Source organism: Gigantopelta aegis, chromosome 6 (genome assembly GCF_016097555.1).
Source record: "Gigantopelta aegis isolate Gae_Host chromosome 6, Gae_host_genome, whole genome shotgun sequence".
In the NCBI taxonomy this organism is placed as follows: domain Eukaryota; kingdom Metazoa; phylum Mollusca; class Gastropoda; order Neomphalida; family Peltospiridae; genus Gigantopelta; species Gigantopelta aegis.
In genome coordinates, this window is record NC_054704.1 from 32,477,667 (window position 1) to 32,621,845 (window position 144,179).

Consider the following 144,179-nt stretch of genomic DNA (forward strand, 5'->3'; position numbering starts at 1 on the left):
TTGGATATAAAAACACACACACACACACACACACACACACACACACGCGCGCACGCGCGCGCACACATTTTAAGTTCATTTATATCCCCATAACCTCTTTTAATAATTATCTGCTCACACCTGCTGTGTTAATTTCTGTAAAACACCCCAATAACAGTTGTCAAAAACAAAATAGGTTGGCATTGGTATTCCGATACACGCTATTTTCACTGTTAAACCCCCAAAACTCATGCTACAAATTATCAATCGCAATTTATGCAGAGCTCCTTTCATGCTTCTTTGGTTGCACTCATCCCTGAAGCAACAAACACTCATATCCCATACATGACAGTATTTTCAGCATCAACAAACACACCATGATGTCTTACAAGGTCATCATCATAAGATATAGTCTCGATCATGGGTCAAAGTCATAATTTTCAGAAAAAAAGTTATGATGTTTAAAAATTTGCAAAACATCCACCAAAAAACCCAGAAATTTCTTTATTTATTTAAATTACATAGCTTACATTACTCCCATCACTTGTAAAATAATAATTTAGAAACCCCCCCAAAAACAATAGAGAGAGAGAGAGAGAGACACAGAGAAACAGAGAAAGAATGAGACGGAGAGAGAGAACGAGAGAGAAAGACAGACAGAGAAAGAATGAGACGGAGAGAGAGAACAAGAGAGAGACAGAGAAAGAATGAGACGGAGAGAGAGAACGAGAGAGAGAGACAGTCAGAGATACAGGGAACGAGAGACACAAACAATTTTAGCTTACTATACTGAATATTTGGCAGGAATATCTGCCAATTTCAACCCCTGTTGTGTTGAACTTAAACAATTTTTTTTTAATTTGTTAAACACAATACACAGAATTAACAAAACATGGCTTTAGAAATAAAAACTATAAAGTTAACTGGAAAACCATTTATTTTGGCACCACAAAAATACAACATATAATTTATATGTTTTTGTAAATGTACTTAGGGGCCGTCCATAATTTTCATCATTTTCATGAGCGTACAAACCGTACGCGGGGGGAGGGGGGTAAATTTCTTTTGAAAATGAAAAATGTCTATCAACATTTTTCATTTCATTTGGGGATGTACACTTATGGGGGGGGGGGAGGGGGGGTCAAAAGTGTACTGTTGGTACACTTGTGAAAATTATGGACAGCCCCTTAATAATCTCTTCCACCAGCATAATACATAATATATATGGCAATAGTTTAAACACTTTGATTATCCTGTTTGTAAAATAACAAAATTGTTGACTTTGCTCACAATAAACAATGAAACTAAGTCATGACACATGTATAACATTTAAAATATAAATACATGACCAGATCTGAAGAGAAACAAAAAGCAGTCTCTAGATTAATATTCAGTACAACCACCAATATACAATTAAGTAAACTGAAATACAGTAAAAATAAAATAATATCTGTATATTGAATTACCCGATTTTATAGTCTTTAAAATACACAGTATTATATTTAACATAATATATTTAAAGTTTGAAATACAAAGCATTATACTGAAAAATACATTTGCAATTCACTTTGACAAATAAAATTTTAAATTATGTTTTTTAAAAGTGGATGAGGGGAAAAATTTACTGAAAATACAAAATTATTGTTGAAAAATCACTATACAGCTATCCATAATCTAAGCAAAAAAAAAGAAGAAGGAAAAAAAAAGAGTATAATAACCTACAATTTTAGTAATTTAAAAAGAGATAAAAAACCCCAACCCTTAATGCTATGGCTACAATCATAAGGTGGTCCCCTTTAATCACCAATTAAAAATAAATTAAAACTTAGGTCTTAGGGCCCACTATTAATTAGCAAAACAAAACACATGGGGCTGAATTTTTTTTATTTTTTTATTACAAAAACTGTTTTTCTTTTACATGCATGTAACTACATTATATTACAATACTTAAACACCTGCGCTTAAGATAAATATGCTTTAAAAATTTGACCGACCTTTACTAATATATAAAAAAACCCAGTAAGGCATTTTGTGCATATTAAATCTAGAGACTTGCTTTTTACCTAGTATACGGAGGGAGGCAAAATATGACTAGCAATAAAAAATGTAAAGATATCGATCTAGCTAAGAAATATATTTTTAAAATAAGACTAGTTGAAAATTTTAATAAATAAAAAAAGGAAAGATATGGAGGTTATTTCATGTTCTTTTAATATTTATGTGTATAAGTGATCTGTAAAAATCATACTTTTACAAATTGTAGAGCAATGAGTAAAAATCCAATTTTCACACAGGAATTGTAAATCTTAGAAAAAATATTTATTGTCAGTAAATTCATAATTCTATTTGTAAATAGATGTTAAGGCATAGTTTGTTATGATTAAAAACCTAGACAACATAAAAACAGGTAATCCTAGAAGTAACTTCACCAAACACCATACTCTTTTGATCGAATTTAAAAAATAAATAAATAAATTTTGTTTTGTTTTAAAGGTGCTGGGTCAATATATGGAGATGACTTCGGTGCATAGACATTCAATACACAACCACTGAAAACACAAACAATATACATGTATATACAGTATATGATTATCTCTACATGGAGGCACATAATAAATAAATCTGTGCAACTAGTATATAGTAAATTGACTGAATTTACTAGACAACTACTCATTTTGATATGTCAGTTACATAAACACAAGTACTTTGTTATTAAATTTATCTACACTTTGTCATTAACAATACACAATCACACAGTTAGTCTGGAATGCAAGTGTACAATCACACTCACCCCAAAAACCATCTTCATAAATCAAGGCTAATATTCGTTCCTCGTATTCAGGAATATGAGGTACGAATATTAGCCTTGATTTATGAAGATGCCCCAAAACATACATTCATATATACCTTACCAACACGTTTACCCCGTTTCTTTTTATTAATACTCTGGGTTATCCCCCTTTTTTTCATATACTGGTATTCACAATTTGGGGTTTATAAAATAAACTCTATACATCAATAGCTAGCCTCGTCTGGAATTTTCCCATATTTATTTTATTTTTCCCATGACACTGATATTTATTTTACAGGTCTGGGTTTGCTTCAGCATTTTTTTCCTCTCTGGCTACGCCCTAGTACATGTACATATATTTATTCTGATCAAACTTATCAGTTATAAATAAAAATTTATAACAGAACAGACACAAAAAAAACCGTATCACCATCTCAAATATTTGGTTTTAGTTTGATTACACAGGCTGCTAGAAAGCACTCGGAAATAAACATGAACATTTTGTGTCCATCTTTATTTATATAGATAGATTAAAATCTGGCTTGTGCTCCCCCCCAGTAGAGATTGTCCCACCTATTTCAGATCACACAATGTACTTTAACGATTTGAGATTAAAGTATGGCTCATGTCAGGCTGTTTTCACTGAAAGAATAAATATTTTACTGTTATGTCCTTACAATAATTAATGTATTTTAAAATATATATTCTCTTAAGTTATAATTAATACATTTTAAAGATACATTTGAAAAAGATGTTGTTTCAATTCAGGTATGTTGAAAAATGCCTCCTTGTATTTTCACTTAAAGTATGTGTACAAATACAAATTTATTATAAATACACAAACTGAAGAAAAAACATGACTTAAAATATTTTAAGCATGGAAAACAAAAACATTAAATACCAAACAACAACAATACAGTGGACCATCAAAATAATCATTGTGTCTAATTAACAAAAGAAATATTTAATTATTATGAGCACATTTTTAAACGACTATTTGGTGTTTAACAAATAATTACTGCAAAACTTGGTCAAGATAATGAGAGGAAATCTACTGCATGCACTTTTCCAAAAGACAAAATGGCACATATTACTACCTGTGATGCACCAGTTGTGGGGCTATAGTTGGAATAGGAAAAAAAAAACCCCAATGAATCCACTCAAGGAGATGAACCCTACGACCCATTGAAACTGCAGCAAGCACTTTTTTTAATCGAGCTACACCCTGTCCCTAGTCCAATGAACTAATCTAACTTTATAGTCTGAAGATGTGTTTCATCTGGCAAATATACTAACACTGCATCAGTCCTGTTTTGATGAAATTCCTATTTTGATTAAATTTACAAAGTCCACTGTATGTAAATACCAATAAAGTAAAATAAGATTGGTGAAATACCCAGAAACCAGTAGCACGAGGATATTAGAACCAAGCATGTTTCCAGTGCATTTATACTGCACAGGTCAACAAGCAGCAGAATTAAATAAAGTATCTCCAAGCAGCAAAGAAATGTACATTGAAAGCATAATGAAACGTCAGGCTAAAATAGTTGTCACGCTTCATTTATCAAGCAATTTGAGTAACATATTTGCCGCTCTACCCCTACCCACAAAATAAAACTACAAGTGCAAATACATGTATATATATATATATATATATATAATTATGTATTAAGATTATTGCAGGAATGGGAGTGCTATATGAAATTTATGAAACGAGTTTGTGAATTATTTTATTCCCCACCCCCCTTCCCCCCCAGCGAGAGCAATTCTCAAACGAGTTTCATAAATTCCGGATGGCATTCCAGTGAATGTTATAATTTATTTATTATCCACAAACTGTGATTCTGAACAAACGTTAAATATGATTGTAATCGCTTCACTATCGGTGTTAATAACATTAAGCCATGTCAATTACAGTGACGTGGAATGGTGTCAATTTCAGAAACTGCGACTGTAGCAAGCTTGCTGATGCAAAGGCGACTCGTGACATCAGTAGTGTGCTATAACAGTTTTCAAGGTATTGTTATGACCCAGGCAATAAACATAGACTGGGAAAATTATAACATTTATGTAACTGTTTATTGGAGACCCATGTGGGTAATAAATATATATATATATATACATGCACAAAGACATATTCAAAGAGACAATAACCTGGCCAGACAGATAATACATTTACATGTACAAAGAATAATGGGTTAGACATTTTAATTGGCAACTTTTGAGGCACATACCAAATTTTATAGAAATGTTACACTATATATATTGTTTTAATTGTACAGCAATCTTTGTAACTCATAAAGCGAGTCACGGTGCAATATCAAACAAATTATTCTGTGATGTACATACAGATCTAAATGTTTTTGATCAAATACCAACTGCTTTAATGACAGTTTTTCAAACAACTAATATTAATAAAAAATAAAATATTTTTTGTATTTTAATATGTAAGTATATTACAATAACATTTTATCTAAAACAAAACTATAAAAACATAAAAAGTAACAATCGAAGCACTTTTCAAAATAACAGTAAACTTTAACATTAACATGCTGTATCAATAACAATCTGTATGACAAGTTTTATTTAGTTTTAGTTTTTTACATTTTGATGCTAAGCTAAAAACAATTAATGTTTTTAAAAAAATGGAAGAAGAAAAAAATCATAATAATAACACATTAAAATATTCAGCTATAATAAGTACATTGATTTGAGAAAAGCTGAAATCAGTAAACCGGCCTCGGTGGTGTCGTGGTTAAGCCATCGGACTACAGGCTGGTAGGCATGGGGTTCGCAGCTTGGTACCGGTTCCCACCCAGAACGAGTTTTAACGACTCAGTGGGTAGGTATAAGGCCACTACACTCTTTCTCTCTCACTAACCACTAACAATTAACAACTAACCCACTCTCCTGGACAGACAGCCCAGATAGCTGAGGTGTGTGCCCAGGACAGCGTGCTTGAATCTTAATTGGATATAAGCATGAAAATAAGTTGCAATGAAATGAAATTAGTAATCATAAAAAGATGGCCTGATGAAAAACAAAAGCTGCCTGCCTGAATGAGATGTCTGTTCAAGATGGAATGATTTTTAAAGGAGAAGAGTTGTACCATTTTAACCATAAGACCAAAGATGCAGATTGCCATCCATTCATCCCATCCTGAAAATGAAAATGTCTGAAAAGAATACTAATTTTGGCACAGCATGTCTGCTGACATCAAACAGTTCCTCTTGATCTGTGAGCCTCATCATACATATAATATCTTACTGCCAAAGCAGACGTGTCTCGTCAATGGGTTAAAATCAGAATAGGTCTCTCCAAGCATGATGGTAACAGTGGTCTCTCCAGTATTCAGAAAAGGGATGGAGCGAATTGGTAGAGCTGGTTCCACTGATAGAAAGGGATGATACCTAAGATTTGCAGGGTACAAGTACTTCGAAAATGTCTTGTAAACCACGATGAACCGGATTACTATGGTAGTTCAAGACGATGGCATGACTTGTGATTTTGGGTAGCGGCCTAAATAAACGGATGGCGGATATTACTATCGTTGCCAATGGATGGAGAGCGTATTGAAAATTAGTCTTAAGAGATGGCGGGCCCGCCATTACTTATGACATGTAGCAAGCCCCTTGGGTGATTTTATTTTCAGTCACTTTGAACTACTTTAGCAAACACTGGGAAATGGACAGGCTGATGAACACAAAGTCATTAACTGTTGCCAGAAAACTCAAATCACACTTTGCTAGCTACAGCTGTTCCTACATGATTGTAAATGTCAGAGAACCTAAGTTTAGCTCCAAGTCGTTCATGAACTTTTCTAAAGAATGGGATTTTGGATATAGGTCTACTGGTCCCTACGATATCAAAACTGATTGAAAAGTTTAGCAGAGTCTGCATTAAAGATGGCCAAATCCGTGTTAAAGGTAGAGTAAACTCAAACAAGAGATTTATGTGTTGGAAAGATGCATACCCGGACCACCAACACATGCTGATAATTTAATAAATGAAAAACGTGTAATTTTAGAGTTAATAAAAAACCACGATTATTCCTGCTAACTGGGGGCAGCCATTTTGTTTCGTTTTTGTGACGTCCGGTGGTATAGCTTGGGGCGAAGTGACGTCAGCTCCGTCCATCTGCTCTATGCACAGTGTAAACAAACGCTCTAATTTATGACAAGGTGCTTCGCTTTCATCAACCTGACTTGTAAAACAACATAAATGACTTGATAGTATAATAAACTATTGAACTAAATATAGTTATAGTATATTTCTTTTTAAAAAAATCCAAAGAAACAAATGCATATTATTAAGCCTATTGGTATGCTACGTTCGAGCAAAAATGACCACTCACGATACCCAAGTGATAATTTTCTTTTCTTTGGGACTATGTAATTGGTCAGTTTTGTGATTTTAGTCTACTTAATCAAGGGTTTTACAGAATTACTTACAGTAATAAAGCTGATTGATTACGATTAGAGGAATGTCCGTGCGGTTAACACACAATACCCTGTGATCTTAATAAAAGAGGCACGTCTTTTTAGTGTGTCTAGACACAGTGTCTGGGGACCATCTAAATATACACCAGCCAATCAGGAACCACAGGTACAGGCCACGGAAAGAAAAGACCAATTAACTAAGAAAACACTCTGATTATTATTTCAGTACGTGGGTTAATTTATGTACAAACCATAATACAGTTATTTCAACACTTTGACAATGGTGGTTTATTTTGTATTAAATGTAATATATAATTGTTGCTGGCTTACTGGGATGATTATTATTACAGAGTATTGCGATGCATCCGCAAAAATCAGGTATGTTTTGTTTCTTCAGTTCGAAGACTAATTCCTGACGTGACACATTAGGTATTACGTAACCACCAGCTCACCAGAGGGCGTATTCACTGGGATGATACAAAATGGCTGCGCCAGTTATATATAATAGCCGTCACATTTAACAGTTTTATTAATTAACTATACGATTATACTTGATATTAAGCAATAATGTGCATTATATATCGTTGAATATGCATACCAGGTCAAATGCCTTGATTGTCCCCTCCTTTAAGGAAGAATAAAGAAAAGACCACAACACTTGGAGCCAGATGCCAGAAACAGGCCCTGCACAGTGACTCTTTAACAGAAGAACAAACACTCTCCTTCCCATCCCATAGAATCTGAAAGCAAACCTGAACCTAGAAGCTGAAAGAATGAAGCTAATGACCATCATAAATAAAAGGAGAGTGTAACATCAATGCTAAAGATCTACCTCCCCTAGAAGAAGCTGACACTGTATGACACCATTTCAGATGGATGAGAAGTGATCCGAAAGTGTTGTCACAAATCATCTTGACAAATGCTTTTATGAAGTCCAGGTTGGAGACACCATACAGACGTAATCGTATGCATCTGAAGAAAATGTCAGCACCATTTCAATAAGAACCTGTCCGAAAGAATCATCAATACTGTTTCCAAAAAAAAATAAACAAAAAACAACAACAAAAAACCCAACCCCTCCCTCACCAACTGTGACCTTCAATATAGAAACACATTTACCTATGGTGATTACGAGTACTTGCAAATACTTGTATCAAAATCAGCTGATAAAAATCCTTATGATCAACACATTTAATTGCTGTTAGTGGAAGACTCAAAGAGGATCTAACGCCTCCACATTTGATTATTTTCCCCAAATACTGTTACTTTTAAAGGTAAAAGAACCTTCTAAGATCATTTATGTAAGTAAATAACTGCTTGCTAAAATATGTGACCTATGGAGACATATAACAAAATCGGACTAGAATATGAAACTCTGTGGTGAAGTTTACTAAGACCATCTTGGTCCCTTGCTTCCTAAAATTTCAGTTCCTACCCTAGAAAACCTTCTGTTTTATTGACAAAATAATACAAAATGGTAATGTTAGATCAAAGTTAATTAGCCAAATACTAAATTTTGTTAACATTCACAAAAAATAGCATTGGGCCAATCTGACTATTAGGACCAGTGTTCTTGCTGGGTGAAAATTAAAGGAGGATGGCCGCGCGACACCCCACCTTTCAAACAAAAAAAACACCCCAAAAAATCCACCAACGCAAAAAGTAAAAAAAAAAAAAAAAAAAAAAAAGTTGGGTTACCATATATCATTGTGCGTCGGTCAACTTTGTGGAAAGACATACACCTTAATTTGCCCCTCAGTATTTGGTACAAAAAAAGTTGGTACGAAATACAAGCATCTTTTATGTACGTTAGTTTAACCGTCGGAGCTGTTGTCAGTCTGACATTCACGGGAATTTGTTTTGCTGAACTGATCACAGTTCTAATATTATTTTTAATAAAGATTTCATGATATATGAAAAACAATAAAGATGTTTGTAAAGTGATTCCCTTATGTAAGAAAAAAAAAAAATCCTTTTATTTCCATCTTCATCGGATGAATCGACCGCTTTGATATTGCCAGCTGTTAAAAAGTAGTTAGTTTTTTAAAGGCGGTGTATATATTATTTGGCACCCAAGATAAATCATTTTAATGATGAACATCTCCCCCAAAATTATAAATTTCTAATATTTTAAAAATCATCAGTTACAACCAATTAAATCTGTAATTGAGGACAAAATATCAGACGACTATTAGTGGACACAAAAGACAAAATGACTGTTCTGATCACGTGACAAATTTGGCGCCAAATAAATGTGTTTTTTTCAACCAGAGATTGCCAAATCAATAATAAAAAAAAATGTTTTCATTGCTCAAATAAAATATAACTTAGCTACTGAAGTTTTTCGCCAGTTGCTTTTCCGTACACACAGCGGCTTATTTCCTTTCATGTCCAGTGTGCACACTGATGAAAAAAAAATTCTGTGGGAAAAAGTGTGCATTTGGAAATAGCGAAGATGGGTGCTGTAAAATAAAAATGGGTGCAGAAAAATAAAGGAGGGCGGTAAAACGTAAAAGGAGGGCGGCAAAGTGCAATAGCAAAAGTGCTTAAATGGAGCGGCGAGAAAACAGAGGACAGTAAACACTGCTATCCTACTACATGGTCACACGAACAGGCTATACTGGTCGTCTGCACACTCTCACTGGTGTCCTCACAGTTTTCACTGCCCAGCGCTAGTAGCTCCTGCTCTCCATTCTTGTTGCTGCAGTCCGCAGCGAACGTGCGCTGTGTCCTAGGATATGTGGGAAATGTCACGGCATATTCGTAGTCCCTCCAACCGAAACAGAAGTATCCGAGACTGAGGCCTGCGAGGGTGGCGATGAGAACCCACACGTTGTAGGTCATGACGGCCAGCATGATGAAGTAGCCGGCAATAAACTGACACAGATACAGCACAGTCTGGATTAGGTGATTTCGGTTCAGAATATAACGTCTGAAAACAACAAACAACCAGGTAACAATATGCATTTATTAGTACAGACCGGCCTTGGTGGCGTCGTGGTTAGGCCATCGGTCAACAGGCTGGTAGGTACTGGGTTCGGATCCCAGTCGAGGCATGGGATTTTTAATCCAGATACCGACTCCAAACCCTGAGTGAGTGCTCCACAAGGCTCAATGGGTAGGTGTAAACCACATGCACCGACCAGTGATCCATAACTGGTTCAACAAAGGCCATGGTTTGTGCTATCCTGCCTGTGGGAAGCGCAAATAAAAGATCCCTTACTGCTAATCGGAAAGAGTAGCCCATGAAGTGGTGACAGTGGGTTTCCTCTCAAAATCTGTGGTCCTTATCCATATGTCTGACACCATATAACCGTAAATAAAATGTGTTGAGTGCATCGTTAAATAAAACATTTCTTTCTTTATATTAGTACAGTCCAACCTGTAATAAGCAGCCATCTCAAGTATTATTAAAATAGAAAGGCTATTGTTTAATAAAGACTGTTGCTTATCTTTCATAAAATGTTACTTTCTAAAATGCACCAGAAGTCATAAAAAACAATGTCATTTTAAAAATACAAATACAGTTGAATCTTGTTGGGTTGAACTCTTAAGGGATTCAACTGTATTCAAATAAAATTGTTTCTTAGTATACAGTATTTAAATTTTTGCTTTCTTTACATGTTGGGAAAGAAGCAAGTATACACTAATTGAAGAGTGTTTTTACAAAACTTGTTAAGCCCACAATTTTGAAAAATGGAAACCACCTAATAAATTGCTTTTTTGGTATACTGTGCAAACTTATATGCACAGTGGTTATCCGAAATTGGCTTGAATCGCTTTATATAGTTGAAACAATCAGTGAGATAACTATATATAGAGCTACAATTGTTTTAAACTTAAATCTTTTTTTTTTTTTTAATTGACATCTTGTGGATGTGACACATTTTGTACAAACACTCTTCAGTTATATCAGCAGCATCCAAACGACTCACTTGCACTGTATGTTACAACAACGTCTTCCAAGACGATGTCTTACAGTCTTGAGAGCCTGGTATCAAAACTGCAACAATAACCAGCGCCAGACAGGACAAGAAGGTCACTGAAAGATAACAATATATTGACAAGACGTTAGCCTAAAATGTGAAAAATAAAAATACAGCTCAATAACTCGTAATCTTAGGCATTATTGAAGATTAGAAAATTTGTAATTCCCAGTTACTCACGATCAATACAAATCCAATATTTCATCATGTTCTGCTTGTTAAGAGCCAGAATGTTTCATATCATGAGGTGGGTTGGGGTTTTGTTTGCTGCCTGCTATCTATTATTTACTCTCTACTATTGCTACTACAGGTCACAACTAAACATCTAAGCTTCATTTAAATCAGCCATATAATTCATCATTACTCATCTTAGAGAATCTCATCTCTAAGTCAGCAACATCATTCATCACTACTAAACATGGAGAATCTAATCTCAAAATCAGCCACATAATTCATCATTACTCAAAATAAAAAAGTTAATCTCCCAGTCACCTATAAAGTCATCACTGCTCAACCTAAAAAAAACTCATCTCTGAGTCATATCTATAATTCATCATTATTCAACATAGAGAAGCTCATCACAAATTTGGTCACATAATTCATGATTACTCAATATAGTGAAGCTTAATTCTCAGTCATCCACATAATTCACCACTGGCCTAGATAAGCTAACAGAACTATGGCTGCTAGGTACGCAGTTTTAAAGGGTTCCACCCAGAGTGAGCTTTAACTACTGAATGTGTATATGTAAAGCTACTACACAGATGTTTCCACAACTGATAACTAACCATTAATCTGAAGTCGGGAACAGATAGCCGAGATGTCTGACCCAAGACAGTTTGCATCAACCTTAAATGAATACAATCAAGACCATCTTCCAGTTATTTTAATGATTTATAGTTTAAAAATGCTATGGCTACACAACTATATTAAACTGTGGTTTTACCTTTTCCAGGTGACAACTGCCAGTCTTTAAACAGGATGATGTCATCTTGTTTTAAGTGGAAATATGCCTGCAAAAATAACAAGTGTAACCATCATAATTTAAAATCTACTATTATACACGGTTTCTGGCAGAGGGTATGAAGGGTAAAATTACGTACCAAAATTCTTGAAATTAGAGGATATATTTTTATAATTTTTAGATAGATCATAGTAAGAAAACTTCTATTTAACATTTGTCAAAGTAGTGTCCAGTTTCAGAATATTTCAAACTCATAACCACCTCTAGTCCGTCCCATCTTCCTACAAAAATTATTTTTGAAAATAATTTCAGTTTGGTTTGACGTAAGAAGAAAAGTAAGTGCTTTGGAAATAAGAAGAAAAAAACCCCAACTATTTTTGTGTCGAATTTAGAAAAAAATTGGCTCAGAATTAAATAACTTGTAGCAAATTGCACAGCATGAAAAAAGGCGTTCCCTGTGGGAAGGACTATATTAGGGGCACTTATGGTCTTGTCTGTTTTATTACATATCCTCAAATTATTTTTTGGCAAGAAGACTCGTATGTGTACAAATTATAGACAATTTTGCAATTTGCTACAATCAATATTTGGTTACCTTTTTAAAAAACATTTTTACATCTATTTTAAGATATTTGTAATGATAAAGTAGCTTTTCTTATACTGCATGCTTAGTATATTAGATCTATAATCTACAAACTTTGTAAGCTCAAATCACTAAAATAAGACTTTATTGGTATAAATGTACATGCATGGTTAAAACTAAACAGTACCACAGAGAAAATGGTTATATAAAATCAGATAATATCAATAAGTACTAGTATGATGGATTTTTTTTAATAAACAAATAATTGAGGATTCAGTAAGAATATCAATCTAGAGGATTCAGTAAAAGAATCAATCTATTTAGAAAAACATAAGAATTTAGGAACATAATACAAATTGGTCTGCTTATAATACATAAAAGTTTAGTATCTTACAAAACTGATATCTTTTTTTTTCTTCATATATATATATATATATACTCTTCAAAAGAAGAAACGCAAAACCACATTGTCGTAACATTTGGAGAATTGATTTAATTATTGAATGGCGAGTCCGATAATTACCAAATGTTGCAGGATTGTTCACAATTCACTCTAGTCCATTGTGAGTAAGTGATAGGACACACCACCAAGGTCAAGGTCATCTGGAGTCAATACCGGGTGTGGCCTCCGCGTGTGTTGACAACTGCCTGGCACCGCCTGCCCATTGAAGCAACCAGAGTACGGATGACGTCCCGGGGGATGGTGGCCCACTCGGCCTGCAAGGCTGCTGCCAGCTCGGGCAGGGTCTGGGGCTGTGGTTGTCGTTGTCGGAGGCGTCGGTCCAACTCGTCCCATAGATGCTCAATTGGGTTCAAATCCGGTGATATCGATGGCCAAGGAAGGACATTAATGTTGTTGTTCTGTAGGAAAGCCGTTGTGAGACGTGCTGTGTGAGGCCTGGCGTTGTCATGTTGGAACACTGCGTTGGCGTTGGCCATAACTGGAACGATGTGTGGCCGGAGGATCTGGTCAATGTAGCCCTGTGCATTCAGGTTGCCCTGCACGTGGACCAGGTCAGTTCTGCCAGTGTGTGAGATGGCTGCCCACACCATGACACTACCCCCGCCGAATCTGTCCACTTCCTGCACGCAGTTTGCCGCATAACGTTCACCGCGACGCCTATACACGCGACATCTTCCATCATGACGTCGGAGCAGAAATCGGGACTCGTCACTGAACCACACCTGTCTCCATCGCAGTTGAGGCCATTGTCGATGAATCTGGCACCACTGCAGTCGGAGTCGACGGTGTTGTGGTGTTAAGATGACACCTCGAACTGGACGTCTGGCGCGAATTCCTACCTCACGTAGGCGGTTCCGTATGGTCTGGTCGGATATCCTGCGCAAACCTGGTATTGCTGCGGCTGTGGAGGTGGCAGTAGTCAATCGTTCCCGAAGGTGGCGTACCCGGATGTAGCGGTCCTGCCCGGGGGTAGTGACCCGTGGTCGACTGGATCTAGGGAGGTCACGTGTTGATCCATCTTGCTGGTAACGGTCCCACAGTCTGGAGATGGTGCTTGGGGACACATGGAATGCCTTGGCAACGGCCGTTCTGGATTCGCCTGCGTCTAGTCGGCCGATGGCATTGTTTCTCTGCGGTTCACTGAGACGTGGCATGTCCTGGATTGTCAACTGTCGGCCAGATACAGAGGCCAGGCAAGCGAACACCCTGCACTTTTATACTGTCGGTGTTCATGTTGCACGTGCAGACAACGCACGTGCAGTGGTGACATGGTTTGCACGTGGCTGCGTTTTTGCGAATATTCACATTTTGGAACTTTATTGTACAGTAGCTGCGTTTTATCGAATGTAACCGTGGGAATGTGTTTGGGACATGCAATGACCTTATATTCACAAAGCATGAACCGGTAGGAAACATAAAATCGGAGTTATAACCCATTTGTACCCTTTTGCGTTTCTTTTTTTGAAGAGTATATATATATATATATATATATATATATATCAGGGGTGGGGAAAAATAAAATTGTCAATCGGTCCCACTTGATGTCGTCACTACCGGAGGGGAAGAAACGAATAACAAAACAAAAACATTTAAAAAGCGATATTTGCCAAATAGTGTGGGGTTTTTTAAAATCATAGTGATATTTGTATAGTTTTATCTTGAATCATGAATGCGAAACGATAAACATGAAAACATGAAGAATTTTTTTTTAATCACACAATAATGATCAGTGAAAAACCCCACAAATTGTATATATTTTACATAATAGAATAAATAATATAAAAAAGGAATAAAAGTTATGAATTTTAATTCCCATATATGTATAAAAAGTATGAGTATTCAGTACTGTGTCCTGAAAATTAATAAAAGATGGCACCGTTTGAAGCGTTTGACAGCCTAAGCTAGCACATGTTTAGACAAAGAGAGTAATAACGTAATCACTGATTGGATGAAATTTGACCTCTACTGGCTCTTGAGATAACAGTACATGTAGCTGTTCTGCTTACTCCCACTTGTTAAAAAAAAAGGTGAAAACCTTTTGTTAATTTTAAAATCCTTTATAATTATTGGATACACTACATTGAACAGTCAACAATAAATACATTTATAGATTATTTCATTATATTTTATGCTATTTTAAGCAGTTTGTATTGCACAAAAGCCTCTTGCTTTCAGACTAGGACACTCGACCCGACAGCTCCGTACACAGGTGTTGACAGGTGTTGACAGGTGTTGATTGTAACCAGTTGCAAATTCTGGGTCCTTTGTTTTAATTGGAGTGTAATACCTTGATGGCTTTCTAAACCAAGAATGGTGCTATCGTTAACGTCTGTTTAATCTCTTGACCGGCTCAGCGACTTTGATAAATGTCTAGCCTAGTGGCAGTCGATTGACACTACTGTAGGTCCAACTTCAGTGACTGGCGATATACTTAGGCAGACTTTAAAATCACAAATGTCTGAAACACCAGCCATATTGACCACTATTTATTTATTATCTTAAATCATGCACGAGATACCAATGTCTGGGCTGGCTGGTCCACTTGACCGATAGGAATTTGTTCCAATAATAGAAATGGACAGGTGCTTCGGACCGACAAGAATGACAAAAGTGGGACCGGCAAACGTGCGTTTTTCAAAAATAATTTCGGTCTCAGAGATCGAGAATCGGTCCCAGAGCGGTAAAAAATTGCTTTTCCCCACCCCTGATATATATATATATATGAACTCTGTCTATATGTATAAATTAAGATTCTGGATCAAGGAATTAATCTATTTAAATACAAATAACTGAGAATAAAAAGAACTTAACTTATACAAAATTACAATCTATACATATGGAAATAAATTAAGCAACATCCAATTCATAGACCTATAATTCTGTGAATTAAGAAAACAGAGCATTTTCTTGAATGATATATTGACATGTGGCATCTTGCTGAACAGCATGACTTTCGTGGAGATATTCAATGCACGTGCAACGACGAACAATGCACGTGAAATGTCATACCCTCAACAGTGTTGAAATCAAGTTTGTAATGATTACATGTCACACTCTCTCTTGTCAATTTGCATTGAATATTCAGTACCATAATTGTCATGGCACGTCGTAACTTGTCAGAGGCTATAAGGTGGCAAATTATTGACATGAGAAATGCAGGAATGTCCCTCAGACAAATTGGACAATATTTCCATCATTTCAAGACTGTTGACCAAACACTGGGCTACCAATGATGTTAAAGATTGTCCAAGACCTGGCAGACCCCGTAAGACAACAATAAGAAAGGATAGAGTATTGTTGAGACTTGTTAGGCGTATTTCATGGGACTCAAGCACATCTTTAAAACAACAGTGGTTACCAGGGAGAGCCATTTCCTACAGGACCGTCAGGAATCGGCTGAAAACAGCAGGATACAGGGCCAGAAGACCCATCAAACATATAAAACTGTCTCCAGCTCACAAAGCACGACGACTTGCCTGGTATAATCAACGTGTTCGCTGGGACATTGCATCATGGCGGAGGGTTCACTTTTCCGATGAGAGTCGTTTCTTATTGCATATGGTGGATGGTCGTACACGTGTCTGGAGACAAAGGAACACAGCCATGGTTCCCCACAATATTCAGGAGATGATTCCCTTTGTGGGAGGGTCAGTCATGGTATGGGGATGCATTTTCTTGGGTTGCAAGATGGACCTCATTACCATTCGTGGTAACCTTAATGGGCCTCAATATCAACAGGAGATCCTTGAGAGAGCTGTTGTCCCCCATTTTGATAATCATCCTCTAGCCACAAGACCCATCTTCATGCATGACAATGCCAGGCCTCACAGAGCACGTGCTGTCACCCAGTTCTTGCAACAGAATGCTGTTGAGACCATTCCATCGCCAGCCATGAGTCCAGATCTCAATCCCATTGAACATATGTGGGACATTTTAGGCCGTCGTGTTCGACAGAGAGACCCACCTGTCCAGACTCTCAATGAATTGACTGCTGCTTTGCATGATGATTGGAACAGGATTCCTCAAAATCAAATCCAGAGATTGATCCAAGGAATGAGGAGGCGTCTTGAAGCAGTTGTTCGTGTGCAGGGAGGTTACACGAAATACTGATGGAAAGTCAATATTTGGACTTGCCAGACATTATTCTTCACTTCCGTGAACCAGATGTATGCATGGTACTGACGGTTAAGTCTGTGCAACAACAGTGAAATTGGTAATGTTTTTGAATCTGTACCATCTTCAAATAAACCACATTATGTCATGGTATTATTGGCTATGTTTCTCCTCATCCCTTTCTGTTCACTGAAAATTTCATATGGTATGGAAATCTTTGACACATTTCATGCACCAGTTCATTAAAGTTGCTCAGTCTGAGCAAATACGGGTGTTGCTTAATTAATTTCCATATGTATATTTCTGGTAACAAATTTATCATTACTTTGTTTGGTACACCAGTTTGTGTGACACAGGGTTTGATGGGGGAAAATACTCACGAGTCCAACAAGGAGTTCTAATCCTACAAGTGATTACATCTTAGGTAGGCACTTTACCATTGAGCAACATCCTGAGCTAGGTCTCGTTTTTCATTAAACTCTACCAAAATACATCTGGATACCAACAACTTACAAGGTGTGCTTAGTAACCATAACTACTTTCATCAATTATTATTATTCACAATTTGTGATGACAGGGCGAGCCCTGTATTATTATTTTTATTGTCTATTGTTGTTTTTAGCATGTTAGAGGAATCTAATTGGATTCTTGTAATTTTCTTTTACAGGAATATTATGGTAATCCGACAGAAAAATGAGCCTGCCAGCCCCATACATTTAAGGATATTAGTTATTTCTTTTACATTCATCGGGGTATGAACAACAACAAAAAATAACCTACAAACTGTGTGAATTAGCAAAGCCGTTCACACAAGTTTGTGGATGATTTGTATTGTAAAAGAAATAACAGACAATCCTTATAATTAAATTTTAAACATGCTCACTAATAATAACACTAAAAGTTCATATTTCATTTTGAATTATTTTATTTTGGTTCTAAATAATAAAACGCAGTAAGACAAAGTACCAAGTGACATCATCATCAGATATGATGTTTCCCGACAACATTATTTTTACGATCATTAAGAAATTAACAAACTCAATGGGATGATGTTAAATTGTAATGAATGCAATGAAAATTTAATCATCTGCAGAAGAAAGCGGACTACTTACTGGATGATGAGCATGTAGATGATGACTGTTTGGAGAATACATTTCGTTGTGGCCGTGCACGATGCTGTACCCATCTGTGGTCATGTTCATCTCATGGTTGTGCATGTCTGCACCTGCTATGCTGCTTGTGTCAAGAGACTGTGCGTTGTGGTCGTGGTGCATCGTGTGTATGTGTACATCAGGTGCACCCGTCGTCGTCATGTGCATGTGGTGCTTATGCACGGATCCAGCCGTCATGTGGTCCATTCTGTGGCCAAGAGGATGTAGTCTGTATGCAGGATTATTCTGTTAGATTTGACCGATTCTCTATATTTAAAATCACAATGGTACTGCTTCTATCAATTATTGGCCATAGAAATTATTGTAACCAGTTTCAGTTCTGAAAATATAAAGTAACCAATTATAATCTTGATAGCATCATCACACTGTCAAGTGAATAAACAAATATTCTGAGAGTACAACTAAAGCAATACATGTCCCTTACCGGGCCTAACAAGTTATTGTATCAAGGGCCATAACTCTCTGAACAAGATTAGCAGTGAGGTACATGATATGCCCATCAGTTTTGATGGAAAACCACATCTATATTAATGAATATGTTACGGGTATGATTCAAGTCTAATTATGTGCAATTTTTACAATGGGATGGATGAAGAATTTGTTTTGGACCAACCATCATCCCAAGTTGTTCCTACATGTGGTTTGGTGGTTCTGTATGCATCTGCATGCAAGATATGACCTGGACAAGGATTTACTATTATGTACAGTAGACTGTGAAAAGTAGGTCACAGTGACCTAGTAATGACGTATGCAAGATATGGTCCGGACATGGATTTACTGTTATGTGCAGTAGACCATGAAAGGTAGGTCACAGTGACCTAGTAATAATATGTGACACACTGCTATGCCAAGTTGTTCCTACATGTGAGGTTTGATGGTCCTGTGTGCATCTGTATGCAAGATATTGTAAGCCACCCGGCTAACAAAAGGAACAAGTCAGGAATGGTAGAAAACATCAGTTCATATTTATTTACTGCAGCAGATAAGCAGCCAAAATAACACAACAACATCAACATCATTATCCAGTAGATCCTGTCTGGTGTTCAAGTGAAGCTATGCTACATGCTACGAGCAGTGTAATAGGAATGCAGGCACAATTATAATTTCATTTGGTTTAAATACTTTAAACTGCTTGTAAACAGTGTCAATATCCATTTACAAATGTCAGGCCTAAATAGGTAACTATTTGTCATAAAGGTAATCTTTCATTTTCTTTTTATTATTATTTTTAGATGTTATGACTTTAACACCGAAGTGCAAAAAGTGATAAACAAACGTTCCTTCCCGCTTTTATACTTTTGACGTCACACGACGTCATCTAACCAATCGCATTATGTAATTTGGCTGGACGCTACACGAGATCGAATCTAGTTTACAAAAAAAAAAGCTAAATAACCCAATAAATAATGTGGGGCAGTTTCTGCCCCCAACGAATCCAGAATCTACTATTACAGAGCATTCATGTGCACTTTACTGCCCCAAAATCAAGTAAGTATTGGCTGCACAATTTATAAAACAAACATCGAGTCGGCTGTTCGACTTGCTTCGAACATATACGTGTATTGCTACTTATTTTCTTAGTTTTCATACAGTAAATACAAAGGGGCAAACTCTGCCCCACACGGAATTAGTGGGGCACAGCAATACTTAATATTATACAATTCATTTTACAATATAAGTCGACGTAAATCCATGTCCCATTATATTGTGGTAATGTATCCAAAAGCCATGCTATAAAAATAGACTAACAAGTCCTATAAAAAATCACCAGTAAACTCGTACAGCATATCAGAGTAATTCTGCACACATATTAAATAAATAGCTTGTTGTTTAACATCATCTTACAACGTTTTAAAGTTAACAAATTAATTTATTTTTAACACGTTGTATTTTCAAGTGAACTCAATATGGCGGACATTGATGAATTCGTCTGCGAATAGGAATATTTTAAACACAATAACTTCAGCTAAGAGAAATACCATAAGTCTAGGCTATTTAGAGTACAGTGAAAACGGTACCAACATGTACAGAGTAACAAGTTAATTGAAATATCGTCTTATTACGTTAAATGAATTTACTCTCAGCTAAAGTGTCAAAATCAGCTGTTTACCATTACTGTGTTTATCATGTCATATCGTACATTACTATAAATACTCATAATAATTAATGAACACACTAGCAGGGTCCATTACAATATGGTCTGGACAAGGATTTACTGTTATGTACAGTAGACTGTGAAAAGTAGGTCAGTGACCTAGTAATAGTATGTGACACATCGCCATCCCAAGTTGTTCCTACATGTGAGGTTTGATGGTCCTGTATGCATCTGTATGCAAGATATGGTCCAGATAAGAAAATGTTATCCGACGGACAAAGCCATACCTTAATACGACCCATCATAGATGGGCATATAAAAATGGATAAATCGTTCATGAAAGACTAAGTTGATCTGTATTAGTACATGATAATGCTATACACAAACTTTCAACTCAATATCTCAAGCTACTGCAAAAAAAAAAAGTCTGCAAAACAAATCTCCTAAGTTCAAGGGACATAACTCTGTTAAAAATGGATCACCTTGAAAGTCAAACCTGATCTGTAACAGTACATAATAAAGCTACATAAAAAAAATTCAGATCAATATCTTGAGGCATTGCAAAAACAAAAAGTCCAGAAAAAATAATGTTCTTGATCTCCTAAGTTCAAGGGCCAGAACTCAAAATCAAAATCAAAACTGGGCAAATCACCATGAAAGTCAAATTTGATCTGTAACAGTACATAATAAACCTATACACAAAATTTCAGCTCAGTATCTCAAGCCTTTGTGAAAACATCTGGAAAACTATGTATGGGACAGACAGACAGACATACCGACAGGATGGAGATGAAACCTTTAGTCCCCTCCTTTTGGACTGGTAGGGGACTAATGATGTCAGCATTTCAAAATATTACAAATGGGGTGGGGATGGGTCTTTATGGGTCTTCCGACACCTACATGTATGTATAACAGAATGAGAATTAAAAACAGGTGATTTTTACTTACATACTTATTTAACTAGAACCTTACTACAACCAAATAAAGCACCAGAAGAAAATCAATGCTTCTAAATTAAAAAGAAAGGAAAGGAATATTGTTTATTTTAACACCTCTGCCCATTTTAAACTAAAACTATTCAGTCTATATTATATAAGGTTATTGCAACACTTGATCTACTGAGAAGAAACCTGCTTGTGCCATACAAACTGCTCCTACCAAACAGCTACAAGGGGATCTTTAATACAAACTGTATCTAAAGACAGGACAGCACTTACCTTTGATATACCAGCCACTGGTGTTGACAGGAATAAAGTTAAAAGAAATTCTCAAAAATGTATTGAATAATTCACCTGCTGAAAAGACTGGATCTTCCAGTTTATCTGAGATACCACCACATATGTCCCAAATGTTTTAATAGATATTCAAGTGGAAACAGCTGTTAGCATTCTGATAACAGCACATCACTAATAACATATTTGTTGATAAACATTTTTTTTATTAATCTCATAATGGAACTATTTTGGCAATAACATGAATATAGTTCACGAACTTCTATCAAACAATAGCGATACTGACTCGATACTGACTCAACAACGTCTGTAACAGGCAATTTAATATCTGATTAGCATCAGGTAATAACTGCCAGCATTGTTATACTAGTAACTGGAGCACAGATCCTGATATACATTGCTCTCAGCACTGTGCTGATAACAAAATAAAATATGCTGCTCTAATCATAAAATGTGACTGCAGAGGTACTTTAAGTTAACTCAAATTAAATAAAAATATATATACACCATATTAAAAATACACCACACTGTTCACACGTAAACAAACAAATTTAAATTCAATTTGCAGAGAAACTGGCTTAGTGTTTATGGTGGTTTGGAATAAAGTGTTTTTAGGATTGGGTGTGTATAGTGGCATTTATCGCGTTTTGCGATTAAACTCTTCATATTTATTGTCTTGTTTGTAATCAAACCCAGCATTTTGTCACAGAAATCAAAATCAACCAAGGTTTTGAGAAAAAGTATGCATTTGGAAAAAAAACACCATCAACTGTTTTAGTTAATTAACTGATCCATGCTATATTTTGTAAGACAAGTCAGCTATCAAGTAATCTATAAAGACATGTCATGAGAACACAAGCCTCTGAGAATTAAAAATCTGCGTGACCTATTTATCGGTTACACAGAAATAAATCCATGTAACCCATTTAATTTTTGCGTAACCCGTTATATCCTAGTAAATGGTGATCCAAATTTTGTGAGAACAAAAATAGGTTACACATAATTAGATTTGCGAGAGCAACGCGTGAACGAAACGACTGTTCTCACAATTTTCAGAGGCCTGGAACAGAAATGATTACACAAAGAAACTGACACAATATACCTGTATATAAACAAAGTAGTACTCTATCAGGTATGGGGTTTTGGCAAAAAATATACATCTATAGATATATTAATTTTTAGCTATTAATGGTTCACTTACATTAAACAAAAACCAACCTAAAACCCCCAATCAGTACACGCATGTCTGAAATATTTCATACATGCCTGCCTAACAGCAGAAAACAAGCACTTTGGAGTTCACTTTGTCAACAGACACAGCTGATTATTTGCTGTCTTGCTTATGTCAACTCTGGGCTCCAGAGAAATGTGAACACGTGCCATCTTTATTTACCATGAAAAGGAAAGGAATGTTTGTTAAACAATACTGTCAATAGTCCAGTGCAATGTTCAAGCAGTAGCTACTTAAAGCTGCTGTGCCCTCTCCCCATCCTGTGACATCATTTTCACTATGAAAAATATTGAGGAGAGTTATTAATTATTCACCTAATTTAGATTACAGTGAGCCAGTTAATATTTTAACATATTAAAAGCACAGACCCTAGTTTTAGCCTGTAATAATGGACACTAACTTTAGCTAATCTACAAAACTGCACAAAAAGTTGGATCAAAAAAGAAAGAAATGTTTTATTTAATGACGCACTCAACACATTTTATTTACGGTTATATGGCATCAGACATATGGTTATACAGTTGGATCAAGTTATAACAGAGAGAAGCTAGTCTGAGATATTTAAACAGGGAAATACTGTCTACAAATAACTGGAACTTGTCTTAACAACCATTACTTCTCAGACGAATGTGCGTTTTTAGAATTATAAAAAATGCATTTTGGGGTACTGCAAAAACCTGGATGACCATAACAACTTCAGGTGTATGAAAAGTAATATTCTAAATAATAAAATGTAAGTACTTTTAATTTAAACTATAAAAAACCAGCTCTAATAGCAAAAATATGTTGTAGTGTTTAAAAACTAGGGTCTGTTGCTTTAAGACTTGTTATTTAATAGATTTGTAAACTATATTTTTAAAATTCATATACTAAGTGGAGCTAAAAATTACTCTCCTTGAACTAGTCCCAGGGGAGTGATTGGTACCCAAAGTGATAGCTCCCCTTAAGCATCAAAGTCTGATTTACTAATAAAAAAACATGGGGCAGGAATGTTTTATAAGTTACTGAACTGGATACATATACCTAAAATGTCATGTGGTCGCCAATCAATATATTGTGGTAGGCCTCATGCAGATCACCTACTGAAGAGACTCGCTTGGGACGAATCTATATCTGTCCTCCGATTGCAGCCATTGAAAAATATTTCCTACTAACGGAGTCTTTCAGGCAACTAAAATTGTATTAAATACATTTACCACTTTAGAATACTAATGTCTTTATATATCTATTGGTTATGGGAAGAAAAAACATAACTGACCTGATCTATCGGTTGTGGCTTATTTCGAGGGCTGCATACTAAAATAGTTATGTACCACAACATTTTTAATTTAATGGCCTTCTTAAAGGGGTAATCAGGTCCAATATGAGCCTTATGTGTTGCAAAGATGCATACCTGGACCACCAACACATATTCATAGTTTAACAAATAAAACCCCTTAATTTTAGAATTACTAAAAAAAAAATATGATTATTCCTGCTAATGGGGGGTGGGGGTGGGGGGGGGGGGGGGGGCAGACACATTGGTGGTTTTTTGTTGCCTCTGGTACCCCAGCTTAAACAGAGTAAACAAATGTAATAATTTAAAGCAAGGCGCTTCGCTTTGATCAGCCTGACTTGTAAAAGAATATAAATATCCAGGTCCTACCAGACATCATCTTGTATTGTAATCTACCAAATAAATACCTGCCAAACAGAAATTCTAGGACAAAACACGATACATCGTTGGACTGTTATTTTGTTATGTTTTGTAACCAGTTTTGACAATTGATGATTTATTTTGTATAGAAACATAATGTATGTACCTATTTGTAGCTTACTGGGATGACTATTATTACAAAACATTGTCTCGCATGTCTATTTCATCAATCTGCAAAAAGCAGAATAGTACACTCATTTCTTCATTCTAAGACTAAGAGCTGAGAATGGGGAGGTATTATATAACTACCTGCTCACAAGTGAGCGGATTCAATGGGATGAAACAAAATGGCTGTGCCCGTTATATGCCAGGTATCACCCACAAAAAACCCAAAAAAAACACTGCTGAATATAGAACTGAATAAAAAGTATGCAGGGCACAATATTTGACGAGAACAGTTGTTCTGTTCATGTGTCGTTACGCAACTTTAATATCATGAGGATCGCCAATCGGTTATGTGGTGAACAATTACATTATAAAATTAAAACTAATAAAAGTACCATATGTTTTGATTACGAGAACTATATTAACTCATGTGAACTGACTTCCGGTTACCTAAGATTTTGAAATATTGTCCCCTTGTATGGGAACTGTAATTTTAATATTTTACATTCATTACCATAAGAATATTTGCCAAATTCAGTAAAAATTGTAGGCCCATAGATCAAATATTGTTAAAATAGCATTAAACATTAAAGCATTAAGCATTAAACATTAAAAATTGTAAGTAAACAAATGCGACACCAAAAGATAAATTAAATTTTATCAACATTTATTGTATTCACAGAGGGGGTGAGACATAGCCCAGTGGTAAAACATTCGCTTGATACGCAGTTGGTCTGGGATCGATCCCCGATCAGGCCTTGACCGTAACTTTTTTCAGTGGTAGCCCACCGGTCTACCAGGTTATAAAATCTGGTAGCCCTCAGTAAAAATTGGTAGCCTCATAATTTTAATAAATTAAAAGAAAAGAAAGTAAAAAAGCAAAATCGTTTATTTTTATTTAATCATGTTGTTTTAGGTGGGTGTTTTAGGGAGTTTAGCGTCTTGTTGATTGCAGAGTAACTGGATGTACCAAAAACATCTAGTAGCCCAGTGGACTACTGGTTTTAGACATCTGGTAGCCCGAGCAACAAATTGGTAGCCAAAACACCCCTGGCTACTGCTAAGGTTGAGCCCTGCCAATGGCCCCTGCGTGTGCTGTAACTTCACCGTGGTGCAGGGGTGTAACATTCTCTTTGAGAATGGCCAATACAGCACAAAATTGAAGTTTTGAGTAAAATTCAGTATCCGTAAAATTCTATGATATTTGTGTTTTGCACAGTTCTTTACACTGTTTTTGTTTAAGTCTTGAATTTTTATATTGATCACTTTATTTATTTGCATTACCATAGTTTGACACCCAATAGCCGATGTATTTTTCGTGCTGGGGTGTCGTTAAACATTCATTCATTCATTCCCTGCCAATGGTGGGCCCATTGGGCTATTTCTCGCTCCAGCCAGTGCACCACAAATGGTATATTAAAAGTCGTGGTATGTTGTGCTATCCTGTCTGTGGGATGGTGCATATAAAAGATCCCTTGCTGCTAATCGAAAAGAGTAGCCCATGAAGTGGCGACAGCAGGTTTCCTCTCTCAATATCTGTGTGGTCCTTAACCATATGTTTGATGCCATATAACCGTAAATAAAATGTGTTGAGTGTGTCGTTAAATAAAACATTTCCTTCCTTCTTTTATTCACAGAATGAACTAAAGGATGAAATAAGAGAGATATAAGAAAAAGTTTGGAAGAAGTGACTTCCTCAGGAAAAACTAAGGGCGGGACATAGCCCAGTGGTAAAGCGCTCACTCGAAGTGTGGTTGGTTTAGGGTCGATCCCCGTCGATGGACCCATTGGGTTATTTCTCGTTCCAGCCAGTGCACCACAACTGGTATATCAAAGGCTGTGGTATGTGCTATCCTGTCTGTGGGATGGTGCATATAAAAGATCCCTTGCTGCATTAGAAAAAATTTGCGAGTTTTTTCAAATGACTATACTAGTCAGAATTACCAAATGTTCAACATCCAATAGCCAATGATTAATAAATCAATGTGCTCTAGTGGTGGACACATTGACTACCATTTCAAGAAAATAAAAGTATATAAATTTTCACTTAGCTTTTTGTGTCATACCTAGTTTTTTTTACTGGTGGCAAATATATATATAGTAATCGGTGTGTTACAGTCCCCATACTGTTAAAATAATTATATATTCAGCATGGTTATCGTTTTTTGGGGGCCACCTAATATAATGACCGTCACATTTTTACCATTTGATCAATTAAATATACCAATAAACTTGTTGATATTAAATATCAATGAAAAATAAATATGCATACCAATCCAAATTTTCGAAATCAGTATAGTAAACATTTAACAGTGGTATAAAAATACTTTGGAACCACATGACTTTGGTACTATTGTGTTCTGGCCAGTGGTAGACTGGTCACGGGTCTCCACACTACGAAATGACATTTTATCCGACAATGACAGTAATAAATAAAAACTATTTTTGTTACAGTATTTGTTAAATTTCTGTCTGAACTAAAACCCTTTGAGTTAAAAGACTGGCACACGCCGGTGTGCTGTAGACCTGTCGTTAGAATCTTCATTATCCATACCCACTTGATTTGGTTTCATCAGGAACCGGGGAGCTCACAAGTTTACGATCATTTTGAGATCAAAGAAATCACACAACACCAGAAACGTTTGTACACGTAATAATGAGTTAAAATTGTAAATTTATGACACACTATGTCGATACGATTAAATATAAATCGTGTTTAAAACACCATATTTTCTTACCGTGTATTTTCTCGTTTCCTTGTAATTAACGTAACGTGGCTAAATCACGTGACCTTTTGGGCTCGGTCATGATTGATTATAGTTGTTCATAAAGCACGGAAACGCTTCACAGACAGCGCGTGTGCAGGAAATCACTCGGGGTGGGGGCGTTGCGGGGGGGGGGGGGGGGGCATCGGATGCGGCGAACGAAAGGAAATAAATGTTTTATTTAATGACGCACTCAACACATTTTATTTATGGTTATATGGCGTCAGACATATGATTAAGGACCACACATATATTGAGAGAGGAAACCCGCTGTTGCCACTTCATGGGATACTCTTTTCGATTAGCAGCAAGGGATCTTTTATATGCACCATCCCATAGACAGGATAGTACGTACCACGGCCTTTGTTACACCATTTGTGGAGCACTGGCTGGAACGAGAAATAACCCAATGTGTCCACCGACGGGGATCGATCCTGGACCGACCGCGCATCAAGCAAACGCTTTACCACTGGGCTACATCCCGCCTCCTTGCGGCGAACGAAGTTGGATTCCCTTGAAAATATCATCAGGAAAATAATCGCCTTGAGCGCCTGCTTCATTTAGTAGGCCTATCATCAGTTTTGCCCGATTTTCAGTATAAAATAATAAATATCAATATTTTGGAGGGAGGGGCTTCGTGTTTAAATAATTTCACATTGAATCCAGGTTGAAGCACGAAGATACGCTGTTAAAGGTTTAAGAACGAAGTAACCAAACTCGCATTAAAACAAGCGCGTGTGCAGTAATTTTATAGGGACATTCCCGAGTGTGCTGCATTGTAAGATGTTTCCGACTAATAAAATATTTCTATGATTAAACTTGCATATTAAATATATTTTCTTGTCTGTATATCCAATGTGTTTCTGGTTGTCTTCATATTTGTAAGAAGCCCGAACTGGATTTTGTCTTCAAATAATTTCGTACGTATACAAAATTTTTAGGAAATAAAATGAAATTTAACCTAGTACAAATGTTAGAACGATCAAAAACACGTTTAATATACAGCCACTAATATTTTATGCTGAAAAATATATTTGATTACGTTAAAAAGTCTTAGTCAATACGTCTTAACAATTGCAGCAAACTCAGGAATGTTCCTTTAACAAAGGGGGGGGGGGGGGGGGGGGATCCTAGCGTCTATAGCCCGAGTACTCTCGAGTATTCGGGGTAGGGGGTCTAAATTGGCGAGAAAAGATCATCGGGGGTCGAGTTGTTTACCCCGAAAATATATTGAATGAAAATGTCCTGGACTGGAAGTGTCCGATTTTCTCTCATGAAAATATGGCAATAGGGTGCAAGCAGCTCGGCCGATTTCAACCAAATTGTACGAGCAAAAGACAACTGTGCTAGGACTTAAATGGATATAAACAAAGCATGGAGATTGATAAATAAATTAAAATGAAATGGACGCAAACATCGATTACATACACTGCTTAGATGTACAACAAATGTGTCCTTTTTATCCAGATATACACCACGCAAATTTTTATTTTTAAAATTAATGTTTAGACTAGATACAAGCCTGATGACTTAACGAGTCTACCATTCTAAATATGCATGTTTTGGTTAAATATAATATTATATATGCTATTGTTATGCGAAAAAAGTGTATCTTCCGAACGAGTTCACATCCCCAATAAATTGTGCATGAACTCTGGGTTGGAGCCAGTATCAATATGAATTCAGCATCTACCAACCTTCCATTTAATGACCGGGCCATGGGCAATCGAATTAAATGGTGTAGTTAAAAGTAGTTAAAGGTCCCGGGACCAGTCGTACTCAGTGGATGTTATTCTAATCCACACAGCTGACAGAGGTAGACATTCCATTTTGGAAGTAATCATCAAATACCTGTTAATACAAGTCTGACAGAATAAACCTTTTGACTGCAGCAAGCTTCCTCAAACCAATTCAAATAAAGTTCTAAACACTTGAGAGATTGCCTGTTACAATATATAGAAACTCAACCCATACTAGGTATGGCCTAAAAAAAAAAAAAAAAAAGGAGAGAAAAACCCCCAAGTGAAGATCAATGAAACATCCAAATGAAATAAAAATATTTTTGATAAGTTTAATCTCAGGGCAGCATGGCACTGATTATGGCAAGATGGTACCTGAACACGACATTAACATTATCTTTTACTGTACAAGATTATTTACAAACAAATACTGAATCTGTATAAAAGAAGTTCAATATTTATTATAATAAATGATCTTACACCAACATAGTACCACAAACAAAAAATAATACAAAACAAAATTTTCAGTGTTTTTTTTATTTATTCATCTCTAAGTCTTGTACACAAATAACTGTTTTGATTGATAAATCACAAAAATAATTTTATTTATATTAATTAGATATAATTTGTGGACAGCAGTTTGTTAAATCATCACCAATACAATGCATAAACACAAAGCAAAAACTGAGTTAAATGATGGCAGCGACAGAACTGTTAAAAAATAAAATTAAAAAATAAATAAAACTTTATATAATTAAAAAAAAAAAAACCCCACAGTAATTGCTGAAATGTAATAAACTGCAACAAAACAGGTAGTTTTATCAATATCTATGAGACAGTAGAGTATAACAAACATTTGATACCTAAATTAAATCCAGATTTAACAATATAACAAATAAATTATCAGTTTTCTTTTAAAATCATTTCACATGGGAAGTTGTATGTTACAAGTCTTAGTCGAGAGCAGCAGTAAAAAGAACTTTTATGTCAAGACATTTAGTTTTTATGAAATTTTTGATTTACTGAATTTTTTAAAACAAAATGTTTATACATGTTAATAAACTTTAAAGAAAATAATTTTTTTTATCAGATTTAAAAATTTAACACCCCTCCCCCTGCAATAGAAAAGAAAAAATTGTCTACAAGGTTACTGATCTATTACACTTAATTTTGATGCATTTACGAAAGCAACTCCAGAATTATGGACATTTTAATGAAAATGGTAAGAACTGATGATACATTATCAAAAGCGGTAGTCTCAAGTATATTTTTATTATTTAAACCATTCAGAATATATCATCCTCATTAATTCTCTTCATATGACATACCCTAAAATATCCTTTCAAGGTAGCTGCTAATCCATGTCACATAAAAATGCCTTAATTAACCGTCAACTCATTAACTTTCTCCTGCTTAGTGCAAGTCCAATGAAAATGGTGAAGTTTTGTTCTATCACAGCACCGACAATAAACATTGACAGCTAAAATACACAAACTGTTACAACAGTTGTCATATTTGTAAACAGTCTTATTATTATATGAATAGCCGAGACTGCAGCTTTAAAAGGGTACAAACAAAAATAAGATGTGTGGTTCACTTTCTAGATCACCCTTGCTTAGTATGTGTCATATATACTTTCTCATAACATATTACTTTGAAAATCATGTATGATTTTTGACTAAATATAAATACCAATTTTGCGATTGCAGGCATTATGTTGAACCATTCAACAAATGATAGTGATATCAATGAATTAATGTTTATCAACACCCCAACACAAAGAACAATTGGCAAATAGGTATCCAACAAAGGTAACAACTAGTGTAATAAAATTCGTCATGTTCTGTACTATATATCCAAAGCACACGCAAACAAGTTCAGGTTTTATGAGATTAATGTATCTGAATGTGAAAAAAAGAAAGAAAAAGAAAAAGAAAAAAAAAGAAAAACCCTCATAAACAAACCCAAAGGTCTAACCCTACTGGAATGTTATCAAAAATAGGCACGTGGACCAAGACACCTACACACACGCACACACTAAGTATTAATTTATGTCATAGTTTCATTTAGATCTTAACAGATACATACTCCTAAACAAAAACTTATATATTAGTTATACCAAAGTAGACTGTCAATGAAAAGTCGGTCAGGTGAAAAAACAGTTCTAAAGTCAAACTAAATATAAAGCATCAGACTGATAACTAAGCAAAATGAAGAAGTCATTGGCTTGACTGAGCAGTTTGGTATTGAAAACATACCAGTAATACCGTGAGTTATCACAACATTGTTAAAATACTGTAATTTTGGGAAAGATTTGTCTGCACCTCCTCTTTCTACTTTTCCTGCAAGTTTTTATGCAACGAAGAGATAAAAAAAAATGTATATAGAGGTAATCTACCTTATTTCAAAACACTCTGAACTTTATACATTCTTCACTATATGCATAAAAATACCTCTTAGAGACTGTCCTAAGTTTGCTGCCATTGTAAAAAGTATTGTAGTAGAATCTTTTTAACAGCAAAAATTAAATATCAGCACATTTTCATGTTTAGAAAATCAGTTTGTACATACATACATGTTTTGGTTGTCATAAAGTATGTAATTGGATTTTACCTCCCAATTATTTTGTACAAATTAAAAAGCCCATATATTAGGACGTAAAATGAAATTTGAGCTACTCTAAACCAGAAACACATGGGATATGCAAAGACTGATACTCAAAACAATAAAATGTACTAAACATGTAATTCTAAATGTCAAAAACACTCAATTAGTTGAGAACACCTTATAATGACAGTAAACTCAGGACAAACTCTTTAAAAGACGACCAAATTAAAAAAAAAAAAAAAAAAAATGAATTATAAAAAATCAAAAAAAAAAAAAAAAAAAAAAAACCCAGGAAGGTTTTGTTGGAAAATATTTCCATAATTTTAATTTTATTGAAAAATATATGAGTCTTACACATGGCATCAAACACTTCAGTCATAACAAATGTGTTCAACAAAAACCATATCATGTGAAACTTAAACTAGTGACATTAAAACATTTGTATTAAAATAACCATACTTTTGTCATGGATGTAAAAAGCTGATAGACATAAAACTTTGAACATTTTCTACAAATTACAGATGCCAGCCTGCTTATGAACATGGATTTCATAAAAGACCTAAGAACTGTACAGATATAAGTTACAGCATGTATTTACAATTATTAAATATGTACAGTGAGGTGAGGTGCAATATTTTGGTAGAAAGCTGGGATAGAGAATAGAAAGAAGAAAAAAAGGAAAAGGAAGAACAGAACAAAATGATACATTTATTTGATAGCATATAATATGCTAAACTACTTGCAATTCAACAAATTTGTGAACAAATATTAAGCAATAGCAGCCATAGCAAGGTTTATGTTCAAATTCAAACGGGAAATGACATGCAAAATGCACTGTAAAATATAAACATATGTAAATTACATTTTAACAATATCATTAGTGAACTATTTAAAAATATTCTGTAACCATCTTTTCAGTAACATTGGGAGATTAACCAACAGTAATCAATACAACCAAGTCAACTGCCTTGTTAAAAAAAAAAAAGAGAAAAAAAAAAAGAGAATAAAATAAAAATATCTTCATGATGAAAATGTCAACACATATTGCATCAATTTCATTTGAATACAAGTGAAAGGCCATTCAAATTACTTACAATGTTTAAGACTAAGTTAATTGGCAACAACAGTAATGAGATGAACACTGTCCCATAACAATTAAGTAAATTATCAAGGTAAGTCTTTAAAGAGACTGTGAAACATGTTCAACAGAAAAGCAAAGTTTCAGTCAACTTTGAAGAAACAAAATATTCCATTTTAATACATACACAACCTAATGGGAATGTGTTTTCAGAACATAGGACTTCTGTTTACACTCCTTGTCAAAGAATGAAAACATCACAATTCCTGTACTGAAGCAATCCGATTAAAATTAGCTCCACTATTACATGTGGATCTAACACCAGCCAGTTGGAGCTCATGTCCACCAATCAAAACCTTACTTGCAGAATCCTGCCAGCGATTTAAAAATAATGTGAAAACATTCCAAATTATCCTGAGGGTATACGACATTACGAATGTCTTAAAACATGTTTTATTTTATAAAATAAATAATTTGTAATGTAAAACTGAAGACAGATTTGTTTTTTTGTTTTTTTTAAATAAATAAATAATTTTTAATGCAAAATTGAAGACTGATAACCCACCCCGTACGTACGTACGTACTGGTAGGATTCGCTGTACTACGGCCACTAAAATAGACTCGCCCGATATTTTTAGAATTTGTATGCTCCCAAATAACGTTATAAAAGCGAAATGTGATTAGTGAATATTTAAATTATTATTTACAGACGAAATGTTACCTGGACATTGGGGACTACGCAGTGTTATTAGCAATCCGATTAAAATTAGTTCTACTGGTCTAAATAAGGTATTCGTAATTCACATGAAACATATCGTATACCCTCAGGATAATTTGGAATGTTTTCAAATTATTTTTAAATCACTGTCAGGATTCTGCAAGTAAGGTTTTGATTGGTGGACATGAGCTCCAACTGGCTGGTGTTAGATCCACATGTAATAGTGGAGCTAATTTTAATTAGATTGGTACTGAAGTATAAGAGGCAGGGTCAGGGTAATTCAGCCAATCCCACCCCCAAATGTCCATTAGTCAACCCTCAGTAACATTCAATTTAACCATTCTATACATAAAACAGTCAAGCTTCAGCATCAAGCCTCATACACCCATGATCCTATGTAAAACTGTATCACTTCATTAACAGAATATGAACATCAGTTGTACTTACTATATTACAAAACTAAGGACATTATAACCCCCCCCCCCAAACAAAAAAACCCAAAGACTAAGTCCTATGATTTCGGAGTAAATAAATGATCCATTTAAAAAACAATACATTAGATCAAGTAGCTAAACCTTCTGACTACTGCAGGCGAGATATCTCACCCGACGTCACGCCAGTCGACATACTGTACACTGTATTCCCCAATTCATATTTCCCGCCGTTTTGCATACCGCACTCACTGGAAAGACTTTTATAACAGGAAACAGAAGTGTCAATCCAGCTTCCTGCATCTTTAGGTGGTTTTTTTCTTTGAAAAATAACTTGTAATTTAGAGTTGAAAAAGTGGTTTTTAGCAAGTATTTTCACGTGACAACAATGGTGGCAAGTCGAGGTCATTTTCAGGGATTGATAGTGGATTATGAGAGCTAATTTGATAATAAATTTGATCGTTTTACCAACAATGAAAATCACCAAATATTGGGATATGAATCATAGTGGGGTTTTTTTAAAATTCTGGTCAGAAAACCACAATTTTTGAGTAATACGTAGCCCTGCCCAACATAGTTGAGATTTCTATAATTGTTACAAAGATGAATTTGAAAACTACATTCTATCGACATACTTTCTACTAGACTCGCCATAAGTCAATTTTAACTTCTTTTGATAAGGGATCATTAAAAGGCACAAATGGCTAAATATATATTCACAATAACCCATAAAACTATCCCACCCCCAACCAGTGTCCCCCTCAGTCTTCTACTAACAAAACGGAGACTAGACTCCAACACTTGAAAGTATAATATGACTTTTAAAATTACACAAACTGTATACAAATTTAATTAATTGGGGTCCCAGTCTCATTTTAATTAACGTTTAGCAATTGTGTACACACAATTCTGACCAAGGAGATTTAAAGTCAAAGTAGAGTTTAGATGCTTACAAGACAAAAATGGTAGCAAAATATTTCTCCCTACTATTGCTAAAAAGGACGTAAAATTGTTTATATCAGCCAGCAAACAAATTGGCCATGACAACTTCCTAAAACTTCCAACCCTATGTTTTTATTTTGTAAAAATTATGGAGATAGATTACCATAAAGAAAGAAATTGTTTTAAAGAAATCAAACAGAAAATAGCCCCCCACTCATCAATCTCAAGTACATAACCCAGGTATTATTTAAAACTATGCAAGTGACAATGCAAGATAAGTAATAATGTGACATGATATGACATACATGAAATGACTTACTCCTAGCTAAAACAATAAAAAGGTTTTCATTTCATTTTTTTTTTAAATAAATAAGTTAAATAGAATAGAAAATTTCTTTGTGCAAATGCAAGTTGATTTCTCCCCCATACTATTCTGTTTTAAGGCGTTTAATTGTTGACCCTTCTCCAGCTCCAGTTGATGGAACAGGCATAACAAGAATTGTGTGGGTCTTTGCATTGGGGCCACCTGACGAAGCCGTTCGCACAGTGACAGCAGTAGGAGTTGATCCAGAAGAACCTGTTATCGTGTTTGTGCCTGTACCAGAACCTGCCGTCGTATTCGCAGACAGTACAACAACTGTGCTAGTGTTCGAGTTGGTCATATTGACATTGTTTCCTCCTATTCCATTTGAAGTAGGTCGTACACTTATTGTTCCTGGTGTGCTGGAACTGCCTGTCCCAGCGATAGACGTCACTAGCATAACAGTTTTGTGCTCCATACTTCGCACAGGTGCCATAGTTACAGGATTCTTAGCTGGTGGAGTTGGAGGCTTTTCACATTCCAGCGTACTCATTGCAATAGCACTACTCAAATCTATGAACTGCAAAAGACACACAAAACAATGTGAATTTGAGAATAAAACTACACAGTAAAAGCATCTGGTTTTTCAATAAAATCGCACAATTTCAACAATCCATGGGATGTATAAAAAAACCGGTCTTCATAGTGGGATGGTTCCAATAATAGATTACATTTATGACATGAAAATAAATACATATGGCAGACAGTAAATTGGTGTCAAAAGCTTTATACACACCTTAATTTTTTATGATCCCCAATGCAATTCTTTTCCAAGTCATAATTAAATTAACGTGTGCTTTTTCCTACACAGAAATATTTTCACCCAACACAATAAGTTGAGCTACTGTAAACAACTATTGGTAAGAAAAACATTCTGATAATTGTTTTCTTACCTGTCTCACTTCTCCCATGACAGCAATTGGTGTTTCTCCAGTAGCTCTGGCTACCTTGTGTTCCACTAGGTAAAACATGTATTCGTCATATAACAATCGAATCAGATGAAAAGATCCAAAACTTGCAGCACTTCGCAAGGTCAAATCCCTGATTACCATTGAACTGCAAAATCATAAGCAAACATATTGCAAAAAAATGCATCACAAAAACAGATCAAATTGGCCAAATAACATTTGGAAATTCTTTTTAAAGATTTAAAAACACAAGCATAATATTTAAAATTTTTAAAAAAACACAAGCATAATATTAAAAAAATTCATCTTACATAAAGCTAAAATCTGAAACGATAAAGAGTTTTGTAAAAATAATCAACCTGGAAAATTAAAAAAAATTTCACAAATAAAATATTCCTAAAGTAAACTTGGATGACAACAATTTTTTTCCAGGAGACAATATTTGAATATTTTAGTAATGCGACTATGATTTTTATGTAGGTAATCAAAAGACTTGTTCTGTACTACCCTAATATTCCAAGTGTAGCAAAAGCCATAACTTTATCAATGAATCACCAGCTTCCCAATCAAATTCTCATAAATATATGTTGTTGTTTTTTTATCTCATCATCTACTTTCTTCCTTTCTTTTAATTCCATCTTACTTCTTTCTATACATCACCATAAATGCACTCAATTTTGAAAACAAAAGTTTATATCACTCCAAAAACAGAAACATTAGTTAGAGAAGAAAAGACAGACAAAAGAATACTGTATACCTATAAAAGGACCATTTGAGTAAAAACTGTCGTGCTGCCTTGGGGAAGTTAGTACTGCCCTCATGTGGCTGAAGAACCTGATTCACAACACTCTCTAACCAGACGGCCCACTGTTCGAGCGAGTTCTGTTGTTTCAGTGTCTTCTTGAAGTCTTCCTGCAGCTGTTGCACCACTGAGTCATCACATTGACATACCCACGAAGCCTGCTCCTGATGAAAAGAGAGTTAATATAGCTTTTTCACCCCCTCTTCTACAAACACGATAACCAAGAAGTCAAGAGTTTAGTGAAACTGCAGTTTCAATACTAGTAGATGCCTTTGTACACACTACCTGGGAAATGTGAATAAAATCCACTGTACAGAAATTGTATATAGCCAACCTTAGGAAATGCAGACTTCCATTTTTGAAAAACTCAATCGTGAAAACACTCAAAATACGGAAAGGAAAATTTCACTCTTTGAACTAACTTGCATTAGTGGGGAAGGTGGCAATAAGTGTCTAAGAAATATTAATTTATACTCATACACATGTAATTGCTCAAATTTATTAATATTTTTTCTTTTTCTGACAAATAAAGGAATGGCTTGCAAGTTTATTAAAGTAAAAATTTGAAAAATAGATTCTTATAGCTTTATTATGTATATATATTATGTCTATTAAAATTCTGAATCTGATTAATCTTAATTATCTTTTAAACATCTTTTGACCATACAATAAAAATTAAAAGTGCAGCTTGTCCAAATGCAAGGTGTGCTCCAATTAAATGACAGGGCTTCATGAGCATGGTCACAGCCCTCAAAAAAATATCTAAAAATACAACAATAAGGTTTATAGTGTAAAGTTATTACCTGGACGTTAAGAAAATCCACTCTGTTGAGATCAGTCAGCATCTGATTGATCTGCGATGTGTTCTGTAGAACCGCTCTAGCTGCTTGTGCGAGGTGATTCAAAGACGTGTACCTCCGTAATGTCTGAGCAAAGGCACTAACAGCACCAACCTTTTGGCCAAAGCAAGATAGTATTACATTAAGATGCATTATAAAGGGACCCTTGATAAAATAATTTCTGACATCAGTACACAAGTATTCAATATTAGATGCATGCCATAAAAACATTCCTACAAGATATTCACAATCAACATTTATCAATGTTCATATTACAAAGACAGCTGAATAACTGACCCATTACCTTGATTAATTGTCTTTGCATTTACCATTTACTATATATGCCACATTTTACTCCATAGAAAAAAAACACAACCACCAAAAACAAGCAAATACCCCCACCCCCAAAGAAAACCAACAAAAAACAACCCCACAACAAAAAAAACTAGTAAAATAATATGCTAAATTGCATTTTTTTTTTTATCAACACATGAGCAAACAATTCTAAACCTCTTTTTTCTTAAACCTTGAAATGACAAGTTAGTATTGTAATTAAATTCACCTTGGTTTTTACCATTTCTTCTGGAACTACAGCCATGGCACCTTTCAACCAATTTTCCAAGCTTTTTGCAAAATTTCTAATAGCCTGTGTCAATGAACCTGAAATAAAGTTTAAAAAAGAAAAGGCAAATCAAATACTAGTTTACACAAAGGATTCCCAAAAAATGAAATAATGAATATATATACACACACACATGGGTTTCCCAAGGGCCATTAGGCATAGTGGCCCAACACGTCTTGGTCCGTAAAGTAAGCGCTTTGAAAAACAATTTTCACAAGTACGAGCGTGAAGTGACTACCTCTTGCAAACAACTTGTGTACCAGTATATCAAGCACATCTAATTACTATGACAGGTAAAACACTTCCTAAATACCTAACAATGGACCAGTTGTCTGCTCACAACTAGTATTTAGTAATTTTACCACATCTACTGGGACAGCTAATCCGTCAGTAAGGCGCTTACGCGTAACGGGATTCCCGTGCCGAGCAATCAAGCTTCAAGGCCGATCAAAGAAGATGCCCATTGACAGAATCAACTGTACCATTTAACTGAATAAACGATAGGTGAAGCACTTTTTAAAAGTACAGTTAAGTTGGCAATCAATCATTTCTATCCTAACACCCCCTTCCCAAAACTCTCACACTCTGAAAACGTCCAAGGCTCGCGCTGTCGGTAGCCAAATTAGCCATTGGTTAATTAAATTTTTTTTTTTTTTAAAAAAAGCCTAATAAAATTTGCAAGTGGCTAAAATTTTGGCTAAACCATTTTCTATCTTCTGTTGTGAACAAACAATTACATATCTATCCAACAGCTCAAACATAATTATAATATATTCAATTAGCGTAATAGCGATCTCGCGACCGGTAACAAGAAAATCCAGAATACAGCATAGGCCTTATAATGTTTGTTTATTTTAATAATCACTGTTATTAATTTTAACTCCATGCATTCAACATGTATGACAGCAATGTGACGGTAATTCAATGTCTGGAAGATCTGTAACTTGTTATTTTAACTCTGTAAAGTCTTTGAACCAAAGTAATAAAAACAAACTGACAATGCGTGTCAATTGGAATACACATGCCAGTTCAGGGCTGAAAGACATGTAGGGCTATCCTTGGAGCCGAGTTCAGCCAGATTGAGCGAAAACAAAACGTTAAACCAAATGGACACGACGGACACCAATCAAATAGTTCGCGAACATTCGTTGGCTGAACCGAGGAAAGCTCTCAATGCGAATATACGTCACACCTCAGTCAGTTGACACCCATGTGTCAAGAGGCTTCGTTGCAGACATTGAACAATACGATTACACAGAAGTAAATCTTGATTTAAATTTGTAGAAAAACAATAGTTGTTTGCATCAATGAATACCTAACGGCAGTTTAATTTATTTCCTTTGTCTTTGTTAATTTTGTACCTATGGTCGAGAGATCGCGATCGTGGGAAATGAACATGCATTATTTATACAAATTGCAGTTAAAGGTACACTGAATTAGCTTACAATAATCATAGTTGTTAGATAATGTTAGATATGTATTTGTACGACTGTGAGGTGATATTTAAAAAGTTAGCTGGATTTTATAAAGACCGTAAATTTTAATTTTATTAACTGTTGTTTTGTTGGGTTTTTTTGTTTGTTTGTTGTTGTTTTGGTTTTTTTATAAATGGAATATACTGTGAAGTCGGCATTCTTAGCCTAGGTATTTTACAAGCAGAAATCACAAGCATTTAACATGACGTTAAAATCAACAGCAACATGGCACAAATTATGAAATTGTTGGGGGTGGGGAACTGATGAGTAACTTTAAAAAAAAAAAGAGCATGATTAGCTGGATTGAAGGCAAACACTTAACTATTTTCAACCCATAAAAATGTAAGCGTCTTAAAAAAATCCTGGGGAAAGGCCTGATATATATATATATATATATATATATATATATATATATATATAACCAAGATTTTAAAATAATGTGTAAAATAAAATATTAAAATGTTTAGCTTTCAAAATAAAAGTTCCATCTCTGATTCTGTAAATTCCTTAAGCATAATGCACAACAGTTACAACTGGATTTGATTTAAACTGCATTGAAAAACTAAAGCAAACATGATTAGTAACAGATTGAGATATTTATTCTGGAGCCACACTCTTACACCTAATGAAAAACATTATATCTCGGTGAAAGGGAGGTAATATATACAGAACTTCACATATGTTGTGTTTCACTTCCTATTTATTGCACGAGTTCATTTTGTAAAAGAATATATACTACGAGACCACGTAGCGGTCGAGTGGTATGTCCTTTCGCAAAATAAACTTGTGCAATAAATAGGAAGCGAAAACAACGTATGTGAAGTTCTGTATTTATTACACACCTTCTTTTATGTTTTACAAAAACATTTTTTAATTTAACACACTTTGTTAAATCGATGATGAAGACTCCTTTAATGGATTTACTTAACGATAAGAATCATACTCTGCAGCAGACTTGTGTAATGTTTCAAATACGATGTGACATCATTTGTAAATCATATATGATGTCAGTAAATAAAAAAGACGCTAATTGCAGTAAAAAGATAAACGAAATTCCCCATTTAAAAGTTCTGGTCCATATCGCACATACGTGTGATACATAATACATTATCACACGGTTTCAAAATGTCTTTATCATTATAGTAAGATTGAACAGGTATGTCATAAAAGTTTAGTAAAACCCTTACTTGGTATGGGACGCAAAACATCAGGGATCAGAACCTCCACTAAAGCTTGGTAAAAGGCGTAATCAGATCTTTTTACGTACTTCCTGACTGGTTCGTATTTACACAATATAAACAATTTATCCCTGGGTAACCTCTTTTCAAATTCACTTTCAGCACTGAAAAACAAAACAAGGTAGGCATTTAACTCATCTGAAAAACAGCTAAACATTTTGCTAGAATGATTTTTTGGCACCACTTCAATCAAAACCAAAATTTTTTGTTGACAATGGAAGACTTCCAGTTTCATTAAATTTCAGAATGATTATACTTGAGATGTGGACATATTATTTGGCCACTCTATGTTTCATTATACTGATGCTAACAGAATTCGTTTGAAACATAGTATTAAAAAAAGATGCATCAGTACTTTGTGTATTGTTACATCATTCATCATTTTTTAATTATTTCCAGAAAAAATACCTAACTTTATGTCCACAATGAAAATCATTATATCCACCTCAATCATGGTTGCCCAACATCATACAACCAATAAACAATCAACACAAACACCCAAAAGCTGATGTTCATTCAATCCACACATACATTTTTGTCAAATTTTAAGTTCCACATTTTCTATCCAGACAGTTTCATATAGTCAGCCCATTTTTGAAAGGATAATGTAAAAGGTTGCATCGGACAACAGAAAGTTTAGTTTGTTTTGTTTAATGACACCACTAGGGCACATTGATTTATTAATAATCGGCTATTGGAAAAAAGAAAGAAATGTTTTATTTATCGACGCACTCAACACATTTTAATTACTGTTATATGGCGTCATATATATGGTTAAGGACCACACAGATATTAAGAGAGGAAACCCGCTGTTGCCACTTCATAGGCAGCAAGGGATCTTTTATATGCACCATCCCAGACAGGATAGCACATACCACGGCCTTTGATATACCAATCGTGGTGCACTGGCTGTGACGTGAAATAGCCCAATGGGCCCACCGACGGGGATCGATCATCGGCTATTGGATGTCAAACACATATGGTAATTTTTACAGTAATAGAGAGGAAACCCGGTATATTTTTTTTCCATCAGTAGCAAGGGATCTTTTATATGCAACCATCCCAGACAGGATAGCACATACCATGGCCTTAAATATACCAGTCGTGGTGCAGTGGCTGGAACGAGAAATAGCCCAATGGGCCGACTGATGAGGATCGATTCCAAACCGACCGTGCTTTACCACAATAGAAATAAAAATGTTCAATGTGGCTCACTTTATTCAATGTGCCAGGGGTTTTGTGAGAAGTGGTAAGTACCATCTCAAATTCCAGTACTAGTAGTTTTAAGGTTCGTCAAATTTTTAAAGGAGGTAATATATTCCAAAATGTATATGGTAATTTAAGACCCAAAGAAGCACATAAATATTGTTAGTTTATATGGCAAGTTAGAACCATAAAATAAAAACTGATGTATGTCATGTCTTAGTCAAGATTTTAGGGGAAATAATTCATTTCAATATGCTTTAGTACTCACATATTTTGTTCAGGCTGATTTCTCCAAAATCCCTGCCATAGTGCCTCAATTAATGAGAACTGTAAATTTACCACAACATCAAGAACAGCCTACAAAACAAAAAAAAGGACAAAGACAAATCATCTTTAGTGTGTTAAGAAGCAAAAATAGTGTTAAAGCTAGAAACATTTAAACAAAATCATAGGAGAGATAAAAATAGAGCTGTACTGTACTGTATGTACTATATAATTATAAAACTCATATAAAAACTTTTAAGAATTGACCGCAATTATTTTTTGGTTTTTGCAAGTATAAACCGAAAAAACCCGAGATCACTGTATGACGGTGTGTGAATGAAGGGAACATGTCAAACATTTACAGTCAAAGGAACCGTTTTATTTTCGCCAACTGCTGTGGAACAATGTTTACAAATAAGTTTCAGGCATGAAGTTTCCTACATTTCTTTGGCCACCGACCGAGTCTCATTTTATTAGCGAAGAGTTTTGATTTTTTAAATTAATGCGCATACATGTCTACTCTGCTATAGCATTTTCCATTAATTTATTGTATCTAAAAAAAAGTGTACTATTACATGGTTATCTCTTTCACAATCGTATTGCTTTTGTATATTTCACAGGTTTCTTCCAAATATCTAAATATGGTTGCATGAATAATCCGGCTTGTTGCATAAAAGTAGTGTGAATCAGCCGTGGTGGGTGTAGTAGGCGTGACATTAAAAAAATTGGGTTCGAGATTTGAAAGACAAAAATTAACCACCTCTGGACCAATCAGATTGCCAAAAAAAACCACACCCAAAAAACAAATTATTAATTTTTAAACATACACCAACATTTTTTTCAAGATATATTTATGCAAATAAAAAAGATTCTTTACATATTATCATCAAATTGTACAGACAAGCTCATTTTTAATATAGGGGTGAAGACAAAATCTATCACCTACAGTATTCGATAATGTAGTACACAAAGACAAAAAGACAGGCTTGAGGGTGATTCACCTTGGCTGTTCCATCAGTATCCCTGTATCAAAATAGGAGATTTAACCTATGCAATTTGACAGAAGTATGTTCAGAAACTTTTATTTACAACGAGATTTATTTCAAAAATTGTTTTACAAGTTAGATGGGGGTTTAAAACATGTTTTGATATAAATTTTAACATTATTCGTTATTATGTCAATGCATAGGTTCCCTTTTGGTGCAACCAGACTATAGAAATAATCAAACAAAGTCAAAGAGGGGATAAAAATAATTTGTAAGATAAGACAAGGAATGCTTCTTTAATGAGACTCTAGATAAGAAAGTTAAAAGTTTGTCTTTCCCTAATATGTGATGCTGATATTATGGACAAAATGGTTATGGGAGAAACGGAAAATGCAAAATATAATGTGCTCACTTCTGCATGTTCCCTATATATTTTCTGAAATGTCCTGACATCAGCAGGGGTGACGCCTTCAGGTAGTGGCTCGGCTGATGTATCGATGTCTTCGAAGTTCGGTATGGCAGCTGATGCATCACCCAGAAATTGATGATGCTGATTCTGTGGTTGTGTAGGCTCTTGTGTTCCAGATGTGTTACTGCCTTGACCAATGGAGTCACCATCGCCTTCCATTTTACAATTTGTTAACCTAAGTATTAAAAATATACACTGTATATAGGAATATAGGCTACATTCCAACATTGTTAAAGATCTGCAACATAAATGAAACAGTAGCATGAATAGGCAAGGAAGGGAATATTTGTTTAATTGTAGCAAAAGTAGTTTAATTGATCTATTGGGTGTCACATGCTAATTGTCAAACCTGGCCCAAAGAAGACTTCTTTCAAAATTTTGATTAGCAACAGTTTTTAACTGTTAAAATATTTATTATTGACTACTATTTAACATGTTACAATAGTGTAGCAATCCCTAAAATTTAAACTGCAGATCATGATGTGATACTGTACAGGCAAATGTTGGAGTAACACTCTATTGTTAAAGAATAATGCAGACAAGTGATCACAAGTGTTGTTTAATTTAATTTTAGGGAACACAATTATGAGGATAATGTCCTGACTTAATACCACTAAATATTGACATACATTTTCAATGTGAGTTAAACATGATGTTTATTCAGACAACTGTCCTTGACTTCCAGATAAACAGTGTTCATTACTGAAAGGAACACTCCCCATCAAAAAGGTGCACACAGGTCTAGAAATTTAAAACAAGAAAACAATTATTTAATTATAAAACAGTTCTTACTTTTTACTCTGATACATAGGCTGCTGTCTCATAGCCATTGTCTGGTCATCGGTAAACTGATTCAATGGCGAGTTTGCCTTAATGCGTATACCATAATAATGGTACTTGGAATTACCTCTGAAAGAAAAACAAGGAATTTAAAAACCATCTATTGTTCATACATCAACAATTAATTCATAAACAGCTTTAGAACATTGAATTTTATTTATTATGAATATACAACAACAATTGTTTCATGATAAGTTTACGCTTAAACTTTTTTGACAAAACACTGGAAATTTGCAACAAATACTGATAAAATTATGAACAGCTAATTTGATAAAATACAAAGAAGTTTCTTTTTAAAAAAAAGGATAGTACATTTAAAATGCTTCAACATTAAACAAAATTCTAATGCTTAAAAAAAATAATTAAAAAAATGAAAAACTAATATAGCCAACCTCGTGCCTAAACGTCTTGTTCTTAACCCAAGAAAAACAGAGCGAATCAATTTTCCAAATGAAGCTGGATTCATGGGATCAAGATTCTGCTCTTGGCAGTGTCGAAGATAGTGATAATATAGTGTACTTCGTGGCAGACTCACACCCTCTGCGGTTTCATAATTGTCCAACAGCCACTGAACCTAAACAAGACACAAAGTATTCAAGGTTATTTATCCCTATACATTTTCAATAACTATATTTCTTTAAAACAAATGTGCTTTTGGTATGTGTTTTTTTTTAGCAAAACTGTAATCAATGTAGTTACTGAAATAACAAAAGTAACATTCAAAACATCTGACCACTGAATTCTGGACAGCTATAGCAATTTATTTGTTTAATATGGGATTTTAGGTAAAAATAACAAAATTTAGAATATACAGCTGTGTAAAACAAAATAAGAATCACATACAACACATGACTGGTGAACAAAACACATTTAAACAACTTACAGAAAGTGACAACTACAGAACTAAATAGCAAGAGAAACAAACAAGGGTAGGAGAGAAAAAGTAACACCTAATAACTGTTTTGCATGTCGGCAATGAAACCATAGAAAATGTAACAAAATATCTGATGATATTGAAAAACCGTGTCTCAGATTTGTCACGAGTGTGCACCATTACAACATCAAAATGACTACACTACTGAAGTTAAAAGTAATACGTACTTCATAAACTCCATGATATTTCTGTAATGAAGAAACAAATAAAAATCTGAGACAATTGAATTTGAGTTATTTCATTACTAATCATGCACATCATACATAAAATATAATTCTTAACAAATCACTCCAGAACACTTGCACAAAAGCACCATGCATTTTTTAAAATAAAAAAAATATAAAAATTATATGGCCTTGCATGTTTTCACTACAAAATTTTTAGTGACCAAGAAGGACGATCATAAATCTGTGACCTCCATAATAAATTCAATATATTACAGGTGTCTGGAGAAAACGTCAAAAACACATTGTCATGTCACAACTGAACAACTTGAAATTGTACATTGTCAACGTACTAAATATAATGTGCCATGACTTTTCATAAATCAAAATTTACTTGGCAAACTATCAAGAGCAATCAATCAGTTAAATTTTTTCACTTAACAGTAACCATAATTGCCAATTAATCCTTAAGAAAAGAATCAAAGAATTCCCTCCAACTGCCAGACTTGTTTTTCTTCTTAATGTCAATTTTTCAGAATTAAAGGATCTAATCATATTTTGAATGGTTTCTGTCTCAAAGAAACAGCAGCATTTAAAAAAAATTAAGTGGTTTTTCAGTAATAATAAATGTGGCTATTACAAATATAGTTCTTACATATCAAACAGCGACGTCTATTCAAAAGCGAAAATTACATAATATAAATTTCATAATAAATAAAGTTTCAAGAAATAAATGTTTTATTTAATGATGCACTCACATTATTTATGGATGCTTTCCATTAAAACACCATTGATAATGACAGTAAAAAACCCTGCTGCTACTCCACTACTCTTTTTGAATAGCAGCAATATACAGCATTCCAAAAACAGAATAGGACATAACACAGCCTTTGTTACACCAGTTGTAAAGCACCGGCTGTAACTGGAAATAGCCCAATGGGCCCACAAACAGAGATCGATAGTTTTAAGTCGATTTGACTTTATATAAAAAAGTAACTATTTCCACTATTTCAAGATTGAGGATGTGTATAAAAAAATATATGACTCCTATTTAAAACACTGTACATACCCTGTTCTTGTGTCAAATACACAATTTTGATAATTAATTTTTTTATAATGGATACTAAAAACCCCCAAAACACTTCAAACAAGCCAAGCATGAACATTCAGTTACTAGAACTTTTAGTTTGTATGTTTCAAGTATATACACCTTATTGGCATATTGCTGAACTACCTAAAAATATTTCCTCCTGTAAAAACAATGGGAGTATAACAAATCCTCAAACTTATTTGAAACACAACCAATCTGAGACACGGCTTTACACTGGTCAAATTAGGTTAATTTCTGGAGAAATTTTTCAAACATTTTACATGCAAATAACACATGTACTAATATCTATGTCTTATTTCTGTTGCTGACATGCACAAAACATCTTGTATACAACAAAAGTTAAATATCTCAAAATACATACCTTATACTCTTTTTAGTTTTTCAAATAGCAATATCAATACTCTAACTTTGTTCAAGTTTTAAATATTCTTTGAGTAAATAAAAATATGTAATAAATTTTTTCTTTTAATTAAAATTAAAGATAAATCTTTGGTTCTTTCATTGTTCATATAAATGTCCAGCAAAAAAATGTAAATCACAAAATACTTGCATTTCAGGAAAAAAAGAAAAATGACCACACTGTCATAACATTTTACAATGTGCTCAGTAGTAGATTGTAAAGAAAACCAAGATTAGAACCAAGAATTAGTTTGCTAAAGAATAATACTTAACATTATACACCTCATTTAAAATAAAACCCCAAAACCCAAACATTTGATACCCAACACAAATTTAATACTGTCATTAAAAAACTACAATATTTATTGTTTCCAAATTCAGTTATTTTTAGTCCATCTCATGAAAAAACCCAAAATGGATTGCCAATACAAATTTTATACTTTGTAATTATAATATTTGCCATTTCTTTTTGAATTCAGTTAATGAAGTCAATTTAAAATATAGTACACACAAAGGCCTACTACTCTTCATTGCTCATATGAAAAAATAATTAAATATATGGGAAAAGAACAAAATATGATTAATGTGTTAGTCCAGGAAAAGGTTGTCAAGGAAATGGAAAATCACTCTCTAAAAATGTAAAAACAAGGGTTAGTACATGTATGCAAGTGAATGCCACTTTTGTTTAACATGCTGTGAAGAAAACACATTCTTCAGCACAGAGATAATTATACCGGACTAACCATTTTTAACTGACAATCTCAAATAACCAGTTGAATTTATTGGATGCAAAACATTCACACTTATAATTAAAACCCACACCCCAAAGAAACCATATACTGCTCTAACTCTTGAAAAGTAAAGGCACACGTGGACAATGATGGACAATGATGCACAACTGCTTTCATGCTTCCATGTATAATGCACACAGTTAACGCCAATATTACATGCATCTCAAAGTATTCAAACACTAGGAGAATGAATCTGCAATAATCAATACAAGCAAAAACAACCTACTGATGAAAAACACTACAGCTATATGATTAACAAATGAATAATTTAAATACACCCGTGAGCCAACATACTCCTAGACCAAACAAGTTGAATGTTACATAGATTTTATCTTTATCATCATGAACTTGCATAGTATGGACATTAACATAATAAATAATTTCCTATTATCCTACTACAAATTTTACGAAGATATCACAAATTAAATACCCATTAAATACTATTAGTTATCTGTTCACTACAATCAACAAGGCAAAAGACCTACCCAACAAGTTTTTCAATTCATGAATTTCCAAATTCTACAAAATATACTGGTTAAAATTTACCATCATTTAACTTCTAAAACATAGCTGCATATCTAATATTGGGAATAACTATATGTTTGCTCAAGTAAAATCAGAAAACAGTAGCCGTACATGTATACTGAACATTTTACAGCCAAATCTTTAAAATGGTATTAGAGACAATTAAATACGTATAGCACACACAAACCAACAAGTGGATGATTTAATGTAGCAGTTGTTTCAAAAGTGGCAGACACTTGCACATTAAATTAGGTTAAACTCCAAGACCCTAGATAACTTACAGTAGCTGGTGAGGCTCTGGTTGTGTGGGTGAGGGGAGTACCTTCCCCATCCATTGTGCCGCTCTGAATGAGATATGTGCCTGAACCCTGCTGAATTATCTGACCCTGAACAGTTTGCACCGTGGAACCCACTGGAACCATGCCCGACGCCACCTGAAAACAATACCAATATACTAGCATCAGCACATCTCCATCAAAACATACACATAACTGTTAGTGTTTCAATTACTTTATTTTAAAATATTATCTAGATAAACATGTTTATCCGTTACTACATATTGTGACTTCACATTTCAATTTAACCATGTCAGTACTCAAATTGAAAAAAAAAAAAAAAAACCCATCACAAAAAGGAGCTACAATTGTTCATTTGGCTAATGAATGTTGATATAAATTAACTATCTTTCATAGTTTTACTGTACAAAATTTACATTACATATTATGAAAGTTAGATTGAGGATATATGTTTGTGAGCCCTCCAATCTTAATTAAAATTAGCTCCACTATTACATGTGGATCCAACATCAGCCAGCTGGAGCTCATGTCCACCAATCAAAACCTTACTTGCAGAATTATGCCAGTGATTTGAAAATTTTCCTAATTATCCTGAGGGTATGCAATGTTTCATGTGAATTACGAATGCCGTATTTAGACCAGTAGAACTAATTTTAATCAGATTGCTAACAACACTGCGTAGTCTCCAATGTCCAGGTAACATTTAAATATTGACCAATCACACTTCGCCTTTTATAACGTTATTTGGGAGCAAATAAATTCTAAAAATATCGGGCGAGTCTATTTTAGTGGCCACAGTACAGCGAACCATACCAATACGTACAGGATGGGTCATCAGTCTTCAATTTTACATTAAAAATTATTTATTTATTTATAAAAAAACCCACAAAACTAAATCAGTCTTCAGTTTTACATTACAAATTATTTATTTTATAAAATAAAACATGTTTTAAGGCATTCGTAATTCACACGAAACATGTCATATACCCTCAGGATAATTCGGAATGTTTTCAAATTATTTTTAAATCACTGGCATGATTCTGCAAGCAAGGTCTTGGTTGGTGGACATGAGGTCCATCTGGCTGCTGTTAGATCCACATGTAATAGTGGAGCTAATTTTAATTAGATTGTGAGCCCTCCTAATATCCTGTTATGTATACCTGTCCAGCTGTGTGGTAGTATGTCCCCGAGACTGGTGTGTACATGGCGTTCTGACCATAGTCCTGATAATTGTGCCTAGAAGCGAAACAAAAAAAAATACATAACAAAATAAATACATTCCAAACTGACAATAAAAAAATATAAAAAAATATTGATCACATCAAATACATTACAAATAAAAAGCACTACTATCTGATGTCAATATGGAATTAGTTGAATATGCAGTTCAGTGAATTTTTAGCTTATTTAATTGCTACCTACATAGTTCAAACTGTTTTAGCTTGCATCAAAGTGCTATGTTACACTAGAAACTAAATATTAAAACAAAAACCATCTTCAACATATCAGTCGAACTAACATATTCCAATTTATAGGAAATATAAAAAGTTATCTTTTTATCTTTCTTACCTACAGGTAAACTGAAGATCCAAGTATGTAACAGAATGTCATATGTGCATTAAAATTCACAAAGGGGCGAGACGTAGCCCAGTGGTAAAGCACTCGCTTGATGCATGGTCGGTTTCAGATCAATCCCTGCCAGTGGCCCACTGGGCTATTTCTCGCTCCAGCCAGTGCACCACGAATGGTACATCAAATGTGTTATTCTGTCTACGGGATGATGCATATAAAAGATCCCTTGTTGCTAATCGAAAAGAGTAGCCCATGAAGTGGCGACAGTCGGTTTCCTCCCTCAATATCTGTGTGGTTCTTAACCATATATCTGACTCCATGTAAGCATACATAAAACGTGTTGAGCGCGTTGGTAAATAAACAATTTCCTTCCTTCAAATTCAGGAAATTAAAATTCTTGCATTTATTATGTGCAAGAATTTCATAAAAAATTATATTATAGAATGCATTCAAGTAATTAAAAATGTTTCTAATGTACTTAAGAGCCAGTTTCAACCAAATGTTAAAAAAATATATTATCACGTCACAAACCCCCCATTAAAATCAGTTTAAAACAAAATGGATATACAATCTTGCTGTTAAATCAAGCAAAATATACAAAGTTTGAAATCAATTAAACACTAACAGAAGACAAACAGAACTCTGCAAAAAGTTGTAAGTTGTAGTCAATAAACAAGAACCTCAAATACAAATGCATATATTTGAAACACAAATTTGAAGCATTGAGAACAATTATAGATGTTAGAGAGAATGGTGTCAAACATGAAGAGATGAATGCAAACAAAACAATGTCCTCACTTCAGTCGATGAAAACGAGGCAATAGCTTGTGAAAACAAGAAACAAGAGCACAGCAGAAAAATCACACCAAAACAAAGTGCCATTGTGTAACACAAAGTAGAACTAAAGAGACATGCTGCAATGGGTCAGTAAAAACAGTGTACAATCCCATGTGGGACAACGAACAGGCAGTGTGCTTGTTGTGACAGCATGCTTGGAACACTTGAGCAGCCACCGCACATCTACAACAGTAACTAGACAAATCGTACATTTGCCCATTGGCACTTGCGTAGATACTGGGATCAGAGCCATCTACGTACTGTACGTGAGCTGGGTACACGGTCTGGCCACCCTGGAGCGTGATCGCATCCTGTCCGGATTCAACACCGTCTGAAACGGATGATGCTGAAAAATAAAAATAATTCCAACTGAAACAGTGTCAAAATAAATATTGAATTTTCTTCTTTTTTTTGAAAGAAGGAAATTTAGATAAATAATAACATTTTAATGTTGCTACATTTCTTCTTGCTAATAAAATTGAAGAAAGTATTTGGTTTTTTTCTAGAATAAACAATAGGCGTGTATTCTGCGACAATTATTCCATTTTATGTGCAATAATTAATTTCCTTCAATTATCCCACATTCAGAAGTAACATTTTATTCAGTATAGCATCACTAAGCACTAAAAGTTTCAGAGATTTTGAAATGTAAAATAGTAGTTGCAGATCAATTTTCAATGAATCAGCAACTGTCATTAATTAAACTTAAAAACATAATCAATTAAAAAAAAAATTATGGAAAGGTAATATCATACCATTGTAACAGTTATAACAGTTATATCCATAAAATGTTGCACTCAAGTATTCCTGCATGTAATACATGGAAGTGAGAATTCTACTCTTGCTATATTACTTGAACAAAATAAACATCTGTTTCCTCAACAAATACTAATATCAATACATCTAAAACAGTCATCAAAAACAAAAACCACACACAAAAAACAAGGTACAGTTAATTTATAATGAAGTAATGAATATAACCGTAAAAGATCAATAACACATAATTCCTCAAGACATCCTGCCACCCAAATATATTCATAATATATTAATATTTTAAACTTCCACTTCTCAAGTGTCAAAGCAAATCAGTTATGAAGTAATTAAAGTACAGATACTTCAAAACCTAATTAAATATAAATGAGAAACTGATATCACCAATCACTATTGATTTGTGTAAGAAATAAACTAAAACTAGTAAGAATACAAGACAGTAATAAAAACTATTTCTGGACAAAGTCCTTCTGGTAAACCTTTTTTCTGACACTTATTTCTAAAAAAGCAATCTATAGAGCTTGCTCCAAGGATTAATACACCCCCCCCCCCCCCACCCCAAAAAAAAGAAAGAAAAAAAAAGAATCCCATTTCCAGAAAGTATTGGTCATTTGGGTGTTCAGCTTTATTTATGATTATAAAAAGCAAATTAATCTTGAGTGTTATGCTGAGCAGAATTTGAACTCACATTTTTAATATGAAAAAAAAAAAAAAGAGCCTCAACCAACCAACCATGCCCTGTTCATTAATATTGGCATTATCAAAATAGCTGACGAATATGGATTAAAAAAATTTCCACCTGATATTTCCAAGTTAAAAACTACTTGTGATATAAATTAAAAAGATCTCGTCTTACTAGTAACAATAAACTGCTGGCCAGAGTGAGCCTGTGCCGGCTGAATAATGGTGGTGGCCTGTGCCATTTTCTGCCCAGTTGTTTGGTGAATGGTTCCTCCAGCTGTAGATTTTGTCACAGAGGCAGCCTGAAATTACAATAAAGAAATTACAGAAACAATGGGCAAGCTTGATGGGTGATTCTAGAAATCGGAACTTTGAATGAATTATGCAGAATTAGGATTTTAACAATTCCCGACCAACATGTAGTGTGAGCAGAATTAAACATGGAAGATACATATTAGTGTTTACACATGTCCCCAATGCTGTGTTACAGGGCTTCTAGATTATGGTAGCCCCACTCCCATGGCTAGTGATATTTAATGTTGGGATAGTAAATAACTACTATTGCCATGCCAGATGGCTAGTGAAAAAAAAAGAATTGCAGTTAAGTCCAATTTTGTAAATAAAATTATCCTGCCCCCACCCCAACGTTAATCTCCACCTTTAGGTGACATATGTGATTATTACTATTATTTAGTAAAATTTTATTAACTTAAAGTAAAGTAGGGCTAGTGAATTTTTAATCGTGGCAAGTAAATGTTTAAAATTTCTGATCCCATGGCTAGTGGATTTTATAAAAATTCTAGAAGCCTGTGTTAACTTTTCTGGGTTGACACAATTTAAAATGCATGAATGAAGATATTAGTATAATTTCAAATCTTTGAAAGTATCACAACAATTTTGCATGTGATCTCTTTGATAAAGTCATTAATATTTATTGCTATTTTGTCCATTGTCAGTGTTACATGTGATGTATGCAGTATGTTAAAAACAGTGGATTAATTTTAACCAACTAAGCTTGGGTTTTAGTTCCAAATTTGTCTGAATGAATAATCTCAGTGAATTCTGATGGTTTAGCACACCCAACACGCAATTACTTATTTAATCATAGTATACTACTCAAAAGAATTTAAGGGTCAGACGATATTTTCGACATTATTTTCTGAATGTCAATTATATTAGCTAGACCATAATGTCACGCATGGTATTGTTCCATTTTGACGAAAGTGGGTCTAAGCAACCCATAAATGAATTAAAATCCACTGTCATTGACACTGTCGACTAGTTCTAATGGCAAAAACATGCTTACATTTGCACGTAAATTAGGGCAAAAGCGAAAGGTCTGCTAAGTGCCCATAACTTGCTTTTTCACAAAGCGCTTCATTTGCACGCTTTGCATGTGTATTCCATGTTCCCAATGCTGAATTTCCGTATAATTGGAGCTTGCGTTCGTGTACGGTGCACACTCCAAATTTGACAATGGTACGACGTCAACTGACTATCGAAGATCGAGGAAGGGCTATTGCTTGGCTTCAGGAAGGCAATACGCAAAGAAATGTTGCTGTGAGACTTGGTGTCAGTCAGAGTGTCGTTGGCCGACTGTGGCAACGGTACCAAGCAACGAATTCTGTTCGAAATCGTCCACGTTCGGGAAGACCCCGAAGCACTACAAATAGAGAGGACCGCTACATCACCAATATGGCTCTACGTCAACGCACAACCACTGCACGCCGATTACGTGACAATCTGCGGAATGCGACTGGAACTCGAGTGTCTGATCAAACCATACGCAATCGTCTGAGAGCCAATAATCTACGCTGCCGTCGCCAGGCTGTTCGACCACCACTCCTACCACGTCACAGAACGGCCAGACGTCACTGGTGCACGCTTCATCTGCGGTGGCAACGTGTTCAGTGGGGTCGAGTGATGTTCACTGATGAGTCCAGGTTTAGTCTCCAGTTCAACGACGGTCAGGTTCGTGTCTACAGACGTCCTGGGGAGCGCTTCGCTGACGTTAACGTTAGACAACGTCACCGGTTCGGTGGTGGCAGTGTCATGGTGTGGGGCGGCATCTCTATCCACCACAGGACCCCCCTCTATGTGGTGGATGGCAATCTGAATGAGATTATCCGGCCGTTGGTTCTCCCAGGCCTTCAGCAGATTGGCGGCGGGGCAGTTCTGCAGGATGACAATGCCAGACCCCACCGCGCCAAAGTGGTAACGGACTTTCTCAGACAACAAGGTATCGCCAGGATGGATTGGCCAGCATATTCGCCTGACTTGGCCCCAATAGAGCACGCCTGGGACGAATTAGGCAGGAGAGTTCGGGATAACCATGCCCCTCCGGCCAACCTTCATGATCTGGGTCAACTTCTTATGGCAGAGTGGCAGGCCATTCCCCAAGAGTTCTTCAGACGTCTGATCAACAGCATGAGGCAATCTAATACACTCTGAAACTTATTTGGTTATAAATTTTTGACCCTTAAATTATTTTGAGTAGTATATAAATTAAAAAGTTGAATATCACCAATAGAAACAGTTTAAGTTTGTTTTGTTTAATACCACCACTAGAGAACATTGATTTATTAATCGTCAGCTACTGAATGTCAAACATGTGGTAATTTTCACGAATAGTCTTAGAGAGGAAACCCACTACATCGTAACATGGATCTTTTATATGCACTATCCCAAACAGGACAGCACATATCATGGCCTTTGATATACCCCTTGTGACCCCAGTAGAAACAGTAGCTGACTGATAAAATTAGTAAACAGGAAAGGAATAGGGGTAAAAATTATCAAATATTTTCAATGATCTTTAGGACTTAGCCGAGAAACATCATTATTACCCAGGAAAAGTCAACTATCCTACCCCCCCCCCCCCCCCCCCCCCCCCCCAACATCAACTGCATAATCTCACTGGAACATAGTTAACTGGTACATCTACAGTAATTTTTACTCATTGTAAGATGTAAAAAAAAAATTACAAGTGAAAAATCATAGATCTATACGACCGAGTCTGACTAGAGAAGCATTTATCAGTGAAAAACTAAGACATTTGAACAATATTAGGAAAGGTAATAATTTGGATACATTATATTTATTATTATATATGACAGTTTGTGACATCTGTAGTAACTTATTGACTCTTTAAAATCATGCTTGTAATGAATTTACATAGGTTGTTTTCTTATCATTGGCTGAAGATTTTGATTCATTGTGTATATTCTTCTTCAGTAAACCTTTTTGAAATGTGCTTTGACTGGTTTACTAATACATACTTGTAATTGAATTTGTTACAGTTATTTAGCCATTTAACTGCTTCATACAAGCCATTCGTCGGCAGCAAATATTTGTCAAAGGTTGAGTTATACAAAGCATTGATCAGCACATGTATGTTAAAGCACAAAAAAGTAACAACAATGAAATAACAAGCAAACAATTACAAGTATTTGTTAACTAGCACTAGTAACTGCACTATCATAAAACTATTTAAATCTACAAATAATTTTTTTTATAAATATCACTGATTAACTATTCTACAAGTGGCTGAAGACGAAAACGGTGCAAGAATGGACTGAAGCAAGCATTAAATATAAATGCATAACAAGTTCAAACACCGTGGCAAATTTCATAACCTGGGATAAAATAACATGAAAATCAGCAAGAAAATTATTTATTTACGATTCTTCATGTACATGTAGGTCAGTCTTAACGAGAGTGAGAAAGATGTACACCCTCACCCCCCAAAAGATAGTATTTTTTAATAAAGTTTGCCAACACTCACAATGCATGGTACAGCACTACATTTACAACTATTATTTGCATGAAATGTATAAATTTAGAGTTGAGGCCCAAACATTTTTACAAAGACATAGGGCCGAAATTACAAAGTCTTTTATGTCTTACATATGTAACTACATACATTTACAATGCTTAAAACACTTGCGTAAAAAAAACAGACATTGTAAATCCGGCCCATTATGTTTATGAACCACTATCCTGATTTAAAAAAAGCATTTGTCATTTACGAAATTAATCACATTTAGCCAACTTGAAATATGGGACTGTCCCAGAATTTATGATCAGGACTACAGAAAGTACTCGTCTGCTTGCCAAATGCAAGTAAAACGTCTGACGGATGAGTTACAAAATGCAACTACCAGTCACCAGTCCATCTGTCTTTGATTTCGTTTGCCATTTACCAAGTGTTCTTAAGGTTACTAGTCATTTCGTACCATAGTTTATGGTCATTTCGTACCATAATGTTTGGTCATTTCGTACTCGGTATCTTATTTTTGTCATTTCATGCCACTGCTTAATTTTATTGTTGACAAATAAACATCGACGTGTAAACACACAATCTTCATGGGTAATTAAGGTTTTTCTAAGATTGGCTTGTCTTAGAAGATCTTGATATGTTATTCTAACACAAGGTGCTCATCGTTAATGAAAAGTAAAAAGTAAAGTTTGTTTTATTTAACGACGCCACTAGAGCACATTGATTTTTTTATCTTATCATCGGCTATTGGACGTCAAACATATGGTCATTCTGACACTGTTTTTAGAGGAAAAGAGGCTACTCTTTTTACGACAGGCAGCAAGGGATCTTTTATTTGCGCTTCCCACAGGCAGGATAGCACAAACCATGGCCTTTGTTGAACCAGTTATGGATCACTGGTCGGTGCAAGTGGTTTACACCTACCCATTGAGCCTTGTGGAGCACTCACTCAGGGTTTGGATCGGTATCTGGATTAAAAATCCCATGCCTCGACTGGGATCCGAACCCAGTACCTACCAGCCTGTAGACCGATGGCCTGCCACGACGCCACCGAGGCTGGTCATCATCGTTAATGAAAGGGACATTCCTGAATTTGCTGCAATTTTATAGATGTTATCGATTAACAGAGACGTTTCAATGATTGTAATTACATATCAACTATATTTTTCTGCATAACATATTAGTGGCTGTATATTAAACGTGTTTCTGATCGTTTTAATATTTGTACTAGGTTAAATTTGATTTTATTTCCTAAAATATATTTTTTCGTACTTGAAGACAAAATCCAGATTGGGCTTCTTACAAATATTAAGATGACCAGAAACACATTGAATATACAGACACTGATATTCTAAACAAGAAAATATATATTAATATGTAAGTTTAATCGTAGAAATATTTTATTAGTCGGAATCATCTTATAATGCAGCAAACTCGGAAATGTCCCTTTAATATAATGATGAACGGAAACGTGAGGAGATGAAAGTAACATATCATCTTTTTTTTCTTACTTTCTTTCATTATTAAGGGGTGGTGCTTCAATATATACTCTTCAAAAGAAGAAACGCAAAACCACATTGTCGTAACATTTGGAGAATTGATTTCATTATTGAATGGTGAGTCCGATAATTACCAAATGTTGCAGGATTGTTCACAATTCACTCTAGTCCATTGTGAGTAAGTGATAGGACACACCACCAAGGTCAAGGTCATCTGGAGTCAATACCGGGTGTGGCCTCCGCGTGTGTTGACAACTGCCTGGCACCGCCTGCCCATTGAAGCAACCAGAGTACGGATGACGTCCCGGGGGATGGTGGCCCACTCGGCCTGCAAGGCTGCTGCCAGCTCGGGCAGGGTCTGGGGCTGTGGTTGTCGCTGTCGGAGGCGTCGGTCCAACTCGTCCCATAGATGCTCAATTGGGTTCAAATCCGGTGATGTCGATGGCCAAGGAAGGACATTAATGTTGTTGTTCTGTAGGAAAGCCGTTGTGAGACGTGCTGTGTGAGGCCTGGCGTTGTCATGTTGGAACACTGCGTTGGCGTTGGCCATAACTGGAACGATGTGTGGCCGGAGGATCTGGTCAATGTAGCCCTGTGCATTCAGGTTGCCCTGCACGTGGACCAGGTCAGTTCTGCCAGTGTGTGAGATGGCTGCCCACACCATGACACTACCCCCGCCGAATCTGTCCACTTCCTGCACGCAGTTTGCCGCATAACGTTCACCACGACGCCTATACACGCGACATCTTCCATCATGACATCGGAGCAGAAATCGGGACTCGTCACTGAACCACACCTGTCTCCATCGCAGTTGAGGCCATTGTCGATGAATCTGGCACCACTGCAGTCGGAGTCGACGGTGTTGTGGTGTTAAGATGACACCTCGAACTGGACGTCTGGCACGAATTCCTACCTCACGTAGGTGGTTCCGTACGGTCTGGTCGGATATCCTGCGCAAACCTGGGTATTGCTGCGGCTGTGGAGGTGGCAGTAGTCAATCGTTCCCGAAGGTGGCGTACCCGGATGTAGCGGTCCTGCCCGGGGGTAGTGACCCGTGGTCGACCGGATCTAGGGAGGTCACGTGTTGATCCATGTTGCTGGTAACGGTCCCACAGTCTGGAGATGGTGCTTGGGGACACATGGAATGCCCTGGCAACGGCCGTTCTGGATTCGCCTGCGTCTAGTCGGCCGATGGCATTGTTTCTCTGCGGTTCACTGAGACGTGGCATGTCCTGGATTGTCAACTGTCGGCCAGATACAGAGGCCAGGCAAGCGAACACCCTGCACTTTTATACTGTCGGTGTTCATGTTGCACGTGCAGACAACGCACGTGCAGTGGTGACATGGTTTGCACGTGGCTGCGTTTTTGCGAATATTCACATTTTGGAACTTTATTGTACAGTAGCTGCGTTTTATCGAATGTAACCGTGGGAATGTGTTTGGGACATGCAATGACCTTATATTCACAAAGCATGAACCGGTAGGAAACATAAAATCGGAGTTATAACCCATTTGTACCCTTTTGCGTTTCTTTTTTTGAAGAGTATAGTTGCATTAGCCTAATATTTATTTTCTAAACTAGTAATTCGAAATTTTACTATCTATCATTCAACAAAGCTGCACAATAAATGATTTAGGTACGAAATGACCAAACAGACATGGTACGAAATAACCATGGTACAAAATGACTTGGGTACAAAATGACCAAATAACTATGGTATGAAATGACCAAGGCACGAAATGGTAAAATTGGGTACAAAATGACTATGGTACGAATTTGACTGGTTACAGTTCTTAATGTTTTGTCAATATATCTATATAAGACACTGTATATTATAATATTGTTAATAAGGCTTATCATAAAATATTGTTTGTTTCCGGTTACTAGACTGACCCTAATTTGAACCTGCCGACCATAAAACCTTTTTTGTATATCCAAAAACGATTTCCACAAAAACATTCCAAAACTATCACAAGCACTAATTTGGTGTCATATAGGGGATAACTCGACTGTTTTCCGATTTACGGACGTATACTACTCAAAAGAATTTAAGGGTCAGACGATATTTTCAACATTATTTTCTGAATGTCAATTATATTAGCTAGACCATAATGTCACGCATGGTATTGTTCCATTTTGACAAAGTGGGTCTAAGCAACCCATAAATGAATTAAAATCCACTGTCATTGACACTGTCGACTACTTCTAATGGCGAAAACATGCTTACATTTGCACGTAAATTAGGGCGAAAGCGAAAGGTCTGCTAAGTGCCCATAACTTGCTTTTTCACAAAGCGCTTCATTTGCATGCTTTGCACGTGTATTCCATGTTCCCAATGCTGAATTTCCGTATAATTGGAGCTTGCATTCGTGTACGGTGCACACTCCAAATTCGACAATGGTACGACTTCAACTGACTATCGAAGATCGAGGAAGGGCTATTGCTTGGCTCCAGGATGGCAATACGCAAAGAAATGTTGCTCTGAGACTTGGTGTCAGTCAGAGTGTCGTTGGCCGACTGTGGCAACGGTACCAAGCAACGAATTCTGTTAGAAATCGTCCACGTTCGGGAAGACCCCGAAGCACTATAAATAGAGAGGACCGCTACATCACCAATATGGCTCTACGTCAACGCACAACCACTGCACGCCGATTACGTGACAATCTGCAGACTGCGACTGGAACTCGAGTGTCTGATCAAACCATACGCAATCGTCTGAGAGCCAATAATCTACACTGCCGTCGCCAGGCTGTTCAACCACCACTCCTACCACGTCACAGAATGGCCAGACGTCACTGGTGCATGCTTCATCTGCGGTGGCAACGTGTTCAGTGGGGTCGAGTGATGTTCACTGATGAGTCCAGGTTTAGTCTCCAGTTCAACGACGGTCGGGTTTGTGTCTACAGACGTCCTGGGGAGCGCTTCGCTGATGTTAATGTTAGACAACGTCACCGGTTCGGTGGTGGCATCTCTATCCACCACAGGACCCCCCTCTATGTGGTGAATGGCAATCTGAATGGAATCTGCTATCTGAATGAGATTATCCAGCCGTTGGTTCTCCACCGCGCCAGGGTGGTAACGGACTTTCTCAGACAACAAGGTATCGCCAGGATGGATTGGCCAGCATATTCGCCTGACTTGGCCCCAATAGAGCACGCCTGGGACGAATTAGGCAGGAGAGTTCGGGATAACCATGCCCCTCCGGCCAACCTTCATGATCTGGGTCAACTTCTTATGGCAGAGTGGCAGGCCATTCCCCAAGAGTTTTTCAGACGTCTGATCAACAGCATGAGGCAAACTAATACACTCTGAAACTTATTTGGTTATAAATTTTTGACCCTTAAATTCTTTTGAGTAGTATATATCGGTGGTTTTACTGTCGGAAATTTAGTTTTATTGGTGACCCGTTAGCCACAAAATGTTTTCTTCTAACAATTGATTGATGGAGTTACTTCCCTTCCCATTTTTTCACGAATATACATTCCCAGTCTGCAGCTCCACGCGGAAAGACGTGTTTGTTTCGCTTGTGCACACTGCACGTGCTTTCGTGTGCTTGACTTGAGGGTCCTTCATTTCGGTGTTTTTGTCAGCGAAATGAAGTTTTCTACTGGGATGTATGCGGCCATTGGAACTGATTGAACGCTGGAACGCTTCTCATTTCGACAGCCTGTACCACCAGATTGGATTCTTTTTTAGCGAGATTCCTTGCCTCCACGTCATTTCTCCATCTGACTGTCGACTTGTTTTTTTTTGTGACTCGTATGACGGCCATTCTGCAGAATGCCACGGTTGTTCACGTTTAGTCTCTACATGTCCAAGCAGCACTGGAAGATTGACCGCCCCACACTAAGAAGAAATAGTCTGATACTCTCTTGTTCAGACGGATCCGGCTTCTCAAGATCTGTATTTCAGCACAGCACTACACCTTCAACGTCTATCGACTGTGAATCTAGGGGTTTACCTGACGGGATGCAACCCCATCTTGTCCCTTTAAGCTATGCACCCAAACGGCCTTAACGAGGCCACTCGTGTGGACATATCGATCGGACTTTAAACTTTAAGATCTGCGTTCAAAATGTTTATGACTAAATTACTTCTTTAAAAAATTTTTTTTATTAAATAGTCCGATCCTCTCTTCTTTCTCTTATTTAATTTTGGACTGTCCTAAAATGCTCCAAATTATATAAATATTCGGCCGAGCAGTCAATTCTTTTTATTTTTGGCTTGTAACCTTTTAATTTTTTATTATTTATTCTATTAACTTTTTTACTAATTGCTATTTTCAAAATTCTGCCCATTTTCAGTTGTGTGGCAATCATTTTTGAAAAATGTGACCATTTTCAATACACCAAGAGAATAACATCGATTCCGAATAGTTTTTCGTTTACTCAAATATTTGAAAATATACATGGACCATGTTCAAAAGGTTATGTAGTTTGCATTGAGTGTTCGACAAATGCTAGCAAGTTTGATGGCAACAATGCAGACAGTTTTTGTGTGGACATTAATTTAACTCACGGCGATATCATTACAAAATTTGAGACATACTATTAAATTTACATGTAAAAAGAATGAAACGGACACATCAGAACTGGACAGCGTTGTCAAAGACAACAACAAAGTAAATGCTTTTGAACTTTTGATGGCTAAGCAGAGAGCGCTCCCTCCAAAAAAGAAGAAAAAGGTAAGGTTTAGTATTTTATTTGTTTTGGGAAACAAAGTCCTGCTATGAGCTTTCATGCACAACACTGAAAGACACAAGAGACTTTGTTTAGGTTTACATACATATTTAATTTAATATGAAACGAAAACGTAAATACATGTATAGAAAGGCCATTACTCAAGGATGGGTGTAAATCTATATTGGAGACATACGTTTACAGCAGGGGAAGACATGCGTATCTACTGCTGACAGTTGGGGGAGGAAGGGGGTTACAAAAGGCATGATTTTTGCGTGTAGGCCTACACCTATTTTAAGTATGATCCTCCGTGGACCCGTTTGGTTATTTCTTGTTCCAACCAGTGATTCACAACTGGAATACCAAAGGCAACGGTGTGTGTGGAAGTGCATATAACTTATAAGACCCATTACTGTAATTCAGAGTAGCCTATGTGGCAGCAGGTTTCTTCTGAGACCAAATGTCGAAATAATCGCTGATTTATATTAATCAATAATTATTTTCTAGTGGGGTCATTTATAAACAAACTTCATCCTTTAGTTGATATTTTATAGATATAATTATACTGGGCCAAAGTAAAGTTTGTTTTATTTAACGACGCCTCTAGAGCACATTGATTTTTATCATATCAGCGGCTATTGGACATCAAACACATGGCAATTCTAACATGTCTTTAGAGGAAACCCACTGCCCCTACATAGGCTCCTCTTTCCGATAAGCAGCAAGGGGTCTTTTATATGCACTTTCCCAGACAGGACAGCACATACCACAGCCTTTGATGAACCAGTTGTGGACCATATAACAGCGCCATTGGAAGAGGAAGCTGTGGTGGACAATGACCCGAAACAAAAATTCAACTGTTTTGCCACTTTGCCTTCAGTGCAAAGGTGAAGGCAAAACACCCATTGTGCAAAGGCCATATGGGTGGGTGTACATTGAAGTAGTCCATGGACCGTACATTGAAGTAGTCCATGGACCGTATTAAATCATTGTTTATGGACTTCATTTAAATAACCATCTCCGCACTGAACACTGTGTAATAAACATGGCCATGAAAAAAATTGAACGCAAATTTGTTTTTTTTTTGCTTTTTTTAATATTTCATTACAATGTTCTTGTTAACAATTCTAACATGATTTAAGTTTTACATCAACATTCTTCTGAAAGAGTGGCCTGTGTGGCGACAGCGGGTTTCCTCTAAAAACAGTGTCAGAATGACCATGTGTTTGATGTCCAATAGCCGATGATATTAAAGATCGTTAAATAAAACAAACTTTACTTTTCAACATTCGTTTGAGCATCCTGAGCATCTGTACTGCATTTCTATTCATTGGACCAATTGATTGCTTCAAACCAAGTGTGTACTTTAATACTCGATGCATACAGAATAAAACTAACATTGCAAATTATAAAATTGGTAAGTCTACCATTTCTTAGATACACTAGGAAAGAAAGATAATATTCATAAAAAAAATTTAATGTTATTGTTGGACAGACGAATAGAGAACCCTTCTTTTGAGTTTTCATTAAAAGAAATTGCTATAGCTTATTTACTGGTTTCTACCCAATTAAGGTTCAACCAAGTCTGTCCTGGACCAGTACAGAAGTTAAGTGTTAGTATGAGAGTAAACCTTCTGCCTATTATTAAACAGCAAGGGGTCTTTTGTATGTACTCTCCCCACAGATAGGTTAGTACCATGTTGCCCTCAAAATCAAAATGCCTTGCCTTTTATAAATTTATAAGTTGCCCATGTAAAAAGAAGCCTTTAAACACACCTATGTGGATAGTACTACATATTTCCTTTTTTTAAATTAAGTTATGAAATAGATATAGAAAATAAAATGGCCATAAGGTTTTGGTCCTTTTGAAAACTGTATAATGGAAAGAAAAAAAGCCCTTATATTTAAAACTGCACATAAAATATGCCCCCAAAACGTCACTTTACCATGCCTTACTTCATTTCTAGGAAAAACACTGTGATGAATGGTATTGTTGGTTTGCATAATGCATTTCTATACATGCAGAAGTTATTTTGGATACCGGTAGTCATCACCTTTATTTAATATCCATAAATAAAATTATTTTCCAAAATAAAATGTTTTACCTACCTACCTATCCTATATTTTTCCAGTATGTAATAGGAAACAAGTAAAAAAAATAATTCGGCCTAATTTTCTATAGACTGGGGGGACTAGTAATTTTTAGTTGGTTCTGGATCCAGTGGGCTAGTGAAATATTTTCCATTTCCACAGTCTGGATCATTCATTCCTTGTCTCCGTTTCAGCGGTGGAACAGGACATAGCCCAGTGGTAAAACACTTGCCTGATGTGCTACTGGTCTGGGGTGGATTCCAGTCAATCTATATCTTGGGCTACATCTCGTTCCAGCAAGTGCACAATGACTGGTATATTTAAGGCTATGGTATGTGCTATCATATCTATGAGACGTCATGATGAATATAAAACATCCCTCATTATTAATGAAAGAAATGTAGTGTCAAATTAACAAATATTTAACATGCAATAGCTGTTTAATAAATATATGTGCTCTAGTGCTGTCATTAAATAAAACAAACTTTTTGAGCATGTGTGGGCAGACTGGAGGCAGCATTTGTAATTATTATTTATACCTCATGGAATTGCCATGCATATTTGATTAAAATAATATTTTGTGAGTGGTGGGCATATCATATATATATATATATATATCATATCCTCCAGTATATAACCAATTCTAGCATAGACCACACAGATAGTTTTTTTTAACTGTGTCTGCATTATTCATTCTAATTGTATGTCTCTTAATCTGGACACATGTACTTTTGACATAAATCATGTACAACACAGACCAAAAGCATGACACCAAAAGCACACTAATAATATTGAAACTAAGGAATTAATACCATTTGGAAATATAACAAAACATAGCTGAATGCATCTTTGGCAGCAACATCGTGAATGGAAGGGTACAGGTACAAGCCAAATACACCAGACATGCAGAATGTCACTTACAGTATTCTGGTTATTATGTTGTACTTGAACTGTAGTCGAGTTCATCGCCTGTAAGTCAGTTATGTAGGTCTGGGTAGCCATTTGCCCAGCCCACCCTGTGAAATATACAGGTAGCAGAAGTTATACTTCTTGCTTGGTAAACACAGGGGACAAAATGCATTATGGAGAATGACAATTATGATACATAGTCTAGAACAAAAAGCAACCAGTGTTAAAGTTAAAAATAGTGAAATCCATTATTTTGTTTCTGCGCAAGATGGATGCAAATATGAAATGAACCAACTAATTTTTGTATATATCCTAGATCAAAGGCTATAACCTGAGTATGACAATATGTTTGAAAATTCACTAGCCACAGGGCTAGTGGGTTTGTGAATTCCACTAGCCCACCAAAAAAAAGCACTAGCCCAAATTTCTGATCAATTACAACAAACTTTTTATAAGGCTGAAAAACAACAACAAAAATTATTTCGAACTGACCTATCCTATGTAATTTTCTTTTCAGCCTAACCCTGGGTGGGTAAACAATTTAACAAATTCATTTATCTAACCATCCCCAAACAAGAATTAAATGCACAATACCAGGGTGCATAACACAATAATGCAGCATGGTCTCGGGTATTTGGTTGATGTCACTAAGAACGGTGATGTCAGTCGCTCAAATAGCCTACAGGGCAATATATCCCATGTCAGACAGATATCAACAAATATATTGGCAAGATCTAACACGTTAACTGATAGACAATAAAATATTATTATGTACAGGTGTGAAACATCATCCAAACTGCTCCACATATTAAACCAGGGTTCATAAACTTTTAATTTAAGCACTAGTTTGGTCCATTTTCAAGGACTCCTCCTCACCCCCCCCCCCCCCCCCTACCAAATTTTTTCCAGGAGTCTGAATACCATACCTGGAAAGGATTTTTTTTTTAAAGACACCCCAGTACACTGTTTATTCAGTGGTTGTTATGTCTCAAACATAAGCTACAGCTAATATAGATATTAATATCACTTGGATGTTAAGTTGTAAAAATACATTTTTTAAAAATGTGTGCATATTTGTTTGACTGTGCGCGCAGGTGTCTCTCAATGCTCGATCCTACAGCAAAACACATTCATTTATTGTTAGTCAAGATCCATTATTTTTGGTCAAGATTCAGAATTATATAACTTTATACAGACTGAAGTCGAGGCGATAAACATTGTGCCCAAATTATGTATGCCGCAAACAAATAAGTCTAAATTGAGTATAAACATGCTAACCTGAAAATATTTTTACTTCAATACCACTGAAATGTTAAGCTTAATTTGACTGATAAACACTATTCCCAAAATATGTATGATGAAAACAAGCAAGCCCAAATTAAATATAAACATGCTAACCTCAAAACCACTGAAATCAGTGACTGATGTTTGTAAAATCTTCTGGAGATAAAAAAAAGCCATTGCTCTCCTCAGAAATTAGCATACCTTAATTGCAGACCCGTCAACCTTTAGTCAAAAGAAAGCAGGAGGTGTGTGTTGAAAAAGCAGATGATTTTGTCAAAAAACCCAGGAGATCTATGTTTTAACTGCACACGATTTAATACAACTTTTTAAAAAGTACTACAATAGGTTATATGAACACTACATAATGTCATGTATACTTGTCAACCTTAGTTATTGGCATTAAAAAAAAAAAAAAAAATTAAAAACAATTTATATACTAGTATATATTATATTTGTTTTTAATTATTATTATAATTTAATATATATTTTAAAAAATAACTCTTTTATCCAAAAATCTTAACTAACAATTTTAAACATTAATTAGTACATTCACGGTATTACACTTACAGGTTGCAACATCGTTATTTGTGTTTCGTGAAAAGCAGACCCAAGACAAATTTATATAGGCCTAAATCTTATAATTAATATTCAGTTTTTACTACAGTAAGGTACAGTGGCGTTGTACTTATTTAAAATCACCATAACCATGCAATAAACACTGTATTTCCACTAATCATTTCTACTAATGAAAAGTAAAAGCGCATTACTGACATCGTGTGAAATATACCGGAATTATACCTATTTCCATGAGTAACGTTATGTCAAACACAAGATTTATTAATTGTAGGAAAATAATCCCTTAAAGTGTACTCTTGTTACTAACATTTTACTGTACAAACCTACAAATCTAATTGATACAAGTATTGTTTATACAGTTAATTGGTCTTTCTGTTGTCTTGTTTTGACATGTGATTTTGACATCGTGTGTATTGATGCATGCGTTCGCTGTCTACTCTGGCACTTCCATCCATAGAACTTTGCGTTATGTAATCCAGTGGGAAGACATTTTACGAGTCAGAGGTGTTATTAGGACTAAATTGGATAGTTTTATATATGGCAACACTGAATGTCAATACACAGCCACAGTAGTTTGAATTTTTTTTAATGCTTAGAAAATAAAGATTTCCCAGGAGAAACGTTTTTTCCACTGGAGACTAGATCAAATACTGGGAGTCTCCCGCAGAATCCGGGAGGGTTGACAGGTCTGCTTAATTGTTAAAATGTAAATGTCACCAAACTTAATCACTGTCATTTTGAAGTTTTAACTGCTCATTTATAATTAATTACTAACCATTCTCACTGATTAACTTTACAACTTTCACTATATAACCACCACTGTCAAACAGTTCTATATAACCACCACTGTCAAACAGTTAATTATTAATCATTGTTCTTTTGAAGTTTTCACCGACGTCAGGCGTAAGTGTATACGAAAAATTTGGCAAATGCTAATTTCCTTCCAGACAACTTTTCAGGGGTGCAGAAATGGAAAATATCTCACTAGCCCGCCGGACCAGAACCAACTAAAATGTACTAGCACGCCAGAATTTCTACCAGTCCTTCAGCCTAGAAAATATACTTTTGTTTAGCAATATTTTTATATATATTTAATGACTTGATAAGTTATCAACACCATGTGGCAAAAGAACGAAATCAAAACCCAAACCTTGATTGACAAATCAATACATGTTGAAATATTCTCATCAAGACTGCGTTATTCACATTTCTTTCATATAGATTTACAAAATTTACATATTGCTGACATACTTTCAACATAAACAATTCATTTTTAGGAATTATTGACATTGACAGGCCCTATTTTCTGGGAATTAGGCTAAATTGGAACCACTATCAAGACGGAACCATTTTTGTTGGCGAAAACGCCACCTCAATGTAATGGCGAGAATGATACTTTCTTCATTTTTTTTTTTAACAACTGTAACAGCATTTCATTTCATTGCATTTCACCGACTTCTAGCTAACTGTTAATACATCTATCTCCGCTATATAGAAATAAAAATAAAACAAAATAAAAAATGATTAATATAGCTGTAATAATACCATTTTAACCCTACATTGTTTTGGGTTCGGTTTTTGCCATATAGCCATAGATTGAGGTGCTGTTTCAGCCAATGCCAGGTTCTGTTTTGTCCAATTTGGTTCCATTTTCGTTTGGGGCCGTTTTTACATGGTTCCGCTTTCACTATAATCTGTTTCCGGTATGTCGCGCTTGCGCAATGTGGTGCATGTATGAAATAAGCCTGTGTTAAAAAGCACTAGTGGATTTGTCAAACTATGTCGACTATAATTCAGTAAAAAATATGTAAATTGACATGAAAGTCCATGATAAAGCTATGTACATAAAATATTGGCTCAATATCTTGAGGCATTGCAAAAAAAGTCCTGAATATATATAAGTTTAAGGGACACAACTGTTAAAAATGGGTAAACTGTCATGAAAGTCAAACTTGGTCCGTAACAGTATATGATAAAGCCATATAAAAAATATCAGCTCAATATCTTGAGGCATTGTGAAAAAGAAAAAAAAATTCTAATGTGTGGCATTTCATTTTACATCATTGAAAATTTTTCTCTGCATATGCATAGTACTTCAGTAATGCAATCATTTTAAAAAAACCCAGATTTATTGAATGAAAAAATATATATGATGTGTTTCTCATGCTTCCAGGATACTTTATTAAACTAATGGTAAACACAGACAATGGGTATGACATTGAAAAAGATTAAAAAATAATTAATTCCTAGAAAATACCATTGGCCAAAGACTAAATAGTGTAGCAATTCTGCATAAAAATTAGCAATTGGCTAATACAGTAATGGACCCAAAAAAACCTGGATAATCATTTGGAAGTAAATAATGTATCATAAATAGAATTGTGGAATATGCAAATAAAAGTCGTGGACTATTCAAAATTTTAACAATGTAGTAAACTTTCCGGAACTGGCACAACCAACTAACGAGATATTTTTTCTTTTAAAACTCCTGTAAATGAACATGCATTTCAGATGCACCTACAAAAATTAAACGTAACATTAGGGCCTACAGATTAATAACACATTAAATGAAAGCTTTTTACTAATAAATTAGTTTTTTACTTATTTCTCTGCAATGATGTGTTAACAGAAAACCACATCTTTAACAGTACAGAACAAGCAACACTTCTTGGTTACCAAGCAACATGAACAGAGCTTTAGAAAAGGTTTATGATGGTCACATATTTGTTACCTGACCGGTAACCAAGCACATTGTGAAATGGAAATCATGACCCACTTGTGCGAGATTCTGAATCGCCATCGAATGGTCAGTTATTGACAAAATCGGCATGCAAATGTAAAAATTAGGTTTGGGGGTTGTCCTAGAACAATATATGATAATAAATTCATACGATTTGAAAATACCGCCTTCAATCGGCTTACATTAAACACAACAAGAAATACGCTTTGAGAATCAATTCGCCATTTTTAACACACAACGACGATGTTTTTTTAATTTTATTTCAAGTGAAAATCAGATTTTCTGTTAAAATCACATACATCTGTTTATAGACGTGTAACAGCAACATGTCTACGAGATAGCTAGTGTTCGAATGAAAAATAAAAATCACCTTAGGTCGAGTTGTTGGTGGGTAACAGTCGTCACAGCTACGGTGTCTATGGCGTTTATTCCTACGGCAACTGTTGCCAGCCTCTTCGCGTCACCGTTAATGATATTCATACGCTAAAACGAGTGGAACTATAATACAAAAACCTTTAAACCGTTTTAACCAGCTTATATCTTAACAAATTATAACATTTTATCATAATACTATTCATAATATGTATAATAAAGAAGAGTATATCAAATAATATAAAGGAAAATATACATTAATATGTAGGATTATTTTTTATATCGCATATTTATAATACACGTCCGTAATTAGGTTGCTTATGGGAAAGAAAGTTAAAATGGCTGAAAGGCTGTGGTGTTGGAAAATGGCGTTCTTGACAACTGAGGCATTTCCGATAGGGTTACTGATTCATTTAAATACCTAGCATGCCTGATAAGAAAAGATGGCGGTTACAAAATAAACGAAAAGGTGTATGACAACGACACTATGTTAAACTCCAGTCTTCGTTCAGTGTTATTTTGATCAAGGGGTTATGAAACATATGCTATACCATGGAAGCGTTTATAATAGACCGTGACCTCTTGGGTGTTTTGCGCAGTCAGCATCGATTTACAAGTTCAGACTTGTAATTGGATTGGATGTGAAAGGAAAAAAAACATCCATGGGTGACGTCCCGATTGTTATTTCCAAATAGGTTTAGTTAAATAATGATTAAAAAATGTAAAAGAAAGAAAAAGATTTACATGGCACATGCGTCACATCATTCGATTGCCAGGTTCATGATTAAAGAAGTATAAAAAAAAGTAATGTTTGTTTTGTTTAACAATACCACTAGTGCACATTGATTAATTTAACATCTACTGGATGTCAGGCATTTAATACATTTTGGAACAGTCTTTTGACAAAATTATATTTTTTCCCATTAGCACTAATAGCAGCAAGAGATATTTTATTTGCACTTTTCCACAAACAGGTCAGCGGCACATACCCATTTAATTTGTTTTATATAGTGGTGTTCTGGGCTTCTAGAATTTTTATAAAATCCACTAGCCATGGGATCAGTGATTTTAAAAATGTTCTAGCCATGATTAAAAATTTACTAGCCCTACTTTAAGTTAATTAACTTTTACTAAATAATAGTAAAAATCATGTCACCTAAAGAGGGTGATATAGCTTAAAAGGACCTACATTGGGGGTAGGGGTACGGGTATGATATTCATATATACAAAATAAGACTTGATCGCAACATCTGACCTTTTTTCACTAGCCGTCGAGCATGGCAATAGTAGTTATTTACTAGCCCAACATTGAGTATCACTAGTAGTTATTTACTAGCCCAACACTGAATATCACTAGCCATGGGAGTGGGGCTACCATAATCTAGAAGCCCTGGGTGTAATAACAAATTGAAATACGTTGCCTGCTAAGTTGCTGCAGATAAAACATGAGCTGATGCTATTTCATGTCAAGGTTAAGTTTATTCATAAATACATGAACAGTATAAATGAGTTGAGGCAGGTTTTATCATAAGAAATTATTGCCAGCAGTATTTTGATTGGTCCAATGGCACCTCACCTGGACACATAACACTGGCTTTGCTTAGATTAACTAATGGAAGAAAGAAAGAAGAGAACATTTGGGGAGTGGTGAAAAAAATACAATGCTTACATAACAGTTATTGCCTATACAGTTAGCATCTATGTCCTTCATTATTGTTGTCAGACTTTTGTCATTTGCCTAGGGCTAGCTCTGGCACTCACCAAATTCGGCTATTGTGAATTTTTAAAGCAGTTGGCAAATTTGATTTTAATTTGGCAAAATAATTTCAATTAATAATTGAAATTTGTTTTTAAAAATAACTGTTGATTGCTACAATTTGTTTAAGTTTAATAGACAATTTGGCGAATTTGTTTGCTCACCCAGAGCTAGCCCTGATTTGCCATAAGCTTGTAAAAACTTTGTGGGATTCAGTAACACAAATTTACGTTTTAGCGAGCCATTCACCGTAGACCCACTTTCCATCAACAATTGGGGAATTTTTAAAATAAATAAGTGGGTCCCTCCACCTCATGTTACATCATAGCACTGAATGTTCACTAGCTGCTTAATTGAGAAGGTAACTGTCCAAATCTGTTGTACTAATCGGTAACATCGACAACAAGAAAAATGAATGTGGAAGGCACTGATTGCAAGTACCTGATATAAGAAGCATTCTTGAATCAAATAAAACAAAGTAATGTTTTTAGGAATCTGCTTGCTAAAATGCATATACAGAAATGCACATTTCTGCACAAGAAAACGGGCCTAATACCCTATATGCCCTTATTTAGCTTGTTTCAGTACCATACAAGTTGTACAAATGTGCTCACCAAATGAAAATGAAAGTAAACTATAGCTATTATACTGCATCGGTGGTGTTTTAACCCAGACTGAAAATAACCTGAATTAAATCTGCATTTCATATACATGACATATTAAAATTGTAATGACAATAGAAGAAAACTATTTAAAGAAAAAAGCCAATCACATTCGTATGTAGTTCAGTTTGATTCCCTCTTTTATAATCAAGTTGGGTTTTTTTAATAACTGTTGAAACCTAGTTTTCACAAAGTTTTAATGTGCCATCAGAAGTGGACATAAATCAATGCTGCAACCTCTGTAACTGGAAAGATCTTACAATTTAACTCAGGTTATAAATTTGTAAGGGAATGTAAAAGAAAAGCTAAAGTTAAAGTCTGATCTTGATATTTTGGAGTTAAAAACTCTGGTTAAATTGACTTTAGAAGGAAACGTTTTATTTAATGACACATATTGAGAGAGGAAACCCACTGTCGCCACTTCATGGGCTACTCTTTTCCATTAGCAGCAAGGGATATTTTATATGCACCATTCCATAGACAAGATAGTACATACCACAGCCTTTGTTACACCACTTGTGGAGCACTGGCTGGAACAAGAAATAGCCCAAATTGACCTTTAGATGCCGTAACGTATTTCAAGCATTCATTCAAACACGAAAAGCCATTAAGACGTGATTTCTTGTTGATTATTCAACCATAACTGGCTGTCTTAGTTTATTTTCAGTTGATGCAAGTATGAAATAAAAAAAAACATTTGACCATATATTTGGTGGAGTTAAAAGTGTGGAGTACATTATTTTGGTTCCAAAAATCTAAATGGTCGACTTTTACTGAAATGTAAATCATGGTTGAACCATTAATGAGAAATTGGACCGAAGTGTACCAAACATGACTGGGTGATCTAAATGATTCTGACATAAATGTATTTTTGACAATAAAGGTTCGTTAGCTTTTCTGTGAGTTTTCAGTGGCTAACAGGAGCCTTCACCGACTTGTAAATACAGTAATAAAAGAATCCTTCATACATGTCCATGTGGGACACGGCTATTCCACCCGAGGGTACATAATTTGTTGTCAGATATGAGGCTTGCTGAGTCCCTGACATCATATTATGTAACCAAGGGTGGAATAGCCCTGTCCCACATTAATAGAGGATTATTTTTTCTCCCATCCAGTAGATGAAAAACAAGTATTTTAGGAAAAAGTGAAAAACCATTTTTTTTTATTTTACAATAAAATAATCATAACCATTGAAAAGATTGTACCCAAAAATGGTTTATACTAAAAGTATAAACCGAAAATGATAATATAATTTCATTATGACAGCTGGTTTCCTTGTTTTTATGAAATATAAAAAGGATTTTTTGCATTATTTTGCCATTTACCCAATATTAATATCAGCTCAAACATTAGAAGTCATGTGGTCATGCAAGACCGATTTATTCTGCATTGGCTGACATCATGGAATATGCCTGTCTTGTATGGCTAGGGATGGGAGAAAATGTTATCTCATCCCACAGACAGCATAGCACATATCTTAGTCTTTTACACACCAGTCATGGTGCACTGGCTGGAATGACAAAAAAGCCCAGTGGACCAACTGACTGTCATCAATCTTAAGACCAACCATGCATCATGCAAGTGCTTTACCACTAGGCTACATCCCACCCCTCAATATAACAATGCTTCACTGTATGTTGAGATCTTTAATAAAGCCATACTAAAAGCTTCTCACAAACTGAAACATAACATATAAAAAAAAAACATGTTCCAATTAGTTTTATTTGAATTACAAATATGACAAGAAATAGCACCATATATGTAGATTTTATATTTTTATACACAAATAATAAATCTGTTACTTGTCAAAATATATATGTACAAAAAGTAATATGGAGATTTTAGATTATTTTTATACACAAATAATAAATCTGTTACTTGTCAGTATATATATGTACAAAAAGTAACATTTAGGAACACTTCATGTAAGGTTCTCCTTTTTTCCCCCTCGTCCAAACTAATATTAACTACAAATACTTTTAAAATGTCTTAAGATTGTAGAGACCAAAAGCTGTATTGGACCTAGGAATAGTTAATAAATTATATAAATCATTAGTTTAGGTTGTTTGTTTTTTTGCAATAAACAGTGATCCAGACATGTCAAAAAGTAGACAAAATACATAAAGATTCAGTATCCCAGACACCTGGAACATTAAACAAAATATTTTAAAATTGACACTTTGGGCAAAAGCAACTACAGTAATAGCTTCCATATGAAAAGTTGTCAAACACAACCAATTTTCATCCATTGAACATTAGGCTAAAATGTATCGTCCTCTTCCTCCATAAAATAAAGCCTGGATGTCTGACTGCAAGCTGAAAGTCCAGACTTTTGGTCCATGTGACCAATGCCCAACTTCTCAGTCCATCCACATTGAATATAATTATACAAAGTGTACCATGGTTTGTGTTTGTGTAATTAATTTCCGAGAACATCATATTGATGAAATCAATAATAGACAAATTAATACTGAAGTTACAGTTAACTGGGCATTAGTTGACTCAAAAACTGTTTAATGTCATGTGAGTCTGTGCAGATTTAAATCTGACAATTGCACACATTTAACATTGCATTATTTATAAATAAATGTGGTCAAAACACAAAACTGACACTCATGAAATTAACAAGAAGCCAAAGACAAACATAGCACAAGAAAAAACATCTCATTGGTATGTCTTACCCATGGAGAAACCCCCTACACACCACCTTTATGCAGTTATCATCCTTTAATCATCCTTAGTTAAAATTAAATTTTGTTTTGTTAACTACACCATTATAGCACATTAATTTATTAATCATCGGCTATTGGATATCAAACATTTGGAAATTTTGATAGTCTTAGAGAGGAAACCCACTATATTTTTTCATTACCAGCAAGGGATATTTTATATCCACTATACCAGAGGATAGCACATACTGTGGCCTTTGATATACTAGTCATGGTGTCCTGGATGGAACGAGAAATAGCCCAATGGGCCCACTGACTGGGATCAGTCTTAGGCGAACCATTACAAAATCCAAATAAAATGAATATTTTTATCTTAAAGGAATGCTTAAGCAAGGGTTTTGGACTGGTATGCATGTTCAATGATATAAAATGCACATTATTGCTTAATATCAACAAGTATATTATTATATTTAATTAATAAAATGGTTAAATGTGATGGCTATTAGATATAACGGGCGCAGCCATTTTGTTCCATTCCAGTCAATACACCCTCTGGCGAGCTGGTGGTTACGTAATACTTAACGCGTAACGTCAGGAATGAGTCTTAGAACTAGAGAAACAAATCTACCTAGTTTTTGCGGGATGATAAAATAGTCATGCATTGCAATGTTCTGTAATAATATACATCCCAGTAAGCCAGCAATAAGTATATATTATGTTTCAATACAAAATAAACCACTATTGTCAAAGTGGCTACACAACAAGTAAAAATAAATACATCATGTTTTGTCCATGCATTAACCTAAATGAAATGATACACTTGAGTGTTTTCTTAGTTAATTGGTCTATGCTAGTAGCTGCCTCTACCTGTGATTCCTAATTGGCAGATGTGTATTTGAGTGGTAACCAGATGAGCCAATTAATTGACGCTGTCTAGACACGAAAATACAGACCAGTATTGTGTAATCTTACTTGTTGCCCCTAAAATAGAAATAGACATGATTTATTTATGTAAACAGCTCTGTAAAGCTATTGATAAAGTAGACTTTCCCCTTCTAAAACTACAGAACTGACCAATTACGTAGTTCCAAAGAAAAGAACATTATCACTTGGGTATCATGGGTTGTAATTTTTGCTCCAATGTAGCATACAAATAGGTCTATTAGTGTACATTTTTCCTTTGGATTATTTAACGGAGAAAAATACTATAACCCCATTACGGTCCATTAATGCAACTTGAAATATACTGAGTTAAATAGTTTATTATATTATCATTTCATTTATGTTGTTTTACAAGTCAGGTTGACCAAAAAGAAGTGCCTTGTCGATAATTACTGCTTTTGTTTACACTGTGCATAAAGGATTTGGTCAGTCCTGAACTGACGTCACTTCGCCCCAAGCTAGCTATACTGGATGCCTCGAAAATAAAAGAAAATGGCTGCCCCCAGTTAGCAGGAATAATCACATTTTTTTTTATTAACTCTAAAACTCTAATTTTCATTTGTTAAAGTGTCAGTATGTGTTGGTGGTCCGGGTATGCAGCTTTCCAACAGATAAGGCTATGTTTTAGTTTACTTTCCCTTTAAAGTTTTTCTATCACTTTCACACAGTACTCTGTCCTATTGCTGTTCTTGGTTCTCTTCTAAAAATAGATTGTGTTTCTCAAAATATTATAAGTACTTTAAAATATTTCATGTATGAACATTTTTATTTACATTACATGGACTGCTATTCTCCAAATGCTGACAGCTTTTAAAACTTGTATTGAATTTATAATACCCATTACAGACTGATAATTCCCAAATGATGCATTTTCAAACTGTACTCTACTCATTGTTTTACATTCTTCTTTTTCTTCATAAGTGACCGATTGTTTATTGTGAAATGCTTCCAGTATTTCTAAACATTGCATTCCTTATCACCTTACATGGACTGAACATGTCCCAAAATTTTGACAGTGTTTTAAAAACAGTCCATGGGTACGGGGTAAATGCACACAAAATGAGATGTTAGGAGAAAAAAAAGAAGATTGTTCATATTGCCAGCATTTTGACACATTACTCTAATGAGTGGACTCCATGCCTCATTTCCATAAATGGCTTCAACATCTTGGCACATTCAGGACTAAGATGGACATTCCTGAAAAAAATATTAAAGTTTATTACATTATATCCATAAAGTTATCAATATTAAATTTAATTAATTACCTAAGAAATGATGTTGTATTACATCCATTAAACTAAACATATACACCAGAAATATATTGTTTGACAAGCACAACAGTTTTTCTTAAGTTATTTCAGTATATGCTTGGAGGTTTCCTACTAGGTTTTAAGAGTAAACTTTACTCATTTTATTTGGCGTAACCGATTTACCGTTCGAGTAAAATTTACTGAATGATTAATCCCGGCAACATAACAACATATTTTTATCGCAAGTACAAACGTTAGACTTGTTCCCGACGCAATGCTTTTTCATACCGCGTAACATAACCCGTCAAGTTTGTATAAATATCTTGCAAAGTAGGTGCATTCCCTTTGGTTGTTAGAAGGCGTTATAGCCGAATTTAACCAATCAAAAATGGCGATATTGTGACGGTCATTACAATCTCAAACCAGAGTCACAGTGACCCTATTATTAACTGTAATTTCTAATTAGATAGTGACAGTGACGATGACGACAGTGTCAGTGATAATGAGTGACAGTATCAGTATCCACTGTTCCTCAGATGAGGCAGATGGTACCGAGTCTCCCACTCACGACTGAATGTCATGACATTATATATATATATAAAAGACTAATATTATAAAATTAATGGTAAGAGATTGCCTTGTAGTGAATTCTTATTTATTCACACGTAGTTATGCACACATGATGATGTGTTTTACATACTAGGTCAAGCCTGACATTCACTGTTTTGGTAATTTATTACAATAGTCCAAGGTGGGGTTTTTTAATAGGTTTTTTTAAGTTATAAAGAAAAAAACCAGGTTATGCAAACCAAAATAGGTTATGCAAAATCTTTTGGCATAACCCCTTTTTAGGTTATGCAAATTTTTAATTTGCACAGGCCTGTACTCAGAAGCTTTTGGACTATTTTTAGAACACAGAAATGTTTGATTCTCACCCCCAGCTCATAATACATTTGCAAGTAAAATAATTTCTTCAAAGGTTTTCTCCCCAAATAAATCCTTATTATTACATATACAAGACCGATAGCAAAAATTATAACATTACATAAAATGAATTAACTGATCAATAATTAATTATCACAACTCACAAAAGGTGCTTTCCAAACGAGTCGACTATTCTGTGAATGCTGGTTTTTAATGTAATCTGCAAGCGATATCTTAGTGATCCCATCCCCGAGGTCAGCTGGTCCTTGTGAGATGGGTGACACACACTAGATGTCAACTTGGAATATTTTTCTACATTCTGAAACATAAAAAAAAATATCAAAGAACTAATAATGCAGGTCCACATTTCTAGACCTATATAGAGCCTTAGTTCCATATTCTAATGACAGATACACTATTCACATTATGGAATATTAGTTGTAAGTCTTGTCTTTAGTCTTCATAGTAATGTTTATACGGATGGATGTAGTTGTCAGAATATTAAAAAGAATTTTGCGAACTTAAATATCTCACGTACCATAAATGGTTTTGGTGCACTGTGATGAACGTCCATAGGTGCAACTATAAACCAAGTTTCACTGACCTAGGACTTGCAGTACCAGATCCTATAACTTATTGCACATCAGGCGAACACTTTACCACTGAGTTACATCCCACCTATCCTTAATTATGTAATGCCAAAAGGAATTTGTCACAATTTAATTTTATTTTATTGTGTATAGTTGAAAATAGTAAAGTAAAAAAGACCTACTTCATGTAACGTCAGCAGACTGGTGAGAATATTAGGAAGTGTTTGTTGAACTACACCATATTGGTCCTCGCTGTATGAAGCTGCTACTAGAAATGACAGTGCTGAAAAACAACAAGTCCAGTCGATGTAAAAACATCAGTAAGGAACATACAATTAGTACATCATTATCAAAACTGCATATCAGGAACGTATAGGCCTATAACAGCCTGTTTGCCAATCCAATTCACTTATTAATTAAACATTGTTTAAAGTTACATTCTCTGGTTACCATATTATAACATCATGTATAAATGTGAAATACAAGCTCAAATGCACTTTTAAAAAAGTCGTGCATGTTCGCTATGAACGGATACCGTCAAACGTATACGTTTGATTCGTCGCCCGTGCCGCCATAGCTCGGCAAAGCACAAACGACAGCCTGTTGTCAGTTTCAGTTAACGTGTGTTTGCCGATTTCAAATTGTTGGGTTCGTCTCAAAAATATTAAAAGAGAAATCTTGCGCTGTACGAAAAACGTTCGGTTGAGAATACGGTACTAGTTTTTAGTTAAAACCGGTTTGACCTTGACAACATATTATCGACAGTCTTACCTTCCTATTTCAGAATTGATATTTTATAAAGTGTTAGTAGAACTTTCAAAGTTTAGTTTGTATACTAGTAACACATTAATCATGTATGTATTTTAAAAATAAAATATACTAAAGTAGACAATGAACGTTTTCACTTCTTAATTTTACGTTAAAATTGACAAATTCAAATAAATATTATTTCGTTTGGAAAGGGTAAAGTTGGGGGGGGTGGGGGGTTGTTTAACGACATCAAAGATAAAGCATATTGATTTAATAATCGTCCGACCTCATACAACCATAAATAAAATGTGTTGAGTGCATCGTTAAATAAAACATATCCTATCCTTCCTTCCATCTGCTGTTGGATGTCTAATATTTGTTAATTTTGACATATAATCTTAGAGAGGAATCGGGTGCATGTGCAAGGGGGAGGTTGGAAACCCGTACTTGCCCAAGCTTAAAAAAAATTGAAATGTATTTTTGGAGGGATCATGGCCCCATATAAACTTCGCTCAACAGTCTATAACCCCAACCCTGCTGAAATCCCTGCACACGCGCCTTGGAAACCCGCTACATTTTTTTTTAGCAAGGGATCGTTTATATGTACCATCCCACAGACAGGATATCACATACCGTGGTCTTTTTGTATACCCGCCGATGGGGATCGATCCTAGACTGACCGCGCATTTCCAAAAAACACCTTTTTAGGTCTAAGTAATGGATAAAAATAACATATAGATCTAGTCTTGGAAAATGTTACGTAAATCGAACACAGTATCCTCTTTCTCTACCCCTAGAGCATTACATAATTAGTAACATCCCCTTACATGTAACGCGTATGCTAACAGCTGGCCACTGTCAAAATTTCAAGGTAAATCCCCCACTCACCGACCCCTGAAAAGGCGTTGTACCAAACCTCTATGGATATAAATATGTTTTGGAGATGTGAGACGACCCCTCAATCAAGAGTTAAATTTGTTCAAAAATTGCGAAATCTCACGTGATCTCTAGTTGGGGAATTCTATACTTATGATAAGCCAATGAAAACCGAGATCGGTACGAGCCCATTAAAAGTGTCCCACTTTCAAAATACTGGTTTTGTTTTTGACCTGGATAAGCCAGCATAGTGAAACCAATGCGATGTGCGGCATCATATATGCACCAAACGTAATTGGATTTTCTGTTCTATATGCTTAAATAATAAAAATATTCCAGGGAATGTAGTTTTAATAATAATTTTTAAAAATCATGATATATTTGCTAATCCAATTAATTTAATTAAATATGTTTAATAATGATTTTTAAAAAGCATGACATGTATATACAAACAAGTTTGAGATACCTAAAACTGATTTTCAAAGACACACATACATGTTTCAACATAAATAAAACTAAAGAATATGAATTTACCAGAAGGATCTGAACAGCAATCTTGTGACTATTTACAAATTTATGGGCAACAACAGATAAAAACAAATTTTGAGGAGAAAAATCACCCCGTTACAAGTATTTTTCCCTTTATAGAAGGCAGTGCTAATTTACCTTCAATAGACCAGATGGAAGGCTGGGCAGATGCAAATAAGCTATGACTTTTAGCATTCGGGAGCTCATTGAAGAAATAATGTAACAGAGAATTCTCTTTGATGATTAAAGATATCTGCAAGGACAAAAATATTACCATGAAAACAACCTAACAAAATATTGTTTATTTTTGTTGTAATTCTCACAACAAAAACCTTTTTTTGTTGAAGATATTTTAAATTTAGTCTTGGTAATTACTATAACAGAGGTGCAATATCAATTTAAAAATAAAACCTGAAATCTTTAAAAAAAACCCTGAAAAATCTAAACATTTTCAAATAAAGGTGATTTTGCAACATTACAGATTAAATCCAGATCTATTTTGTAAAAACATTTATAGCCATATAAAAACCCTGAAATTGGATAAAAAGCTAAAAAATCACATTCCTGTTAATAATAAATATTACTACTTCCATGCAACAAGTTTTGTTGTAAAACAATATATAAAATATCAGTCGTTGGCTTTTGAAAAATGGCACACCTCAAAATGCTTAGGTGAGTGAAAAATGGCACTCATCAAAATGCTAAGTTGAGTGAAAACCAAGCATTATTAATTGATGAAGTAATTGGTACATGTAAATGCAGAGACATATGTTGCAAAAATTAACCAATAATGTTTTCTTCTAATTTTATGTTGTTTGGTTCATTAATGTAGTCTGACTATCCTTTCAGGAATGGAGTTGTTCCAAGAGTAAAAATAATTTGACCCCGATAGCTCCGATTGGTCAATATGCCACAGAGTGCTGTGCATCAAATCATGTTCCAATCACATGGTCTGTGATTTTCTAACTAACGTATTGAAACAAACAACAATTAAATAGTCGGCTATGATCATTGATTACCGATACTATATAATATAACAGATGTACATTCATTAACCTATGGTTGAAATACAAATATTGAAATAGTTTTTTTGTGTTTTTAAAAAAGAATGCTTGTTATGTTTAAAATATTAATAATGATTCTTAGGTAATCTTTAAAGAAAAAAAAAAAGAGGAAAATTTGTGTTTGTAAACAAGACCTAGACCTATTCCTACATACCTGTTACATTTGTTTCCTTCTTTTTATTATTCCATCTACTTTTGAATTATCTTTGTCTAAATTACATTTCTTTTTTAAAACAAAGTAGAAAGTTACATGCTTGCCATTTTCGGGACCTCACGTAAGCTTTGTAGGCTAACAGTTATGAACTAATCGCGACAATTTTACCAACTTAGTTGATTTCCATAGCGAGTTCATTTGTGTAGGCTACACAAGCCACTATTTAATTTGATTCCTTTTTTTGTCGTAACTATATGAAGAGTATAAATGAGTTAGCCGTATCAGATGTTGTGATCTATTACCGTACAAAAGTGGACTGTTTGTAATTAATAATAATAAATTAAATAGGCAAAGGAGTTTTGATTGGATTGGTACGTCTTCGAAGATGTCTATTAAACCTGTGTTTTCCAATTTGTATAGCAAAGATAAGTACCAGTGATATATTAAAAGCTTGCATGGACGCTACCATTCACGGCACATTTTTTTTCCCTGGTATTATTAAATGGGTCTTTCTATCAGCTACATACGGTAAATAGTGGCAATCAATGTACAACATTATTTTACGTGTGCTGTTTGTTAGTGTAATGAGTGTTATTTTTCATTCACCAGATTGAAATTATGTGTGCTGTATGAGCGCGATTGCACTTGTGCACCTTAAAAGACAAGGTCTGAAATATGAAAAACAATTTTGACATTTGTTGGCATAATATTCCATTTTCATTCTTAGGCAAAATGATTCATCAAAATAATTAGCATATCTTGAATGCCTGTTTGTGATGTGTTGAAATCTGATGACAGTACGATACCTTTCGTTTCCAAACTGGTTTTGCCTGCTGTACGACCGGAGGATTGGTTGTGTTCAATGAATGTTCCACAGACATGGACAGGTTTGGTCCAGTCTGATTGAGAAAGGAACCAGAGATGTTAGCTGAAAAATTAAGTTGCACATAAATTGTTTAATACACATTTTAGCCAGGCTAGCTCGGTCACTCGCCAAATTTGCAAATTTAATCATTGATATTTTGAATAAGAACTGACTATTTGCAAGTTAAATATACTAAAAGTTTAGCAATATGGTACTACTGTATTGTACTTTAACCCCAAGTTACATTCAATGACGTGACCGTTACAAATTTCTTTTTTTATATATCGAAAATAGCCTATTACTTGACCACATCAATTAAATCCAGTGTCTGATTTCATTGACAAAGCAACAAATTTTCTTTTATTTAAGAATATTTGACAAATTGCTAAAGATTTTTGGCAAAAAGGTTGTAATACTTGATCTAAACAGACAAAATTTAAGGAATACTTGTATCATATCTCAGCACATTTTTTAAACCATGGCTATTTCGATACTTTTGTCCATCCCATCCTCCGACAAAATGTTTTTTGTAAAATAATTTAAGTTTGGTTTGACGTAAGAAGAAAAGTAAGTGTTTTGGAAGTAACAAACAATTACTATTTTTGTGTTAAATTTTGAAAACAATTGGTTCAGAAGTAAATAACTTCTTGTCAATTCCATGGTATGGAAAAAGGTGTCCGAACCACAAGAGCTAAGGAAAAAGAAGGAAGTTACAGTCACGTGACTAGAACAGGAATGGGTGCACAGTAGATTTTTAGGCCATCCCATTGGCTGTTGGGATATTAAAACTAGACTACTATTCTCAGGGGAATATGCATTTGTTGAGGACAGGTGATGTTGAAAAGAAAAAGGCATTCCCTATGGGGGAAGGACTATAGATAGTGAGAAGATACACATGTCCACCAAAGAATCCTCTTACTGAAAAGCAACCTTTAGTATACCCTTTCCCCATAACAGGACAACACATACTGCAGCATTTGAGGTAGCAGTTGTAAAACAAGCATGCTACCACAAGCTACATCCTACCTCAGTGAGACATTATACTATTCTCTCAAAACCACACATGAAACGCTACCTGTGTGATTAAAGTTGCTATTTTTGGCAGCAACTGGCTTTTTTAGTGGAAGGGCAGTAACAGCTTGCCAGTTAGCTCGATGAACATGTGATATCAGTTCATCAATGCTCGACAAACAAGCAGAACAAAGTTTATTCCAGATGTGTGGGTGGCCGCCTGAAATAAAAGTAAACCTGTGTGAATAGACATGTTTGTTTATCCAATCAAATTACCTAAGAATCATTATTAATATTGTAAACATAACAAGCATTCTAAAGCAATATATCCCCTACCTGACCCAACAACGTTTTTTTAATCTATACTACTCAAAAGAATTTAAGGGTCAGACGATATTTTCGACATTATTTTCTGAATGTCAATTATATTAGCTAGACCATAATGTCACGCATGGTATTGTTCCATTTTGACGAAAGTGGGTCTAAGCAACCCATAAATTAATTAAAATCCACTGTCATTGACACTGTCGACTAGTTCTACTGGCGAAAACATGCTTACATTTGCACGTAAATTAGGGCAAAAGCGAAAGGTCTGCTAAGTGCCCATAACTTGCTTTTTCACAAAGCGCTTCATTTGCACGCTTTGCATGTGTATTCCATGTTCCCAATGCTGAATTTCCGTATAATTGGAGCTCGCGTTCGTGTACGGTGCACACTCCAAATATGACAATGGTACGACGTCAACTGACTATCGAAGATCGAGGAAGGGCTATTGCTTGGCTTCAGGATGGCAATACACAAAGAAATGTTGCTGTGAGACTTGGTGTCAGTCAGAGTGTCGTTGGCCGACTGTGACAACGGTACCAAGCAACGAATTCTGTTCGAAATCGTCCACGTTCGGGAAGACCCCGAAGCACTACAAATAGAGAGGACCGCTACATCACCAATATGGCTCTACGTCAACGCACAACCACTGCACGCCGATTACGTGACAATCTGCGGACTGCGACTGGAACTCGAGTGTCTGATCAAACCATACGCAATCGTCTGAGAGCCAATAATCTACGCTGCCATCGCCAGGCTGTTCGACCACCACTCCTACCACGTCACAGAACGGCCAGACGTCACTGGTGCACGCTTCATCTGCGGTGGCAACGTGTTCAGTGGGGTCGAGTGATGTTCACTGATGAGTCCAGGTTTAGTCTCCAGTTCAACGGCGGTCAGGTTCGTGTCTACAGACGTCCTGGGGAGCGCTTCGCTGACGTTAACGTTAGACAACGTCACCGGTTCGGTGGTGGCAGTGTCATGGTGTGGGGCGGCATCTCTATCCACCACAGGACCCCCCTCTATGTGGTGGATGGCAATCTGAATGGAATCCGCTATCTGAATGAGATTATCCGGCCGTTGGTTCTCCCAGGCCTTCAGCAGATTGGCGGCGGGGCAGTTCTGCTGTATGACAATGCCAGACCCCACCGCGCCAGGGTGGTAACGGACTTTCTCAGACAACAAGGTATCGCCAGGATGGATTGGCCAGCATATTCGCCTGACTTGGCCCCAAATAGAGCACGCCTGGGACGAATTAGGCAGGAGAGTTCGGGATAACCATGCCCCTCCGGCCAACCTTCATGATCTGGGTCAACTTCTTATGGCAGAGTGGAAGGCCATTCCCCAAGAGTTCTTCAGACCTGTGATCAACAGCATGAGGCAACGATGTGTCGAGTGTATTCGCGCCAGGGGTGAATTCACACAGTATTAAACGAATGTTCTGTGTAAAATCCATGTTTGACAACCTTCAACTTTGACAGCATGTCATGTGACTTTCTTGTATACAGTGATGTTTATTTGTGGTTTTTTGTAAATATGGAACAATAAATAAAAATTTTGGTGTAGTTTACATCATCAATCTAATACACTCTGAAACTTGTTTGGTTATAAATTTTTGACCCTTAAATTCTTTTGAGTAGTATAAATTAGTTTCATATTTCATAAGTTAAGTTCAAGGGCCATAACTCTATCAAAAATAAGCCAATCTACAATAACTCTGTCAAAAATAAGCCAATCTACATAAAACTTAAAAGTCAAAATTGATTTTTAACTCCATATAATAAAGCTATACATACTCTTCAAAAACAGTAGGGGAACCTGAAATATTAATGTTAATATCAACTATTAGACCGAACATACATTTCGACCAAAGACATCCTAGTAAAGAACATTCTGGGCCCCGTTCCATGAAGCGATCTTAGCCCTAAGATTACCGTAGGCGCATAGCTACCCTATGCACTTAGTTGATCTTAGGGCTATGATCACTTCGTGGAACGGGGCCCAGGTCTGCTGATCAACATTCCATAGTTTGCACATGCATCACGCACGTGTCATTCTCGATTTTGACAATTTCCAGGAAGGTCTATTAATCACTGTGGAACATTATTTCTGTCAATCTTTTTCATTCTGTTGATCATACAGTTGTTATTGTTGTTTTCAGTCATTTTTATTGTTTGAATTTGCGATTTATTGATTAAAAAAATGTCAACTTTCAAATTTCACTTCTGACCTCAATCTTCCTTCAAGATCTTTGGTGGTCATAAAACCTACTGTAATACTGAACTACTGGTTGTAATGTTTGCCCAATTAATTCACTATTATCATATAGCCATTCCCTACAGCTAATATACCTTACAATTTTGGCAATTGTAAATTCTTATTAGAGTTCCCCTACTTTTTTTGAAGAGTATATATATATATATATATATATATATATATATATATATATATACTCTTCAAAAAAAGAAACGCAAAAGGGTACAAATGGGTTATAACTCCGATTTTATGTTTCCTACCGATTCATGCTTTGTGAATATAAGGTCATTGCATGTCCCAAACACATTCCCACGGTTACATTCGATAAAACGCAGCTACTGTACAATAAAGTTCCAAAATGTGAATATTCGCAAAAACGCAGCCACGTGCAAACCATGTCACCACTGCACGTGCGTTGTCTGCACGTGCAACATGAACACCGACAGTATAAAAGTGCAGGGTGTTCGCTTGCCTGGCCTCTGTATCTGGCCGACAGTTGACAATCCAGGACATGCCACGTCTCAGTGAACCGCAGAGAAACAATGCCATCGGCCGACTAGACGCAGGCGAATCCAGAACGGCCGTTGCCAGGGCATTCCATGTGTCCCCAAGCACCATCTCCAGACTGTTACCAGCAACATGGATCAACACGTGACCTCCCTAGATCCGGTCGACCACGGGTCACTACCCCCGGGCAGGACCGCTACATCCGGGTACGCCACCTTCGGGAACGATTGACTACTGCCACCTCCACAACCGCAGCAATACCAGGTTTGCGCAGGATATCCGACCAGACAATACGGAACCGACTGCAGTGGTGCCAGATTCATCGACAATGGCCTCAACTGCGATGGAGACAGGTGTGGTTCAGTGACGAGTCCCGATTTCTGCTCCGACGTCATGATGGAAGATGTCGCGTGTATAGGCGTCGTGGTGAACGTTATGCGGCAAACTGCGTGCAGGAAGTGGACAGATTCGGCGGGGGTAGTGTCATGGTGTGGGCAGCCATCTCACACACTGGCAGAACTGACCTGGTCCACGTGCAGGGCAACCTGAATGCACAGGGCTACATTGACCAGATCCTCCGGCCACACATCGTTCCAGTTATGGCCAACGCCAACGCAGTGTTCCAACATGACAACGCCAGGCCTCACACAGCACGTCTCACAACGGCTTTCCTACAGAACAACAACATTAATGTCCTTCCTTGGCCATCGATATCACCGGATTTGAACCCAATTGAGCATCTATGGGACGAGTTGGACCGACGCCTCCGACAGCGACAACCACAGCCCCAGACCCTGCCCGAGCTGGCAGCAGCCTTGCAGGCCGAGTGGGCCACCATCCCCCGGGACGTCATCCGTACTCTGGTTGCTTCAATGGGCAGGCGGTGCCAGGCAGTTGTCAACACACGCGGAGGCCACACCCGGTATTGACTCCAGATGACCTTGACCTTGGTGGTGTGTCCTATCACTTACTCACAATGGACTAGAGTGAATTGTGAACAATCCTGCAACATTTGGTAATTATCGGATTCACCATTCAATAATTAAATCAATTCTCCAAATGTTACGACAATGTGGTTTTGCGTTTCTTCTTTTGAAGAGTATATATATAAAAAAATTCAACATCTTAGAAAAAAAGTCTGGAAAACTATATATGGGACAAATGGACAGACACAAAACTTATAATTCCCTCCAGTTGGAAAGATAGGGGGGACTAATAAAAAAAAAAAAACTATACTACTACTTACTACTACTACTACTACAGCTACTGTATGGCAACTGTGCTTCTTAATAATTAAATCACTATCAGGCCCATAGCCTATTCCCAGTAGCTGCAAGACATGTTTTGCGTGTACTTTGCAGGCACCACTGAACAACATTTTTTTTATTGTACAAGACTAATGGTTGAAACAATAAATAACAAAGATATGAGATTGACACTGTGTCTTAGGATCAATCTCATATCTTTGTTATTTATTGCACACATGCATTAGTTTGAGGTCAGGTTAAGTTGAAAAGAAAACGTCTCCCAGGATGAAGGAAGCACTCACCAGGTTGACTGAGACTAAAGACTTCTTTTCTTCTAATGGGTGAAAACTGTGACAGGTGACTCACATCTTGATAACCTAAATACTGAAAAAAAATTTAATAAAAGAAAAATGCTGTAAATCAGAAAATGTTGAAATGCTCAAATATGTTGTTATTAATGTGTCTGGCAAATGCCACTTTTAAAGAAAACACTGCAAACAAAAAATGTTGAATTGTTGTTTTAGTTTTAGCTCACATCTACTAAACACAAGCAGTTGGCATTTGTTTTGACTGGTTCCAGCCAGTGCTCCACAACTGATGTAACAAAGGCTGTGGTATGTACTACCCTGTCTGGGATGGTGCATATAAAAGATCCCTTGCTGCTAATCGAAATGAGTAGCCCATGAAGTGGTAACAGCGGGTTTCCTCTCTCAATATTTCTGTGGTCCGTAACCATATGTCCGACGCCATATAACCGTAAATAAAATGTGTTGAGTGCATCTAAATAAAACATTACCTTTCTTGTTTTGACAGTCAAACCAGTGAAAGCTTGCCATTTGTGTTACCTCTATAATAATATCCTTAGTTTCTTATGTAAAGCACCACAGAAATGACGAGTGTGCAGCTAACTAAGTATGAACAACAACAATTCATGGACTGTTCGTTTTGTTGTCCAGAATGCTTTTCTTTTACATATGTGTTATCTTGTTCATTACATGATTACTTTTCTAATGGCATAAAATACATTTTTTATTCCGATACTAAAGCAATATATGTGCATGTTTGGTTGTTTTTCTTTTCATGTTAAAAATATACATCGACACATTTTCGCGTTAATATTTTGCTCACATTAATTTCATGATTTATAGTAATTAGATAAATAATAAACTTCTAAAACAACTTGATGACACAAACAACACACACACACACACACAAACATGCATATGCAGTGTGCACACACACACATGCAATTACAAACACACAGAGAGAATGTCACTGTTAGATGGTAGACAATATAAACAATATATGCAGTCTGTTATTAGAAAAGAGAACCGAGGAACCAGCTATTAAAGGTATAACACCTGTAGAAGTGGAATACTCCTTGATGACAGAGCATCACTGAGGCATTTATCACGGCTCGCCTGTAAAATGTGGACGATTTGAAATGCATAATGCTGAAAGAAAACAGAAATATTACTGTATGACAAGTGTTAAAAAATAAATAATAATATGCAAACAAACAAAGAAATGTTTTATTTAACGACGCACTCAACACATTTTATTTACGGTTATATGGCGTCAGACATATGGTTAAGGACCACACAGATTTTGAGAGGAAACCCGCTGTCGCCACTACATGGGCTACTCTTCCGATTAGCAGCAAGGGATCTTTTATTTGCGCTTCCCACAGGCAGGATAGCACAAACCATGGCTTTTGTTGAACCAGTTATGGATCACTGGTCGGTGCAAGTGGTTTACACCTACCCATTGAGCCTTGCGGAGCACTCACTCAGGGTTTGGAGTCGGTATCTGGATTAAAAATCCCATGCCTCGACTGGGATCCGAACCCAGTACCTACCAGCCTGTAGACCGATGGCCTACCACGACGCCACCGAGGCTGGTAAATATAATATGCATTCTAAAATATAGCTAATAAGAATTTATAATTATGAATGAGAGAGAGAGAGAGAGAGAGAGAGAGAGAGAGAGAGAGAGAGAGAGAGAGAGAGAGAGAGACAGACACACCCTTTGGCTGTTGCGTACTTTTAATTATTTGTAAAATTTATACACAATGACAGGTTTTATCAGCTTGTAAAGCAAATGTTACCTCTGTGTGGTGCACTTTAACCAGTAAAGTACCCAAACTCCAGCAGACATTGGCAAACATTCCAAAAGTCAAAGTTTGCCACAGCAGTTCCATGTCAAAAAGTCCAAGAATCGAGTCTAGTGGACGTATTTCAGGACTAAAAGAAATAAATTTAGTTCATATATTAAGAGGCTGGAAAGTAATAACGTTAGTTCAATTTACAAATGGGGAAACTAAATGTGAGGTGGAACAAATGTATTGTTGGAGTAAAAAAGATGTTTGATGGAAAATACCATAAATCCTTGAATAAGACGCCAAGGCTGTACTAATAAGCTACATCTATTTCCTAAAGATGGAAAGTTAAAGTTTTGTTTAACGACACTAGAATACATTGATTGTCTATTGGATTGCAAACATTTGGTAATTCTGACACGTGGACATCAGAGGAAACCTGTTACATTTTTTCTAAGGGATCTTTTATATGCACTTTCCCACAGACAGGAAAGTACATACCACAGCTGTTGACCAGTTGTGGTGCACTGGTTGGAACAAGAAAAAATTCAAATCATTTGAATGGATCCACCATGGTGGTTCGATCCTACAACGCAAGCACTTCAAGTGAGCACTCAACTGTCTGACCTACATCCCACTCTTAAAGATGGAAAGACACTGACCCTTAGCTAAACATCTTCTAGCCTGTACACAGTGAAGTTAAAAATGATACACAAAAAAATAGTCCTGTTAGTACAGATTTACTTACTGAATGGTCCTGTTAATACTAGTACACACCCATCGACGAGGGATTGCCCCTGGAAAAATAAAACAGTCAAAGTCAATTAAGTTTAGAAATAGTAAAATAAAGCTATTACTGATATAAGTGACAAATAAACACCAGACTTGTAACAATTAACAAGATTTCAATGCAAAGTCTAATAGGGAGTTAAATCACGAAATAAACTAGGAGTTAAGTCAAAACAACAAAACATATTTGTGTCAGTCTTGGAACATACTACTCCATGTTTCATTGACTAGAACTAGAAATTTATATTTGGTTAATACACACAATTGTACAGTTGTCATGCACACAAAAAACACATACATTAAAGGAAACATGACACGAGACCATATTATAGCTCATTTTAAAAGAAAAATGATATAAAAATAATATACAAATAACTTTATAACAATAAAATACGTGTAGTTAACTTAAAATGAAGAAATTACGCTAATCAGTATCAAAGTACGATTTATGCATATTTCTTCGTGAGCGTTCGGAAAAAAAGGGAAGTGACGTCAGAGCCGCTGTACTCTTCCATTGTTGTTAACTGTTTATATATGGAGTAAGGAGCTTACGATCTTTTCAGTCCAACAGTGCCGTACTGCGCGGCCTTTGGGTGTAAAAATAAACAGTTTAAACGATCGGGATTGTCTTTTTATGGTTTTCCAAAGGATTGTATCCGAAGAAAGACGCGTGTATTTTATCGCAAAAGAAAAGATTGGACACCAACACCGCATAGTACTTTGGTGTCAGCCTATTTACAGCCCGGAGCCCGAACGTTACCCGGAGACAAAAACAGTACTCGGTTGCGAATGCCGAGGTGTACATTGTACATATTTGGCACAAAGATACACCTCAGCATGATGTATTTATATATGTTAAAACAAAAATGTAGAATTTTTTATTTATTTTTTTGGAAAAAAAGAAGATTTTTCATGTTAGGGCTGTAGGCCTACATAACAAAATCTGTATTCACCGTCCGAAGAAGGAAACGTCAACAAGTAATTAAATATGGCATATACAAACATGGGATTTGGCATGAGGATACATCTCAGTACGATGTATTTAAATATGTTTTTTAAAAATGTGTAGAAAACAATAATAATTTTAAATAATGTTTTTAATCTTCGTCACAAAAACGTTCCTCATCGCCCGAAGCCCCAAAGCAACACGAAGTTCAATACAAAATAAACCACTACTGTCGGTGTCGAAATAACTATTATGTTTCATCCACGGGCTGACTTGAGAATCGGAGTGTTGCTTTAGTTAATTGGTCCTTTCTTTCCGTGGCCTGCACATGTGATTCCTGATTGGCAGGTGTATATTGCAGGGTATCGACCAGGTAAGTGATTACCACGGTCTAGACATACGTACAAAATACGTGCCAGTTTTTTTAAGATCACAGGGTATTGTGGCGTAACCTATCGCGACTATAGTACAATGTTAATGGACATTATCAGCCGCCCTGCTTCATTACTGTAAATAATGCTGTAAAACCCTTGATTAAGTAGACTTTCCCATCTAAAATTACAAAACTGACCAATTACGTAGTACCAAAGAAAAGAAAATTATCACTTGGGTATCGTGAGTGGTCGTTTTTACTCTAACGCACCCTACCAATAGGCCTAATAATATGCTACTTTTTTATGAGAGAAAAATACTATAACCTCATTTCGTTCTATTGATGCAAATAGAAATATATTTAGTTTAAAAGTTGATTATACTCTCAAGTCATTTATGTTGTTTTACAAGCCAGGTTAATGAAAGTGAAGCGCCTTGTCGTAAATTAGAGCGTTTGTTTACACTGTGCATACAGATTTCATTATGTACAGCCCGAACATAAAAAATGCGATATTTTCTAAAAAAAAAACCCACCAAAAAATGTTTGTCCTACATTTATATTTTTTTACATTTTTAAATACATCATATCGAGGTGTATCTTTATGCTAAATATGAACAGTATACACCTCGGCATTAGCATCCGAGTTTTGGTTTTGTCTCCGGGTTACTTTCGGGCTCCGGGCTGTAAATTGGTCGACCGGTCTGGTCTGGCACCATCAGTTTCTCCACCCTCCGACTCGCTATCCGTTTTTTCTTCAGTATCACTGTTGTAAGTAAATGTGTGTCTTTCTTCATTTACTAACAGCTCATATTGATACGGCAAAACGTTTTGCGAACGAACACTCATTGTTTTGGTAAGCTGTGCAAGTCTTAGATTCTTTATGAGTGGTACGGACTAATGCTTTTAAGTGTAAGGCTTCAGATCAAGCGACGCGTCTCTGACGTCACGGACCTCGTGATTGCCCTGCTCATTAAAGATCGGCAATTTCCGCTAAGAGCTCGTATCTGGGGTTCTTTTATGGAGATATTTTAAGTAATTAATTTTTTATAAAAAATTTTTTTAGGTGATTCAATTTATAATTAATTGTACATGGTTGGTGCCAAATATGGTTTACGTGACATGTTTCCTTTAAACACTTCAGCTATTCCCCTCTTCCACCCAATATATCAAACATTTATTATCTTAATTAAATATTTAGTTATTAGCTACCAAAAAAATATATGTAAAACAACTTACCAAAAAAGAAATATAAAATATAGAAATATTTTAGCTTCTGTAATGTCTGCTTTGCACATCGGTTTAACAATGGTACTATTTCCAATTTTATTCGTTCTATCTTTTTTCTCTGTAAATAAGAGAATATAAGAAATGTATATATTCTTTACAATGACAATACAGTTCACACAGGCACAATATGAAATTGGATCCATTTCACACACAGAACATGTTCAATTGTATATTCCTTAAGTTCTTACTAAACCAATTTTGAAGATAATACACTATTTTAGAAGTTGATAAGCAAATATAATTTCTTGAGAACACAGGTACACTGAAAAGTGTGGATGCCTGAAAAATGAAAGTGTTGAACATATTTATTCACATTTAAACTTTATTACTGAATGAATGTTTAAAGGGACATTCCTGAGTTCGCTGCATTGTAAGATGTTTCCGACTAATAAAATATTTTTACAATTACATTTACATATTAAATATATTTTCTTGTTTAGAATATCAGTGTCTGTATATTCAATGTGTTTCTGGTCATCTTAATATTTGTAAGAAGGCCAAACTGGATTTTGTCCTCAAATAATTTCATACATACGAAAAAAAATTTATTTTAGGAAATAAAATGAAATTTAACCTTGTACAAATATTAGAACAATCAGAAACACGTTTAATATTCAGCCACTAATATTTTATGCAGAAACATATATTTGATATGTAATTACAATTGATAAAAAGTCTGTTAGTCGACAACATCTTAAAAATTGCAGCAAACTCAGGAATGTCCCTTTAATGACAACCCAGCACCAAAAAACCCCCAACTCAGCAATATTTCAGACTTGGTCATAAAAAAAGAATATTCTTAGAAATCTGAATAATAGCTGTCCCTTAGTATATAATGAATTATACTTACTTGCACAACAGGAAATTCCAGGTAGTTTGTGTGAAGAATAAAATCACCGTAGGCAACCACACCCAAGTATACTCCATAGAGGATCAAAAACAAGTGGCTTTCATTGAGATATACAGCATCACTGTGGGGGGGGAAAAAAGAACTTTCTAAAAACTTAAAACAATGATCAGTTTATGCAAACCTAATTGTAACCCATGTGTAGGTCAACTATAAACAAATCGTAATCAACAACCTGTGATTCAGTGTTACTCATATTTCTGTATCCCAGATATCTATAAATTTTATTAAAGGAGGGAACAATTAAGGCATTTGGCCTGGTATGCATATTCAACAATATATAACGCACATTATTGCTTAATATCAACAAGTATAATTGTATAGTTAATTAATAAAACGGTTAAATGTGACGGCTATTATATATAACGGGCGCAGCCATTTTGTACCTTCCCAGTGAATACACCCTCTGGCGAGCTGGTGGTTACGTAATACCTAACGTGTCATGTCAGGAATTAGTTTTCGAACTGAAGAAACAAAACATACCTGATTTTTGCGAATGCATCGCAATGTTCTGTAATAATAGCCATCCCAGTAAGCCAGCAACAATTTAATTATATATTATGTTTCAATACACAATAAACCACCATTGTCAAAGTGTTGAAATAATTGTATTATGTTTGGTACATAAATTAATCCATGAACTGAAATAATAATCGGAGTGTTTTCTTGGTTAATTGGTCTTTTCTTTCTGTGGCCTGTACCTGTGGTTCCTGATTGGCAGGTGTATATTTAGACGGTCCCCAGACACTGTATCTAGACACCCTAAAAAGACGTGCCTCTTTTATTAAGATTACAGGGTATTGTGTGGTAACCGTACGGATACCCCTTCAGTCGTAATGGGCATTATCAGCCTCCCTACATTATTACTGTAAGTAATTCTGTAAAACCCTTGATTAAGTAGACTTTCCCCATCTAAAATCACAAAACTGACCAATTACATCGTCCCAAAGAAAAGTATCACTTGGGTATCGCGAGTGGTCGTTTTTGCTCGAACGTATCCGACCAATAGGCCTAATAATAAGCAATTTTTCTTTGGATTTTTTTTAAAAAGAAAAATACTATAACTCCATTTCGTTCTATTGATGCAAATTGAAATATATTTAGTTAAATAGTTTATTATACTATCAAGTCATTTATGTTGTTTTACAAGTCAGGTTGTTGACAGCAAAGCGCCTTATCGTAAATTAGAGCGTTTGTTTACACTGTGCTAGACACTGGAGATGGACAGAGCTGACGTCACTTCGCCCCAAGCTATACCACCGGTCGTCACAAAAACGAAATAAAATGGCTGCCCCCAGTTAGCAGGAATAATCATGGTTTTTTATTAACATTTGTTAAAGTGTCAGTGTGTGTTGGTGGTCCAGGTATGCATCTTTCCAACACATAAGGCTCTTGTTTGAGTTGACCCTACCTTTAAATACACCAAATATTTTTTTTTTTATTTATCCCTTCTTACTCCAATTATGAATAAGTATTACGATATGTTTACCTCATTACTTCTTGATTTATCCCCCTTCTTACTCCAATTATGAATAAGTATTACAATATGTTTATCTCATTACTTCTTGATTTATCCCCCTTTCTTACTCCAATTATGAATAAGTATTACGATATGTTTATCTCATTACTTCTTGATTTATCCCCTTTCTTTACTCCAATTATGAATAAGAATTACGATATGTTTATCTCATTACTTCTTGATTTATCCCCTTTCCTTACTCCAATTATGAACAAGTATTACGATATGTTTATCTCATTACTTCTTGATTTATCCCCTTTTCTTACTCCAATTATGAATAAGTATTACGATATGTTTATCTCATTACTTCTTGATTTATCCCCCTTCTTACTCCAATTATTAATAAGTACCACAGTATGTTTATCTCATTACTTCTTGATTTATCCTCCTCCTCACACCAATTATTAACGAGCATTAGAGATGCCAAGTAGTCGAATGTGCATGTGTACGTCTGTATGAATAGCTACATGTACATGTACTGACATACAGATTTTTGAATTGAGATGCACGTCAACTTGTAAGCGTATTATTATGTTTTAGTTACTGCGAAGAAAACGCGCAATAATGTGAGTCTTACAGTTTAGACTGTTTATAACCAAATTATGTACTTAGAAATATGTTTTATCACAGTCGATACGATCTTAATGTCATTGTGATATTATACAAACATATTGAAATATAATATTTTTAAAATATGAATTTAAAACCTACAAGTAACCTACTTATGTGTATCCCAGTTAGTTTTGTAATACATTTAACATGTACAAGTTCAATATCTCAACCTCTCCAGGGCTCACCCTGTACATTGCCAAATTAGCCAATTGCTAATTTTTATACAAAATGGCTACAAAATTTAGACTTTGGCTCATAAATTATTCCTCAAATTAACCACATTTTAATAATTTTCAAGAAAATAATCTACATTTCTGAAAATTTATTAAACCAAACTTTGTTCCGGTGTGAGCCCTGCCTCTCTATTTTTTTTATCTTAACCTTGATGTTGTAAGCTTGTAGGTCAGACCAGCAAATCGTTCGCCAATGAAGAATGAAGCAGCACTCCACGCCATAATGATACCAAGAGCTACATAAGACACGAGGTATGGTAATCTAGACATACGAAACAATGACAAGAAACGTTCACATCTCGTATTATAAATCACAGGAACCACTGAAAAACAAAACACAAACAACATAAGTATATTTTAAGGATCCATATATTATTTAAATGTGTATCAAAATACTGTTATCATTTACATTTTTAAACTAATATTATCTAAACTTTCCCCAAACCATAAATAACAAACTATTCATATTCATATCCTTTTCTGTCCCAGATGAACATTTTACTTTAAGTTTGTGACAAAGTAAGTTACTTCACATTTTGAAAAATAATAAATATGACAATTCTAAGTTTATGTAAAATAATGTTATATTTCCCCAAGAGATTAAACAATGGAATGGCTTAAGTATATAATGTATGCAATTTGTGGCCAATCATAACATAAATTAGATTTTCAGTGTCTGCAACCAAAACAAGATTTATCATTGTCAATCTTAAGTTTAGACATTTACTTTAGACTGCTTAATCAAGAAAGTCTTATTTTATAACATTTAAAAAACATGAAGAAAATCCTTTTTACATACCAGTAAATGAAGAGAATGAAAACCACATATGAGCAGAGTGTACGAACACAATGAAGTTAACTCCAATTAGGAACCAAAGGGAAAACCACATATACAGGAAGTCTACAAAAGAAGAAACAGTTTATTAATCCTGTTATTATAAGCAGCTGTCCAACACCTGCAACTAACGACAGTTTACATCTCAAAACAAAAGAGGGCTGCAGAGAACAATTGCAGGGTTTGGCTGTCAAGATATCTACAGGTATTCCATAAAATGCATGTTTATTCTAAAATATTGCCATAACAACCTCTTTATTGTTTTGTACCATTTATATTATTAAGCACTACACTGACTAACTGGTGGAAAATGCATATGAATTAATACAAATTTAAATTATAATATTGGATAAAGAATTACAATAATTTTATTAGTTTTATTAACAAAACAATTACATAAACATAAATATTGTGCAGACTGTGTCCAAATGATTTCCATATGTAGATCAAGTTTATATGTAATAATGTATTATTGCAAAGCAATTTAATAATCATAATAAAAAGATACTTACTTGAAATCCAAGTCCAAGGATGGAATAGATAGATTTGTGCGAGAAAGAGATAAACAAATGAAACAGGAGGTAGTAAAAGAATAAACCAGATGATGCTCGCCACATGTCGCCAACGACAAACCTGAAAATATATAAAATAAACTGTTAATTAATACTATTAAAAAGATATCATTAGGAGGTTCATTAAAACATAATTTTAGAAGTGGTATGGATGGTTGATATTAAAATTAATTGCAGCTATGAACAGTTACAGCAGCTTACTGTTCCAGCAAATCTTCAAATTTCAAAGTATCAATGCATAGAGAATATATATATATATATACAATACAACATAATACAAAATGCTTTATTTCTGTGCTGACATATAATGGAACATATAAATACAGTCTGGTGATCCAGCAATAGTAAAGCTAATGATAAAAATAATCAGTTCTAGATTATGGTAGCCCCACTCCCATGGGTAGCGATATTCAATACTGGGCTAGTAAATAACTACTATCACAATGCCCGACGGCTAGTGAAAAAAAGTTGTCAAATGCTACATTTAAGTCTATTTTACTAAAATTAAATTAGATATGCTCCCACACTGCCAAATCTTAGTGTTTTTAAGCTCCATTTTCCTCTTTAGATGACATAATTATCTGATTATTACTATTAGTAACATTTTATCAACTTAAAGTAAAGTAGGGCTAGTGAATTTTTAATTGTGGCTAGAATTTTTTTTAAATCACTGATCCCATAGCTAGTCGATTTTGTAAAAAGTCTGGAAGCCCTGATAATGAACGATTAAAAAAAAGAAGAGAAATTGCAAGGAACATTTTGTTTTAAAAATTCTGAATAGCAGCAGTTGCTGCATCTTTGCAAGCCAAGGGTATTCTTTGTGATGTTATTTCAAAAAGGACCCTTAACACAAAGCCCGATTTTCCAATGTTAGAAGTGCTTCAATTTCAATACAATACAATATAATACAAAATGCTTTATTTCTGTGCTGACATATAATGAAACATATAAACACAGTTTGGTGATCCAGCAATAGTAAAGCTAATGATAAAAATAATCAGGAGTTCTAGATTATGGTAGCCCCACATCCATGGATAGCGATATTCAATACTGGGCTAGTAAATAACTACTATCACCATGCCCGACGGCTAGTGAAAAAGGTTGTCAAATGCTACATTTAAGTCTATTTTGTAAAATTAAATTAGATATCGTCCCCCACCCCCAAATCTTAGTGTTTTTAAGCTCTATCTTCCTCTTTAGATGACATAATTATCTGATTATTACTATTAGTAACATTTTATCAACTTAAAGTAAAGTAGGGCTAGTGAATTTTTAATCATGGCTAGAAATATTTTTAAATCACTGATCCCATGGCTAGTTGATTTTGTAAAAATTCTAGAAGCCCTGATAATGAATGACGTAATACATGTATTAAACAAAATAAAACAATTTATGGTTAAATGCTAGTGACTTGCAACATATTATTTGATAGGGGTTTATTTAGATAATGCTTCAATTTCATTGGATACAGTAAGACTTGGGCAAATCACATTATTTGTTAAATACTGGTTGATATACTTGACCAAAACTTTTTTGTTTTTTTGTTTTTTAATATCATCACTAATCAAGTGAAATCACTTTTTGTATCCCTTTCAAAACTGCTAAACTTTCATAGGAAAATTACTCTTGCAGTTTTTTTTTAATGAATTCATGAATAGTTAATGGATCATTAAAAGATAGAGGCTTTGAATGCAACATAATATACATTATTAAGACATAGCTGTAATAAATTAAAAATGAATTATTCTTACAACTTTGTCATGTGGATTATTCATTCATCTGGATAGAAAAAGTAATTTACTAGTCTATTGCCTTTATTAAAAACAAATGACAAAATATGATGGTATCTAATAATTACAGAGTTAAGTAGAGGAGAGGGGAAGCTTTCCACGATTACAGAAAAACAGAGGTAGAAAATGTGAATACGATAATTACGGAAATACTATTCTGCATTTTTCAGCTAAGATACGCGAAACAAAATAGATTGTAATCAGTTAACGTAAAAAAATCAACAATGTGGACGTAAAACAAATCCATTCTAGTAAACAAAAGTGAAGCACCCTCCAGTAAACAGGAAAGAGTGCAATGTTTCTAACTATGTTAGGAGGCATGCGTTTGCAAAAAGTATCATACTGCGCATGTGTGGTTCCTCATTTTCCGTTTTTAAAGCCATTATATGAATAAATATATGTTTCTTAATTATTATGCACAATTGACAAACACTTTGTTTAAAAAAAAATTAAAGAACAATTCAGTTTGTCAAGTGTCCTGGTCCGGTCCGCGTTTTACCTACAACCATCGCTAACACTTAATGTCAATACTGATACCAGTGTATAGTTTGTAAAATATCATTTGATTCTTAATTAACACAATTTATACATTCAAATTATTTACAATTGTTATGAATGGATTATGAATACTATTCCAGGGTGTACACTTTATGATCGCCCGATCGCCCATGGCGAGTCAAAATAGCGTCGGGCAAGTCAAAACAATATTACGTGTCGCCCGCCTGGCGACCGAAAATTTCCGCATACTAGTATTGTATTATGTATCAAAATGCAAATAAATAATGTTTGTAAGAGGTTGGAAAGTTATTTTTATTTATTGTTTTCATTATAATTTAATTGCAACAGTTTGTAATAAAACTAAAACAAGTTCTGTTGCCTTCTTTTGTATTGTTATTATTGTTTGTATGATATGATAACATGTTTTTGAAGTCCAGTTTAAGTAAGTTCTATTTTTTAAAGAAATTCAGACGCGGGCCATTCAAAGGTTCTACGGGCGAGTCAAAGTCTTGCTGTGAGTGGCCCGACTGGCCAGTCAAAAAAAATCCCAAGTGCATACCCTGCTATTAACTACAGTAGAGGCACACAAATGTAGCATAGCTTTTGCTTATATAATAAGTGAAAACAAATTCGAACAGGGGTTTTAAAAATCAAAATTAAATGATTTGGCCTTGTTGATCTGGCAAGTGTGAGGGAATCGTAGTCATAACGGCCTTAACAATAATTGGTCAAAACGGCCAAAGTGAAAAAGTCACAACGGCCCTTGAAAAAAGTTAAGATGGCCTTAGATATACTACTTTAAAAATGTATTTAATCTACACAAGTATCAAGAAAGATAACTGTGCAAAGACAGTTTTTATAGTACGGTCTCACTACATGAATATTATCTGCATCTTATTTATGGTTGAATAAACATGAGTTTAAAATCTACAAATGTGGTTAGTGTACTAGTACATCTGTGTTAATATGTAGATTTTAAGTACAGGTAAGTTTTGGAGAAACATTATAAATAGTTATTATTATAACCATTCCAAACACACATCGCCCGAGTCACGGGCGGGGCGGTCTATCGGTCTTTTCAAATACAAGGTCAATTTGTGGTCTTAATTATATTAGTAAATTGGGAGACAGGCCAGTTGTGGCCCCCGGGTGAGCAGCGCCACTAGGTACTCGTTCAGACGATACACACTCACCCGGAAAGCCTTGGCGGTCCACTACCCGCCCCCCCTTTCTGTGACTGAATTATTAAAATAATAAATTACGGGGTGGGCACGCACGCCCCTCCCCCCCCGACGAGTAGCACCACTTGGAACACGCCCGGCGATATGCACTCGTCCGGGTCAGTCTATCAGTGTTGTTAAATAAAAAGTTAATTGGTGGTCTTAATTACAATAGTAAATTGCGTTGTGTAGGCTAATAAATTGTTACCAGTGATTCTGTTGTTTTGGTTGTTTTTATACATATTTTTGAACTGCCTATGATATAGGCTATTTTGATTACTAATTATTACTAATGGGAATTAATTTAACGTTATAGTACCTATTGGCCGTTTTGACCATTTCTTTTGGCCGTTTTGACTTTTTTCTTTGACCGTTTTGACCATTTTCTTTGGCCATTTTGACTTTACATGTTCAGGGTCGTTTCATCATGGGGCCGTTTTAACCGCATACCATGTGAGGTCTCACTACACAGATGTCATCTGCCATTGAAACCCATGTTAAACTGCCCAACTTCAAGCGAAGATTGCCCATAGAACGGGTTCTCGTTGGCACAAACAACTTACACCATTGCGAACATACATTATATAAGCATTTATTTTCACTCCAAAATTGAGAACATTTCCGTCTCAGTTTTTTGCTATAGGACCACATCTGACTGTAGTACCGGTCTGAACAGGTGGTACATTAACCGATTCACTCAGGCTGTCACTTGCGCTATATACCCATGTCCCAAAAGGTCGATGCACAATATTACAAAATAACATGGGCAAAATACAGCCAGAAGGCTTACCATTAAACATACATATTGTTTTAATTCTTCACCATTTCCTAGAAGTGAATATGTGAACCATAACATGTGTCACAATTAGGAACTATAGTGGACCATGATGAATTAACTCTCACCCGGAAGTCATCTGTGTAGTGAGACCTGAGGTCGTGACACGCACTAAATGTTAATTCATCTTCGTCCATTTTAAGTCAATTTCTATGACTCATATCGGCCCGATATCAATAATTTGGAAAGTGTACCGCCCGTTCCCCCCATTAGTTATCGATCTAAAGAGGGATTTTTTGATGGGGTATATACAGAAAAGTGGGGCATGGGGCCCTAACCCTAACTCTATCCCTAACCCTAAACTATTATAAATGATGGGGGGAACGGGTGGAGCTCTTGCCCAAATAGGATGTTAGTTGCACATACCATGCATGAGAAAACAAACTGAACGGAGTTGGAAGCATAACGCAGTTAGGGACTTTGACGATACATTTTTTTCAGATTAATTTTTTTTTATATATTTCTTTTTAAACCTATACAATATTAAACATTTTGTTGCATCATTTTTTATTATGGACATAATTTTATCTTAAATTTCATATTATATAGATCCCCGTCTACAGCTCTTTTAAAAAAACGTGATTGAAGTTGCCTCCCTTTGCTAAGTTACTTGCTCATCACGCTTCTTAAATTTTTTATTTAGCAAGCCTCATTTTCGGCAATACTTTTTATTTTGTTTCAGGGAAAAATTACCTCTCCTAAAAACCATATTTCAATTGGTAACATGATGAAAGATTAAACTGGTCAATTAAATCTCTCTTTAAAAAAAGACAATGTTAACTACTTTCCTTCTTCACATTTTACCGCCCTTAATAGATTGGTTAGTTTGAAATTCCTCTGCTTCTTTCGGAGCATGGCAAAAACTCCGAAATTGGTAGAAAAAGAATGACGAAAATTGCATATTAAATGCATTTTTCTACAAAACATACCAATGGCTGTATATTAAATTAGTTTTTGACCATCCTAATGTTTGTACTAGGTCAAACTTTATTTAATTTCCTAATAAAGCAAATAATTTGTATGTATAAAATTATCGAGAGACCCAATCCAGTTTGGGCTACTTCAAACATTAGGACGACCAGAAATACATTTAATTGAATATACACACACTGATACTCTAAACAAGAAACTTTATTTAATATGTAATTTTAACTAAAAAAAACCCCTGTTTAATTTTCACCAGTACATTATCAAAGTATGCAGGCGCCGTGTACCCAGGCATACGCATGAACACACGTGTGTAGGGCCTATTAATAAAATATAGTAAAAAAAAAAAAAAAAAAAAAAAAAAAAACCCAACTACACCAAAACAATCAACCCCTACAACTTAAATTTATAATCTTCAGCAGTCTTTGAATACGGGGGTGAGGTGGGGTGTGTATTCGAGTATACTAATTATATTTTTATCATAGTAATTTGGCAATAGGCCTATTACATTATGATAAATAAAGGGGGTTGGGTATTATTAATATACTAATATTATAAAATTTAGCCTTTTCCAAAACTTTTGATGCCAGTCGAAACCTCCTTTTTACAGTTTTAAAACGGTACTTTTATTTTTGTGGTCTAGATCTTAGGGAATCAAATTTCAGACCAAATACATATTTGTAAATGCTTAGACTTAGACTTAGGCCTAGATATGTTTTTAACGTGCTCATATACCTCTATGGTTTCGAGCACTTTTTAAATGCCATTCGCACATCTATAGATTTGTGAAAGGGGTGGGGGCACCCGACATGATATGAGGTGTTTTAACAGGCTTTTATTATTATTTATTGTTTTTGACGTGAGCGAAAAAAGGGGGTGCGTGGCTCTCGGTGCTCACCCCAATTCCCCATATCAAATGGGGCATTAACCGGGCCACTCATGTATTATTCTTTATTTATGCCTTTTCTGTAGATCTTAAACTTTGGCTTAGCTACACGTCTGGTATGCTATTCCATTTATTGCATACTAAAATCCCTAGCCCGAGTACTCTGCCGTTTGAGAGCTAGACGGACATTTGGATGGTTATGATCGCTCTAATTATAAAACAAATGCCTGTCTGGCTCTCAAACGGTAGAGTACTCGGGCTATAAAATCCCTTACTGTTATTTAACAGAAAACAACATTAGTTGTAGCAGCCCCCTCCAGTTTAATCCTTGTCATGAGCTGTTAACACATTTTTTATAACATTGCCAGTATACCAGTTTTAAACAAGTAGGCCTATTGTTAAAACATATCAGTCCATAGTCCACTCCCCACCCTCCTTCGTCTTCTTTTTTTCAAAGTTGGTAGACAGCAGACTCCCGTAACACTATAATACATTACATAACTTCATGTTGTTTAGATCATAACCTTTAGTAACAATGTTTTCCGCTAGTAGGTTGTGCGAATGCCAGCATATTTTGTTTATGGGTTTCCATTATAAAAATATGGTTACCAGTACGGTTTTGTATCAACTTTTGTTTTTGGACACGATTCCGTTATCTACCGCTACATGGTCCAGTTGACCCCCCCCCCACCCATCCGCAGCCGTACCGCACAAATGGACGTCTTACATAATAATTTATTTCATTTATGTGCAATTTAGCCGCATCTGTACAAGTGGACATGCAACTTAAGGATCCTTTCCATTTGTTAATTTTTTTTTATATTGCTCTTGTAGTTTCGTCCAGTTTAATATATTATTAAACTTCAAATCATGACGTTTGTGAATATCCATACTAAATGAAAATACATGCTCTAAAATGCAGAATCATATCCATTTTATATGTACTGCATGGACTAGGGCGACCAACTATTATTTTTCAATAGTACAGTCACTGGTACTTATTCCACTTCAGTGCACTCGTTCCCCATATATAGGGCTACATATAGGACACCAGAAGAGTTCACAATCTATTCCGATCCAAGAGGGTCCAACAAATGTTTGTGACAAAATAATTTACTATTCAGGGCCGTAGGAACCAGGTGGGTGGGGTGGTGGGGTGGTGGGTGGGGGTGGGGGCTGGAGTAACAGGCCCATCACTCAAGGTGGAAAATGTACATTTTTTTGTCCTACTCTATATAAATAAATGTAAAATTGTAGTTTGTATCCCCCTCCAGGTATTGTTCCTACAGGCCTGCTATTGCATATGGTGAAGAAAACACAAAGAAGCAGATATAAATCAGATTTTTAATCTTTGTTACAAAAATATGAACAAAATACACAAACATTTCTGGTGAAAAAAACAAAACAAATATGAAAACTAAGTAGGAAAATATTTGAGAAGTTTACCATTGTATTGAAAATCACACTACCCAAAAGCTGATTCCACCCCCAACTCCCTGTTCATGTTGGGGTGTCATTAATCATATTCATTATAATGACACAAGTAGTGTGGTACTAAATAATGTAATGCAAGGAGTTTTTAAGAAACAAATATCTAGGTTTGGGTTTACCATCTTGTGTTGGACATTCAGAAAACTTTAATGCATATATTACACATACTGCAGAGGAGTTATAAGGAGGGAAGAAAAAAAACCCAAACAAAAACAACCCGTTTTTAACACCATACTATTTTCTTGTATGCTCATTACAGCATTTAATATAGGAATGTAAAACAAATATAATGAAACCACATTCATATAAACAGTTTTTCATCTAAACATGGACTGATATTTAACACAGAAACAAGAATTCCATCAAATTAAATATCTTGTCTACCATAAACTTTTTCAGAGCACTTTAATGAACATCCATATAAACAAAGTTTTACTGATCTAGGAATTATAGTTTGTGAAAAAACCCCATCTAAACATGAAACTTTAACACAAAAGTAGACACCGTCGCCATTGGAAAAATAATAACTATATCGCGTCTGTTTACTTTGTAAAATCGAGACAATAAATATAAATAATTTAGCTTTCAAAGCATTCCTGAGTGATACAAAATACTCAACAAGTTACAAACAATATTTCATTTCATTTTCATCAATGTCTACATGCACAGCTTTTAAGTAAAGGTTCTACAAAAGGTTGCCATTGTTTAATATCTTAAAATATAATTCATAGCAATTTGATTTGATGCCTGTTAAAGCAAAAAGACTGCAAGTTTGACTTTGTTTTCCACCCATGTAGATGCAAAGTATTAAATGTAAAAAAATAAACCAACATAATATACATGTATTGAATTGATGCAAATGAAACTCATCAAAATAATAAGTTTTATGTTATTAATCATTTCCAATCAGTTCACAAAGGAAACTGCATAATGCACAAAAATTGTATTTACAAAGATCATAACTAGAAGTTGGAATATATTCACAGTTTCTTGTTTCTATCAAGGTGCCATTCTCCCCTAACTGTGAAACATTAATCAAACCCAAATTGTTATTTAAGGCACACACTTAATCAAATCAAATACATTACTTAGTTGGGGCAAAGATTCAGATCATATTATTAAATGTTCTTAAAAACTGATGAACATGCTTATGATTTATGAGATTATCATGTTTGATATATTACTTTGAATCACTGAGAGTTCAAAGGAAACGAGACATTTTTTATCTGATTCTTCATTCTCATAACCTTTAGTATGAAACTGCAATAGTTACGATACAGACCCTGTACAAAGCAACTTGCTTGATATACAATCTGAAAGTTTTTCTTTTTTTACATATCAATTTTATTGCCAATGGAGAACAATTATATAAGGAGGTGATCCCTCCCACCCAGCTAGTTGACTGTATGTCTCTTCCTTGAAGGTAAAAGTGGATCATCTTCATGGTCCGAGTCGTATTTTTCATCTGTTGTAGTAATAGTTTCTTCCTCCTGCAAAGCTCGCTGTGTTTTCTCTACTTTACTAATATTTAGAATGCCATTCTGAAATAAATACAAAAACAAAAGATCTTAAAAAAAAAGAGGAGTAAAATGTTTGGTTTGCTATAATCCAACGCTACAGTTCAACAGTAGGTGTTTTGTCATGTTGTTATCTTCTATACTATTTTAGTTAGGTTAAAACCTCAGTAGTATGAATGTTAAAAGGGACTATCCTGATTTTTCAGCTGTAGCAAGACTCCTGTTTGTTCCCCCACACAAAATCCAGATTTTAACGGGTTTTTAAAAAAAACCACTATCTCACCTTCAAGTGTTTTAAATATAAAGCAATATATGAATAAATACATTTGGAATGACCATGGGCCGAATTATTTCAAAGTTCATTTATCTGTTGGAAGAAATAATAAATTTGTACATACACAATTATTTGAGACAAAAATCGATACGGAGATGCTACAAAACATTACAATGTCCAGAAATACATTGGTTATAGAGATATACATATTCTAAAGTAGAAAATATAAGTAAATTGTAAATTTAGTAATATACAAATATTTTAATTGCCGGAAATCGTACAAACTGACGATAGTCCCTTTAAGAATGGGTAAAATTGGATTTTTTAAAGGGTTGCGATGGGGGACAGATTGTGTGCCAGACACCCTCAGTATACCAATGTATGTTGCACAACTCACCGTTCTCTTGTCATTGATACTAAGTGCCACTGTTGTCGCCACACACGCTAGAACATTGGCAAGGAGGAATATCATAACATACTTCCACCTCTTAAGGCCTTCCTCTTTCTCCAAGCTATAAGAAAATATATCAACACATACTACATGTATATACCATTATGTACTATAAATCAGGAAATGTTAGCAAGCATGAAATTTTAGTGAGGCCATACAAGATGGTAATATTTCATGACACTAAATTTAAAAGGACATGCAGTAGACTGTTAAACAAAAATACAACAACCCTCTGTGAGTTTGTTTTGTCTGTGATTAACTGAAAACACAATGATGGTTACATGTTAAATACATACCAACTCTAGGCATTGGGGGAAAAAACCCATCTGGCCCCGTGCTTATAAACCTTAAAGTCTACACAGTCCAGACTTTAACGTCATGGCAACGCCATTCAAATAGCATTATGTTAAAGTCTGGACTTTATTAAAGTCTAGACTCTAAGATTTATAAGCACGGGCCCTGGAAAAGTGATGTGGGACAGAAAGACAGGACAGAGATGAAACCTATAGTTTTCTCCGGAGATTTAACCTATGAAATTTGATGTTAATTTATTATGACATTTTTTTTATTTTTATCAAATTTGTTTTTTAATAAAAAAATGTTAGAAGAATTAGTATGGTCTTAAAACTTAATACTATGTTTTTATAAGAGTTTTAGCATTATTCATTATAAAGTTACAAGTCAATTCAATGGTTCCATTTTTTCGCTAATGCATTATGGTGTATTTTGTAGCTTTGTTCAAACAGCATTGACTAGCAACACCAATACTCACTGCTGACTCTTTCCAAGAATTTGCCCGACAATCAGATTAGAAATGCCTATGCCAATCATCTGGACAGATGTTGTCAGACCCATTGCTGTACCCACTGTAGCTTGGGCTACGACCAGCGGAATAGTTGGCCACATGCTTGCCTGAAATAAATATAGTGTAGTGTAAGAGTATGCATTTTTTAAGAATATAAAAACATATTTCAAAGTCTTACATAACCGGATGTCAGTTCACACCATAGTTCATTTCCCCCAAAAAACTGGAAATAACAGACATAAATATTGGACATCTGGTCACAAATGTATGCAAATAAATGCAACTTTATAAATTTTTGGCATAATTTTAAACACCAGTAAAATATAAACATTAGAAAAACCCAGGAAAGTAATACTTATCCTTTCACATAGTAAGAACATTATTTTATGTATTTATATAAAATTTTAAGTGAAAATATATGTAAAAGTTATCAATTTGTACCACCTTAAGGTGGTTTTTGTCAAAATGTAATCCAGTAGTTTGAAGATTAAAGAATTTTCTCAGTTAAAACAACCATTCTGAGAGTGCAATATATGTTCCCTATCGGGTTAAAAGATATTTTGTATCTCCAAGTTCATGGAAGTCAAACTTGATTTGAAACGATACATGATAAAATTACACACAAACTTCCAGCTCAATATCTTGAGGCATAGTGAAAAAACCTCCAGGAAACTAAATGTAGGAGAGACGGTCTGACAGAAGGATGGAGATGAAACCTATAGTTCCCTCTGTCAAGACTAGTAGGGACTACAAAATACTTACTGCTGCAACGGAATAGGTGATACCCAGCCAGACTGTGGCAACTGCAGGATACACATTGGAGAATGCCAAAATGCCAAATACTGGAATTGTCATTAAAGCACAGAATGAAGCAAGATACCCACGCTTTCCAACAATATCCTAAAATATAAAATATGTCCAGGTTTTAATCTCTTAAAACTGTCTTGATGATAATTGCAATAATTTGAAAATTTAGTGTCAATTAATTGTCACAAATTAGGGATTTTAGTTTAAGTTCAAAACTGAGTGACATTTCTTTCTCTCCAAAATACAGTCATTTTTTTTTAACATACTGTCATTCAAATTAAGACTATTCCCCTTCCAAAAATTACACACTGGCAACTTGTAATTTAGAATCCTAACTTAATCATCATACTTAATTTTAATTCTATACAAACTGAGATGTTAATTTAGTTGAGTTTATATTCAGTTATGTATACAAATATTACATTCCATTAAATATACATGTCATTAGTAAATGTAAAAAAACAACAACATTGTGTTTCCTAAGCTTGTTTTAGAATTGTTTAGCACCATGCCTAATTGTCTAACATCATCTTGCCTTAATCAGCAGCGGATTGCCCTGAGATTAAACAAACCTTTTTCAATAATTAATTCTAAAATTGACTTTATAAAACACTAATTAATAGAATATGACTGTTATATATTTTGCCATTCATTAAAGCAAGCTAAGAAAAGAACACCATGTCATATTAATCGAGTTTACAGTATTTAATTTAAAAACCTGCTGTTCATCACTGAATCAGTACATCAATAATATAAGCACCATATCATAACTTATTGTAATAAAAGTACAACTTACTATGAATGCACCCAAGAATGGAGACAACACCAAGGACACATCATACACAGCTCCAGCAATGTAAGACGATGTTTTGTCATCAAAACCATATTTGTACTGAATAAATTTACTATAAAGAAAATAAGAATTTTTTTTCTTGCAAGGACAGTTTAAAATATTTGCTTTCACATTCAATTTTAGTTTATGTACACTAAACAAATCCTATTCTACATAGTCAGAACTTGTTACAACGACTGTTGTTACATTTACACCATCCATCCACAAACTGTCGGAACAAATATACAATATTATTGTTCATTACACTGGAATTCACACCTTCCAACACCCACAGAGCAAATGACGAACAAGCATCCACCCGACTTCTGAAAATACCTCTTTATGACATTTCGCAACCAAAGATACCTTAATGGTTTAAATGGGTTGCTGTCAATAAACAATGCAGCTTGCAGGTAAAAATAATGAAAGTCAAGGTTGCAACATTTATGGTTAATAAGTGATATGTTTCTTCTTTGATAGCTTTGTGAAAAACATTATAGTTTGTGAAGCAATGATAGTCAGGGATGGGATGTAGCCCAGTGGTAAGGTGCTTTTTTGATGCATGGTCAGTTTGGGATCGAGCACCACGACTGGTATATCAAAGGCTGTGGTATGTGCTATCCTGTCTGGGATGGTGCATATAAATAAATCCCTTGCTACCAATGGAAAAATGTAGCGGGTTTCCTCTCTAAGACTATATGTCAAAATTAGAAAATGTTTGACATCCAATAGCCACTGATTAATAAATCAATGTGCTCTAGTGGTGTTGTTAAACAAAACAAATTTCTTAATTGATAATCATTTCTAAACAATATTGTAATAAGATTTTGTAACCATTAATTTTACTGTCACTAATGTAAACAAACCTGGCATCAGCAACAAATGGGAAGACTCCGTTGTAGAAAAACATGATGGACAAAACCACCAGCCAAAATGCAAGTGAGAAATGTCGGATGTGAGTGAATTTCTGAAGAAAGAAAACATTTTACATATAAAATTGTTCAACTACTAAAATCAATTATTTACTATATTTTAGAAATTATTCTTATTATAAAAGTATAACTGCTAGGAATTGTAAACTTTCATAATGACCTTTGTTATTCTTATTTGATGAAACACAGATCCCACGACATCTATACTTATATTCCAGCTTAAAACATTTTTTTTATAAAGTTTGTTTATAACACTGAATTTATTTATTACAAAGTAGTTACTTATCTGCCTCCATTTTATTGACCCTTTATTTAAATGATTATTGAAGAACATAGTTTACAATTAATATACACCAATTTTTTCGACTCTGATTTAATGGCTGCATCATCACCAAGCTGTTTAACTCCATGTATGTCTAGAAAGCTGAGAATAATGGCCGATGCAAAACCCAAACCACAAAGCATCGCACCTGAAAGCACAAAAATATTTGAATAAATGGACAATATGAAAACATCCAATCCCTGCAATTATGAAAATGTCTACTGCAAAAAAATATGCCACAGAAAAAAACCCACAGCTGAAAAAGTGTCTCAGAGATTAAAAAGTGGGCAATCTCCACATTATCATTAGATCATGTCTAAATTGTTTAATTCTATGTCATAATTCAGTTTAATTGGTAGTATTAAATGGCAAACATTGTAATTCCTTCCACACTGCTTTGGTGGACCCATTGGACTATTTCACTAGTCAGTGCTGCATAACTGATGAAACAATGGCCGTGATATACACTATCCTGCATATGAAAAGATACCTTGCTGCTAATTGGTGACAGCAGGTTTCCTATCTCATTATCTGTATGGTCCTTATACATATGTCCGACACCATATACCGGTAATAATAATTAAAATATGTTAAGTGCATCGATAAATAAAACATTCCTTCCTTTGCTCCACACTTTAAAGCTTGTTAAAAGTTTCCTTAATGGAACCATCAAATTTAAAATGTTTTTCACTGGCCTTTTGCAATGTGTACTATTTACTTTTGTGTATAGATACCTGCCCACAAGGTCCAGTTTAGTCCATAAACTTGAGAAAAACTTTCAGTGAAAAAGAAGTTCAACACACTTCCAGCCCGGGAAAAGCAGAGTGTGATACCAAAGGCCATGGCAAGCTCTTTGTTCCGAAACCAGAAAGCTGTTATCTTGTTCTGGACAACTAAAATGAGAAGACACTGTAAAAATATAGAGCTAATCCTGAAATTATCCATGGTGATGGGATGGTGAAGCATCCCATCCGACAATAAATACACAATAATTTGGCCTTAATGACAAAACAAGTTAAAATAGAATTAAGCAGATACAAAAGGCATGAAATGGTGCCTTCCAACAAAATATGTGTTTACATTTTGCATCATTTGTGCCCCACCTCAAGTAGTGAACTTTATTTCCATTGCAGATATTAAAAGTTGTTTGCAAAATTTACATGATGTGAACATGCGCAACAGTGCATATTCACGAAAAAACCCCATCACGCAATATTAATCAACTTTACAGTAGTTGTGTAACAGCATATCACTTATATATTAAAAAATTACCTGCATCTCGAACAATTATGACTGATTTCCCATGAAATCATTATAATTACGGTTTAGATGAAAACAATGAAGGGCAATAACACCAAACCAACTGGTTAGTGATCCATTTCCTGAGCCAAAAATAAGCCTTCCAACAAGCATGAGTGGTAACATGGCTGACGTTCCCTTCATCATGCAACCAACAGCAAACACACAGGACCCCAACACACACAAAGAGGAGAAAAGAAACACACCAACTGAAATTAATAGAAAATTCAAACATAAATTATTAAAGAATTAATTTAGTTTGGGCTTAATACCAAATTGAAACATGTTTACGGCAATATTGACACTAATTATTATTATTATTTGTTTAAGATTTTTTTTTTGAATTCATAAATCATACAAATAGAAAATACAAATTATGATGGAAATGTGAAGGCAACAGATTAAAAAATACAAATTTTAACATATTAACATTAGCAAAGGGAAGATAGATTTAAGTTTTGTGCTATTGTATACCCAGTACACTTTGTATTCATTCATTTATATTTATTTCTGTGCTTTTATCCAATTAAGGTTCAAGCCCGCTGTTCTGGACACACACCTCAGCTATCTGGACTGTCTGTCCAGGACAGTGTGTTAGTGGTTAATGAGAGGGTTGTCGTTGTAGTGGCCTAACACCTACCCACTGAGTCGTTAAACTTGCTCTGGATAGGAGCCGGTACTGAGAGGTGAACCCAGTACCTACCTGCCTTAATTCCAATGGCTTAACCACAACACCAACTTTTATAAACATGTCATTGTTCAGATATTTTGAATATATAATAACCTACAAATAATTAACTAATTAAATGTATATAACTGGCCTAAACAAAAACAAGTTACCTCTATTTCCAACCTTATCAATGAGAAAACCTGCACCAATGACAACAACAGCATTGCTGAAATAAAACCAATTCAAACATCAAGATTGTTATTTAAAAAAGGCTTCTAAAGTAAACTGCTACAAAAAGAAAGCAGTTGCTATATCTCTAAAGTCTAGACTTTGTAGTATACTGCATTACGTTACATATATTCACCACTTTCAAAGAGTAATAAAATGTATATGCACTCAACCATAATTGAACATTTTATGTCATGGACCTGAAATTAAACCAAATGTAAATGCTTTAACTTACGTCCAGGCATATATGGCATAAAGGAGGTTGTAGTTGTCTGGGGTCATCCCAAGACAGTCAGTGCAGTTGTTGCAGTGGTATGTCTCATTCCCTATTTCATAATCTTCAGTTCCATTTGTACAGTTATTGTGCTGAAAGATATTAACAGTTTGTTAAAGGGACATTCCTGAGTTTGCTGCACTTTTTAAGATGTTATCGACTAACAGACTTTTTAACAATTGTAATTACATATTAAATATATTTTTCTGCATAAAATATTATTGGCTGTATATTAAACGTGTTTCTGATTGTTCTAATATTTGTATTAGGTTAAATTTCATCTTATTTCCTAAAATATTGTGTTTTCGTACATACGAAATTATTTGAAAACAAAATCCAGTTTGAGCTTCTTACAAATATTAAGACGACCAGAAACACATTGAATATACAGACACAGTTTAATTGTACAAATATTTTATTAGTCGGAAACATCTTACAATGCAGCAAACTCAGGAATGTCCCTTTAATAATAAGCCATCTTTACATGGAGGTTTATCAACAATCATTTTGAATTTTGAACTTTTTGTTGTTTGATGTTAAATGTGGATTAAACAATATAAATTTCTCAGTTAAGGAACACAATCAATAATAAATTTGATAGTGACAGCAATAAGGTAATCCTATACACAGGATTCTGGATTTCATTTTTATGGGAACCCTTTTTGGTTCCATGGCTTATTACTGCAATCCACCAGAAACATTTTCAATAATCATGGTATTGGTGGGTCATATTACATGATAATGGACAATGGATTTTCGATTTCATGATTTTGCAAGCATACTACTGGAAATGACATTTTTCATGAAAGCAAGTCAAACAATATTGCTTCTTATTAAAGGATGAATTAATAAAGTATTTGAGAGGTCTTGATATAGGCATTTTGCCTGTTGACCAATCCCCAACCAGCATTATAATTGGGAATAAATATTGTTTAAACCATTTAGTATTTGAACACATAATGGTTGAAGACACTTCTGTTGTAAATAATCAGTAAACACTTTCAAACATTTACCTCTGTAAACTGGTCTTGTAAAACGCTGGGCATATCAAAACAAAAGTAAGACCCAAACGTGAGCATACAGTTGAAGAAGAGGATCACAAACCGAAAGCCAACTGCAAACAGGAACAAACAAAATGTCATTACTGAAATGTTTTTCTGATATTTTAGGATGCATTCAGTAAAGTTTCACTTCATAACCATCATAATTATAACAGGGTTCATAGACTTAAAGACCAAACAAATTTAAAGACTTTTACCTGCCATTTTCAAAGAGTTTCAAAGACTTTTACACAGCGGTCAAAGACAATAAAATGCGATAAAAACACCAAATCAATTTGTTTACTTTGCTGTCCACGGCAAAAAATAGAGCTTTTTTACATGCATCATGACATATTAAACCTTGTAACTGGAAAATATCAAGTGCATGCAGCTGTAAAAAGATATCATCATTGCTTTGGCTATTATTTGTGAGAATTTAAAGACTTTTAAAGACTTTTATTACAGTTCGACGACTTTCAAAGACCTAAAAAACTTTTTTTTCAAATTCAAAGACTTTCAAGGAATTTAAAACCCGCTACAAGCCTTGTATAAGCATGTGGATGTGTGTAATTTAAAACCCGCTACAAGCCTTGTATAAGCATGTGTGTAATTTAAAACCCGCTACAAGCCTTGTATAAGCATGTGCATGTGTGTAATTTAAAACCTGCTACAAGCCTTGTATAAGCATGTGCATGTGCATAATTTAAAACCCGCTACAAGCCTTGTATAAGAATGTGCATGTGCATGTGTGTAATTTAAACCCCGCTACAAGCCTTGTATAAGCATGTGCATAATTTAAAACCTGCTACAAGCCTTGTATAAGCATGTGCATGTGTGTAATTTAAAATCCGCTACAAGCCTTGTATAAACATGTGCATGTGTGTAATTTAAAACCAGCTACAAGCCTCGTATAAGCATGTGCATGTGTGTAATTTAAAACCCGCTACAAGCCTCGTATAAGCATGTGCATGTGCGTAATTTAAAACCCGCTACAAGCCTCGTATAAGCATGTGCGTAATTTAAAACCCGCTACAAGCCTCGTATAAGCATGTGCATGTGCGTAATTTAAAACCCGCTACAAGCCTTGTATAAGCATGTGCATAATCTAAAACCCGCTACAAGCCTTGTATAAGCATGTGCATGTGTGTAATTTAAAACCTGCTACAAGCCTTGTATAAGCATGTGCATGTGTGTAATTTAAAACCCGCTACAAGCCTTGTATAAGCATGTGCATGTGTGTAATTTATTTGCTATGCTTTTGTATTTACGTATATGGGTGCTTTATTATTTATGTTTTTAATCATTAACACACTTCCACCGACTTTGATATGAATGTACAATCTTTAAATGGTTGAATTATCCGATACTGATTTTGCTTTCATAAAACGTTAAAAGAAAAGTTGTAAATACTGAAATTGCATCCAGATGCAATGCTTTCATATTATTGTTGCATGGATTTCTCTCTCTTAATGATGGCTGTATGGCGATGGATAGACATCAGAAAAAAACAATAACAGTAAAACAGCTTATTTTACATTATTGTTTTGCACTAATTTCAGTATATTCTGAAATCCAATGATCATTTTGCGAAATATACTTTCAGTGTATTCTACTTCCAAATTGTGATTCCCCCCCCCCCTCCGATTTCACAAGGCACATAAAAATATATATACCGTACAGATTTATTAATTTAGTTTTTAGAACTTGGATAGAATAAGATAACAATTTAGCAGAGAAAATGTGTGTGTGTGTGTGTGTGTGCAGGAGGGTTTCAGGTTGTAGAACTCCCCCTTGCTGAAGCAAATTTTCTTTTTTTAAATAAATTTTCCAAGGGAGCATGACTCAACCCCCCCCCCCACCCCCAATAATCTTCGCTTGCCACAGTATAGACCCCACACTGCTAATATTCTTGCACAATCCTGAGTTGAGATTTCCTACAAATTTCATTACTGTCTTCAGAATGCCGTCTGGTGGCAGTAGTGGATACTACACCCAGTGTTTGCTATCAGTCTAACAACAATGACAGCCAGGTTTGAACTTTGTCCTTTCTCCAGGGCTGTAGCTAGCAGGGGGAAATGCAACGGTGGAGGGGTAAGGAAGCCAACCCCCAGAAAAAATCCGCAAAAAATTATAGAAACTTAAAGAAAATTCTCTTCTTAACCATTTATGGAGTTTTAAACTATTAACTACTCAGTTGCCCCCAAAACAAAAAAATCCTAGCTACGGCCCTACTCTTGTGATTTTCCAATAAAATTAAAGTTTTCTACTAGTAAATGAAAGTATTTGATTGTAATAATGCATGGATATCTTGTTCAAGGTATACTTTTTACATTTCTAATAAATAAATAATAATATAAAAAAATTGGGGGGGGGGGGGCAAAACTTTAAACTGTTAAATGAAGTTCAAGCATCCCATGCCGTAGCCCGAGTACTCCGACTGTACGAGAGTTAGACGGACATTTGGACAGTTATACGCTCTCATGCCAAATGTCCGTCTAGCTCTCTTACAGTCAGAGTACTCGGGCTACCCATGCCGTAATCAGAGTAAAAACTTTAAAGTTAAACGCCGCCCCCTTTGACGAATTCCTAATAATTCGCCACTGAAATTATGTACAAGATTTTAACATTTACATAAACGAAATGAAAAATAACAGATAAATATAATGGGACGCATATTTTGGTATGTATGTTTCTTCGATATGCAAATACAGAGTATGCAACTTACAATGGTTAACATCTAAAATCGCCATTTTCACAATCGTAAGAGATTACTTGACTGACTTTCAGTATTAATCGACATATTCCGCCCGCTAATGAAAACCATTCGGAATACCTCGGCCAACGACGGAACTTCCGGACTGTTGCACGACGAATTCCCGAAGTGTACGACAGATTCTTCGTAAGCAAACTCATTCACACTGCCGATACGAACCCACCTAGGAAATATTGCACGTTATAAAAAGTGTGACACTTTACATTTCATCTGTCTACATGAAACCTAAGTGTCACATGGAGTTTAAAATATTCTAAAAATGTTTTTGTTGGCAACCCTCGTATATGCTAGTCCACGAGCTGACACCACTTTAATCATGTTTTCTGTTGCACATTTTTTGCGACTATTTCTTGGTTAGGAATTGGCAGTCTTGCAAGTTGTATCCTGTGCTTTACTGAAAAATTTGCACTTTTCTCATATTTCGTGACCACATATTTTCACCGGAAATTATGGGGTAGGGGAAACAAACTGCTCTAGATTCTTTATTTCTTGCTTTACTGTATCATACTACCACTTAAAATGTGTATCTTGGTGAGCTCTTTCAACTGGAAAATGCAATATGCAAATTAATAATTAGGTCACCAGAGGTCAAAAGGTCACCGTTGTTGACGACTGCCTAAAATCTAGACACAAATGTGAAGAAAAATTCACCAAAAATAAATGTTTTCAAACAAAATCAATTTAATACCTTTATTTCTTAGCCAAGACGCTAGGAAAGTTTTTAGGATAGCTGGTAACTTTATAGAACAAATTTTATACATAAAAAAATTAGATGAAACTTTGTCATTTTTTTCAAAATACAATGTACCCACTTTTCTTATTTCAAAAGTGAATTTGCAGATATTTGCCAAAGTTATTTTATATATATTTGCCAAAGTTTTGACAGTTTACCCATCAGAAATATGCACAGCCTCTATAGAACTATCGTCTGTAGGTTGTAATTGTTGTTATTGTTTTCAGGAATGATGTCGGTATACCAATCGCTTCCAGAAGAGTATGGAAAGCACAGGATACAACTTGCAAGACTGCCAATTCCTCATGCCCCAGGATGGGCTGCACCAAGAAATAGCCACAAAAAGTTTGCAACAGAAAACATGATTAAAGTGGTGTCGGCTCCTGGACTATGCAGCCTACCAGTATACTTGTTTCATAATAATAAATAGTCAGTTAGGCCTAAATATGACTATAGTCTATTGACTTTGTTGCGTTCGGCGAATTGTGTTTTTTATATTGCATGTTGTTTACAGATGGATTTATTTTACCACTAACACTGTCGAATGCGCTCTCAACTCAAACCATGCCTGGCATGTGATTGGTACCGGTACCGTATAAATTATATGTTTAACATGTCATACAACAAAATACTTGAATATAAGCGTGAAATTAAATTTCACGACTGATGATTTCTACTTTGGACATGCATGATCGGATCAGACATAAAGTATATATTGGCGTATTAAGAAATTATCATAAAATAGTGTACGAGATGTAGGCCCTACCCATTATGAAAGCATACGCACGTTCCATATATTTACGTTTCTTCTACTCATATAGGCCTACATATATGCAATATACTCAAATAAGTACATTATTTATCAATGTTAACGGTTTTATAGTAATGTAACAAGACAACGTGTAACACATTTAATGTAGGACAGTTAAACGTTTACTGCTACTCTTGAAGTTTTATAAAAAATATGTACGCGCTACGACCTCAAAATACCTGAAATAAAATATCAAGAACACATTACAAATAGCTCCAGAATGCACCTCTGAACATCTACATTTAAAAATATCCCGGGAAGTAGGGTCTCCACGAGTACTCGAGTACTCGGGCACGGGTCGAGTCTAGCAAGACGAGTCCGTTCACAGGACTCGAGTACCCGTATTAGGTGGAATACAATGATCAACTATAATACACTGGACAATGTAGGACAATAATTTCAGGATTAGATAATCAACGATTTAAATGACACAATAATGATAAAATCATGCGCTACTTTTTTTTTTTTTAAACTGGCCGTCCATCCATCATAACACTAAATATATCAACCGGTTTCTAAATGCAATACAATGACAGGATTTGGCATCCATGTTCAGCCCTGGAATTAAAATGCATAATTCTATTTAACTTTATTCTTTAATTTCATCATCATCTAGTGTAAGTGTCGGGTAAAGTAAAGCACATCGATTTATTAATCATCGGCTATTGGATTTTGACATACTAGTAGTCTGTGGGATGGTGCATTTAAAAGACCCCTTGCTACTAATGAGTTGTAAGGAAGCCTGTATAGCCACATGACGTACTTTCCGTGACCTTAACCTTGATTACGTCACGACCTTGTCACGTGATCATGACCCGGCCCTGACCTTTTTAGACTGGCCCTGACCTACGTAGAGGACAGTGACCTTGGTGTGCAGGTGCGTGTCACCCCAAGGCTTGACGAGAACAACGATCGCCCATAGTGGATACCTGTCGTGGCCTTGGCCGTATTAAAGCCGTAAATTCACCCACTCGGACTTATTTAGTAGGGTCGTGTGCAACGCCCCCGCCCTAGCCCCAACCAAGACTGGTTCGGACCCGTCGACTTGGTCCAGTCCGTGAGCTACACCATGTACATAGGACATAATGGTATGTGGTGGTAGTGGTGGTGGTGGCTGTCGCTGCTGCTAGGAAGGGTTATGTTTCCAACAATCCATGCTTATTTTCGCACGTGACGAGTTAGATCGTGAGGCCATACATAAGTTTTAGAACAACATGTAACACTGATTCATGATATTGACTGTTGAATGACTCAAAGTGAAATGATGATGATATCTGACCTTTTAGGCCTATACTTGTTCGTCTGTTTCGTTTTGGGGTTTTCGATCCCGTACCACTCTGTTGTTGATGATGTTGTATTCGAGCAAACTCGGAAGTTTCAAGTGCATGTTTAGAATCCTCCAATGAGAGTTCCAAAGTTAAAATATAAATGTTCTATCCAAATAATGCTAAAAGACTTTGTCTACATACTACAATACAATACAATAACTTTATTTCCATGTTCATATATGTATAATAAAAACATAGTCTGGTTGACCAGCAAAAATAAAGTACTAAACAAATTACCATTAGGCCTAGCTGTACACGTTTTTAAAATTGTCCATTCGCGATACGTTTCTTTGCCTTTATTTTGCTTAAATACCTTTATGTGCGCTGGGTTTTATTTGGGAATTCACCCCACAGACAGGATAGCACATACCACAGCCTTTGATATACCAGTCATACTGCACTAGTTGGATATAGCCTAATGGGGACAGATCCTAGACCGACCTCGCTTCAAAACATTCCTTTTAACATATTAAATAAATAAAAATGTATTTACACATATACTATTTAAAAAACACCTGCTAGGAAACGAACTTAATACCCCTAAAACAATGTCTCTGGAGCCGCCTGTCAAGGGTATTTTAACAACGCAAAATTAAAAGATTTATACAATAAAATTAACTTTAGTGGAATGTGTTTTTTTACTTTTAACAATTAGAATTATAGTTAAATACTCACGCGGATTTCCAGTGATGTTTAATACTCCACATGTATCATATTTAAAATTTAATAAAAATGTCTTCCCTTCCCCCTAAAAAAACCCCAACAAAATATCACAGCTCTATTTTCCCCTTATCGTTTCATTAAAAAAGACAGTCGTACAAATACTAATCAATGTTACATGTCTAACCACAAATTATTTATTTATGTATTTATTTATTTACTTATTTATTTATTTATCTTATTTTATTTATTATTTTATTTTATTTTATTTTCACTATCATTTATATCAGATACATACAACTTTACTTGAAATAATATCTGATATTTACGAAGTTTTAAAACATGTATGAGCCATCACGCGAAAACTTAGCATGACGTCAGAAACCGAGTAAACGCGGCTCAAAGTTTGACATCACATGTAAGTTTACGCGGAAGTTAAAGTTGACATGCTATTTGCGTTGTTTGTTTTGAAGAATTTAGAAGATGACATCTTCTTCTTTACATGAAGATCAGTTTGAAGTAAAGATATATCTGTATGTACAATAGTGTTTGGTTACTATTTTGTATTTTGTACCTGAGAACATTGGTCGAGATCGTTAGCGATACCATCAGCACTTTGATACATTTACAAGTGTAGGGAGAAGTCCTATTTATCACATAATATCTTACATTTTCAGTGCAATCAAAGTATGTGATATTTTTCAGATCACATACTTTAAGAATTTGATAACTTTGCAAATTAGATGTAAATTAGTCGAGGTCTCGGCACTAGGTTTATCGACATTTAAGCAAACGTACTTGGGTGACACTCTATAATTGACGTATGCATTCATAGTCATCAAATAAAAAAAATTCAATGGCAATTTGACACTGAAAGCTGTCCAGCGTTCAGAAAACAAAAAAACGTTAGGCATAACTTTATTTTGATGTAAGGACATCCAAAATGACGTCATTCGAGTTTGACGTCATTTCCATTCAAAAATACACCGCCCCACATATTCTTACGTCATTTGAATATCTGGTAATGGCGGACTGGAATTAAAGTTGCGTGTACCATTTACAAAAACACGTTGTATTAAGCTTGAGCTTATATGATAAAGAGATTATTACCCTCGTGTATTTCGGTATCGTCAATATCATATATTAGGAATAAAAATAATGTATTATGCTCGCCAGAGGCTCACATAATGCAATTTTTATTCCTAATATATGATATTGACGATACCGAAAAACACTCTGGTAATAACCTCTATATATCGATATGGAATGCAAGTATCACATGTTTTTATAACGTACATGATTATACATAACAAAGTGCAGCAACCTTTCCAGGGTGGTAGACCCATGCAACCCGATACGATCTTAATTTGATGTTTGGTCTAACTTATGATAGTGTAAGTAGTAGGTGGGGCACTTGGGTACCATGTATGCAAATGAGCTAGGTCACGTGACCTGTCCTGCGTTCTGATTGGTTGACCTCTAAGGGCGTGGCCTCTTCCGATTGGCTGACCTTTAAGTGACCTAATGACGTCACGTTCAGTGCATTGACCTCGGGGTCGTGCAGCTGGCTGACCTTTAAGCGTGGGGACGCTACTGGGTTAATGACTTGGACAGCTGTGGGAACCTGACCTCTGTGTCAGGAAACACCGGATGTTGGTAAGATTGATGGGTGTGTTAACCGTCGGGGGTCCTTTGATGTACAGGAAACAGATGGTGCGGAAGTCGTTAATGACCCCTAGAGTGGTGTTGAATGATGGGGTGTTTATTTAACTGTGACAGCCGTTTGATGTACAGGAAACAGATGGTGTGGAAGTCGTTAAGATGGCAAGATGGATTTGACAGGTGTGGGTTGATTAAGGAGAACCAGTCAACGGGGAGTGGAAAATTCCAGAGGTTTTACCAGATGTCGGGGGAAAGGTTTGAAACGTGTCCATATACGGCGTTGGCCATGAGTCATTTCAGAACGTGTTCAGACACGTCTTGAGTGGGGGTCTCTGTATAATGAGAACCAGTCAACGGGGAGTGGAAAATTACAGAGGAAAAACCCCAGGGTTTTGCCAGATGTCGGGGGAAGGTTTGAAACGTGCCCATATACGACGTTGGCCATGAGTCACCCCAGAGCGTGTTCAGACACGTCTTGACCTCGAGATAGCGTGGGTACGCTCTTCTGCTCGTTGCGAGCACAATTTCTTACAAAGTGTCAATAAACACCGGATGTTGGTCAGATTGATGGGTGTGTTAACCGTAGGGGGTCCTTAGGGGGAAACAGATGGTGCGGAAGTCGTTAATGACCCCTAGAGTGGTGTCGAATGACGGGGTGCTTATTTAACTGTGACATCTGTTCGTTTTGGCCATGAGTCATCCCAGAACGTGTTCAGACACGTCTTGACCTCGAGATAGCGTGGGGGTCTGACGTCACAAGAAATGCCCGAATCATTGCTGTAGTCGGTGGTTAAGACCGGGGTAGATACCGGGGTTCGTATCCGGGTATCAACTGGTCATCACCCAGCCTTTTCACTAGCCACAGATGGCTGACGCGTGTCCAGGACAGCGTGCTTGAACCATAATTGAAATATAAGCACGGAAATAAGTTGAAATAAATGCAAATAGTAAGCTTTGTTTTAAAAGTTTAACGACACCACTAGAGCACATTGATTTATTAATCATTGGCTATTGGATGTCAAACATATGTGGTACTTTTGAAACAAAGACGAAACCCGCTACATTATAGTAGCAAGGGGTCCTACACCAGCCCGCAGACAGGATAGCACATACCACACAACTCCCACTGTCTTAGATATCCACAGATAGCTGGCGTGTGTGTGTGTGCGGGCGTGCTTAATCCTTAACGGGATAGAGTATTTCGTATTGCCAGACATTCGTAGAAGATGGCCCCCGAGACTTCATAACAAGATTAGCCAATGAGAAGGTTGCTAGTTTGTTTTGAAATACGACCTTCTTTCATATCTCGCAATGATCGCACGATGGTAATTTCAAAAATAAACAGACAAAGCATTAATATTACATATGTATCACTATAAAATAAATACTGAATGTATACTCAAACGATATATACCATTTGAAGAATAACAAACACGGGGGTGTTGGTAGTGGCATTTAACGTAAGAGCAGATAATCTTTCTCACCCCTACATTATCCCCACTGTCTTAGCCACAGATAACTAGCGTGCGCGCGCGCGCGTTTAAACCTTAATGGGATAGAGGTACGGAAAATAAATATAACCTCATAGTTTGAAACTTTATTTCAACATTAATCACTTCCCGCTGAGACAGATGTGTAGCTAGATCTCTTAAAATACAGAAAATTATATCGTCTGCTATAGATACGTAATGAGAAACACACGCGGGTCACTTCCAAGTATTACTTTCTTACTACGCTGTGGCTAATTGGTGGAAATATGATACCCCTGCAGCTACAAGCAAATGCTTTATTTAACGACGCACCGAAGCTTACAAAGTCGAGTTTAATTTCCCGGGTTATTTTTAGCGAAGCAGCCGATATTTTTCAAAGAAATACGGTGGAAAAAGCAGATACACTTATTCGGTGGCCAGTAGGGGGAAGAAAGGAATGTGCGTAACAACCCAGCCCATTACAAACATTAATAAAGGAATGTATAGACGGCTTAATTGTTAAGGAAAGAAAGGAATATGCGTGCGTGCGTGCGTGCGTGCGTGCGTGCGTGCGTGTGTGTGTGTGTGAAACACCCCAGCCCATTGCTTTGAAGAAAGAACGTGTGACTACAACTCAACGTTCCAACGTAACCTATGATCTTTTAACTGCATTTGAAACACGAGTATTTCCCTAGAGTACAAGCCTTTATAGACAACCAGTGTATTATGTCTGGTATGTCAAAGACCGTGGTATGTGCTGCCCTGTACACACAGCTCTTGCTACTATAAAGTAGCGGTAGAAATATCCAATCACAAATCTAGTCATAGAGTAGAAAACACAAACAACAAACGCAGAGAGAGAGAGAGAGAGAGAGAGAGAGAGAGAGAGAGAGAGAGAGAGAGAGAGAGAGAGAGACTATATTTTACCAAATGGGTAAATACAGTGGTCGATCTAGGATCGATCCCCGTCGGTGGTCCAATAGGCTATAGCCAACCAGTGCATTATGCCAAGGGCCGTGGTATGTGCTGTCCTGTACACACGTCCCTTGCTACTATAATGTAGCGGTAGAGACTGACATTCAATCACAAAACTAGTCATGGAGTAAAACACACAAAAAACAAACGTAATGGTTTGGGTTTTTTCATTTTATTTCTAAATGACAAATCACAAACTACACATATATAATATGGACACACATTGGGTTACATCGAGAGGCCTTAAGGGCGACAACTACACACATATATATATATATATATATATATATATATATATATATAAAATGGACACACATTGGGTTACATCGAGAGACCCTAGGGGCGACAACTACATACAGTAGAATCTCATTGGCTCGAACACTGTCGGTGCATCAAAGTCTGTTCGACCCATCGGGTAGTTCGAACCATGCATTCGGCCGTTGTCGGGTGCTTCTGTAACACAAAAATCATTCGGACAACCTCGCATGTTATATATGTTATATATATATATAATGGACACACATTGGGTTACATCGAGAGGCCCTAAAGGGCGACATGTGAATAATATGAGTGTTCATTTCTCTTCATCTTCGTCCTCATCATCAGTATCATCACCATCGGTATCGTCGCCGTCTAGTTCGTCCAAATATTCGCCGATCCACGAACGATACTGATTTAATTTAGAACGGATCTGAGGTCTCAGATCTCTTTTCGGATTCACAGACTGAAGAATTTTTCTTGTGTTGGGGCCTTTATCAAAGTAATGCATATAAGCCAGGAAGCGAGAGTACGTGTCTTTAAATAACTTCCATTGTAAAGTCTTCATGTTTCTTTCGATGGCATCTTGGGACATGTTTTTTTCTTCGTAGCGTTTCCACTTGCTTTCGATATAATCACGATTGATGTCGAATTCACGCTCGATCATCAGACGTATGCCTTCGTTTTCCAGATCGGACGACGGCTCCTCTTCTTCATTTCCCTCCTTGCACGTTTTAAATCGTAGATGTCGCTGCAAGTCACTCCCGTCTTTAAAGACCAGACCACACGTATCGCAAGACTGCATCCTCTTGACTTTTTTCAGATAGGGCTCTACCTCATCTTCTTCTTCGTCGTCACTTTCGTAGGCGGGTATGCCTGGTAGTTTTCTCTTGAATGCGTTACTTTGCATGATTTGCACGTAGAGCTCTTTCTCCGACGGTGGTTGAAACTCTTCTGAGACATTCGCCGTTACGTTCGTGCTTTTATACCATTCGGACGGCCCCGTCTCTAAACCATTTGGTCGAAGGCGCCAATGTTCGGGCGTGGTCGGTTTCAAGTCCACCAAGAGATGTCCGTAGGGCCTGTGGGTAGCTTCCTCAAACCGTTGCATGAAATGACGAGTATTTCCAGGATACATCTGCTGTGCCAAGGTTAGGACTTGCTGCTTGTCGATGGGGTTGTTGAACAGTGCCAGGTAATGACAGTTTCTTCTCTGTATCGGGTCTTTGCTGCTATAGAGGTTCTGGTTGATGGCAATCACCAATAGGTTTCTGTGGTGACTTCCTTCCGTGAACAGATCGGTGATGCGAGAGTCTTTTCCAGCTGTAGACATCAGGTCATCCAACACGATGAGATTTCTGACTCTGGGATCCAAATAACGATCCTTTTCCAAATTCTCGGGTATGCCTTGAACAAATTTTACTCGAGCAACCATTTTGATCGTATCATAGAGAGGTTGCCATCGTTTGTAGAGCCAGTTGATGCGCTGGGGAGGCGGGTGGATTTTACCATCCCGTAGCAGTTTGTACAACAAAAATGTTTTTCCACACGACGTGGGTCCCGACACGATCATGGTGAACGGATGTAACAATCTTAAGGGCTGCTGCTGCTGCTGCTGCTGCTGCTGCTGCTGCTGCTGCTGCTGCTGCTGCTGCTGCTGCTGCTGCTGTTGCTGCTGCTGCTGCTGCTGCTGCTGGGAAGGCTTATTTTCAGATTCCAAGAGTCCATGTTTATTTCGTACGTGCCGAGTTAGGTCGTGGGTCCAGACATATTTTTTTTGGCAAATGTGACACTGATTCATGATGTTGACTGTTGAAGTGTTCGACGTGAACTGGCGATGTTGAAACTGCCATGCCCTCCCTTTTATAGTCTTCTTAGAAATGTTTGTGCCGTTTTTGCCCAGTCTGCTCTCGTCGTTTCCGTTCCACGCCGCTCTGTTCTCGTTTCCGTTTCTGCTCGGCCTTGGCTTGTTCTACCACCGGTTGCGTTGGGGAGACCATGACGACTTTAGGTGTCGGGGGCTTGTTCTGTTCCTCGTTTTCTTTTTTCCAAGTGGGATCGTAGAGTTCTAGACATCGATCCACGCTGTACATCATCTGACTTTTCCCACCACGCTGCACTGAAAAATGAGGTTGAAGTTTGCCTTGGGCTTGCAACTTGTAAAAGCGGGTCCACTTGTCCGCGTCGGGAACGTACAACTTGTACTGGTCTGACATGTTGCGCCTGTGAAGGTTCTATCTCAAATGACGATGTTACGCATTGCCCTTTTATTTATACTCTCTATAATTTCGCATATGCGCACAAAGATTAAATTTTGTGTGATACGTATGGTCCATGCCCCCATCCCAAAGAATAACTCGTGCACAGCTCAGGGGCCACTCTCAGCGCCACAGGGTCACACTCAGGGCCATACTCAGGGCCACACTCAGGGCCACACACGGGGCCACACTCAGAGCCACACACAGGTCCACACACACACACACACAAAAACACACACACACACACACACACACACACACACACACACACACACACACACACACAGAGTCACCCTTACATTAATAACAAACAAAACGTGTTATTCACATGTTTATTTTACAAAACGAAAAGTAGCACACACGTGTTTAATTTCTCAACACATTAATAACAAACAAAACGTGTTATTCACATGTTTATTTTACAAAACGAAAAGTAGCACACACGTGTTTAATGTCTCAACACATTGTTAATGTAGGGACATCTTGGGGACAGCCTGTAATGTTCCATCACTGGATCGTCCATCTTCTGCCATCTGTAGGTGCGTAGTCCACAACAGTAGCAGACGACGGCATCGTGGTCTCCCGTGTAGAAGAAACCGGCCTTGGCGAGTTCCCTCGGTTTCTGGCGCAACTGTATGGGCCACCACCCAAACGTGCAGAGTCAGTCTGTAGAATCTTCTCATTTCGGGTCGATGACAGAACAAGTAATGTCTCGAAAGACCACCGCCATCGGCGTCGTAGGCATCATCATCGTAGGGAGTCGAGTCCGTTTCTCGAGCAGCATCCGTCTGATCCATGGGTTCTTCGTCCACGATTTCGACGGGTTCACGGATATCCGTGGGTTCTTCGTCCACAATTTCACCGGGTTCACGAGCAGCGTCCGCTTGATCATGTTCTTCTGGTTTGGTAACCACTCTTTTGCATTGGATCGTGTGTCTTTTGGAACATTTGCATACCAAGACATCGTCACCGCTGCTACAACTGCTGTTACTGCTGCTGTCCATTCTCGAATATTCCGATGCCATGCCTGGAACGCACTCTTCACTCTACAACGGTCGACTGGCGAATGACAAACAGTTCTAAATCTAAGGTTTATATACACAATGTCTGAACATGTCCAAACACGTCCTGGGTTTTTCCCGTGACGTCACCGAGCATGTCTGGACACGTCTAATATCTCGGGTTGCATTCACTCTATGACACCCTTCAGATTCTGATGATCTTGGTAACATGGATCTCTCAGTTCCGGCACAAAGTCGTAGATAGTGTCAAAACATTTCTGAAGCTCTTTCCACTGTTCGACAGTCAGTCGAACGCCGCGACGGGAGGGTTTCAGTTCTTGATCACAATACCACCACTGACGAATATCCACACCTTTGTAAATGGTCTCGACGTAGACGTTCCCTCCGAGATGTTGTGATGTGTCCTGTTTAAAGGAGACCAGTTCCAACCATTGTTTCATCGTCAGAGAAACACCTTTCTTGGTGGGAAAAAGTTTTCCACGGTCCTCGTCGAACTGACGAACGTGAATGGCAATGTCCCCCTTCCACAGTTTAGCCACGACGTAGACGTTACCGCCGAGGTCTAGTTTGCATCTCGTTTCGTTTTCTTCGTTTTTGACACTGCCCTCTGTAGTGCTTCTGTTATATCCCGATGCCATTTTCTTCTTTCCAAGTATAGCGCAATCAGACACAGGAACGTAAGTATCATCAACGGTATACGTCTTCTCTCTAGCAGTGTCGTTGAGCGAATGGCAAGCGTCCTGAATATGGGGTTTTTATAGGCCCCCCACGGTAGCGTCCCCACGATATCTGGAAGGCAAGACGTGTCTGAACACGCTCTCTGGGGTGACTCATGGCCAACGTCGTATATGGGCACGTTTCAAACCTACCCCCGACATCTGGCAAAACCTTGGGGATTTTCCTCTGTAATTTTCCACTCCCCCGTTGACCGTTTCTCATTATGCAGAGACCTCACTCAAGACGTGTCTGAACACGTTCTGGGATGACTCATGGCGAACGCCTTATATGGACACGTTTCAAATCAACCCACACCTGTCAAATCCATCTTGTCATCTTAACGACTTCCACACCATCTGTTTCCTGTACATCAAACGGCTGTCACAGTTAAATAAACACCCCATCATTCGGCACCACTCTACATTAACGACTTCCGCACCATCTGTTTCCTGTACATCAAAGGACCCCCGACGGTTAACACACCCATCAATCTTACCAACATCCGGTGTTTATTGACACAGAGAGGTCAGGTTCCCACAGCTGTCCAAGTCATTAACCCAATAGCGTCCCCACGCTTAAAGGTCAGCCAGCTGCACGACCCCGAGGTGCACTGACGTCATTAGGTCACTTAAAGGTCAGCCAATCGGAAGAGGCCACGCCTTAGAGGTCAACCAATCAGAACGCAGGACAGGTCACGTGACCTAGCTCATTTGCATACATGGTACCCAAGTGCCCCACCTACTACTAGTGTATATAACTTCAGGCCCGTAGCCAACATGATTAGCGGGGGGGGGGGGGGGGGGGGGGGTAGAAATTTCCAGGGTTTATTGGCTAAGGGCGATAAGAATTTTACAAAGGTAGTCCTTTGGTCGACCATCGATTTTAGAGTCTGGCGAGTATGGTACTACCAGTTAAAAAAGAAACGCACTGAAACTGAATCGAATGACCAATGTGACAAAACACATTGCGTCTCTGCTGGCGCGAACAACAAATCCGACAGGAGACAATATTACAGAACATGTTCTATATTTTGTCAGCGCCGGACAGTCTCAGCTTCTACGATTTTGGTCTGGGGCTGTAAAGACATATTACACAAAACGTATTGCAGACACTTGAATTGTTTTTGTGTTTTTTTTGTGTGTGTGGGTTTTTTTTTTTAAAGTCATCGGCTTTTTGTAATGGACTGGGTACGCCATAATTATCTAGTAGACCTACTTTTTGACATTATTAAATGTTATGGTACAAATTAATCCTATTTAATTAGCTTCTAGTATTTTATTCTGGGACAAAATCAAAATATATCTTGTAGTTTTAACTCGTACTAACAATGAAATTGTCCATTACTACAGGGATTATTCCAAAATTCAATTAATTTAGTAGAAAATCCTTTACTGGAAAGTTCATCCCTTTTCAATCTAATTAAAATTAGCTCCACAATAGCATGTGGATCTAACAGCAGCCAGTTGGAGCTCATGTCCACCAATCAAAACCTTACTTGCAGAATCATGCCAGTGATTTAAAAATAATTTGAAAACATTCCGAATTATCCTGAGGGTATACGACATGTTTCGTGTGAATTACGAATGCCTTAAAACATGTTTTATTTTATAAAATAAATAATTTGTAATGTAAAACTGAAGACTGATTTATTTGGGTTTTTTTTTATAAATAAATAATTTTTCATGTAAAATTGAAGACTGATAACCCATCCCGTACGTATTGGTATGGTTCGCTCTACTGCGGCCACTAAAATAGACTCGCCCAATGCTATACAAGGACGGAGGGGGATGGGTGGTCATGAATGACCGTTGAACTCACTAGAATATAGGGACTTAAGACAATAGGTACAACCGTAACACAAAACTAGGATTAACACACAGACTACACGCTCACTTCATCAGTACACAGGGTGCATTGACTAATGATAACAATGCACCCGCCCCCATTTAATGGTCCAGCACGTACTCTAATAAGGAACCGGACAAAAGAATACCGTTCTGAGAACACAATTGCAAAGCACGCGGGGTAAGCTGAACAAAAGAATATCGGCCTCCCCCACCCAAACCCCCAATACTTGCTGCTGGTAATAACTTGGTACTTGGTGATGCCTCGACCAGAAGCGGTCAGGCCCTTTATAAGGGCCCTATGGGCAACCTAGGGAGACACCACAGCATCGTAAAGGTCTAAAATTAACGAGCTACTCTCGATTCACCAATACCAAAACCTATATTAGCTCGGCCATTTACCTTTCGATCGACCGTTCAAAATTGGACTTCCACGCAGTTCTACCTTTTAAGGTTTTAGTATCTTTGTACTATGTTATCGATTACTTCAGAGAATGCAAGTGAAGCTGCATAAATTGGCTGTTCTATCATTTTTCTTTACACCTGTATTAAAAATATTTAATCTGTATCATTTAATGATAATTTGTAAAAAAAACATTTTTATTTATAATGGATTTCTTTTTCCAAAATTTTATTTGGATTAGTATGGGTTTAAAACGTAATATGTTTTTTATATGAATTTTAACTTTATTCATTATGCAGTTACATGCCAATTCATCGTTTGCCTTTTGACGCAAACGGACTATATACATGGCTATTATTATACATGGTTGTTATTCAACAAAAAAAAGTCTAGTTTTGATTTTCGCTGTCCATTTAAATTGGAGGGCTAGTTGAATTTGAGAAGGGCCATTAAGATTTTTCTTCAACTGGCCCAGCTGGTGACCATGGTTTTCATGTTAATTTTCAACCCTGAATTTCATGTAAACGGAACTCATCAAAAGCGAGCGCCGAAGGCGCGGAGCCGTAAACGGGGGGAAGGGGGTCCCCAGATATATATATATATAAAAACCCTCATGACCTTATAATAAAAAGAGACCATCCTGAGTTTGTAGCTATATTATCAAGCTGTCGGCTAGTCTAATCTATTATACATAAAACTTACATCTTTCTTAGGTTAAATAATCTTGCTTCGAATTTAAATAGCTGTATATGCAATAGTTACATTTCTGACCATTCTCAGGTCGGTAGCAACCAAGTCGGGGGGGGGGGGGGGGAGAGACTATAGCCCCACTTTTATAAACCCGGTTTAAAATATGGCTACCCCCCCACCCCCACACCAACTAGACTGTGTCCACTACAGATTGTGCCCTCTCCCCTCCAGATATCGTTCCTACAAGCCTGATTCTAATGTTTTATATACCATAGCTCAACTTTCATATGTATCATTTAATTTTATTCCAAATACCGAACAAAATTTTTAATAACTTGGTGAAAGAAATCCCGACAAGAATCCTGAATGTATTTATCTGTATAATGCTTTATAAATATTTAAATTATGTTAAATACAATAAATATCTGCATACATACACGCGCGCACACATTAATATTATTTCAGCCCATATCTGATATTTATTGCGTACAAATCCGAACCGATAGTTTGTCGGGCGTTAACAACAAAATCTTTTTTATTTCGTGATAAGCAATAATTCATAAAGGTCTCCAACAAGTCTTGTTGGATGTCGACAGAATTTTCGGGTTCCCTACTGATAGAATAATTAATCATGGAGATATTCACATTCCTATTGCGTGGCCTCCCATTATTTATGCCCCCCCAACTTGTCCACAAGTCTGTTTTTGCGAGATCTCACGTGAGTGCGCAGTGGAATGTGAAAGAGGTCTATTGCACAAGTGTGCGCGAACATTGATGCAATTCCTTACGAGAAAATGAAACGCGGAAGTCCGGAATGCATTGCCTGGTTTACGTTTGGAAATGAAACTACTGTTAAAGTTGAAATTTTTGTCGAGAATGAAACACCGTTCTTGACTTTTCTTACATGTCATAACCTCCCGGTAACCTGAACCACCGTTCTCGACTTATTTCGATGCCTGTGTATATCACATACCCGACTAAAAACATTAAATAAAAATAAAAACAAAACAAATATTCTGGCTACAGTAATTTAATGATGTCAGAAATGTGCAGTATACCATTATTGTCACAGAATATTAAAAAAATTGTTTATGTTCATTTTGACAGTGATACATTAATATAATGTGATAGAAATGCAAGTAAAATGCTTGTAAGTAAACAAATGTGTAAGTTAAGAGAAAGATAAATATGGAAAATAAGGATACAACAATGAAAAATGTAAACTATAATGTCTGTGGTTATTAATCAATCAATCAATCATCAATAATAAATATCTATGTAACTAGCTATCTATAAATAATTATCTCACTTGCTCGAATACTAAAAAACCACACACACACCATATATTTATTTATACTTCTGTAAACATTTGAAAAAAGATTGTTCCAATACTTTAACATATTGTGCTATCTTACTACATATAATATTTATACAAATACTTTGTCTTATTGACTAAATTCATATTCATTTGTAACAAAGTTCTAAACACCTGTAACTGTGACCAATATTTATTAATTTTTATTTGTTAAATATGCAACACAATCTTACGACCTGCCTCAGTGGCACTACAGGCTGGTAGGTACAAGGTTCGCAGCCCGGTACCAGCTCCAACCCAAAGTGAGTTCTTAAGGGCTCAATGGGTAGGTGTAAGGCCACTACACCCTCTTCTCTCTCACTAACTACTAACCAATTAACAACTAACCCAATGTGCTGGACAGACAGCCCAGATAGCTGAGGTGTGTGTCCAGGACAGCGTGCTTGAACCTTAATTGGATATAAAGCATGGAAATGAAAAACAATCTTACGTTGAAAAAACCCGTTTAAACGTTATTCTTTGGTTTCACAACGTCATCTAGAATTCAAGAGGACAAGAATTCTGTGGAATTTAACATCTCTCCTACAATAAACCTATTCATGTCACTAATAGCTTCATCCATAGATGTTCATCTCAATGCATGTTGAAAAAAACATACCTATATCTCATATTTTTACTTTGTAAAGGCAAGACAAACAAACAAACAATCAAAAAAAGATAAAAAAGTACATTTTCAAATAAAATATGTTACCGGTATCATTGTTACGAGAATCAATCAAACACTGTACGATCTCAAGTCATAAGCGTAATATCTCAAAATTGCATATGCATAAATGTATCTATAATAAAAATAAGAAGCACTGGTTAAGTACATGAAAGTGTAGTAATTTAATGCCTAGCTTTTCTTTTGAATTTGTCATACACCACTGGAAAAGCCTAGTAACTTAATGCCTAGCTTTTCTTTTGACTTTGTCATACACCACAGGGAAAGCCTTTGAACAGTCAAGTTGCTCTCGCATGTTATTGTATAATGAGTGGTCGAACATCTTGTAGAATTCTTCCCGTGTCATGTAGGAGTCGGCATAAAGCATTTGAAAACTAGAATAAATACAAATAAAGCATAGATCAAAATGAGACAGTTTATGAATTAAAGCAGCTTGTTACCCAGGGGGCAAAAAGAAAAATGAACCCAGCTTGCTGTAAATGGTTTGCCACTAAAAATCATATAATACATATATCTAGGAACATAACCTAAGTGGACAACCTTGCCAAAAAGCTATTGGAAATTCTTAGGTAGCTTTTAAATATGATGCCCCTTTGTGAAATTTATGCAGTGTTTTCCACTTGCCCAAAAGTCAGTCTTAGATTTGGTCTCTGGAATCTGATGGTGCTAACTGACTTTTAATAACATGTTCAGCATGACCCCTCAGAACCCCCAATTATTATTATTATGAAAACTTATATATGTAAATGTTGGTCGATTTGGGGAACATTTTGTCTTGATTTATATGAAATTAGGGATAGCCAGTTTGATTAAATAATTTTCAAAATCCAAGATGACCACCATAATGCTCAACATTCAAAATAGAATCGAAAATGGTGAAATTTGTTCACCAAATCCATTTCAGATCTCCTGAATATCTTTATTCTATATATTTATTGTAACAGAGTTGTAGCAGTAATTTAAAACATACTGAAGCAGCAAATTTCCAAAAGCATATTGACAAGGTTGTCCACCTAGGTTGGGTTTCCTAGATATATTTAGATATGATTTTTAGTGACAAACATTTTATAACACGGCCGCGTCCATTTAAAAAAAAAAAAGGTTTTGCCTCCACTTTTACAACAAGATGATTAACTTAAGGTTTCTGGCAGAGAACAACAAGATAATTTAATGCAAGTTTCCCACTCCTTAAAAGACCAGGAAAATAGCAAAATTAACTCCCCTTTGGTTTTAATGACAGATATCTCAAAGAGATTATAGGTTAAATTGTTTTTAAACAACCAGTCTTTACAGTGCCTAACAAACATAAGCTTCCATATGGTGTTGTATTATTGGTAGAGTTAACAAAACTAATTACAATATATTAATATTTGTGTTGAATGCAATAAATAACCCAATCATTATAAAATTTTATACACTGCCCAATATGAAAAAATACTGCTGGCTAATTGTAAGTAAATGTTTACAGAAATATCTTTCTTTAACAACACCACAACACATTATTTAATGTGCAGCCATTAAAAGTCACACATCCATTGCCAAATGAGCCAATTGCTATTTTTTATACAAAGTGGCTACAACATTTAGTATTTGGCTAATAAAATTATCCTCAAATTAAGGTTGTCAAGAAAATACTCAAAATTGGGTTAACCAAGATTTGCTTAAGTGTGAGCCCTGGGCCTGTGCTTGTAAAACAAGAGGTCAAAGACTGTGGTATGTGCTTTCCTGTCTGTGGGAAAGTGCATAAAATAGATCCCTTACTGCATTAGGAAAAATGTAGCGATTTCCTCTGACTACGTGACAGAATTATTAATCTATGTGCTTTAGTGGTGTCGTTAAACAAAACAAACTATAACTTTATATTATTACATGTACTAAATCGCAAGATGATCAGAATTTCGAGGGCTGGGAAAGTGCATATAAAAGATCCCTTGCTGCTAATGGCAAAATATAGCAGGTTTCTTTTAAGACAATGTGTAAGAATTATCAAATATCCAGGGTTTAAGCTGTCATTCGCCAAATCATCAAATACGAATTAATATTGAATTTGGTGAAAATATTTAATTATCAAATGACCAAAAAGCTAATTCGAAAATCCAGTATCATTATCTTCCGCTATTTGTTTTTGAGGAGTATTTGTTAATACATTCAAACGCATACAGGTCGGAAATAAGTTTACAAGTCGGAAATAACAACTTCTGAGTAAACACGATCGCAGCATTAGTCTTGCTGTTTGTTATTTTGTACATCTACTTTGTGCATGCTTGTTTTGAGCCACTTCCGCCGGATTCCGTAACTGGCTTTATTTTTATCAATCGGAATAGCTCGCTCCTTTTCGCTTCCTCCATGTGGCCAATGTCACGTGATTTCTTGCGTGCGGAAAAAGACATGTCTCGATTGACTGTTCATGGAATAACACTTACTGGATATATCATAAAGGATTGTTAAAACGCTGATTAAACTGTTTAACTCTGTCTTTATTGTTGCTGAATATTTAACAATGTACTGTCATTACAACTCCTAGCAATAACAATAAACTGGGTGCAGTAAGCCTCGGCAGACGATTGCGATTTAGTTGCATGTAATATTTTTTATCATCGCACATATAAAATTAGCAACTTTATCAATGCGTTCAAATGGCACCAGTTAATATACATATATTAATGTGTTGTCATTGATGTCGTATATATATATATATATATATATATATATATATATATATATATATATATATATCCCCACAAACAAGACGTCACACTTCACAATGTGGATTTTAAAACGGGGCAGAACTAAAGTAGTAACTCGGCATGGACCCCCATATTTTTTTTATTTTTTTTTACAAAAAACCCCTACATTTTTGTAGGATGGGACGGACTAGGCTATAGATACTTACTTGTCTGTACTTTATTGTTTTAATGTTCTCGAACTATAAAGAAAAATCTCACAAATGAACGAGATGCAAACGACAACAAATCGGATCTCGATGATTGCACGAACCGTGCATGAGAAAACAAACTGACCAGAGTTGAAAGCATAACGCAATTTGGGACATTGACGATATGCACCCCAAGGTAGTTTCAGTGTGGATGGCGTAGGCTTGTTGTCATTTGTTTTGTGTCGCAGAAAAATTGTTGGTACAGCATCTTTTTTAAAAGCCATAACACATGGTATTCCCATATCTCGCTAAAGCCGACAAGCCAGTTTGGACGAATTGAAACTAAAGTGTCTGCTGTTGCAACGGTCTCCGGCATTTTCTTCCTGTCCAGTATTTCCACGTTATTTTAATCAAATTCACACACAGCTTTCTCGCAGCAACATTACTAGGAAATGCTTGAAGACTAAATTTATCGGTTTTTGTATTGCTACAGCCGCCAACAACACACCGTTTAACCATAATAAACACAAAAGAAGCAATGAACAATGGCGCTGACTATCGAAAGGTGTTCCCTTCGTGACGTCACGGATCAAATCTTACGGAAATTCCCGAAACGAATTCAGCTGGTTCTGTTTTTTAGGGGAATATTTTTAAATGGAAAATATACCGGTATATATTTTTTTTACATTTAAAAAAAAAAAATTCTAATCATATTAAATAATATCTTGACTGATATAGCTCAATACATCATACATCTGGCACAGCACTTTAATTTTGTCATCATTTTTTGGCTACTTGAAACCTGAATTTGGCTAGAGAGTTTTGGGTCAAATTAGCCAAATTGCTAATAATGTTTTAAATCCAGCTTAAACCCTGAATATCTGATTAAGAGATCAATGTGCCTAGTGTTGTCATTAAGCAAAGAAACTTTAACTTTAGTTACACTCAAGACAGAAATGGAACAACATACCCCTTGACAGATCTCACATAAGCTTCCAGATTTCGTGTTGTGCTAACTGTTTCATAGGTGCTCTTTTTTGGTGTTCCATAAGCACCGATGTCAACAAACATCTCATCTTTACCAGTGTGAGGATGAACCATACCAGGGTTATTGCACAACAGGAACGGACATATCCACAGTGGATATATCTGGAAAAAAATATTTCAAGTAGTGTTAACTGTAAAATGTTTTAAGTCATCACTTCACTTTTTTCCACAGAGCCACAAGATTTCAAGTTTTATGGGAAACACTTTCTTGGAATCTTACACTGTGATCATTGGAAGCCATTGTGTTACGTAACAAGCTAAAGCAATACATGTCCCCTACCGGGCTCAACAGTTAAAGGCCATAACTCTGTCAAAAATGGGTAAATCACCATGAAAGATCTCAAAAACTATATGTGAGACAGATGGGGACAGACGGACACCAGACAGACAGAAGGATGAAACCTGTATTCCCATCCGCTTGTCCTGTGATTTGTCCAAAACGCTACTGATGTTATACCAGAAACAAACATTTCTTTGAAATCCTGTAGTCTGAAAGTACAGACTGAAATCTATTAAACACTAGTTGTTTGCTATGAACTTAGCTGCTCAACAATAGTGCTGAATCAAAATTTGTTTATTTTTAAATATTTTTAATACGAACCTGGAGTTCCCGGTGAAAGACATCAAGTGCAGTGTTCAACTGATCCATGGGAACCAGCATGTCCTGGATGATTTGATACTTCTCGTACATCTTCTTGATTGTGTCGCCCTGAGTGAGTTTTAGCAGAGAAATCTTTGGTGGCACCATCCAACCAAACAGGTAGCGAAACACTGGATGATTACCAAACGGGATGATATCCTAATATGAAAATTACAAACAACATTTAACAATCTAGGAATAAATTATTTTGTAATTTTATTTTTAAAAATTATTCAGTGACATTTCTGGAAACCTAAATTTTGGTTTGCAATGTTATTCTATGTATTTTGGAATTTTGCAATGCATACAACTTTTTTTTTCCCGCTCAGTTCTAAACAAATGATTTCTTGACATTATTTCAGCACATTATTCATCAGCAGCAATTAGTTTTAAAAATATGGTAATTAAGACACATGTTATATGTTTGAGAAAAATGTCTAGGCAATCTTGATGAACAAACACAAAGATTTTATTTTAATTTTAGTATTGGTCTCATTTAGTGATATTTTTCGACAACGAAATGTTATGGAATACTGAGTGTGATTATACAAACCTCCATTTCCCAGAAAATACTGCGTGTGTGTCTGTGATAGTAGTGACGGAGTGGAATATATTCCACAGCATAACCTGTTTTCAAGAAACCTTCTACGTGTTTGTAGAACCATGGCTTCCAGTAGCAGCCGATGGAGTTGATCTGCAAACAAAAGGAAATTTCAAAACAGATGCCTTGTAGTATTTCTGGGAATAAAATGACTAAATGTAGTTATGAAAATTACTTTTAATGGACATGTAATTTAATAAGTAATGTTTTAAAACATTTTTTTTATAATAGTTACAAATTCAGGATTGTTCCATTAATTGCACTGTTGAAAATAAGCACAACACTGACTAGGCCGTTAAAATTCCTGTCATACAAATAAACGCATATGGTCATCTTCTTGTATGTGACACTGATCTTTTATTTTCGAAAGAAAAGAGGAGCAGAAACCACATACAGATTCAATATGCAACAAAACCAGACTTTATTAAAAGGACAAAACATTGTGGCTAAGGATCTGTCCACTCATATAGTCATAATATTCTTAACTATGTACTAAACATTAGGATACCGGTTTATAAATTATACTTGTTCTCTGGACAACTGGACTACTTTTGCTTGGCCAAGATAATTTCCCCCTATTTAGATACGTGCTTATTTCAAATGGTCAGAGTTCGACAAATCCGCTAGCCCGACGCCTGTGGCTAGTGGTTTTTAAGTTCGGGCTAGTGAGAAATGCAAAACCACTAGCCCGCAGTATAACAGACCCACCACCCATATAAAAATGGTGTACCTCCCACCACCCATACAAAAACTCTTGTACCGCCCACCACATAATAATTTCTAGAACAATATAACAAATGAACTGAAACCTTTTCTTTTTCTACGTCATCCGTCATGTTGGCTGTCATAACAACAGCTTCATTCCGTGAGTAGACCACACCCTCAACAAACTGGTTACCATGGTTTCTCATGACCTGGTTCTTGAACGTAGTGAGCATGTCAGCTTTGGTGTGAACAGGAAAATACTCAATCTTCACAAATTGTTTTGCTGGCACAATTTTGATTTCGGCTGATACAAGAAATCCCAAGGTTCCATATGACCATGGAACTGAATAAAATAGATCAGGGTTTTCTGTCTGAAAATATAAAAATAATTTTATAAATGTGTACTATAATGATGCTCTCCTGACATATATATATATATATATAGGTTATTACCAGAGTGTTTTTCGGTATTGTCAATATCATATATTAGGAATAAAAATTGCATTACGCGAGCCTCTGGCGAGCATAATACATTATTTTTATTCCTAATATATGATATTGACGATACCGAGATATACGAGGGTAATAATCTCTTTATCATATAAGCTCAAGCTTAATACAACATGTTTTTGTAAACTGTACACACAACTTTAATTCCAGTCCGCCATTACTAGATATTCAAATGACATAAGAATATGTGGCGCGGTGTATTTTTGAATGGAAATGACGTCAAACTCGAATGACGTCATTTTGGATGTCCTTACATCAAAATAAAGTTATGCCTAACGTTTTTTGTTTTCTGAACGCTGGACAGCTTTAGGTGTCAAATTGCCATTGAAATGTTTTTATTTTATGACTATGAATGCATACGTCAATCATGGAGTGTCACCCAAGTATGTTTGCTTAAATGTCAATAAACCTAGTGCCGAGACCTCGACTAATTTACATCTAATTTGCAAAGTTATCAAATTCTCAAAGTATGTGATCTGAAAAATATCACATACTTTGATTGCACTGAAAATGTAAGATATTATATGATATATATGATATATATATATATATATATACATACATACATACATATATATCTATGTATGTATGTATATATGGGATCCATGAAATTATGAAGCAGGAATAATTTTGTTTGATGATGACCCTCCATCTCAGGCTACCACACTCCAGTGATATAGAGGACGATTTGAAAGATACAATAGGATATAAAACACAAACAATGGATACATGTTACACTCCTACATCAGGACACAACATTTCAAGAGAACTGTTGTTCTGTTCGCGTATAGTTAAGCAACTTTAAAATCACTTGAACCACCAATTGGTTATGTGGTGAACAAGTAATTTCTAAAATTAAAAGTACTCTATCAAATGTCAAATTGAAAATCAGTTTATTTTTTTTAATACATTTGAAGTATGTAGCATAGAACCATGGTTCAAGTGTTTTATAATGAAGTAGGTCTAACTTGTCAGTTACTAGAACTATATTCGCTTAAGTAAAACTCACATGAACAGACTTCCGGTTACCTAAGATTTTGAAATATTGTCCTGTGACATTATTAATATATTAAACATGCAGAAATGTATACACAAACATTATGAGCATATGGATTTGCAGAAGAGATATAAGTATTTTTAAAACAATCAGTTTGCCATTGGAAAAACATCACTTTTTTTTTTTAAATGACATAATTCTCAAAATTGAATTAATTTTTTTTTACCAGTTTTCATTCGAGTAGGGGGCAGCTTTTTTACAATCTGTTTGTCAATCTCAAAAATTTGATATATCCATTTATTTTGTAACAAGTGTGAAAAGAAGTTGTCACAAAACATCAGCACCCCAAAAATATCACCTTATTTC

General features: G+C 35.7%; 5 protein-coding genes across 9 annotated transcripts in view; all 5 read right to left on the minus strand.

Moving 5' to 3' along the window:
* Positions 1–9,448: 9,448 nt before the first annotated feature.
* LOC121374486 (probable low affinity copper uptake protein 2) lies at positions 9,449–12,769 on the minus strand. The gene is given in 5 exon segments (XM_041501584.1): positions 9,449–10,141; positions 11,145–11,206; positions 11,208–11,251; positions 12,142–12,208; positions 12,755–12,769. Coding segments are annotated over 5 exon segments (534 nt in total). The 3' UTR covers positions 9,449–9,795.
* A 21,173-nt stretch (positions 12,770–33,942) lies between these two features.
* On the minus strand, positions 33,943–71,987 carry LOC121375774 (DNA-binding protein RFX2-like). 4 transcript variants are annotated; one of them, XM_041503403.1, is made up of 17 exons: positions 71,148–71,987; positions 66,190–66,284; positions 53,396–53,522; positions 52,030–52,114; positions 50,520–50,595; positions 49,345–49,497; positions 46,241–46,261; positions 45,532–45,713; positions 45,092–45,208; positions 44,243–44,474; positions 42,849–42,937; positions 41,324–41,478; positions 38,602–38,699; positions 38,004–38,153; positions 37,156–37,364; positions 36,384–36,546; positions 33,943–36,010 (listed from the first exon to the last, which is right to left on the minus strand). In XM_041503403.1, exons 2-17 carry the CDS (start codon positions 66,268–66,270, stop codon positions 35,558–35,560), a joined length of 2,391 nt encoding a protein of 796 aa, XP_041359337.1. In that variant the 5' UTR covers positions 66,271–66,284; positions 71,148–71,987; the 3' UTR covers positions 33,943–35,557. The 4 variants fall into 4 exon arrangements, with proteins under 4 accessions (XP_041359337.1, XP_041359335.1, XP_041359338.1 ...); XM_041503401.1 differs by having other exon boundaries at positions 51,979–52,114; XM_041503404.1 differs by lacking the exon at positions 66,190–66,284 and having other exon boundaries at positions 51,979–52,114.
* Positions 71,988–76,994: 5,007 nt separating this feature from the next.
* On the minus strand, positions 76,995–104,853 carry LOC121375397 (nucleoporin NDC1-like). Its single transcript, XM_041502827.1, has 16 exons — positions 104,735–104,853; positions 99,639–99,759; positions 99,091–99,192; positions 98,440–98,614; positions 95,871–95,991; positions 94,970–95,078; positions 92,374–92,422; positions 91,635–91,770; positions 90,889–90,981; positions 89,830–89,911; positions 85,258–85,413; positions 84,124–84,245; positions 82,238–82,352; positions 80,128–80,228; positions 79,520–79,674; positions 76,995–78,378 (listed from the first exon to the last, which is right to left on the minus strand). Exons 1-16 carry the CDS (start codon positions 104,765–104,767, stop codon positions 78,297–78,299), a joined length of 1,752 nt encoding a protein of 583 aa, XP_041358761.1. The 5' UTR covers positions 104,768–104,853; the 3' UTR covers positions 76,995–78,296.
* Positions 104,854–107,186: 2,333 nt separating this feature from the next.
* Positions 107,187–119,671, minus strand: LOC121375567 (major facilitator superfamily domain-containing protein 1-like). 2 transcript variants are annotated; one of them, XM_041503082.1, is made up of 13 exons: positions 119,630–119,671; positions 116,770–116,870; positions 115,718–115,848; positions 115,425–115,480; positions 114,650–114,793; positions 114,020–114,178; positions 113,318–113,433; positions 112,898–112,998; positions 111,996–112,104; positions 111,155–111,292; positions 110,360–110,499; positions 109,534–109,648; positions 107,187–108,886 (listed from the first exon to the last, which is right to left on the minus strand). In XM_041503082.1, exons 2-13 carry the CDS (start codon positions 116,833–116,835, stop codon positions 108,740–108,742), a joined length of 1,422 nt encoding a protein of 473 aa, XP_041359016.1. In that variant the 5' UTR covers positions 116,836–116,870; positions 119,630–119,671; the 3' UTR covers positions 107,187–108,739. The 2 variants fall into 2 exon arrangements, with proteins under 2 accessions (XP_041359016.1, XP_041359015.1); XM_041503081.1 differs by having other exon boundaries at positions 119,522–119,651.
* A 15,742-nt stretch (positions 119,672–135,413) lies between these two features.
* Positions 135,414–144,179, minus strand: part of LOC121375292 (delta(24)-sterol reductase-like) — a 13,367-nt gene continuing 4,601 nt past the window's right edge. Inside the window, exons 4-8 of the mRNA XM_041502671.1 lie at positions 142,411–142,677; positions 141,554–141,694; positions 140,962–141,159; positions 140,284–140,462; positions 135,414–136,812 (exon numbers count right to left, since the gene is read on the minus strand). Of these exons, the coding sequence (XP_041358605.1) occupies positions 136,659–136,812; positions 140,284–140,462; positions 140,962–141,159; positions 141,554–141,694; positions 142,411–142,677 (939 nt within the window). The 3' untranslated portion in view covers positions 135,414–136,658. The remainder of the gene's footprint in view (positions 136,813–140,283; positions 140,463–140,961; positions 141,160–141,553; positions 141,695–142,410; positions 142,678–144,179) is intronic.

Coding starts and splice junctions, on each gene's coding strand:
- LOC121375774 (XM_041503401.1), bottom strand. CDS start 66,270: ATGGCTACCCAGACCTACATAACTGACTTACAGGCGATGAACTCGACT. Junction 38,154..38,601: donor AAGAAATGGTAAAAACCAAG/GTGAATTTAATT, acceptor TTTGGCCAAAAG/GTTGGTGCTGTTAGTGCCTT. Junction 36,011..36,383: donor TCATGGGAGAAGTGAGACAG/GTAAGAAAACAA, acceptor TGTCTTTTGCAG/TTCATAGATTTGAGTAGTGC.
- LOC121375397 (XM_041502827.1), bottom strand. CDS start 104,767: ATGTTACCAATTGAAATATGGTTTTTAGGAGAG. Junction 99,193..99,638: donor TCCTTGGACTTGGATTTCAA/GTAAGTATCTTT, acceptor CTTCTTTTGTAG/ACTTCCTGTATATGTGGTTT. Junction 82,353..84,123: donor AACCAGTTTGGAAACGAAAG/GTATCGTACTGT, acceptor TTGTCCTTGCAG/ATATCTTTAATCATCAAAGA.
- LOC121375567 (XM_041503081.1), bottom strand. CDS start 119,546: ATGGCGATTTTAGATGTTAACCATT. Junction 112,999..113,317: donor AATCAGAGTCGAAAAAATTG/GTGTATATTAAT, acceptor TTCTTTCTTCAG/AAATTCACTCACATCCGACA. Junction 110,500..111,154: donor TCACCTATTCCGTTGCAGCA/GTAAGTATTTTG, acceptor TATTTATTTCAG/GCAAGCATGTGGCCAACTAT.